The 144,179-nt window shown below is 36.8% G+C and overlaps 8 protein-coding genes and 1 pseudogene across 8 annotated transcripts; 4 read left to right on the top strand and 5 right to left on the bottom strand.

The window, feature by feature from the left end:
* Positions 1–1,569: 1,569 nt before the first annotated feature.
* Positions 1,570–3,909, bottom strand: LOC110884125. The gene is made up of 2 exons (XM_022131801.2): positions 3,701–3,909; positions 1,570–2,778 (listed from the first exon to the last, which is right to left on the bottom strand). Exon 2 carries the CDS (start codon positions 2,770–2,772, stop codon positions 1,678–1,680), a length of 1,095 nt encoding a protein of 364 aa, XP_021987493.1. The 5' UTR covers positions 2,773–2,778; positions 3,701–3,909; the 3' UTR covers positions 1,570–1,677.
* Positions 3,910–4,441: 532 nt separating this feature from the next.
* LOC110884126 lies at positions 4,442–8,259 on the top strand. The gene is made up of 7 exons (XM_022131803.2): positions 4,442–4,636; positions 5,509–5,566; positions 5,637–5,939; positions 6,586–6,634; positions 6,732–6,826; positions 7,475–7,599; positions 7,920–8,259. Exons 1-7 carry the CDS (start codon positions 4,476–4,478, stop codon positions 7,975–7,977), a joined length of 849 nt encoding a protein of 282 aa, XP_021987495.1. The 5' UTR covers positions 4,442–4,475; the 3' UTR covers positions 7,978–8,259.
* A 5,280-nt stretch (positions 8,260–13,539) lies between these two features.
* Positions 13,540–14,655, top strand: LOC110880722. The gene has a single exon (XM_022129191.1). The coding sequence runs from the start codon at positions 13,540–13,542 to the stop codon at positions 14,653–14,655; it is 1,116 nt and encodes a 371-aa protein (XP_021984883.1).
* A 25,531-nt stretch (positions 14,656–40,186) lies between these two features.
* LOC110884127 (general transcription and DNA repair factor IIH helicase subunit XPD) lies at positions 40,187–48,444 on the top strand. Its single transcript, XM_022131805.2, has 12 exons — positions 40,187–40,837; positions 42,519–42,799; positions 43,783–43,865; positions 44,666–45,069; positions 45,257–45,450; positions 45,528–45,708; positions 46,550–46,674; positions 46,816–46,905; positions 47,061–47,139; positions 47,228–47,304; positions 47,888–47,996; positions 48,103–48,444. The coding sequence occupies exons 1-12, from the start codon at positions 40,313–40,315 to the stop codon at positions 48,211–48,213; spliced, it is 2,259 nt and encodes a 752-aa protein (XP_021987497.1). The 5' UTR covers positions 40,187–40,312; the 3' UTR covers positions 48,214–48,444.
* Positions 48,445–50,685: 2,241 nt separating this feature from the next.
* LOC110884128 (protein trichome birefringence-like 10) lies at positions 50,686–55,077 on the bottom strand. Its single transcript, XM_022131806.2, has 4 exons — positions 54,338–55,077; positions 52,679–53,068; positions 51,597–51,755; positions 50,686–51,420 (listed from the first exon to the last, which is right to left on the bottom strand). Exons 1-4 carry the CDS (start codon positions 54,733–54,735, stop codon positions 51,036–51,038), a joined length of 1,332 nt encoding a protein of 443 aa, XP_021987498.1. The 5' UTR covers positions 54,736–55,077; the 3' UTR covers positions 50,686–51,035.
* Positions 55,078–69,300: 14,223 nt separating this feature from the next.
* On the bottom strand, positions 69,301–74,592 carry LOC110884129 (probable F-box protein At2g36090). The gene is made up of 5 exons (XM_022131807.2): positions 74,409–74,592; positions 72,227–72,778; positions 71,216–71,318; positions 70,914–71,100; positions 69,301–69,716 (listed from the first exon to the last, which is right to left on the bottom strand). The coding sequence occupies exons 2-5, from the start codon at positions 72,756–72,758 to the stop codon at positions 69,423–69,425; spliced, it is 1,116 nt and encodes a 371-aa protein (XP_021987499.1). The 5' UTR covers positions 72,759–72,778; positions 74,409–74,592; the 3' UTR covers positions 69,301–69,422.
* Positions 74,593–91,197: 16,605 nt separating this feature from the next.
* On the bottom strand, positions 91,198–91,800 carry LOC110884130 (outer envelope membrane protein 7). The gene has a single exon (XM_022131808.2). The coding sequence runs from the start codon at positions 91,599–91,601 to the stop codon at positions 91,353–91,355; it is 249 nt and encodes an 82-aa protein (XP_021987500.1). The 5' UTR covers positions 91,602–91,800; the 3' UTR covers positions 91,198–91,352.
* A 2,596-nt stretch (positions 91,801–94,396) lies between these two features.
* LOC110884131 (small nuclear ribonucleoprotein SmD1a) lies at positions 94,397–99,017 on the bottom strand. The gene is made up of 4 exons (XM_022131809.2): positions 98,880–99,017; positions 98,695–98,771; positions 95,069–95,260; positions 94,397–94,616 (listed from the first exon to the last, which is right to left on the bottom strand). The coding sequence occupies exons 1-4, from the start codon at positions 98,891–98,893 to the stop codon at positions 94,555–94,557; spliced, it is 345 nt and encodes a 114-aa protein (XP_021987501.1). The 5' UTR covers positions 98,894–99,017; the 3' UTR covers positions 94,397–94,554.
* A 35,242-nt stretch (positions 99,018–134,259) lies between these two features.
* LOC110880725 lies at positions 134,260–137,797 on the top strand (annotated as a pseudogene).
* Positions 137,798–144,179: the final 6,382 nt, after the last annotated feature.

The following is a 144,179-nucleotide window of genomic DNA, read 5'->3' on the forward strand; positions in this document are numbered from 1 at the left end:
AGCATTAACAGCTGGTATATGTGACTTAGTCACTCTCTTTGGGTCAGTGAATGCGTCTGGTAATTGATTTGCTAATCCTTGTAAATGAATTATCCTTTGAACTTCTAGTTCACATTGTTTAGTTCGAGGATCAAGATGAGATAATGATAATTCATTCCAAATAATACTATTATCCAGCTGTTTTTTGTCTCCCCCTAATGTTGGGAATGTTGATTCAACAAAATGACAATCACTAAATCTAGCTGTAAATAAATCACCCGTTGTAGGTTCTAAATACTTAATGATCGATGGTGATTCATACCCAACATATATTCCTAACCTCCTTTGAGGCCCCATCTGTGTGCGTTGTGGTGGAGCGATTGGAACATATACAGCACAACCAAAAATCCTTAGATGGGAAATATTTGGTTCCTGACCAAGAACCAACTTTAATGGGGAGGATGTATGATAACTCGTTGGCCTGATGCGAATTAGTGTTGCTGCATGTAGAATTGCATGTCCCCAAGCAGATGCTGGTAGTTTTGATTTCATAATCATTGGTCTTGCAACCATTTTAAGTCGCTTGATAAGCGATTCAGCAAGCCCATTTTGTGTATGTACATGAGGTACAGGATGCTCTACATTTATCCCAATAGACATGCAATAATCATTAAATGTTTGGGATGTAAATTCACCAGCATTGTCTAATCGAATATTCTTGATGGGGTAATCAGGAAAATGTGCCCTTAGCCTTATTAATTGAGCAAGTAGTCGTGCAAATGCCATATTACGACTTGATAGTAGGCACACGTGTGACCATCTAGTTGATGCATCAATTAAGACCATAAAGTATCTAAATGGTCCACTAGGAGGATGTATAGGTCCACAAATATCCCCATGTATTCTTTCCAAAAAAACCAGGGATTCAGTCCCCACCTTCATTGGTGATGGGCGAGTAATCAACTTCCCTTGTGAACATGCAACACATGTAATATCCTTGGACTGAAGAATCTTTTGGTTCTTCAAAGAATGCCCAACTGAATTTTCTATAATTTTTCGCATCATTGTTGATCCGGGATGGCCTAACCGGTCATGCCATATGATAAAATTTTCTTGGTCGATAAACTTCTTGTTTATGACTGCATTTGATTCGATTGCATTAATTTTAGTATAATACAAACCAGAGGCAAGTGCGGGCAACTTTTCTAACACATGCTTTTTACCCGAACTTATATTTGTGATATGAAGGTACTCATCATGTCCCTCAGATGTAGTCTCAAGATGATATCCGTTTAAACGAACATCTTTAAAACTTATTAGATTTCTTTGAGACATTGGGGAAAATAACGCATTGGTTATTTTAAAAGGTGTTCCACCTGGCAACATTACATAAGCTTCTCCAAAACCTTCAATTAATTTTGATTTACCAGATATAGTACCAACATTTGCCTTTTTCATGGTTAAAGTAGAGAAATAACTCTTTTTCTTAAGAATCGTATGCGTTGATGCACTGTCTATTAGACATATATCTTCTCCACTAATAGGGATCTTAGTTAAACACTCCATATGCTTCAAAACAAAACAAAATCATATAAATAAAATGTCTAACATGCTTCAAACATAACAAATCCCAAAACAAAACTCAAACAAAATGTCTTAAAGAAATGAAGGAAATAACATCACTTGAAAACTAATAATTCATATGTAAGGAAAATTGCAAGCATCCAACTGGGTTGTATCAGCCACAATATCACCAGAATCCAAGTTAGTTGGCTCAATAAGGAAATCATCATAATCCAAATTAGTTGCATCATTATGGTCTTTATCAACATTTGCAACCTCATATGTAAAATTTGTCTCTATTTCTTTTGCTTTGTCTTTGATGGATTGTTGATAAAGTTCCACCAAGTGTTTGGCCGTACGACAAGTCTTCGACCAATGATTGTTACTTCCACATCGATAACATGCATTCGATGAAGATCCCACCTTCTTTTTATTTTTTTCTTCATTGGATTTATGTTCATTATTATGCCACTTTTGGTGGGTCCCTTTGTTTTTAAACTGAACACTATGATAATTTCCTCGGCCACGTCCACGACCTTGACCACGACCACGGCCATGACCACGACCACGACCACGATGATAACCTCGACCACGTCCATAACTTTCACTTTGGCCATTATATGTTGCCACATTAGCTTCAGGGATTGGGGTTGCTCCAACCGGACGAGTCTCATGATTTTTCATTAAGAGCTCATTGTTTTGCTCGGCCACAAGCAAACATGATATTAACTCACTATATTTGGTGAAACCCCTTTCACGATATTGTTGTTGTAGTATCACATTTGAGGGGTGAAAGGTTAAAAATGTTTTTTCCAACATTTCCTTATCAGTAATATTTTCACCACATAGAATCAATTGTGATGTGATTCTAAACATTGCCGAGTTGTACTCGCTTATAGACTTAAAGTCTTGCAATCTTAAATTAATCCACTCGTAACGAGCTCTTGGTAATATTACCGTTTTCTGGTGGTCATACCTTTCTTTCAGGTTGGTCCAAAGGACAAGTGGATCCTTGATAGTGAGATACTCACTTTTCAAAGCCTCATGAATATGATGGCGTAAAAAGATCATGGCTTTTGCCTTATCTTGGGTGTTTGCTTTATTTCCTTCTTTAATTGTTTCACCCAGATTATTGGCATTCAAATGTATTTCAGCATCCAATACCCATGACAGATAGTTTTTCCCAGTAATATCTAAAGCCATGAACTCAAGTTTTGCAAGATTTGTCATGATGAACTGTATTAAAAAGATACATGTGAATTTAAACTGTAAATAACATTGATTGCAATATAATAAGATAACAGATAGATTATATATAACTGTTTAATATCTAATACAGTTTTTTTTTTTTAGTGATATATTGGTTTTGAGAAACTAGCAATTACCTTTGCATGTTCAATAATTATGTTATTTAAAGAAATTGTGTTTTGGGGCTTTTAGTTTGACATACGAGTTCGATCAAGATGGCAACCAAAAATAAATTAGCCAAAACAAAACCGACTAAAGCCGGGTTCCTTGGCCATTAACATGTGACATGAACGATATACCATAAGTAATTTCATACTTAGACATATTCCTAACATCAAATAAAACCAAAAGTGGATGAATGATTAAATAAAATAAATGAAAGATAACTACCCAATAATCTAATATATGTATTGATTTATAATTATCTAAAACTCACCACTGAAAAAACATTTACTGATGAAACAATTAAAGATGTTTTATTTTTAAAATATATTATTAGCCATTTAAATCTATAACGGTTGACTAAGAGATATTATCAGTTAGTCTAAAATATATTTTAAATCTATATATACCCATCTAGATATAATTTTGAATATCTCAACATTAATGTTATTCTTTAATATCATTAATATCATCGTATTTGAATAATATATTCTTTAAAATACAAGTTAAATATTTAATATAATATCATTAATATAGATTTTAACAGTAAAGATCGTTATATATATATTACCCAGATTCAACTCCATCAAAGTAAACCCAAAAGGTTTAAAATCAACTCCCCCAAAGCAACAGAATTAAGAACAATTATTTTTAAAATATATACCTTATGCTGCTAAATCGTTATTAATATAGCATTCGGTAAATGGTTGTAAGCATTGATGAAAGTAAAATAATGAATATGATATACCTTATGATTGTGTGATCCAAAGCAATCGTGCTGATAACGTGTTATGAATAAGCCTAATAGGAAGATGAGAAGAGATAATTGGGAGAGAAAAGATGTTTATTATTAATGGGTGTGTCATACACAATAGAATACATGGACTATATATAGGGGTAATAAACTTGGAGAACAAGTTGGTTTATATTAGGAGTTGATAATCAATATATATTCTTTATAATATTAAAAACTTTATATTCATTGTTTACGTTCTTATTTTTATGTACGTATCGATATAAATTCAAGTCGTCTTTGAAAATTGGTAGGCTCAAGTATACTATGTTTTTCTTGTTCTTTTATATACTTTTTTAGTTGATTTACGTTTTGCATAGATTTTGTTTTACAACAAGTCGGGTCAAATACAATACGTTTTCATTAGACCGTATAAATTCGACTTACTTTACGCTTCGGCGCCACCACAACGCTTGGTGCCATTTTTAACTTAAAAACATGATTTTGTACTTATTTTTCATGTACGTGTCGGTATAAGTTCAAGTTGGTGTTCGACGTAAAGTTCTTTCGCAAATAAATCGGGTCAAATATAATACGTTTTCATGCTTATTAGCATGTACATCTTCAGTTTATCTACATTTTAACGTAACTTTTTTTCAGAAACGATTCGTGTGTTTGGACCAGCCGCAACGCAAAATATAAACAAACACAAACACTCGTTAACTCCCCGCCTCTTGGCTTTTTCAAAATTACCTACGAACAGATCACGAAAAGCTTCAATTTCAGAATAATGGCGATTGATCGAGAAGCCATGAAGGAAGGAGGAGGAATATCAGAAATGGAGTTCAAAGACCTCGAGCTTCCCGCCGACTCTATAGATGCATCTGTCATGTTTCATCTCGTAATGGACGTTCTAGGGTTTGTTCTTTTTATGCACCAGCAAATCCCTTCGTAAGCTTCTTTTTAATTCCACTAATCCTATCAAATCTCTGTTTCTATTTCATGAATTGTTTCAATCGAAAAGTATCTGTGCTTAAATTACCTGAAATTTAGGTTAAAAGTTCACAAATTATATATGTGTGTGTGTGTGTGATTTTTTGTCAATTTCAAACATCAAAAGGCATTTTTGCAAGAAATTTTTAATGAATTTTGATATTTGTTTGAGTTGATGAATATCTGTGATTGAATTACCTAAAAGTTAGGTTAAGAGGTCGAAAATTAGGTATACGTGCGTGAAGACTTACGTATCGCAACTCGATTTATTGTTCTGGTTGTTCGATCTCTATATATGATATTTTATCTTAAATAAAGTTAGATGAATTTATGATCTTAGAAAGTGAATTTTTGCATAAGTGTTAAATGAGTTCTACTGTTTTAAGAATTTTTTTCATGAATTTTGCCATTTGTTTGAGTCACTGAATATCCGTGATTGAATTACCTAAAAGTTAGGTTAAAAGGTTGGAAATTCGATATGTGTGCGTGAAGATTCATGTATCGCAACTCGATTAGTTGTTCTGGTTTGATCTCTATTTTGCGATTTTATCTTAAATGAAGTTTGGTGAAATTTTTGTCCATTTCAAACATCAAAAGAATAGCTTAAAGTGTTAACTGAGTTTATATGTTTTATTGAATTTGGGGTTAGATTTAAAGATGAATGCTGATTTAGGGTTAACTGAATGTTAGTTCTCTGTGTCCAGTTACATAGAATTGTTGTTCTCTTTGATTGTTGAGGTTATGCTCAAAGAATGCCTACTTTTTTCTATTAATATGGTTTTTGTTTTTTTATTAAACCTGTAATATTTGTTACTATTTTTTCTTGGCAGGATCTTGCAAGATCTCAGTCTTGAGTTTGATGATATGAATACAGAGTATAAAGATTTGGTATGTCTGCAATATTCATAAACAAATCTGTGATCTCAATTTAGAGACCTTTTAAGGTTTTGATTTACAGGAAGTAGCTATTGCAAATAGTGAAATGAAGGCGTCTCAACGTAGAATTCAAATGGGAAGAAAGAGACAAGTGAAACATGTCATAAGAAGACTTGAAAAGCTGATGAAAACTGTTGCTGATACCCAAACTGCCCTCCAACTGGTCTTCAGTGACATTCCACATGTCGAGGCAGTCATTTTGGTTCTTGGAGCTAGTCCCGTTCGGCCTAGACGCGTTTATGAGTTTTGCTTTTCACACGGAAAAGATGTTTCCGACGCTTGTGATTTCACTAAAACAAGAGTAGCAGAAGCGTTTTCGAAAAAGGTTCTGTCTAGATGTCCTCTCTGTTGGTTGGTCTGTTGGTAGGGTAAGCGGTCAAAAATCAAAACGGGTTGAATTAAGTGCAGATCAAAATAGGTCGGATCGGGTTGGACTGACCCTGACCTAGGGCATTTTTTATCCATTTTTTGCTAAGCAGTTAATGTGGTAAAAAATCGGATATCGGTCAAGGACCGATATTTGAGATATCGGTTATTGTGGTGGGATATTGGTAATTTTAATATCATGCAGAATTTATATATATAGCATAGGAACTGACTAAGACTTAAATACTAATAACAGCAACAAGAAGAAAGAAGAATGGTAGAACTAAGAAGAAAGTACTAATATCGAGAAAAACGGTGATATATCGGTCCAATATCGCCTATAATATCAATACCAATATTTTACACCGATAACCGACATATTGGTGATATATCACCGATATTTACTGCATATAAATAATTGATGTGTTTAATACGATTATCAAAACTCATATTATTAATGATTATAATCTACCTTCTTTTAATAAAGTCATGTTGGAGATTTATGCAATTCAATACATTCGGATGACTCTCAATGCATCATTTAGCATAACGTGTTTGACCTATGAAAGGTATAATTAAACCCAAATCAATTCATCTTTGAACAGGTCATCAGGACACTGGTAGCCAAAGGCGCTGGATCTGAATCTTATGCAGGTATCAATTAATAAGCTAGATATTAAAATGATAAAAACCATGAATATCTTGGAAACAGGCTGAAATGAAACTATATTGAAGCTTTGCAAATTTTTAGGCCCTTCAAAGTTGTTCTTGTTGGTTAAAGCTCCTTCTTCTTTCAATATGCCTCTGCATTTTCTTCCCAAGCGTGATTTTAGATGCAACAAAAAGGTAATCTTTCATTACTGGAACGCGTATTTATGTAAATCATGAGCATGTTGATGGCTTCAAGAGACCTATATTATATAAGTATTCTTAGAATGACCAGCTTTTTTTAAAATATTAAATCGTATCGGATTTTCTTTATTATTGGTTCCTCGGATGAGCATCTTCACTGATAAGTGATAACATATATATGTTGTAGATATTCAGGAATATCTTTAACGGTTAACCTACAATCTGATATGGACTTTCAAAGTTATTTATTTGTTTTTTTTTTTATTTGCCACATTTACAACTCCATCTAGAGTTTCAAGTTACAGTTTGTAGAGGTTGCAAAATTGATGGGTTGGGTAACGGGTCTAAACGGGTAATCTTTAAAATACAACCTGCAATCTGATATGGACTTTTAAAGTTAGATTTTTTTTCTTTGTATATTTTGTAAAAGGGAGGCGATATTTAGGCGAAAATAAAGATGATTACACATAAAATTTATGCATAGCGTACTTGGGCCATAGCCACAAGATGTTTGTACTTTACGTGTATAAGTAACTATTTTCCATTTAAATATCACTTCCCTTGTAAAAATATTTGTTTTTAAGTATTGAAGTTTTTGTCTAGTAAGATACATACCCTATTGAACTTATTCTGCATCTGCAGATAGTGCCTATGAGATTAAGAATCAAGTGTAGAAACCAAGATCGAGCGGTTCATTCTCTAAATTGTGACCCTCAACCTGCGAACCCAAGCAACATGTTGGATTCTACTTCAAATGAATACATCTGGTAATATATCTTTGTACTTTATGCTTTTAGTATACCTCATGATATTCTTTCATTCTTGTTTTTTACCTGTTAAGTTATCTGCCTTCTCGTTACATGCCAGCTTTTGAAGTAATTTCTCTTTTGAAAATTGCTCGGTTCGGGCTCTGTTTATTTCAAACGGGTCAAATAAACAAAGTTAGCTAAAAGCTGAACGGGTCAAAACAGTTAGAAAATCATCACAAAATACTTTTATTGCTTTTGTAATCAAAACAACTTTGTTAATTGTATTAAAGGTGTTTGTGGGTCAATCCGAATTCATTTTGATTCGTTACGCATTACAGGTTTCAGTGCCGGCATGTTATCAAGGGTTTGGCTTGGAAGTCTTCAGCCGAAGAGTGAAAAGTAGATCAACAAAGCTGGTGTTGCCAAGATACCGAGACATGATATGTCACAAGTTGGCTTCCAAGCAGTTGGGAACAACAAATGCGGTTGTATTAACAATAGGAGATTAGGAGTTTCATGATGTCTAAATTGTACCATCAAAACACCTTTTGTAACGTGGACTTAAAACTTGGTAGAAAATTGATAGCATGCGTCTTGTCTGAATTTTTGTCTAGTGGCATATGCTATTTTAGGACCACATTCTTTGGTAAAAAATCTAACTGGTGTTAGTTTGATGAATTTGATGGAATTGGAATCTGAATTTTATTTCTAATTGCATGGTTCGTAAAAATCATTGGAATTGAAACTTACATAAAACAAGATAACGTGTTTACGTGACAATAACAAGAACTGAAATTGAAATGAAGGAATTCAACCCACCACGCGGTAGTTCAAAAGATCTTAACTCTGCAACCAAACTTTGTCCAAAATAATTACTAACAACAACAGTACCCAGTAAGTCCCACAAACAGTAAAAGCTATTGGTAGGGTCTGAGGATGGTGAGATGTAGACAAACCTTATCTCTATCCATATGGATAAAGAGGCTGCTTTCAAAAAGACCCTCGGCTGGAAAACAAACAATGCAACTACAAATATAGCAATAGGAATCCACCAATCACAGAATAAGTGTTAACCGACTAACATAGTAGAATAGACACACTATAGCCCCTAAACAATATATATATATATATACACACACACACACGAATTTTTTGCAATAATAGGTGGTTTGAACCACAAAAGAGTGGCATTAGGTGGTCAAAGTTTTTATTTTCAGATTTAGGTGAATTGGTGTTTCATATAGCGACCTTCAAACAAATTTTCTGCAAAATCTGCCAACTTCTGCAAAAGCTGCAAAAGAAATAGAAGGTCGCTGAATGATACTGCGACTTTCACAAGGTCGTTGATTCATATCACAACCTTGTTTAAGGTCGCTGTTTCATGTTACAAGCTTGAAGAAAGTTGCTGTTTCATGTTACAAAGTTGCTGAATGGTGTCACAACCTTATTTAAGGTCGCTGAATGGTGTCACAAAGTTGCTGAAAGTTGCAGAATGATATTACAAAGTTGCTGAAAGTCGCTATATTATCAAACAATCTTGTTTAAAGTCGCAATTTGATAGTGCTTTCTTGCACAGAATGATAGTTTTGTTAATAAAGGTTGCAAATTGATATAACTTTCATGTTTAATGGTGCATGGCAGTGTCACATGTGATAATGAGACTGTAGTAAGTGTTGAGTTGTAAGTTCTAGCACTTATATGGATATTTTTTTTGATAATATATAACGATAAAGATGCAAATTTGATTTATTAGAAGATAAGATTCTAACTAAGGGGATAGGGGTTCGACCCCCACTAACAGGGATTGTAAGGAAATAAGCCGGTCTCAAAAAAAAAAAAAAAAGCTTCATCTATAAGTGGTTATTATTTGAAAAAAAAACAAAGATAAAAATTTGTCATCCGGTAAATTTTTAACTATTTTCTTTGGATAACATCAAATTTCAAAAATAATTTGGTGGGAGCCACCGAAATGCTTTCCGCCGAGCAGACGCCCCTGGTCCCCGGACAAATTTACCCCTCCTTATAAGTTAGAGACAAACGAACCCGGTGGTGGGAGCCACACGGGTGAGGAAACGGCCACGGAAAAGGCCACGTTGGACGTTTTTTTACCAGACAAAAAAATGAGCTTTTACGACTTTCGGGCCCCCCTGAATGACCCGAAATGCATTCCGCCGACCAGACGCCCCTGGTCCCCGGACAAATTTACCCCTCCTTATAAGTTAGAGACAAACGAACCCGGTGGTGGGAGCCACACGGGTGAGGAAACGGCCACGGAAAAGGCCACGTTGGACTTTTTTGACCAGACAAAAAAATGAGTTTTTACGACTTTCGGGCCCCCCTGAATGACCCGAAATGCATTCCGCCGACCAGACGCCCCTGGTCCCCGGACAAATTTACCCCTCCTTATAAGTTAGAGACAAACGAACCCGGTGGTGGGAGCCACACGGGTGAGGAAACGGCCACGGAAAAGGCCACGTTTGACGTTTTTTGACCAGACAAAAAAATGAGTTTTTACGACTATTAATTTAAGAAAAATTCACGAACACAAAACACAAAATTCACAATCTTTTACATTGACCATCACAATAATATAAACATCAAAGAACATTACGCGGTTTATTTTAATGTAGGAGAATTCACGAACACAAAATACATCTACCAATACAGGAACCCCTAAGTCACTAACGACGGCATCATCTGATAACGCATTCGAGTCATGCTCTGGAATCAAAAGGATGAATCAGAGTCGCTATCAATCTTGTGATATTGTTCCCATGGATCATCACTAACGACGGCATCATCTGATAACGCATTAGAGTCACGATCACCGTCGTATTGGTGGTAGCACAAGCTATGGTAGATGCATCAAAACCTACATATCGGGGGTATGGTTGTAAAACACTTGACGATGCAGGGTTAGGGTTCTGCACAATCCAAGGACGTTGAGGTCGTTGCATAAAGGAGGTAGGATTTCGATTTTGATGTTCAACATATGGTGGTGGGTGAGGATGTTGGTCGAGGGGTGAAGCGCCAGGACAGTTCGCCTGGTGTCCAGCGAAGAGCAAAGCACTATTGTCATTGGGAAGAGAATCACTGGAGTAACGGAGGGATTGTGGGGGGAGTGAGTTATTGTTGGGTTGTGGTACAACAGAGTTACGGTTAGGTTGTGGGTTAACATTAGCGGGGTTTGCTTCCGATTCGTGTATGTGCACATGAAAGTGAATGTGGAGTTCATTATCACGGTTTGCCATCAGCACAATGTTGGAGAATAAGATGATGCGCAAAAACGCTTGTGAAGTGAAGGTATGCAAATCTATGGGTGTGATGGGGGGGTATTTATGGTGTTATTATGAGTTATTTTAAAGTTCTTACATCCTGACCCTATCTGGTACAAACTCCATTCAATACACACTCCATTCACAAATTGGTTTTAAGACATTTATTGTTAACACCTAATACCACCACTATAAAAGTCGTTGTTTGATATGAAAACCTTTTAAAAGTCGCTGTTTGATATGAAAACCTTTTAAAAGTCGCTGTTTGATATACCAACCTTGTTTAAGGTCGCTGAATGATATTACAAGGTTGTTAAAGTCAATGTTTCATATCACAAGGTTGTTAAAGGTCGCTGTTTCATCTTACAAGGTTGTTAAAAGTTGCTGTTTCATATAACAAGCTTGTTTAAAGTTGTTGTATGGTTCTGCATAACAGATGCACACAACAATTTGAAATATAATGTTGATTACATAACAGATGCACACAACAATTCGTATGTTGTGAACAACAAACTACTACTGTCTTTGTTAAAAAAAATATAATGTTGAAATTTCAATTGTGTCTGTATGATCTTCTTTATAAAAAATGTTCATTGGTTGATATTTCTGCCGATAGGAAAATTTGGTCAATGTATGATGATTCTCTTGGATCATTCGGGACCTCATTCATCATGATGTTTTTCTCAGTTTTAATTTTCGTATATCAAGTGGGAAGATCTTGTGTGGAGGAGAAAGATTATTCTCATCTACCATCTCCTCCCGTAAGGTGTACGAAGATAATGAAATCTGCTGTTGTGGATGCGTCAACGTCTGCTATTGAGTCTTATGAAAGATCTAGCAGACGCTGAGGTATTTCTCATCTACCACCTCCTCCCGTAAATTATTCTGCAACTTTTGGTGGGGGAATCAGCCCCATGCAGGATTTTCAGCATCCTTAACATTTGACCTCTCATTTCCTTCGCATAAAAAGTTGCATCAGGAAGCTCGATATACGAAGAAATGGGACGGGTTTCACTGTATTTTACTTCTAATTGGAAGCCCGACAAACAGTCTTGCAATTAGAAATGATTTGTTAAAATAGTACGAAGTGAACATTGTATTTCTGCCTGTATGTAATTAAAATAGTACTACATTTATGTAATTTGCGAGTTTGATAGATCCTATTGTAATGTTGTAATGTTGTTGAATTACCAAATAAATAGCCATTTTAAATTTTGTGTTGTATCATGCCTTGTTGTAAACCTAATTTCAATGATGGTTCAAAAAAAATATTAGAACCACTTCAAACGAATAATAAAATCCGACTAACTGAGTAGTTGAAACAAATAACCATTTCAATGTATTTAAAGTTGTTTTAAGAGAACTACCTTTTTTACTTTTTAGAATATTAAAAAAATATTATTATATGTATATTAATCCAGAAGATGGTGGGCTCCACCAACTATCTTGTTACTCCAACACTATAAATACTAGTTGTATTAGGTTCTCATCCTTAACATTTCTTAACATTTCACTTTCTTAGTTAATGGATTCTTTTCGGCCATACCTCGTAAGACTATATTGGGGCGGTGTGTTTTCCTTTGTTAACGGGGCTGTTCAGTTTGACCAGTCCATGCTAGCAACCTCTTTCCTTATGCGACATAAATCGTCGTATGACCAATTGGTGGATTCAATCTGTAATCATGTTCAACTACAGAAAGAATCGGTGCGCCTTTCATTGTTACTAGGGTACACATTTCAGGGCATATCTCAGACAACAAAAATTTTCAACGATGATGGTATTGAAACAATGAACTATTTAGCCGAAGTATCGGATGGCAACTTCATTGCCGAGATCTATGTTCAGTGGGAGGCAGTCAATCCTGTCCAACACATGAGTTTCACAAACCTTCTGCATGATATTACACAACGTAATGTTGTTGACACCCAAGATTCTGATGAAGATGACGAGGGATACGGGCAAACAACTCAAGAACACCACTTGATGCCTCCTGTTGATAACATAGTAGGTCCGTCCTCCCAGTTTCTGGTGGGTGACAACAATAATGACGGTTTTGATGATTCGGAAAGTTGCAGCACCGAAGAAAGTTCTGAAAGTGAAGAGGCACCACCATCCGACGATGGTACTTCTGACGACGAGGCTGCAGTCAACCAACGCACTGAGTTGACCCTGGCTCAGCCGAGGCCTATCATTCCAGCGACACATGACGACCCAGACGAGGACGAGGAACTTAGGGATTACATGTGTCCGGATTATGAAGATAATCCAATGGACGTATGGAATCCAAAAGTAAAACAGATACGTCTCGGCATGTATTTCAAGTCAAAATAGGAGGTGGACCTTGCTATCCGAGAATGGAACATTCGCCGTGGAAGGGAAATTTTTGTGATGGATAGCAAACCAACTTTATACAAAGTTAAATGCTACACCAGAAACAAAAATTTTAAAAACCCTTTCCCTCATGCTCCTTTGTGTGAATGGCGTGCAACGGCATTAAAACAGAAACACCAACACCTTTGGCAAATTACCAACTGGGCGCCTGCCCACAGTTGTTATTCCACGGTGGTACGCAACAACAACAGGTGCTTTAGATCTAAGGATATCGCTGCACACATCCTGCCACAAATTCGTACAGACATTGCGTTGAAGGTGAAACACATCAGGACGCATATAAAGCAAGCGATGTCTGTCGATGTTATGTATACGAAGGTGTGGCGTGGACGAAGAAAGGCAATTGAGAGGATATATGGAACCTGGGAAAGCAACTTTCAGGAGCTGCCAAAGTACGTGTTACGCCTTCAGTCTCGAAACCCTGGTACGGTGGTTTCATGGTTTCATCACCCGCACTCGGCTCCAGGACATCCAACATTCAAATATGTTTTTTGGGCATTTGGTCCTTCTATTCGCGCGTTTCATCTTTGCCAGCCTGTCATCTCTGTGGACGGCACACACTTGAAAGGAGGGTACCGTGGTAAGTTGTTGGTTGCGGTAACCAAAAACGCCAACAACTACATAATGCCAGTTGCGTACGCTCTAGTTGACGAAGAGACGGTTCATAGTTGGTGTTGGTTTTTCCAAAATTTGAGAGAATACGTCACCAAAGACTGTAACAGTAGAATTTGTGTTCTATCAGACCGTCATGCCAGGATAATTAATGCGATGGAGAACCTTCTGGATTGGAGGGAACCAAACGCCTACCACCGTTATTGTCTTCGGCATGTCAGAAGCAATTTTAGTGGTGGGTTCAAGACCAAATCTCTTAGGAAGCTGTGTTGGATGATCGGGAGCACAAGTCAACGAAGAAAGTATGTTTGGGCTGTGAGGGAAATGCAGATGTTAAATCGGGGTGCTTGGAACTACCTGAACGACATCGACAAAAGCAAGTGGACTATTGTTTATGACCGCGGAAACCGTCGTTGGGGTAACCTTACGACGAACATATCCGAGTTTATGAATAATGTCTTACGGGGAGCAAGACTCCTGCCAGTAAAAGCCTTGATTCATTATACATTCACCAAGGACGTATCAGAGTATGCTCGCCACGCGCAGATGGCCCAAAGCTGCAATACCCCTCTACCCCCTCGAATTTGGTCCAGGTTTAACAAGTTGCATTCCGTAGCCATGCAACATGAAGTGTCCGTCTACGATGTCAGAGAAGGTCGTTACGCGATAGTTTCAAGGGAAGAAACCAATGATGACGGTGGAAACGAGTACACCGTTGAATACAGACGCCACCGGTGCTCATGCGGGAAATGGAAAATGCTTAGATTCCCTTGTTCCCATGCTATCGCCGTTTGAGCTTGGAGGGGTGAGCAACCACATGACGTTACCAACTCCATATTCCACACCACCACCTATCCGGAACAGTACAACGGTCATTTTTTCACCCTAGGACACAAAGATGAGTGGGAAGAAGCGGACTGGACAATTCAAGGGGACCCTTCGAGGGTCACAACACATCGAGGCAGGGTTCGTTCAAGAAGAATTCAAAACGAGATGGATGTTAACTACCACGATGAACCCCAGGCACGTCGATGCAGCAGATGCGGAGAAACCGGGCACAACAGGAAGACCTGTGGCCGACGTTAAGTTAGTATCTTTTTGTGGTTTTAATGTTAACTATTAGGTGTATCCTCCTATGTTTTGTGTTTGGTATTTCTGTTTGAATTCTCAATTGGTGTAATTTAACAATTAAGACATGTGTTCCAAAATTCACTAACAATCATTAAACACAACAACACACATATTATTGAATTGAAAATACATAAGACACTAGCTAAGGTAGAATATGGTGGGGTTCAAAAAGATGAATCAGAATCGCTATCGTAAGTCTGATACTGCTCCCATGGATCATCACTAACCACTGCGTCATCTAAACACCACTACAACAAACATCATGATAGAAAACGAGCAACCCTATTTCCAATGGCAGTCACCTCTAGATGATAGTTCCGAGTCTGACTCTTCTCCAGAATATGGGTTGTGCCAAACACAGGACCAATCTTCTTCTTCTTCTTCCTCATAGTTCCAAGCTTCCTTCAGGACTTCTGGGTCGTAATCCTCCTCCGGGTTAAGGTTGAAATCAAACTGTTGATTGTCATAGGTCCAAACTTTTTTAACAACGGGGATTTCTTCAACCTGTTTATTTCTTCCACGAGCGTCCTTCTGTTTCGCCAGTTGCTGATTCATAACTGCACCGGAAGACGATCCTCCTTCCTCGACAGGTTCCGATTTTGTTGATTTCTTTCCTTCCTCCAGAACCGTAACCTTTGGGGGTAGTTCCCATTCCAAACAAGCTTTGATGTCTTCTTCAGTCATGCAATTGTTTTGAAAGTGGGAGAAAGGAGGTAACCGTTTCTTACCATTGCGCTTATCCATTACTACGAAATGGTATTGCAAAGAAGAGTGATGAGGTGGTACCAATGGAGGGGTGTTTTCCAAGGGCCTTTTTATAGATGAAAGAACGACCTACTAGAAGATCTTTGTATGAAACAGCGACCTAGTATAACATCTCTGTATGAAACAGCGACCTAGTATAACATCTCTGAATGAAACAGCGACCTAGTATAACATCTCTGAATGAAACAGCGACCTAGTATAACATCTCTGAATGAAACAGTGACCTAGTATAACATCTCTGGATAAATAGTCACTCATACCCCCATCTCGAATTGCACCAACAACACACAACAAATGGGGGACCCGGAAGACTCGTTATTGGAGCTGGAGGAAGTTCCCGATACCCCCCCTGAAAAGATCCCCAGAAAGACACGCTGGTATTATTACCCAACAGAAGAGTCTAGATCGTGGTCAAAAAATGTAATGGCGTTCTATCATAACGGAGATTCTTCTTTCTGTTATAGCGGATTCCTTGGAAGGAGACAACTCGGGTCCGACTTTTGGGGTGCCCTACTTGGATACGAGAACTACGGTTACTTGTCGCCACTGGTAAGGAGTATAAATTATTAAAACCCTCCGAAAATTTAGTTTTATTCTTATGTTATAAAACTTTCACCGTTGTAGCATGTCTGTGGGTGGGTGACGAGAATGATGAGGTTCAGATGGATTTTAATAAAAAAAATCCAAAAGACCAGAACAACTGTTTCCATGGACGATTCTCCCACCTCAATTTCTGGACCTTTTGGAAGAGAATCCTAACCATCGTGCGTTACCTTTTGCTATTGGATTAAAGGAACATTACCCTCCATTTTGGGACATCGATACGGTAACACTTACATCCCCCACTGTTTATTTTAAACCAAATATGTTTAAGTTATTTAATTTTGTCTCAGGTTTATATTCCAATATGTGTTGACCTTCAAGACTGGTTCATGGTTCGTGTTGATATGCGGACACTTCACCTTACTTTGTATTTTACTGGGACGTGTACTTCAAGTGTTTCTGATGGGTCAAACTTGATTCAAGTTAGGGTATACCCAACCCTAATAAAATTTGAATCGTTATTCAAAACATTTTTGGAACAAATTGCATACTGGGAACATTCTGGACGCCCACATGTGGAAAACACAATGGTGACACATACTGAAGTTTGCCAACATCAAAAGGAAAACCCAGGACCAGATTCAGGGGTGTTAGTTTATATGTTGTTAAGTAAACTGGTTAATGACGAGGACGTCGGGATTGGGGGAGATCTTGTCGAGGCTTGCCCGAAATACAGACGAGAGATGGCGGATAAGTTTTATGCAGCTCGTTTTTCACCCCCAAACTTGTAATAAAACGTGCAATTGATTATCGTACTTGTATTAAATTATTAAATATCAATTTCCATTTTTTTTGTCAAAAAGCCAAAAATGGCTTTTAGGCCATTTTGCCCCCCCCCCCCAAAACGAGAGGAAACGACCTCCGGCGAGACAACGCCAATGCCCCAAGTCCTTATTCACCCTAGCATACAACACGAAGAAACCCGGTGATGGCGAACTGCGACGCACCGGTGAGATAACAGACCCAGAAAACGCAAGGTTGGCCCTTTTTGTCAAAAAGCCAAAAATGGCTTTTTGGCCGTTTTGTCCCCCCCCCCCCCCGAGACGAGAGGAAACGACCTCCGGCGAGACAACGCCAATGCCCCAAGTCCTTATTCACCCTAGCATACGACACGAAGAAACCCGGTGATGGCGAACTACGACGCACCGGTGAGATAACAGACCCAGAAAACGCAAGGTTGGCCCTTTTTGACAAAAAGCCAAATATGTCGGAATATGAGGAAACATTAAATTTTTATTATAAAGAAAGTACGAAAGCACAATTCATAAACAAAAACAACATTCATCCTACATACAATGCCATCTATAAAGCTCGTTAGCCATGTGGCGACGGTAGTTGTCACACCCCCGATTTCCACGTGTCACCGGTGGGCCCGGTGTGGGGTACAGTGACGTAGTTGGCATCGTCATAGACAATCAACACAATATAATAATGCACAGCGGAAGCAGAATAGAAACATTTCAACTTTTAAATAAAGTGTAATAATAATATCACAGTAGTTGAAATGGATCCACAGGCGGATCAAATAAAAATAGAAATAAATAGTTCAACAGATAAATGTCGTCCGAGTTTGCGAGACTATTGTGGACGCTCTCTAGGAAACAGCCAGCCTATTTCCGTATAGTACCTGCACTTAATCTTTTGGGAAAAATACGTCAGTTTACACTGGTAAATACAAATCAACCGACTCATTTTGAAAATGATTTAAAATTTATTTAAATGCACAAGGCATAAATATTTTATTAACTTGGGATAATTATATAATATAAACTTGTGAACGATTTACATGCACTTATATCTCTGGTGGCCCGGGATCTACTGTCCGGGCTAGAGATTTAATTGACACACCACATCAAAGAGTTATACACGACGGGTGTACGCCTACACCCCGTGCTCTGGTCGTGGCCATCTCGTAAGATAATGCCAAGGATATCCGGGACATGGTCAATAACCCCCCAAAGCCTTTAAGTAAGACAAGACTGTTTAAACGAAATCACACAAGCTATTCAAGACTGAACACCCATAGGGAGCAGGACTTGTGCGCCCGATCAAGCGGTATTTTAAATACCGTACCCCAAGCCCGTATAGGGGAAAATAAGTCAAAATGTATTTACCTGAGCAAGTATAAGTCACAAACGATAAGTGGTGATAGCTTTTACCGGGCTTCCTAATCTGGAACAAAGGTTTATAATTAACCTATTAGATTCCTAACGGCCTTTTATTTAAGCTTAAGCTTTGACCGGTTAGTTTTAGGAATGATACGGTTTACGCACGATTAAGCGAAAGACCGGATAGAATGTGATTTAGACCCGACAAGTTTGAATACTTGTATAATATGGGTATACTAAATACATTCTGGATTTTGAAATAAAAATGATATTGTTTGACCCGTTTCGGTCAATTTACGCAAACTAGTTACGTAAACCGAACCGAACGCGAAAACGGCGTTACGGGTAGACCAAAGATTCAAATGCAAGTTTCCTGAAGTAATATGCTTAGAATATGATATTATATCAGTAAGTTATGTCCTATATTGCCCGGGATAATTTTAAACTCAATTTATGCCTTAGAAGGGCATTTTGGTCATTTAAAAGATAATAAAAGGGTAAAATTAGAAATCTGAGTTGCGGGTCTGGTTCATACAGTAAATATACTTAATATAACATATTATATCAGTAGGGTATGACCCATATACCAAATATATCATTTAAAACCAAACTATGCACCGTAGGGGTAATTTAGTAATTTCACAAGGGCTAAAAATGCCAAAACTGGAAACCTGAGTTCAAAATATCATACTTACTGTTATTATATGAAAATATGTGGTTTACATCAGTAGGTATAAGTTTTGTGGGTTTAAAACAAGTATAACGCTTACTAAGCGCTTAAAACGCTAAAAATACGATTTAAGGGCGTTTTCGGGTTTTCACAGTAAATCTGAGATTTTTATATTTCCAGAATACTTAAAATAATTTATTCATCATATAAAATCAGTAGAAAAAGGTTTCGGGTCAAACGGAGGTGTAAAACTCTTTTTATGGCTAAAACGGTCAAAACCGACATAAGCCGAAATGGCTAGGTGATCTAGGATCCGTTCAGCCAAAAATTAATTAAAAATCACCAAAATTCCCAGAATATTATATATAATCAGTTGGTAAAAAGTTTCGTGTCAAAATGTGGCCAGAAACGGGTTCTACGCAAAAAGGACCGTTTATGTAAATTTATAATATAGTTTTACGCTAATGGCCATAACTCACAATCTGGACCACCAACTGATCCGAAACTTTCGGTGCAAGTTTATATAATAAAAATAAAGATTTCTATCCTTTCACTTTTCCAAAAAATCCCGTTTTAAATCAAAAAGGGCAAAATAGTCAACTTTATGCATAAACCGGAAACAAGCATTCGAATAGGCTAAACATAGACTCAATCAACGAAAGTTCCAGAAAGTTTAACTGAAATAATAATAGTCAAAAATACTTTCCAAAACAGATCTTGAACATGCATGTACGAATCCGAATCGATAGTCTACGAAATAATCGTTTTACAAGACTTTCGGTTCCGATTCGTGGCTATACTATAGAGTGTCGAGTTGATGATGATTAAAACACATTTATATATATGTTACAAGTTATTTTCAATGATCAATCAGGTTGCATGTCATCTATATCATTAATCATGTCATTTTTCGCAAAAATCACTTCTGTTGACTTTTTAGAATTAGGTTTGACTCGACATTAAGCATGCATGTAGTGGGAATCAGTTAGTACCCTTTAGAGGGTTTGTTTCCCACATAAATACTAATCTATAACAAGTTTCAATTCGAGAAATTACTGAAAGAAATCCGTTTAATCAGAAAGTCAAAGGTTATGAACACCCAGTTTGACTTTTAGCAATTAACACAACAAGAATGGATCAAAGAACGAATTGAAGGCTTACAAGAGTCCTATAGATGTTAAATGGTCACTAGGAGTCGGCCTTGTTGATCAGAATCCCTCCAGAAAGCTTGCTTGAAGTGTTCTTGAGAGCTCTTGAGAGAATGCTCCTTGTTCTTCACTTGCAAATGATCAAAATGAGATCAATTCTTGTTTTAAATCAGTATTTTCGAGCTTACTGTAGTTGTAGGCTTGCATGAAATGTTATTGGTGATTGTGGAGGCAAGTTACAGCTGTTTGTCACTCAAATTCGGACCCAAATCAACCCAAATTCGATTTTCTGCACCTGATAGTCCCACGCGGCCCGCCTGGGTCTGTCCAGGCGGGTCGCCTGACCTGCTGTTCAGCCAAACATCTTTCAAACATTGACAGCTTTGACCCCTGAACTTGTACGTGATGTTTCGGCTACTTTTCTCGACCCGTAAACCCCCAAACTTGGTTTTTAAGGACCTTAGGACTTTTACCAACATGGTAATGCCCTCGGATAACTTTGCGCTCAACCGAAAAGCCCTGAAATTCGACGTTGACGCTTCTAGTCCCTTAAGTACGGTTTTGGCCATAACTTTCTCATACGTTGACGAAACTTCATGAAATTTTTACCACATATTCTAGTGAGTATATTTTAGCTATACAAAGCTTCGGGTCTGCCAAAAGTTCACTCAGAGGTATAAATTAAACATGTTGACACTTTTGGCCCCTATAGTTTACAATACTTCACTTTTGGGCAATTTCCGCGTCGTATGATCCATGAACCAACCGTTAAAGGTTATAAACATTATGTGGGGTTATCATAGAGCCTATTTATCCATTGTTGACACTTTGGACCCTTACGTTCCATAGTTTTCACTGTTTGTCACTTTTAGTCCCTCTAAAGTATGTTTTCACATAACGGAACCTTATGACACGTGTCAAGACATTATTGGACGAAATTTTTCGAGGTGTTACATCCTCACCCCCTTAAAAGAAATCTCGACCCCGAGATTTAATCAAACAAATGGGGATATTTTTCTTTCATCGTGGATTCCACTTCCCACGTGTATTCGGGACCTCTACGGGCATCCCATTTGACCTTTACAATAGGCACGTGCTTCCTTCGAAGCTTCTTTACCTGTCGATCCTCAATCGACAAAGGTTTTTCAACAAACTTTAGACTTTCGTCTATGTGTATATCTGTATGTGGTATAACCAGTGAATCGTCAGCGAAACACTTCTTCAAATTACAGATGTGAAACACATTATGAATGGCACTAAGCTCTTCTGGCAAGTTTAACTTGTAAGCGACTGCCCCGACACGTTCGATTATCTCGAAAGGTCCTATATATCTCGGGCTCAGCTTGCCTTTCTTTCCAAATCTCATCACACCTTTCCAAGGCGATACTTTGAGCAACACTTTTTCACCCACATCAAAGTGAAAATCTTTGCGCTTAGGATCCGCATAACTTTTCTGCCTATCCCTGGCAGCTTTCAAACGATCACGGATCTGAACGATCTTGTCTGTCGTCTCAAAGACGATTTCTGGTCCAGACAACTGGACATCTCCAACTTCTGCCCAACAAATGGGCGATCTACACTTCCTACCGTATAGGGCCTCAAAAGGCGCAGCCTTTATGCTGGAATGGTAGCTATTGTTGTAGGAGAATTTAATCAGTGGTAGGTGCTTATCCCAACTACCACCTAAGTCGATCGCACATGCTCGAAGCATGTCTTCCAGAGTTTGAATAGTACGCTCACTCTGACCATCAGTCTGAGGATGATAAGCCGTACTGAAATTCAAACGAGTGCCCAACGACTGTTGGAAACTCTTCCAAAAATGTGACGTATATCTAGTATCCCTATCAGATATGATAGATATAGGTATACCATGTAGTGCTACTATCTTATCAACGTATAATTGAGCTAACATATCTGAGCTATACGTCTCTTTGATGGGTAGAAAATGAGCTGACTTAGTCAGTCTGTCAACTATGACCCATATGGTATCATTTCCCTTTTTCGTTTTCGGCAACTTGGTGATGAAATCCATTGTCACCATTTCCCATTTCCATTTGGGGATCTCAGGTTGTTGAAGTAAACCTGACGGCTTCTGATGCTCGGCCTTGACTTGCGCACAAGTCAAACATTTGGCCACATACTCGGCCACGGACTTTTTCAAACCAATCCACCAGTAGTTTGACTTCAAATCCTGGTACATCTTATCAGCTCCAGGATGAACGGAGTATTTAGAGCTGTGGGCTTCCTGGAGGATAACATCCCGAAGTCCTCCATATACCGGAACCCATATTCGTCCGTTTAAACGTAGCATTCCATCTTTGTCGTGGGATAACTGCTCCTCAGTTACTCCCAACTTTTCCGCAGGATAGTTAGCTTCCAGCACAGCTTCCTTCTGTGCAGCTAACACCCTTTCATTCAAACTATTTCTTATTTCAATGCGCTTGGCATTGATTCTGATCGGTTTAACCCTTTCCTTTCTGCTTAAGGCGTCGGCAACCACATTTGCCTTGCCTGGATGGTATCGTATCTCGCAATCATAGTCATTGAGAGTTTCCATCCATCGCCTTTGGCGCATGTTCAATTCCTTCTGATTGAACAGATGCTGGAGACTCTTATGATCCGAATAAATTATGCACTTGGTTCCATACAAGTAATGTCTCCATAGCTTTAATGCAAATACAACCGCACCCAATTCCAAATCGTGGGTGGTGTAGTTCTTCTCGTGCACCTTTAGCTGGCGAGAAGCATAGGCAATGACTTTGCCTTTCTGCATGAGTACACAGCCCATGCCAGTATGCGATGCATCACAATACACCACAAATTCCTCTATTCCATCGGGCAATGTCAATACTGGCGCATTGCTCAGCTTCTGCTTCAGAATGTCAAAGGATTCCTGCTGCTTAGGGCCCCAATCAAACTTAGTCTTCTTACGGGTCAATGAGGTTAGGGGCGCAGCAATCCTTGAGAAGTTCTCGATGAATTTCCTATAATATCCTGCCAATCCGAGGAAACTGCGAATCTCGGTAGGCGTCTTCGGCTCCTGCCAATTCATGATTGCTTCGACTTTAGCGGGATCTACTTGGATACCACGCTTGCTAACAACATGTCCAAGGAACTGGACTTCACGAAGCCAAAATTCACACTTCGAGAATTTGGCATAAAGCTTCTCTTGATTCAGAAGTTTGAGAATACAACGAAGGTGTTTCTCATGATCAGCTTGGCTCTTCGAGTAGATAAGGATGTCGTCAATAAAGACAATGACGAACTTATCTAAATAAGGCTTGCAGACGCGATTCATGAGATCCATGAATGCGGCTGGTGCGTTGGTGAGCCCAAACGGCATCACTAGGAACTCGTAATGTCCATAACGAGTCCTAAACGCGGTCTTGTGTACGTCTTCATCCTTGACCTTCAACTGATGATAACCTGACCTTAGGTCAATCTTGGAGAAATAACTTGCTCCTTGCAACTGATCGAACAGATCGTCGATCCTGGGTAACGGATACCGATTCTTGATAGTGACCTTGTTAAGCTCACGGTAATCGATGCACAGGCGCATCGAACCATCCTTCTTCTTAACGAACAAGATTGGCGCTCCCCAAGGAGATGAGCTAGGTCTAATAAAACCTTTAGCTAATAGATCATCCAACTGCGTCCTCAACTCCTTCATCTCCGTTGGTGCCAATCTGTATGGTGCTCTTGCTACAGGTGCAGTGCCTGGAATGATATCTATCCGAAACTCTACTTGTCTATCCGGTGGCAATCCGGGTAGTTCTTCAGGAAACACTTCAGGATATTCCGAGATAACAGGAATATCCTCAATCTTCGGCTTCGGCTCATCAATGGTAACTTGTGCCATATAAATGACACATCCCTTCTGCATGCACCTGGATGCCTTGAGCATGGACACTCGCTCAGGCAATCCATGCTGGGTATCTCCTTGAATAGTAAGTGACTCACCAGACGGAGTCTTAACTATTACTTGCTTTCTATTGCACAAAATCTGGGCTTGGTTACTGGACAACCAATCCATGCCTATCACTATATCGAATCCAGCTAACTTAAAGGGAAGCAAGGATAGCGGGAAAGAATGATTCCTAATGGATATAACACATCCATCTAGGACAGTTGAGGCGGTTTCTATGGTTCCATCGGCTAATTCCACCTCATATTTCACACTTAAGGTTTTAACAGGAAGGTTCAACAGTTTACAAAACTTATTATCTACAAACGACTTATCAGCTCCAGAATCAAACAAGACTCTAGCAAAAACATCGTTTACAAGAAACGTACCGGTAATGACGTTATCGTCAAGGACTGCTTCCTTTGCGTCCATCTTGAAGACTCTCGCATTAGTCTTCTTTCCTTCCTCGGCCTTCTTTGCAAACTTTGGACAGTTGGGCCGAATATGACCTTTTTCGTTACAACCAAAACAAGTTGCATCCTTCATCTTCTTGCAATCCACAGCCTTATGTTCGGTGGACTTGCAGATTCCACATCGCTTCTCCGAAGACTGGGATTTTGTTTCAAACCGACACCTCCCAAAGTGGTGTCTCCTACAAAACTTGCATCTGGGTTTTTCACCCGACTGATGATCACTCTTCCTAGACCCTGACCCTTTCCTGTGGTCGTTGTTCCCTCTATGTCGCTTTTCAGATCTCCGTGAGGTGTCATCCTCACGTTTTCGTTTGTTCTCCTCAGAGCTCCTTATGGCTCTCAATCTAACCACGTCTTGAGTGAGGGAGAGGGATAGATCCGCTACGGATCGAAATGTTGTAGGTCTTGAAGCTTTAACACTCGCCTTTATTTCCGGTGCCAGACCCCCGATAAATCGAGCAATCCTACGCGGCTCCGGGGTCACCAAGTAAGGCACTAAACGAGACAGCGTGTTGAACGTAGTAAGATACGTTTGACAGTCGAGGTTCTTCATGACTAAGGATACGAAATCCGATTCGATTCGCTCGACCTCGTGCTGCGGGCAGAAGTTCTCTTTAATCAGGGCCACAAACTGTTCCCATGACAAACCGTACAGTGTGGCCTTACCAGCAGCTTGTAGGAGTGACCTCCACCATGCTAACGCATCTCCTTTGAATGATTGGGACACGTACTTAACGACGTCCCTATCAGCACACCCGCTGATATCAACTACAGTGTCCATCTCGTCGATCCACGTCATACAATCGACGGCTCCCTTTTCCCCAGTGAAATCTCTGGGCTTGCAGGATACAAAATATTTGTACGTACAGGACCTGCTGTACGTGTCACGTTTCAGCTCAATCTCCTGTTTCGGGACGCTGCTGTGGTTGGAGGAATGATTATCATCCTCAACTTTCTTTGGCTCACCCTTTTTAGACGGCGGCTTACTATGAGCCCCAGAATGAGTCTTAGCCTTGACATGCGTCACTGAGCGGGTTCTACTCTGAGTACCACTAGATTCTCTGAACTGCCTATCCATAGCCTTGGCGACAGCATTATCAATCAGTGCTTGCAATTCTGCACCGGTAACGTGAATCTTTGCATTATCTGAGTGTTCCCCAGAATGACTGTTGGTTTCTTCCGATTTGGCCATCGTAGCTTTAAGCTACAATAAAGGACAAGGTCTTATTTAGAACCTAACAGTATTATCGTCCTAGACGATCTATTAACCATGGTATCAAAAACCTTAGCAGTTAATTTAATAAATTTCATTCAGGCTCTGATTAGCAATCAAGGAATGAAAATATATATATTGGCACCATAGGCCTAGTCACAAGGACAATCACTAAATTATAAATTTAGATTTTTATAGGACTATAAATTGTATAATTAAACAAATAATCCTTTACTAGACAGAGAGTCATAAACCACAACTGTCCTTATATAACATAGTTATAACCCGTAGGTATCAAGCCATTAATAGACTTGTGTACAGATATAATCTGTAGATAATTCTTTACTAGGCAGGGAGTCATAGACCACAACTGCCACTTTATGACCTAGTCATAACCCGTAGGTATCAAGCCATTAATAGACTTGTATACAGATGTAATCTGTAGATATTTCTTTACTAGGCAGGGAGTCATAGACCACAACTGCCACTATATGACATAGTCATAACCCGTAGGTATCAAGTCATTAATAGACTTGTATACAGATATAATCTGTAGATAATTTATTAAAAAGGGTGGCTTGTGTGATTCTACAGATCACGCTTAGCCAGAATGCTAACATGTTCTCAGATGTTAACAGGGAGTTGAATCTTTTCAACCAGGTTTTACCATCAGGGCCAGGCCTGTTAATAAGGCATTCAGGCTAGGTTATACCTTACTAAGATTCTTATAAAATGGCAAATCAAATAAAAATTGATATTTTCCATTATTTTAATATTATTCATGCATATAAATAAAATGATAAATTCAAATTAACCATTTAAATTTCCAATAAAATACCAGTACATAATTGCCCTAAACGGGACTTTGAAATAACATAACTAGCATGAATAACGTGCCCGCGCAGGGGCTAAACAAGTACAACAATAACAAAATAAAATAAAACAAACCCACGCAGGGGTTAACAGGATAACATACCCACACAGGGGTAGAGAAGATAGATATACCCACGCAGGGGTAAGGTACTGGAATAAATGTCCACGCAGGGACATGAGTACACGAAATGATAATCGAAGGATTCAACGATCCTTCTTGCTCTTACCTTTGAGCAAATCGAATACCTTCTTAAACATGCCACTGGTGCGTCGGCGATCTTCTCGCATATTGTGCTGAAACTCGCGTCGCATGCTATCAATCCCCTGCAGGATCTCCTGAACCTGCGGTGGCGACATCATAGGCGCCGGTGGTGGTGGCTGGTAGTGCTGCGGCTGCGGCGGCTGGTAAGGCTGCGGCTGCGGTGGCTGCTGGTAACCCGGAGGGTAACCAAAAGTAGATGGGCCAGCAGCCCAAGGGTCTCCAAGTGGACCACTATGTGGGAGTGAGCTGTAGTTCACAGCTTGCCAATAAGGGTCTCCCGTGTAATCATAACCCTGAGGGAATACCTGCTCGAACGGGTTGAACTGAGCGGCACTAGCATAAGCCGGAATCGGCTCTCCAAAATTCTGCGGCGGCAGAGGCGGGATCGGAACAGAAGTAACCTCCGATACTGGATGCTGAGACTCCCCTGTCTCAGACTCCCCGGGTAGGGACGTGTAGCGGCTGCTACTAACACGTGGAGGGGTGCCTATGCGAATCCCTCCGCGCGTAGACATGCGCGCATTCCTCCTAGGCCTCTGAGGCGGAGGAGGTAAGACTGGCGGCGGCGGTGGTGACGGAGTGATCACGTCACGCCACAGGGCCTCAGATAGGTCCTGCGGTAGAGGCGGCTGCTGCTGGAGCTGCTGCTGCTGCGAGTGGTGCTGTGAGTGCACCGGCGAACCATGGAGCGATTGGAGCATCGGAGTACCATGGAGTGACTGAAGCATAGGAGAGTTGTGGCTAGGGGTGAAGTACCAATCATGCTGCTTGAACCTCTCCTGGAAGCTGTCCACACCATTAAATGGTGATCCTGTGTATGGCGACCCATCCGATATCTCAATCGGGTGGTTTGGTGTACCTGATGGTGGGAGCGAAGGGTCCGTCTCCTCGTCCACGTCCATCCCGTGACCACCAGAAAAGTGGTCCTCCTGCCCAAGTGGGTTATGGCCCACTGGCTCCTCCACATAAGCATTAGGGTTATACAAACCCTGGTAGGCTGGCGCTGGGTGCTGGTGCGGTGACTGGTGCAACGGTATGTATGATCCAAGCGAATCATGGGGCCCGTTCTCCGAATGGGGCCCAAACGAGTGGGGTAATGACGGAGAAGTGCTCGCGGAAACCGAATGCCTAGCAGGCTCGGCAAAAGACCTCCAAAGGTCGTTAGCGGCTGTGTGGTGTGTAGCAGATGGGGCCCGCCTATGCGAGGGACCAGCCTCATGATCGTGCGATGTAGGAAATCCTCCACGACCTCTCATCCTTGGCGGCATCCTGATCCTGTCAAAAATCAAACAAGTTGCACAACATATATATGTAAGACAATGCAATAATAATTAAAAATAAATTAAACGAAATGTTGAACATTTCCTAAGTTCTTTGTCTAGACTCGAAAATCGAGGAATGTGCAATTGTGTAACTGAGATTAAACACAAAAGACTAGTGTTTAATTCACTCAGCGTTGGCTCTGATACCAACCTGTCACACCCCCGATTTCCACGTGTCACCGGTGGGCCCGGTGTGGGGTACAGTGACGTAGTTGGCATCGTCATAGACAATCAACACAATATAATAATGCACAGCGGAAGCAGAATAGAAACATTTCAACTTTTAAATAAAGTGTAATAATAATATCACAGTAGTTGAAATGGATCCACAGGCGGATCAAATAAAAATAGAAATAAATAGTTCAACAGATAAATGTCGTCCGAGTTTGCGAGACTATTGTGGACGCTCTCTAGGAAACAGCCAGCCTATTTCCGTATAGTACCTGCACTTAATCTTTTGGGAAAAATACGTCAGTTTACACTGGTAAATACAAATCAACCGACTCATTTTGAAAATGATTTAAAATTTATTTAAATGCACAAGGCATAAATATTTTATTAACTTGGGATAATTATATAATATAAACTTGTGAACGATTTACATGCACTTATATCTCTGGTGGCCCGGGATCTACTGTCCGGGCTAGAGATTTAATTGACACACCACATCAAAGAGTTATACACGACGGGTGTACGCCTACACCCCGTGCTCTGGTCGTGGCCATCTCGTAAGATAATGCCAAGGATATCCGGGACATGGTCAATAACCCCCCAAAGCCTTTAAGTAAGACAAGACTGTTTAAACGAAATCACACAAGCTATTCAAGACTGAACACCCATAGGGAGCAGGACTTGTGCGCCCGATCAAGCGGTATTTTAAATACCGTACCCCAAGCCCGTATAGGGGAAAATAAGTCAAAATGTATTTACCTGAGCAAGTATAAGTCACAAACGATAAGTGGTGATAGCTTTTACCGGGCTTCCTAATCTGGAACAAAGGTTTATAATTAACCTATTAGATTCCTAACGGCCTTTTATTTAAGCTTAAGCTTTGACCGGTTAGTTTTAGGAATGATACGGTTTACGCACGATTAAGCGAAAGACCGGATAGAATGTGATTTAGACCCGACAAGTTTGAATACTTGTATAATATGGGTATACTAAATACATTCTGGATTTTGAAATAAAAATGATATTGTTTGACCCGTTTCGGTCAATTTACGCAAACTAGTTACGTAAACCGAACCGAACGCGAAAACGGCGTTACGGGTAGACCAAAGATTCAAATGCAAGTTTCCTGAAGTAATATGCTTAGAATATGATATTATATCAGTAAGTTATGTCCTATATTGCCCGGGATAATTTTAAACTCAATTTATGCCTTAGAAGGGCATTTTGGTCATTTAAAAGATAATAAAAGGGTAAAATTAGAAATCTGAGTTGCGGGTCTGGTTCATACAGTAAATATACTTAATATAACATATTATATCAGTAGGGTATGACCCATATACCAAATATATCATTTAAAACCAAACTATGCACCGTAGGGGTAATTTAGTAATTTCACAAGGGCTAAAAATGCCAAAACTGGAAACCTGAGTTCAAAATATCATACTTACTGTTATTATATGAAAATATGTGGTTTACATCAGTAGGTATAAGTTTTGTGGGTTTAAAACAAGTATAACGCTTACTAAGCGCTTAAAACGCTAAAAATACGATTTAAGGGCGTTTTCGGGTTTTCACAGTAAATCTGAGATTTTTATATTTCCAGAATACTTAAAATAATTTATTCATCATATAAAATCAGTAGAAAAAGGTTTCGGGTCAAACGGAGGTGTAAAACTCTTTTTATGGCTAAAACGGTCAAAACCGACATAAGCCGAAATGGCTAGGTGATCTAGGATCCGTTCAGCCAAAAATTAATTAAAAATCACCAAAATTCCCAGAATATTATATATAATCAGTTGGTAAAAAGTTTCGTGTCAAAATGTGGCCAGAAACGGGTTCTACGCAAAAAGGACCGTTTATGTAAATTTATAATATAGTTTTACGCTAATGGCCATAACTCACAATCTGGACCACCAACTGATCCGAAACTTTCGGTGCAAGTTTATATAATAAAAATAAAGATTTCTATCCTTTCACTTTTCCAAAAAATCCCGTTTTAAATCAAAAAGGGCAAAATAGTCAACTTTATGCATAAACCGGAAACAAGCATTCGAATAGGCTAAACATAGACTCAATCAACGAAAGTTCCAGAAAGTTTAACTGAAATAATAATAGTCAAAAATACTTTCCAAAACAGATCTTGAACATGCATGTACGAATCCGAATCGATAGTCTACGAAATAATCGTTTTACAAGACTTTCGGTTCCGATTCGTGGCTATACTATAGAGTGTCGAGTTGATGATGATTAAAACACATTTATATATATGTTACAAGTTATTTTCAATGATCAATCAGGTTGCATGTCATCTATATCATTAATCATGTCATTTTTCGCAAAAATCACTTCTGTTGACTTTTTAGAATTAGGTTTGACTCGACATTAAGCATGCATGTAGTGGGAATCAGTTAGTACCCTTTAGAGGGTTTGTTTCCCACATAAATACTAATCTATAACAAGTTTCAATTCGAGAAATTACTGAAAGAAATCCGTTTAATCAGAAAGTCAAAGGTTATGAACACCCAGTTTGACTTTTAGCAATTAACACAACAAGAATGGATCAAAGAACGAATTGAAGGCTTACAAGAGTCCTATAGATGTTAAATGGTCACTAGGAGTCGGCCTTGTTGATCAGAATCCCTCCAGAAAGCTTGCTTGAAGTGTTCTTGAGAGCTCTTGAGAGAATGCTCCTTGTTCTTCACTTGCAAATGATCAAAATGAGATCAATTCTTGTTTTAAATCAGTATTTTCGAGCTTACTGTAGTTGTAGGCTTGCATGAAATGTTATTGGTGATTGTGGAGGCAAGTTACAGCTGTTTGTCACTCAAATTCGGACCCAAATCAACCCAAATTCGATTTTCTGCACCTGATAGTCCCACGCGGCCCGCCTGGGTCTGTCCAGGCGGGTCGCCTGACCTGCTGTTCAGCCAAACATCTTTCAAACATTGACAGCTTTGACCCCTGAACTTGTACGTGATGTTTCGGCTACTTTTCTCGACCCGTAAACCCCCAAACTTGGTTTTTAAGGACCTTAGGACTTTTACCAACATGGTAATGCCCTCGGATAACTTTGCGCTCAACCGAAAAGCCCTGAAATTCGACGTTGACGCTTCTAGTCCCTTAAGTACGGTTTTGGCCATAACTTTCTCATACGTTGACGAAACTTCATGAAATTTTTACCACATATTCTAGTGAGTATATTTTAGCTATACAAAGCTTCGGGTCTGCCAAAAGTTCACTCAGAGGTATAAATTAAACATGTTGACACTTTTGGCCCCTATAGTTTACAATACTTCACTTTTGGGCAATTTCCGCGTCGTATGATCCATGAACCAACCGTTAAAGGTTATAAACATTATGTGGGGTTATCATAGAGCCTATTTATCCATTGTTGACACTTTGGACCCTTACGTTCCATAGTTTTCACTGTTTGTCACTTTTAGTCCCTCTAAAGTATGTTTTCACATAACGGAACCTTATGACACGTGTCAAGACATTATTGGACGAAATTTTTCGAGGTGTTACAGTAGTTGATACAAGTCTCTTCTACGTCAGTTTCATCAATGAGCGACTTGCCTCTTACAAGGTTCTCCATCATCATACAGACAAGCACCCCTGAATTAGCAATGTTACCATTGTTGTGAGGCACACCATCTTGAACAAAACCAAATGAAACTTTTTTCTTTGTGCAGTATCTCGAGTTTCGCCAATAGTGGATTTGGTCAAGAAAATGCTTGAAGAAAATTGGAAAAATGTCCATCACGTGTTTAACCAGCCGTCTTTTTTCATTTCCCCATCTTTTATCAGTCCAATATTGTGTTCCATGTTAAACATATCAACACGGAATAGTAACTAGTCCTCCTGCTTAATCCATATCGGAATATACAAATAATCAACCTCCCAAAATGGAGGGTACGGTTCCTTCCTTCCCGCCATGTCTACCGCTCTTAAACAATCCTTCGTATAACACACGTCTTCATAAAATTGCGGAGGTAAAACCGTCCAACGCAATTTCCTTGACGGGTCTTTTAAAAGTTTAGACTATCGAAGCCGCATCAGCCTTAACGTCCACGCTTGAACATGCTGCCATAAAAAATAATATATCTAATCAGTGATTTGTATAATCAAAATTAATACTGGTAGGATTGGGTTTACAATGTCATTTAGGCATGCACTAGATTCGTAGCCTAGTAGGCTACCCCAAAAGCTTTTAGGTGGCTGTATTTCCCCTAAAAAGCGAGAATAACAAAAAGGGGAATCCCCGTTTAGGTAAAAATCAACAGCATCCCTTGACCAATTTTCGGAATTTTCGGTTGGAAATGCAAAATTTTTTCTTTCTGGAGGGCTGCCACCAGGTTTACTCGACTGAGCGGAGGACCCAGGGTTATTTAGGACGACCTGGGTCGGCTTTGGAAAAGACGAAGTGCTAGAACGACCGGTTGGACGTCTTAACTTGTTTAGAATCGAAAATGATTTTCTCTGGACCACATGCGAATTGTTTTGCTCATCAGCTACTTGATTGTCACCTTGGTTAGCCATAAAGGTGGTTGTGGTTTTTGTGGACTTCTCATTCCCTATGGTAGGGGTAGTTATAGTGGGTGGAAATTGAATTAAAAATACTTTTTTCTTTTTGAGAAAAATGCTTATTGGTTAAAAATTGTGAAATGTCCTTTATAGCCTTAATGATAAACAAATATAAATACCTCATGATTGTGGTGGTTTATGTGTATTTTTAGTTTAAGTTTTAGAAGTTCAGTATCAGTTTACTCTGAACTAGTTATTGATGTCTTTTTTTGGTTAATGTAATGAACTTTTTTATGTTATGAAATTTGTTCAGTATCAATTTACTTTGAACAATAAAATAATAATAACATATATTGCACAAATAACAACAACAAAAAATACAATATATTTATTTCACAATGTATTACACAATATATTTATTTCACAATGTATTACACTCTATGGGTCATTCGGTGGTGGAAACAGGTTCAAGTCGAGACGCCAGTCTAAGGGGTTTGGTTCAACATTTTCATAACGTTTCCGGTGATCTTCGTTACTTTGGTTTGGGGCCCAGTACTGATAGTCTGTTTGGGTCTCCGGCAGAAAGGTTATCATCTGTGACGCGGGGGTAACAAACCCTGTCAGACTTGTGTTGGGGTCCATCATATGTGATGAGGGGCTAAAAAACCCCGCCTGACTTATGTTTGGGTCTACAAACCGATTGTTGTTACCCAAATCATTCTGTTGGGGGTCCAATAAGTCACCGACGTCAAAACCCTCGGAGCATGCCGTAGCCAACACTGACTGCCATGATCCACCCATATCAGTATTATCATTGTTTGGCGCTATATTAGCATTTGCAAACATAGTGCCAACGTTATATGAGCCACCAAAGTTTCCCGCAAAATTGTCATTTTCGTTAACACCGGATCCTGATCCCCCCTGTTTCGAAGTTTGTGCCCCAATTTGATGTCCCGGCCTCTTGAACATTTCTACCACCACGACCACGACGTCGGGGCCTCCCTAACCTCTGTGTACGAGGATATGAAACAAGGTCCACCGGCTCCTGTGTCAGATGAGTCGGATATTGTGTGTATTGTGGAACATTAGATATCTCAAGGGCCCGATACGCCGCACCATGAATAACGTCCACATCTTCAGATCGGTGAATTAGACCCATCGTCTCCGACTGCAAAAAAATAATTAATAATTAATTTTTTTACTAACAATAATAAAGGTAACTTTCAATAATTTTAAACTTGTATATACCATCATTTGGGCCCTTGCTCCTTCGTCTTGAAAACCGCTCGTAGGGCCAGCTGGCAACTGTGGGTTAGACACATATAACATGGTATGTTCCATGTACCACGGCATGTAATCATTGGCAACGGAAACAGATGTGATGAGTTCCCCGGTGACCAAGTTTTGATGACGTGCCTCCCACTGACAAACATACGCCGCGTGACGACTTAACCAGTTCCAGCCGGTTTTCCTGCTCCGGTTCATGGAATGAAGCCTGGCATGCTCAGTATTATCTATGGCAATTGGGTTAGGTATATACTGGAACATGCCAAACTGTCTCATCACTCGTTGAGGATAGTGAGGCTCCACAACCGAGTAGTATAGCAGAGGGCAACAACTCCGCCAAATTCCCATACCACTCCGACATATATCGGGGAGTCTACCCACAATGTCGTCGTATGGTCTCCAATTAAACTAAAACAAAAAAAAATCAATCTTTAGAAACGTGTTCAAATAAACTTAAATTTTATATGTCAACAACTAACAACCATACCGTTGCCTCGGTCATAAATTGCAGCTGAGATCTATATGTTCTCAGGCAATGTGTGGAAACATCTGTACACGTTAAGCTTCCCTTCCACCTAAAAAGATAAATAAAAAATAACATAGTGTTATATAGATACCAAATAATAAATTTAATTATTTCCAATTCACACTACCGAGCAGCTAACGGGGCATTGTACTGGAACCGGGCAACAGCAGGAGCAAAACAACGAAACCTCTCCCAAACCCACACTTGTAGAAGCGCAACTGGGCCAGTAATGGCTATAGCATTAGGTACTGCAACGTTACAAAGGTTTCTGTAAGGGTGAGCTAACACAGCACTGCCCCAACTATATCCCGAACATGCGGGCAAGTCTACGAGAAATTCTAAAAATTTTACATCAATCAGGTGGTTTGCATTATCAGGTAAGATTGTGCACCCTATCAAATAAAATATTATTTGACGTGCACGAAAAATGCAATCTTGATCTGATGCTTCGTTTATAGAAAAATTGGGCGTTATTTGTTGTAAAACTCGGGAGGACTTAACCCTTTTGCCCCTCACATCAGCTTCCTCAGGGGTAAACCCCAACACCTGTTGACACTTGTCTCTTACAGTATACATCGACATACCAGTGTCAGCCCCAGAAATAGGCAACCCATCTATTGGTAGCCCCCACAACACGTTGACATCCTATAATGTCACAGTCGTTTCTCCAAAAGGAAGGTGAAACGTGTGAGTTTCTGGCCTCCACCTCTCAACCAACGCAGTTATTAAGGAGTGGTCTACATACTTGTACCCAATTTACAGTATCCTGCTGCATGTATTAAACCTTCTACCCTTCCACCAACCGGATTTTCTTTCATATGCTGCCAGAACGCTCGATCTGATCGTCTAATATTTATTGGGTTACTATACTCTGTTGGATTTTTGAATACCTCAAACGCACGGTGATTCTTGTCCAAGAACAACACCGATGCATTAAGAGGACCAGGATGACATTCAAAATTCATCTTCGGCTGATAAAAGTTGACTGAATATTTATCGGTAATGAAAGGATTGAAGCTTCGTTTGATATTGAAAATGTATCTCGAGTGCTTTGCTTTATGTTCATATCTAAAGACTTCATTTTGTGCATCAGTTTTCGAATTCATATTGAAAGACAATATTTTTCTTACACTACAGTTGAATTCTTACACAAACCTATTAAAGTTTGCAGGTTTGATTCCATATCATGTGAGAGCCTAGGGTTTAGTCATATCATCTTTACATTCACCACTCACATTTCTTGCTGCAAAAAGACAACAAGGTGAAACAGTGACCTATTACTAGCAAACGAAAGTTGCATGTAAATTCCGCAAACATGAAAGTTATTTTATTAAGAACACTATATCATTCTGCGACTTTATGCAAGAAAGCACTATCAATCAGTGACCTTAAACAACAAAGCAGAACCATAAAGCGACTTTAAACAAGCTTGTAATATGAAACAGCGACCTTTAATAAGCTTGTCCTATGAAATAGCGACTTTTAACAAGGTTAACAGATGAAACAGCGACCTTTATCAGGCTTGCAAGATCAAACAGCGACCTTTAATAAGCTTGTAAGATGAAACAGCGACTTTTCAAAGGTTGCAAGATCAAACAGCGACCTTTATCAAAGTTGATATATGAAACAGCGACCTTTAATATCATTTAGAACTTGCTGCAGCTTTTACAGGGACTTCTGTTTTTTGTAGAAAATGCCATAGAAGGTCGGTGTATGATCTTGCAACTTACCTAAAAGTGTAAACAATATGCCAGAACACCTAATGCCACTCTTTTGTGGTTCAAACCACCCATTATTGCAAAAAATTCCACACACACACACACACACATAAGATGACAAACACATGTAAAGTCCATCTGAAAAGTAGAAAATATTAACCTCTTACACAAAAATCTCACACACCTCATTACTCTCTCCTAAAAATCCTTAACTTTAATCCTACGTCTCCATGAACTCCTGTCCTGGATCATGTACTCAGAGAGATGCAACTCTAGCAAATCTTGTCTAATCCGCTCCTCCCAAGTCAGTTTGGGCCTTCCTCTACTCCTCTACCCTCCACACAAAGGGCGTCCACTACTCTAACCGGTGCCGTCACCGGCCTCCTCTTCATGTGCCCAAACCATCTCAATCTCCCCTCCTTAATCTTACTCGATATACTAGCCACCCCTAGCCTTTCCCTAAAAACCTCATTTCTCATACGCTCGAACCTTGTGTGCCCACACATCCACCGTAACATCCTCATTTCTGCCACCTCCATCTTGCGTGTCTGCGTCTTTTTGATTGCCCAACAATCCGTTCCATATAACATAGCAGGTCTAACTGCAACTTTATAAAATTTTCCCTTTAATGGGGATATATAGGAATTTTACACACACATATGTGTTTAAAACATACGAAACATCATATATATTATAAAAACAAATTAAATATACCCATTTAACTTAAATTACTTAAACTTCATAATCCACTATATGAAGTTTGATTACAATGCGACCATTATATACCTACACTCATGGACAAATTTATTATATAATTATGGAATAATGGATTTTAATAATCTTAACTATTCGTTATTGGCCGTTAACGGTCCCAACTTCAAAAATTCCCACCGGCGGTCATATCTTTTCACATATTGGCCTTCAATGGACCCTGACTAACAGAACCCTAACGCCGTTAGTCTCCGATCACTGGAAAAATGTTTTTTGGTCGGAAAAAGGTTCCTAAAGGTCCGATCTATGGTTACAAACAGGTTTGGGACGAAAACTTTGAGTTTTCCAACTAAAAAGTTGAGTTTTTCGGTTAGAAAGAAGTTTTCCGGCAAAAAAATGAATTTTTCTGGCGACCTTAATAATTAGGGTTTTTACTATAAAAGGTTCCTAAAGGTGCGTAATAAGGTTACAAAGAGGTTTGAGAAAAAAAGGTTGAGTTTTCCGGCCAAAAACGTTTTTCCGGCGACTAGAGACTAACAACGTCAGGGTTCTGTTAGTTAGTCAGTGTCTATTGAAGGCCAATATGTGAAAAGATGGGACCGCCGGTGAGAATTTTTGAAGTTAGAACCGTTGCCGGCCAAAGAACAATAGTTGGATTATTAAAATCCATTATTCTTATAATTATATATGATGTGGGGTCAATCGACCATGTGGTACATTTTTATATGTAACGTTTTTTCAACCAATCTTGAGATTTTCTAACGCTGAACCCGATTTTTTTTAACTTACTTCAAATACATCAATCTATAAACGTTGGAATGCATTATGCATAAAAAAATGAGTCAATGGGGGATTAAAACTTGTCTATTTAAAATAGTTACATATAAATAAAAATAGAGTAAATTACAAGTTTTGTCCTTTATGTTTGTAACAAATTGCAAGCGGTGTCCTTTGCCTTTAAATTTGACGAGTTTTGTCCTCAACGTTTCAAAATCCTACACGGTATGTCCTTTGAGCCTAACCAAGTTAGTTTTTTTAGTTAAACATGGTCATGTGCAAGACATATGAGGGTATAATTGTCTTTTCATCCTATTAGTTACAAAACACTTAAAAACTAAAATACTATATACAAAACAACACGGACCAAATGTGATAAAACCTAAAACTTTTAAAACAAACTGCCCACCTCTTCTTCATTAACCGGTCGATTCTCCCGGCGAAGATTCCGGTGACATGGAATCCGTAATTTGTTTCGTTTCATCGCTATTTTCTTGGGTTTGTTCGTTATCTCCATCTCTATCTCACCAAACCTGCAAAGATGGCCTCTTATTTCGTGTGATTTGGTGATTATCCATAACCCACATAAATCTCCAACTCCAAAGACAACTCTACTCGTTAAGCCAACCACAAATCTCTATAAATAAAGGTTCCTCAATGCCATTTTAACTTGCCACACTTCAACTCGCACCCAAATCTTTTATGTGATCTCTCCTTTTGCTTTGCCGGAATCGTTAATCTCCGGCCAACTTACAAACCGTCTTGTCGACCCCTTGTGGTTGGTTTTGCTCACATGTTATGTTCGTTTTTTAACCATTGAACAAAAGCCCTAAGCTTATTGCCATTAATTTTGTCTATGATTGTCTAACTTGCTGAAAATCTATTCGATTCTAACGACTTGTGGTGAATCGTTTCTGTGTTTCAGCATACGGGAAGTAAACAGTTTGATCAGCTCCTGGAGAAGCAATATTGAATTTGGGATCGAACACCTTGATGCCCGAAACAACTCTGTATAAGCCTGGAAGTGTAAAAGCCGTATGGCTTTCGTATTGCCTAGGCCCATCCTTGCTGAGCAAAGGTAACAACAAGCACGAAAACAAAACGGTTTAATCGTCAAAATCAGCAACAAAACAAGTAATTTATTGTGTTTTAAGATCAAAACTTCCAGCAATCTCTTGGTGATGATGAAATCAGCTGAATTCATTGCAATCATATCCGCTGTAAATTGACATGAAAAGTGATTTTAGCACCACCACCGACTCATCTTGAAACCAACGATTTTAGCATAGAGAGAGATGATAGTCGTTTGATAGCGAGAGAACAGATAGGTAGATAGAGAAGAAAGACAGAGAGGGGGAGGGAGAGAGAGAGAGATTACAGGGTTTATTATTTTTTTTATTTTTTACACAAATAGCTCTATCATGGTGAAATGACAAGAATACCCTCATTTGCCTTGCACATGACTATATTTAACTAAAAAATCTAACTGGGTTAGGATCAAAGGACATAATGTGCAGTATTTTGAAACATTAAGGACAAAACTCGTCAAATATAAAGGCAAAGGACACCGTCTGCAACTTGGTACAAACATAAATGACAAAACTTGTAATTTACTCATAAAAATATGCATGTGTATACATATATATAACTGAAAATTTCATATAAATATCTCAATGTAATTAAGTACGATTAATCTCGATTAATCTTTAGTCGGTACCGACTAGCTACCGACTAGTTTTACAACCTTGTGAAAAATAATATATTATGATTTTTATAAAATATTGAGTGAATTGCAAGTTTTGTCTTTTATCTTTAGGCCATTTTGCAAGTTTTGTCCTTTATGTTTAAATTTGACGAGTTTTGTCCTTTATGTTTAAAAATCAAGCATGTTTTACCCTTTGGGCCTTAAAAATCAAGCACGTTTTGTCCTTTATGTTTAAAAATCAAGCACGTTTTTTCCTTTATGTTTAAAAAATCAAGCACGTTTTGTCCTTAAAAATAAATTTAAAATCAAAACTCGTCAAATTTAAAGATAAAGGACAAAACTTGCAAAATGGCCTAAAAATAAAGGACAAAACTTGCAATTCACTCTAAAATATTATATAAATTTTGAGAGGATTCTACAAAAACCTTTGTAGTCCCTTACTGGTTTTCCGCCGTAATCACCCCGTCGCCGATTCCGGCGATTTCATTCATTCTCTCTTCATCTTCTTCTTCCTCCTCACACATTTCACACACACACACACACACAACCCATTAACACAGAATGAAGTTCCAAATCGAAGACATAACCGTCTACTTCCCCTACGACCACATCTACCCTGAACAACACGCCTACATGATCGACCTCAAACGAGCCCTAGACGCCAAGGGCCACTGCCTTCTCGAGATGCCAACCGGCACCGGCAAAACCATCGCCCTACTCTCTCTCATCACCAGTTACTCTCTCTCTAAACCTCTCAAACTCATCTACTGCACTCGCACCGTTCACGAGATGGAGAAAACCCTAGCCGAACTCAAACTCTTGCACAAGTACCAGATCGAGTGTGTTGGACCGGCTGCTAAGATGCTTGCCCTAGGGCTTAGTTCCAGGAAGAATTTGTGTGTCAATCCTGTTGTTGTTGATAAGGAGAATCGGGATTCGGTTGATGCGGGGTGTAGGAAGCTTACGGCTAGTTGGGTTAGGGCCCTTGCGGTTGAGGATAGGAGTGTGCAGACGTGTGATTGGTTTGAGAAGTATGAGAGGGCCGGTTCGGATGCGGTTTTGCCGCCTGGAGTCTATACTTTGCAGGTTTGTTGATGATTTATTGGTTATTGGAACATGTGTTTGAGGAATATGTTGTGATTGTGCATTGAATTAGGTTGATGACAGTGAGTTATTGGAATAGTTAAGCTGGTAATTTGTTATGATTAAGGTTGAATTACCTTTAACCTATGAATATGCACTAGAATAACGTGGTTACTGTCGTTAACTATGTTGTCAAAGACGCAAGGCGCAGGCGAGGCGCATCGGCCTTGCCCGGAGCCTAGGCGCAAGGCGCAAAAAAAAAGCGTGGGCTTTTGTTTAAGGAAAGCGCACATAGAGTAAAAAAATATAAAAAATATGTTATGCTTTGAAAATAAATAAGATTCCACATATAAAATAAAAAAAAACTATTATATATGCCATTTAAGATAATGTAGCTAATAGTTAGTAGCAAAAGTTTAGGAACTGGAATTTGGTTGAACTCGTATGTCCCACGGACACGAATGCAGATCCGAAAACCCGGGCCCACGTGAGGCAGTTTTTGCACGCGCTCGTAGTTTTTTGCTGTGTTACCTTTTGTTTTCTAAAACATTTAAACTTATGCGCTGCGCCTGAGCACCGTTTTTTGCGCCTAGGCGCGCGCGCCTTTTGCGCCTGAGCACCGTTTTTACCAAAAAGTCGTCGTTTTTTGCTGTGTTACCTTTTGTTTTCTAAAACATTTAAACTTATGCGCTGCGTCTGAGCACCGTTTTTTGCGCCTAGGCGCGCGCCTTTTGCGCTTGAGCACCGTTTTTACCAAAAAAGCCCATTTTTGCGCCTAAGCTACCACCAGGCGCCATAGGCTTGCCTCGCTGCACCCGAGCGCCTAGCCGCGCGCCCTTTGCGCTTTTGACAACTATGGTCGTTAACATTTGAATGTGCACTGAAATTGGAACAATTAAGCTAGTAATCGTTATGATTAAGGTTGAATTACCTTCTGTTGATGCATACTCGAATGACAACAGATTTGAAGATAATCAGATGTTTTGTAATTTTGTATTTTGTTTAAGTGTAAGCGCCACTAGACTAGTGAAGCGAAACTATGAGTAGGCGACACTACTCATAGTGTCGCTTAAGCCTTTGCAAGCGAAACTAGCCTAGGTCAGTGGTGTGTCTTTGTTTTCCCTATAAATAGGTGTTAGGTGTGTTCATTTGTAACCTTTGACATTTCCAGGTTTTGTAACACACATTTTACGTGAAATCAGAGACAAGCATTGACATTTACATCTTTTTACACAATTCTAGTTTACATATTGAATTATTGATTTGATATCATGTCTACATACACGACTCATATATGCGCGGGATTCCACACGCGTATACATTTGTATTTGATTCATATTGTTAGATCTGATAGAGTTTGGGACTTGCACATTCAACCTATGGATATGCACCGGAATGACAGTAGTATATTACCTTTAAGCATATGATCATGCACTGAAATTGAAATTACCAATTGTTTATTACTAAGCATTGCGTTACCTTCAGCTAGTTTCTATGTACTGGAATTACACAGTTTGTTATCCAGCATGCTAGTTGCAGTGCTTTAGTATTATATTAGTTATAACCTTTCTCTACCTTATGCTTTTTCTACTATGTTGTTCAGTTTTCTGAACGTATTTCAGTTATAATTGGCTTGACTTAATGGTTAATCATCTTCTCATGAAGATTCGATTTTATATGGCAGGATCTAAGAGCGTTTGGGAAGGAAAAAGGGTGGTGCCCATACTTTCTAGCACGACATATGGTGCAATTTGCAAACGTGGTGGTTTATAGTTACCAGTATTTGCTTGATCCCAAGGTAGCTGGGATTATATCAAAGGAAATGCAGAGAGAATCTGTCGTGGTGTTTGATGAGGCTCATAATATTGATAATGTGTGCATTGAGGCACTGAGTGTTAGTGTAAGGAAGCAAACAATTGAAGGTGCAACTCGAAATATCAATAAGATGGCTCAGGAGATTAACAGGTATTTTTTAGGATAATTAATCAATCATATCATATGCCACTGTGTTCTAATAATCATTTCATAGGTCGTTTGGGGTGTAAATGTTCTTATTGCGCGTCCGCTAAATTATCAGAACTTTTAATTGGTTGTGTGAAAGGATCATGGTCATATAAAAAAGTGGAATTAGTTGTCCCATAAAAGAACACACTGTTGTTTATTTACCTTGAGAAGAATATATATATGCTGTTGGGGTGTTCATCGAATCGAATTTTCGAATTATTCGAATCGAATTATTCGAATAATTTTTATTTTTTCTTGAATTCGAATTCGATTCGTATTCGATTAAAACTTACCCAATTCGATTCGAATTCGTATTCGAATAAAAAACCCAATTCGTATTCGATTAAAAATTCGAATTCGAATAAATTCGATTTGATTCAGTTTCTTTTAAAACATGTAAATAACTATTAAAATGAAACATAAGTTTTAAAGCAACCATAGAACATTCCAAATAAAGTACCATAAGTCTAACATTCAAAACGAGTATTCGGGAATAACCACTACAAGTTAATATTTTTAGGGTTAGAAATCTACGTATAGAATTGCTACTTAGGTTTTAGTTATGGGCCATGTAGTGGGTTTGGTAATGGGTAATTTTAATACTTGGAATAAATTTTGAAAATAATTTATAGTATAGCCTAATAAAAGGCATATATGTATTATATATAAAAATAATAAATAGAATGTATAATATTTATTCGAATTTCGAATCGAGTCGAATTTGAAATTATAAATTCGTATTCGATTTACTTGACTCGAATTGAATCGAATTCGAATTCGAATTCGAATTCTTATAATCGAAACGAATTCCTGATAACCGAATCGAATTTAATCGAATTTCGAATTTTTCGAATTCGAAACGAATTCTGAACACCCCTAATATGCTGTGAATCTTCGGTATATGATATATCTATATTTTAACTTTTTTTCAACTTGGTAGGAAGGTTTAAGGCCACTGATGCTGGTAGATTGCGTGCTGAATATAATCGCCTTGTTGATGGTTTAGCACAAAGAGGGGACTTGCCAAGTAAGTACATTCTTATACTAAGCAGCTAATGCGGTAAAATATCGGATATTGGTCAAGAACCGATATTTGAGATACAGGTTATTGCGGTGTGATGTTAGTAATTTTAATATCATGCAGAATTTATATATATAGCAGTTTAACACTAACAATAAAGTATACTCTCCTACCATTAACAAATTAACCTTTTGCAACTTGCAAAACACAAACAATTGTAGCAAGTAGGAACTGATTAAGACTTAAAACACCAAAATTTAACACTAACAATTAACAATTAAGACTTAAAACAATAATAGTAGCAATAAGAAGAAAGACGAATGGTAGAACTAAGAAGAAAGGTGCTGATATCGGGAATATCGGTGATATATCGCCATATCGGTCAATATCGCTGATAATGTCGGTACTGATATTTGACACCGATATTTTACATGGGGACCAATACCCCTTCATAGTTCTTATACACCAACTCTAATTATTGATGTTGTGGTATTTTCTGGGGGACAAATCCATAAAAAGGCAATGTACTTAGGTGTATTTCTATATTAGTTAATGAAATTTTTTGACATCTACAAAACGTTAACGAACTTTTTAAATGTTCCAATTTAAGGCAACCAACATTCAAAAGTTTTATTTTAGGTAATAATGAAAATCGGCTAACTTACAGGATCACCTTAAGTATACTTTGAAAGTTCTTACCCTTTTATGGTTGAATACAAGGTTCATTACATATAGTATGTTAAGTTTTTATGCAATTGCACTTTGTATATTATATATGTTGAGATTTTTACTCTTGATTTGTACAGCTGGTGACACGTGGCTTGCAAATCCTGCTTTACCTGATGACATTTTAAAGGAAGCAGTACCAGGAAACATACGGCGAGCAGAGCATTTTTTGTCTGTTTTACGCAGATTAGTTCAGTACTTAAAAGGGCGTTTGGATACAGATATCGTTGAAAAAGAGGGCCCACTTACGTTTGTTAATGCTGTGAATTCACATGTTGGAATTGACCAAAAAATGCTGAAATTCTGCTATGATCGTTTGCACTCACTTATGCTAACTTTGGAAATTACTGATACCGATGAATTTTTGCACATTCAAACGATTTGCGACTTTGCAACACTTGTGGGGACATACACCAGAGGTTTTTCAATCATAATCGAACCTTATGATGAGAGAATGCCTCATATTCCAGATCCAGTTTTGCAGGTATTTTATATTCACTTCTTTTTTCCAGTATCTACTTAGTGTACAACATTAAAAACTGAATTTTATAATGATTGATTAGATTGTAAAGTTGAAAATAAGTTGATATGGTTATGTCAAAATCTTGTGTTGTCTTACTTGTGCATTCTATCGTTAATAAAATTATATTTTGTTGATAATATATTTCCAGCTCAGCTGCCATGATGCTTCTCTTGCAATAAAGCCCGTATTCGACAGATTTCAGTCAGTTGTGATCACATCTGGAACCCTAAGTCCAATCGACCTCTATCCTCGACTTCTTAATTTCAATCCAGTGGTTAGTCGAAGTTTTACCATGTCGTTAACAAGGGATTGCATATGCCCCATGGTTCTCTCACGGGGAAGGTAAAACAGTTAACAACTGTTATATCTGTATTCTGTAATACCATGTGCTTGCTAACTAATTGTTCTTTTAATTGCAGCGATCAGCTTCCAGTTAGCACAAAATTTGATTTGAGAAGTGATCCTGGAGTGGAAAGAAATTACGGAAGGCTTTTACTGGAAATGGTGTCGGTAGTTCCTGATGGAATTGTTTGTTTTTTTGTCAGTTACTCGTATATGGATGCAATTGTCAACAGTTGGAATGAAACGGGAATCTTGAAGGTGAGCGCTACTTTTTACAAAATTGACCAAAATTTCCGATTTGGTCCCTAGCATTCCAAAAGTGCACGGATGGTCCCTGTGGTTTGCACTTAATAACGCATTTAGTTTCCAACTTTTGCCAAAACTACACGAATGGTTCATGTGGTTTGCATTTAGTAACACATTTAGTCTCCAACTTTTGCCAAAAGTACACGAAGGGTCCCTGTGGTTTGCACTTAGTAACGCATTTAGTCTCCAACTTTTGCCTAAAGTACACGAATGGTTCCTATGGTTTGCACTTAGTAACACATTTAGTCTCCAACTTTTTCCAGAAGTGGTTTGCACTTAGTAAAGTAACTTATTTAGTCTCAAACTTTTGCAAAAGTACACGGATGGTCCTTGTGGTTTTCACTTTTTAACAAATTTATCTCTAACTTGGACCTGCGTTAATCTTTAGATTTGTTAGTTGGGTAATAAATGTGTTGCAAAGTGCGAACCACAGGGATCCATCCATGTACTTTTGAAAAGCTAGGGACCAAATCCAAAATTTTGGTTAACCACATGGACCATCCGTGTACTTTATTCTAAAAGGAAACGGGTTAAATGGGTATTAACATTTTTCTTAAAAGACTTCAATTATCATTCATTCAATTATTATCGTAATCATAGTGACACACTAATTGTTTCAGACAAAAGAAGTGTTTTCGGTCAATCTAACCTGTTTAAAAAGGTATCCATTTAGACCTGTTAACAACCCGCTCGACCCTCTCATTTTTGCCATCTGTAGGTTCTATACAATTAATTAGTGTTCTCTCTGCTGATAATATCGTAATCTCATTTTTTACTCGAACTTATGCTTTAGGACATTATGCAACGAAAGTTGGTCTTTATTGAGACACAAGATGTCGTTGAAACAACATTAGCACTAGACAACTATCGTAAAGCTTGTGATTGTGGTAGAGGTGCCGTCTTTTTCTCTGTTGCCAGGTAATCTTTTAACTTATATATCTGCTCGATGTGGCTGCTGTTATAATAATATTTTAGTATTACAACTTTTGTTATAGCTATACAAATATTAGAAAGAACAGTAATTTGATTATCTGTTCCCGTGATGTATTATTATCGCAGAGGGAAAGTGGCAGAAGGTATAGACTTTGACCGACATTACGGAAGACTTGTAATCATGTTTGGGGTTCCTTTTCAATACACATTAAGCAAGTGAGTAAATAAAGTGGTTAAACTTGTAATTTTGAATCATAACCACCTTTCGTCATCCAAAAAAACTCAAAAGTGGTTATCTGCTATTATAAAAAATGCAATTCCAAACGCCCCTTAAAGCTTAAATCATGGTCGTGTATTATGTGGGCTTGCAGGATATTACTTGCTCGGTTAGAGTATTTGCGGGAGACTTTTCAGATAAAAGAAGGCGACTTTTTGACTTTTGATGCATTGGTAGTTTGACTTCACCTGCTTTTGATTAATTGTTAAGTGGCATGATTTTTATTGGTGATATTTTTGTTTAATGATGATGAACTGACAGAGACAAGCTGCTCAATGTGTGGGACGAGTTATCCGTTCAAAAGCAGACTACGGAATGATGATATTTGCTGACAAAAGGTTTTAATTTTAATGTTATAAATATAAATGAGAGTTAAATGGCATTTTCGTCCCCAAGGTTTGGCCAGTTTTGCGACTTTCGTTCAAAGGTTTGTATTTCCGCATTTGGATCCAAAAGGTTTGAAATCTTGCCGTTTTCATCTAGCTCGTTAACTCCATTCGTTTTTCTTCGTTAAGTCAGGTGTATTTCCTTCTTTTTTTTTTAAACTTATAGGGTAATTCGGTCTTTTTTACTTTATGTAAAAAGGCTGAATACCCCTGAGAAAGACTAAATTGCCCTCTAAGTTAACAAAAAAGATGGAAATACGTCTGACTTAACGGAGAAAAATGGATGAAGTTAACGGGCCAGATGAAATGGCAAGATTTCAAACCTTTTGGATCCAAATGTGGAAAAACAAACCCTTGGACGAAAGTCGCAAAACTGGCTAAACCTCAGGGTCGAAAATGTCATTTTACTCTATATTAAATATGCTTTACAAAAACCTCTATTGTAATAATTGTTCCAGTTTTAAAAATAATGTGATTTATGCGGCTGTAAACACTTGATGATATATTTATATCTGGCATTATATTATATATGTAGATATACAAGACATGACAAACGCTCCAAATTGCCTGGATGGATTCTGTCTCATCTGCGTGATGCACACCTCAACTTGAGTACAGATATGGCGGTTCATATAGCAAGAGAGGTAAATTTTACTTGATTCATCCTCAGTTACGAAACATTGCCCAGATCAACCCGTATGTAGATAAATGGGTCGAATTCGCTATCGATTAATGTTTTGTGCTTTGCAGTTTCTGAGGAAAATGGCACAACCATATGATAAAACTGGTGGCGGAAAGAAGACCCTTTTATCACAAGAAGATTTGGAGAAGATGAATGGTGTTGAAGGAATGATGTTTTGAGGAACAAACAACTGGATCAAGATATAGAATCGGTTTACAACTGGAAAAGGTTTTGCTCGTTTTATTACGATTATCAGTCCGTTTCGGAAGGGTGTGTTGTATACTAGTCATTTCCGATCTTTATCAAGTACTCGGTTTTTTAAACCTTTTTATTTAATCTAGTTGCTCAATAACTCCTACAGTATTTTTTTTACTATATTCTTTAGTCAAAGGGGCATATTGAATAAACTAGATGAGTGGGAAAGTCCATTTTTCCTACAAAGTGTAAAATGTCATAAAACGCCACAATATCAACCATAAAACACACTCAAAACCCACAAATAACAAAGTGAAGATTACTAAAACGTCATATTTGTGGGTTTTGTGGTGTGTTTTGGATGATAAGGCTTTGATTTATATGTATTTGGATGATTCAGTCTTCCTTTTCATGCACCTGCAACAAGACGTGAAATCTCTTTAGTGCATGCTATCCTCTCATGTTATGCTTTTCTTCCTTTCAACTCATCATAATAGATTTCTCCAAGATAGAATGTAAGATAAGTTGTATAAATCCACTGATTTTGTATGTCTTCAGAAATAGAAGAGTAGTATTATATATGCATGACCTTAAAGCTATGGACACATGACATGAACATTCGTTATCATCGTATTAACGTACAAGCCCGTCTACAACTTATTTTGATGCTTATTTAGCCATGATTTCATGTTCCTCACCTTTGTAGCATAACTCAATCCGTTATGTATATGGCTGATTCCTTCTTCTTCCATCATATATCCAATCTTCCTTATCATGTACCTTCAACAAGACATGTGAAAACTCTTTAGTGCATATAGTCAAATAGTCAATCTTTATTGGCTGTGGTTTTCTTTCATATGTAGCAAGGTGGGGTTAGTGTAAAAAGAGAAGGGTTCGTGAGAAGTGAGAAGTGTAAGAAGTGTTTTAAGCCCTTAGATCTAGTAGTTAATGGTTGCGATCAAAAGTGGCAAAATTGTTAATAGTGTGATATTTTTTACATTGATTTTACTAGTTTAGGGTAATGTTGTCTTTTTATTATATTTAAATAAGGAAATTGTATCTTATAACAGTTAAACCGCTGGCAACTTTCATAATTCTCGCCCATTTCCATCCAAAATCGGAGAGATAGAACAAAATCAAAATCAAAAAGCTTGGTTTGTTTTATAAACGTAATCAACTTCATCTTCTTCGTCATTGTGTTTTATCGGTAATCACATGATATGAAGCCTACTAGAATGCAAGTTTAAAACACTATAGGAAGAACATCTACTTGTATGCAGGTGTAATGTGGGTGTAAAACATCATACGAAGAACATCTACTGAATGTAGGTGTAACACACCATGAATGTAGGTGTAATGCAGGTATAAAACACGATACGAAGAACATCTACAGGAATGCAAGTGTTTTAACGTCTGGAAGAACTGTATTCAGATTCAAGGCGTGATGTTTTAAAACGTCTGGAAACATTGACTATGATTCAAAGTGATGGTGTTTTAACATCTGGAATCTGGAAAACATTGTATTGTGATTACAGTCATTGTGTTTTAACATCTAGAAATAAAATATTTTGAAATTTCAGTAAAAATAAAATAAAGTTCATCAATATACACTCCTTTTCTTATATGTATAATTATTAAATGGTGGCCCCAAAAATTCGATGGCCCTAAGCGAGAGCCTAGGTTCTTTATTAACTTGGGCCGGCTCTGCGCCCATATCACCAGATCTAGTATTAACTACAGAAAAACATATCAATGATGGAATGTAGAATGCATGGAATCATACTTCACCGTAGCCGGTCAAAATAAAAGTCAACCAATCATTCACATAAGTAATTGCAAGTCAGTGTTGCACTCAAAAGTCAAGTGATGAGGCACTGGTAATATCTCTCAGTTCATACCTCAAATTTAACATGCGAAAATAATCAAAATCCATATAACTTTACAGGCAAATTTTGCAAGGCGGGAACCGTGGTGCGTAAATTATGGTTTTTGCAGTCCTTGGAGAAAACATGAACAGATAGCAGAGCTGCTTAGGGAGCTTGCTTCTCTAACTTTGTCGCTTCAAGGATGTCTTAGCTCGCGATTACAGGTATAACCAAGGTTAAAAGCGTAATTTATCTCAAGTTCATATTCGGACCATTAACTTATTGAGCTAATTTGTATGTGCGCAGCCCTCAACAATGATGCTCAAAGCTATCAAAGATCCATGTACAAAAATATTGGGTTGTCGCTTGGACTTATGTTGCGTGAGCTAGGAGAAAACGTCATGAAAACGAAAAGAAACCAGGCAAAAATCCTTATCGGGCCAGAGTTGCAAACCATGAAGCTAACATTGATTCAAGTTTCTAATTCAGAGCTGCAAGAAATTGAAAATCTTGAAGATCTTGCTATAGCAAACTTCTTGTTTATGCTATGCGGCAAACCTCTACATTTGCCAATGTTTAACTTATATTTAGTTTAATTCAAGTTGTATCTTTACAGAAATAAGCCAAGAAATTGCAAACAAGACCTTACATTTACAAATTACTCCAATTATAACACCAAAATATGTATTTCTTTTCTATTCAATTCAAAGATGAATGAATCAATGCTTTCTATACCCAACCACCCCAACTCTACATGTAAAAACTCCCCTAAATCTTTACAAATCAAATTTCTCATCAATGCAATTGGCACTGAATTCCCATCACAATTATGCCACTTTCAACTTTAAGACCGCCATCTGCCGCCACTGATAAACCCACCTCGCCAAGATCTCAAACTATCCATTGTCCGCTTTCATCGTCCCACCTTTCGTTACCGTAGATCACATTGGTTGTGGACTATTGGCTGTATAATTCCCAGCAACGGAATATTCACGTTTAAGAAAGACTGCATACAGAAGCTCGTTCCAAGAATCTGGGACGCCAGGTAAGCACCAATGGCTGCAGTCTTGCCTGCGTAAAGGTGCGGGCCCGCCATCTTTCGGGCCCAAATAATATACAGATGCATGACCATCTTTTCGCTTTGATGACATGTATGTCACGTTTAATATGTCCAATGTTGTTTGTGATGATGACCCGTTATTGTGTTTGGATAGCACCGAGCCAACTATGTTCGGGAAAAACATTGTGCTCGGTGAAACTGGTGATGAACTCAAGTCTGGCAGTGTCTCGAGGTGGCAGCTACCACCGGATTTCCAATCACCGCCCCTAAAAACACACAAAACGATATTAACTAATGATTTATAGAGGTGGTAACATAGACCCATAACCCATTTTTGGATGAAATGTGATTTGGGTCAACCCTACCGGACCCGTTACCCCCCCCCCCCACACACACACACACAAGACCATTCACATTCAAGATATAAAAGATGAACGCGAACCTGAAATGCACAGGAGAAAAGCTTCGGAAAACAACTTGTGTCTTATTTGTATCTACTTCTTTACTAATCCAATTCAAAACTGTATCGACTGATTTTTGGTATGCAGTTTCGATGCTCATATTCATTTTCACATCTTCGGATTCTTGAAAGTAACAGCCCCTAAAACATAAGAACTACAATATCAGATCAAACATTCGAAAGACACAATTTTTAACATGGTCTGACATTTAAACTACAAAAGGGTGGAGGTGGCACCTTCGACCCATTTACTTATGGGTCAATTTGGGTTGTGGTCAAATTAACTAAAAGAGAAACATGTCGAATGGGTTGATACTTATGGGTCGATTTGGATTGTGTCAACACAAGAGGTGTACAAAAACTGGTTTGGGCCCAAACCGAACCGGCTTCAGAACCTAACCGGTTATTTTTTAAAATGGGTCGAACCGGTTTGGGCCAACCGGCCCAACCCGGTTCGGGTTATAAACCAATTTTAGGGTTGAAAAACCTAACCCGCTCAAACCGATTTGGATAGGATTCAACCGGTTTGGAGCATTAAAACCGGTGTTTTTTGGATCGGGCCCAAATTGATTCGGATTGAAACTAGTTCTCAACACAAAAGTCCCAAACCTATGCCAAACCGCCGGGTTGGGTTGGGCCCAAACAGGTTTTTTTGTACACGCCTCTAGTCCCCCACCCTAACTCGTTTTGACCCATTTACTTATGCGTTGATTTGGGTTGTCTTTTAAGTTTTATCTCAAACAGGTTAAGCAAAACATTAGCCAAACGAAAAATGGGTTGAAATAACCCTATTTTTAAAAGCATACAGCCTGTCAAGTGGTTTTATTCAAAAATCTAACTTATCATTGTAATAATAATGTTTTATAAATTATAATCATAATCAACGCTTTAATTATTTATATACAAGATTCGAGTAATGGGCTAGAAAAGTTTATGCGAGTCAACACATAAACGGGTCAACCCAATCCAACCCCGCCCATTTCAACCCAAATCTGTTTTGACGCGTCACCCAGCCAGGCCAAACGTTTTCATTTTTATCTTTTTAAATATTAATTCACACTTACTCGCGTATAGTTTTTTCAGAATTCCACCAATGCCCGCTATTGAACACGATAACATCCGCGCCTTTCCATTTCACAGAGCCCCAATCCATTTTATCGAGTTTCAAAGTGGTCCTCACTTGTTTTGATGAGCCAGCTGGCGGCCGACTCTGCAGGACCAGGTATGGGGCCCGGTAATACTCGATCGTGCAATTAAACTCAGGGAATTTAAACACCAAGAAACCGGTATGTTTAGTTATCGGTCTTCCGTTAACTTCATATATTGAAGATTTGTTTGTTACAGCAGTTGATAACAAACACAAAAGGGATTCCCATTGGTTTCTTCCAATTGAATCACCAACAAATGCTAATCTTCTGTTTCTCAGTCTTTCTAGCATAGTTTTTGCATCAAATCTGCATTTTATAATAATTAGTTTTATTATTTTGAATCTTATTTTCTAAGTTTTAAAATCAATAATTCAAAATTGTGAAACAAAATTCATAATTTATAGGCAAATTAGATTTAAATAATCCCAACTTTCTCAATTTGGCTGATAATAATCCAACCTAGTTATTTTCCGATAATAATCCGAACTGGTCCACTTTTGGCCGATAATAGTCCACCGTTAAAAATAGCTTAACGGAGTTATGTTTTTCTCCGAATTACAAACCGATGTTTTAGGGATTTTGATCAGAACGAGGATACGAGTCGATTTATGTAGAACTTACCTCGAAATGGTGCCTCCAAACGGCTTGATTTTTGTTAATTGGAAGTTTTAACACCCGAATTGAAGTACCGTTTTCGTCGTTTGGGCAGTATATTCAGGTAAATTTTACATCAATCAACTCGTATCCTCGTTCTAATCAAAAGCCTTAAAACATCGGTTTGTAATTCGAAAAAAACTTAACTCTGTTAAGCTATTTTTAACGCAGACCATTATCGGCCAAAAGTGGACCAGTTCGGATTATTATCGACAAATAACTGAGTTGCGATTATTATCGGCCAAATTGAGAAAGTTAGGATTATTTAAATCCAATTTGCCTAATTTATATAATAAACGTAAAATTACCTAACTACCCATGCGTTTTAAACCATACAATTGATTGTATTAGATCCTTCAATTACAAAAAAAAAAAAAAAAAAAAAAAAGAACAAAACAAAAAATGTCTTTTATATAGCATATCCAAACGGCCATAATTCTCACAATTTGAATCTTACTTACCAACTATTTAGACTTAATAACTCAAAATTATGAAATAAAACTCACAATTCACATAAATAAATGTAGAATTACCAAACTACCCATGTGTGTAAACCATACAATTTTTATGTCAAAAACTTTTAAATTACATAAACTCTTTTAAAAAGCATATCCAGTTTCCAAACACCCCTAATTCTCGCATTTAAATTTTGACTAATTAAAGTCTCATATTCATCCAAATGTAAAATCAACATGTCTTATACTAAAATTTCAAATTACAATAATCCAAAAACTCATGTCCTAACAAAAACCCTTTGGCACACATGTGACCAAACCCCCAAAAGTGGCAAACATGTTCCCACTAATCATAATTCAAATCAAACAAAACCCATTTCAATTTTCACACAAAAACACACACCATGTTTTATAATTTATACATATGTGTATGTATCTATAGAGAGAGAGAAAAAGAGATTAGAACCTGGGCAAGTTACAATCTTTAGGTTGCCATCTCCACTTGGTATAAAACTGATCAAGTCTTCCATTTTCAGAACATCTAAAACCATCATCTAACAACAAACAATCTTTAGATTCATAAAGTGGATAACTCTCATCCCACACCCAACTACCATCAAATATGTCACACTTTTGACCCGGACCCATTTCAAGAAACCCAAACAGGTCATGACCCGGATGACCAGACCCACTGAACCCGAACCACACACCCAACCCACGGTGCCCACGAGCCCTGAACCCTGAACCCACGGACCGGTAGTCCAAGAAAAACAGACACAAAATGAAACAAAAACTGACAAACACACAACTCAGTTCAGATGGCTTCAGTTTCTTGAACTTCTTCAAGAACTCCAAATGGGTCATATTTTTTTCGGATTCTTTATCAAAATTTGATTTTGGAAAAAGGGTATTTGTTTGTTTGGGGATTTGGCAAAAGGGTCTTCTTGAAATCTTAAAATCTTGAAAAGTGAAAAACTGACCAACAAGTTAACAAAACACCCACACACACAAAACACACAGTGGTGTGTGTGTTATCAAAAGGAATTTGGAAAGAAGGGTTGGGTCTTTTTGTTTGTGGAGAAGAGAGAGAGAGAGAGGAGATAGGACAGAATTAGGAGATTAGATGTGTGGGGCCCAAAGGAGGATGACAAACATTCATGGTTTTCACACACTAGTGTGTGTATGTGTGTGTGTTCTTGTTTGATGATATATAATGGTTGATGATATATAATGGTTGATGATATATAATGGCTTGATGATATAATGGTTGATGATTAGTGGAGAGCCTGTAAGACCATGTGTAGTGGAAGGGGAATATAATGCCCCCACCCTAGGGCATTTTACGCCATGTGGCGGTCCAGTCAGCAAAGGGGCATTATTGGGCGTTTTCTAAAATGGGGTGTAATGGGGATGGGGCATTATTAGGCATTATTGGGCATTAAATAAAATAAAGAAAAAACCCCTAAAAAATCTCATTGGTCAGTCAACCCTCCCACAATCCCCTTTGGGCGTTTTATATATCACGCCAAAGCAAAAAATTTTTGAGCATAATGCCCCATAATGCCCTATGTAATGGGAGTGAGGGGCGTTTTTTTTGAGCATAATGCCCACATAATGCCCCACTACACATGGTCTAAACATGTGAATTGTTGGAAGATATAAAAAAGATTTACATAAATCATTTTTTTGACTTTGGTTAGAGGGAAAGTGGACCCCACTTTTAGGGTCGTGGGGTTTAGTGGGGGTAATGGTGGGGTTTAGACATAAAGGATAGAACATTTGTCCCACCACAAAATCAAATTATAACTTGATAAAATATTGTTAGATATTTGAGGAAATTAATTAATAAAATTGTATTAAAGCTTGATAAAATGTGTATTGGAGGTTGAAGAAATTAGTTCTGTCTTTGGAGAATAAAACAAATGAATTTTGTTATATGTTTTTTTAGGAGATTTCTTTTGGAGAGATATTTAGGTATTAAAGAGAGGTTATCGTTAACGGATTTAAGAGATGAATATTGGACCACAAAAAGAAGGTGACAAGAGTGTTGGTCCGCAACAACAATCTTCGGTCGATGATAAAGTGGGGGCGATGTATGTTATGATTTGGGAGTTTTTTTAATAGTTTAAAAATGTAGTTTTCTCATTGATTTTTTTCTTCATGATTTATGTAAATTGCAATATAAACATTTGTAATTGACTCAAGTTTTTAACACAGTTTAATATCATTAAAAGAAGATTGTGTTAATTAAATATCCTATAAAAGATAAGAAGTTTGTGATATGCTATTTAAGTCTTCAATTGGTTTCTTACAATTCAGTTTATCCTATGATACATTTTAGTTTTTCCTTTAATGCATTGTTCAAAGAAATCAAACTATTTGTCAATAACATTAATTCATATGAAAATAACAATTCGATCAGGATGCATGTATTGAAACTAAGACCGGTGGGTGTGGCTTAGCGCCACCCGCCACCTCAGCCTCCATAGCGCCACTGGGGCGTCATCGTCCACACCGAACAAATGAAAGGGGGGGGGGGGCGTCATCCTTCTCCTCGCCATTGTGTTAACAGAAGAAGGGGGGGTGCAGGTGGGGCCCACCTCTTTTCAATCGATATATATATTTTTTTTATTTTGTTTAATAGGAGATTTATACCACACCCTTCAAGTTAAAGGAATGAGCTTTAAAGCCACCTGTGTGACGTGGCGTTGACGTGTGGCGTGATAAAACCACTAGAGGCTTTATACCACACCCTCAGCCTAATCAAAACATTAGGTATGTAAGTTATAAGAGTATAGGTATTTAAAAAACAAAATAGCATTCCCTATATTTAAAATATTATGTTTCAAGAGTATCTACAATGAAAGGAGGTTAATGATCTCTTAGTATCACGCTTTCCCTATCCCATCCCCTCTTCAAAGTCATAACTTGGCTAGCCAATATAGCTATAAGGTTGACCATAACCTCAATTTAACCCATCCTTTTAGATTTGACACGTTGAGGTATCTCTCCCGAAGGAAAGCCATGAACTTCTACGCAATCTATGCCATCCTCTCTCATCTAACAACGGTCTATAGCCAAAGATTTGTCTTGGGAACTTACAAGGTTATTGGTCTCTCTCCTCCATATGACATCCACCTCAACATCCTTGTATCGAAAAATTCCACGTTGCAGATGATCTTACGCTAAACCAAGATATTAGTTCCGTCTTGGTACAAACCAATCCAAAAGTACCATAAAACATCATTTTTGTCCAATAAAAAATTTTCTATTGAACAATTCCTAATTAGTAAATACCAAGGGAAAGTTTAAAAGAAGATATGTGTTCAAAAGTTTAGAACAAACATGCTATTAAAATACAAACAACTTTATTTAAATTTTAAAGCATGTTAAACCTCCGATCAAGGGCGTAGCTTTGTGGGGGTGGGAGGTGGTTTCGCTCGTTAGTGGAGAATATATAATATAGTTTTCGTTAGGGCTGGCATATCGTGTATACCCGTACACGATAAGACACGACACGATAAGACACGATACACGAAATCCCATACACGAACACGACACGATAACTTATCGTGTCCTTTTTTTCAAACATGAACACGACACGATATACACGAAAATTACCTGTTAATACCTGTTAACACGACTGTTTGACTGTTATACACAAAAATTACCTGTTAATACATGTTAACACAAACAAAAACACGAACACGACATGCTATCTGAGAGTTACAGAGGGAGTTTAGGGTTTTATTTTTTTTAATTGAATGAGGAATGAAAATAGAAAGGAATTAAGGAACCCACACGCACATGGCTGATGAGTTTTATTTAATTTAATTTCATATCGTGTACTAACGGGTATTAACAGGTAAACATGTATTTAACCTGTTTATACACGAAAATTAACAGGTAATTTCGTGTCTACCTGTTTGGTACACGATACCTGTTAAGGCCATACACGATACCTGTTAACTTCGTGTAGGTTCGTGTCGTGTATTCGTGTAAAATTGCCAGCCCTAGTTTTCGTCTAGAAATTTTTGAGTATATACGTTTTTGACCCCCGGTTTTATAGAAATTTTTGGTATATACGTTTTCGACCCCCGGTCGGAAATCTCAAGTCACTACCTCCGATGAGTGTCCCACACTCTTGTTTCCATGAAATCAGATGTGTACAAAAACATGTTAACAAACATCTATCTTTTTGATTAGAACTCTTAAGTGGATATCATTATGGATTTTCTATATCTTATGATTGTATGCGTCGTGAAACTGCAAAAAAATTATATATTTTTTCCTTGCAACATTTTGCGATAATTAGCGTTATATTTATTTACTTAATTTTTATTATCTTTCATACACGCCATTATTATATTAAATTTATAATTGAAGTTCTTTTTGTAATATAAAGTTACATCATTTTGATTTATTTGATAATTGAGTGACATAAAAGAATTCATAGCTTTCTTGCAACTTGCTTATTCCCGTTGACTAACGAAGGCCAATTCCCATATCCGAAATTATTACCATCTCGGCATTTAACGTTTTTCTGTTCTTTGGTTAAAATCGACAAGGTTTATTTGTGTCTAGTAGGGGCGTTCCGGGGGGGGGGGGGGGGTGCCGGGTGGGGCCCAATTTTTTTTTTTTTAATAAAGTTATGCAGTAACAATTAAAATATATAAGTGCTTAACTGAAAAATGACAAGATATAGTCTGATAGTTCCCATGTCACTTTATTAGCAAATAGGTATTGGGTTCTAATCTTGATAGTTTCATTTTTAGTTGATTTTTTTCCTTTATGTTTGTTACCTATGCATTTAATGCAAATGACATTAATTGACTAATTTTGTGTTACATTAAATCAAAATGTGAATCATAGTTATTTCTCAAATCTAGTTTATTTATATTAATTTCTTAAAATATTATTCAATCTACAATTAGTTTTGTGTCTTCAATTTTTTAATGAAAAAAGTCTTATTTGTTTTTTTTTTCTTTCAACTCTGTGTATTTTATAAATAAATTTGGATAGGTTACGATGGTTTTGCATGATCGTAAATAACGATTTTTAAAGTTACGAAGTAACTATTCCACATTTTCTTAATTTACCCTTAAAACGTGTTTTTTTCTACGTTTCGTTGTCCAAATGCGTGTGTGATGTGCTTTTTATCTACGTTTCTATGTAAAAAAAGCAGTCTGCCGCAACATGCGAGAGATTCCACAAATTTTTAATTCATTTCATATATTTAAAACTTTTTTATATATTATTTTTAAGAAGTTTATATTTTAGGGGCCCGTATTTTATCTTTACACAGGGCCTACATATTTTCAAAGATTTTCGGAGACGGCTCTGACGATTAATGTAGCTATAAAGAACCGTGTATAGGTTTGACAAGTTATTTTGAAGAGATTTATAATGGAGAAAAACTATTCATGGTAAAATCAACATACATATAACAATTTCGATATATTTATGAATGGATGTGTAAATTCAAAATTGTGATCAAAATTTGGTCAAACAAACACGAACCTCCTAGAAGATAAACGTTCTAAAGATTGCCAAATGGACACTTAGAACATATAAAACCTTATATGTCGTTTTACTTATAAATATTCAACGATGACGGTAGCAATATAGTTTTATATATAATAATATAATCGAATTAGTTATTTATAAAACTTAAAAAGTAAACAAAAATATAGATATTAACCCGACAAAAACCGTTTTAACCAGCACTACAAAAACTAACTTTCAGTGACGAAGAAATCACCTATGAACTAAAATGTAGTTGAAAAGAAAAAGAAAAAAACTAAAAGTATATAAAAACTACATTAATATTAATGGTTAAGTGCTGAACGAGTGAAACATTAATAGCTGAACCAGTAAAAGGTCTGAACCATTAAGAGAGCCAGTATAATGCTTAACCGTTCAGAGGCAAATGTCTAACTAATTCAGATTAGAGGTTTTAACCATTCAGACTCAGTATAATGCTTAACCATTCAGATGCTAATGTCTGAACCATTCATACATCTGCTTATGAAACAACACTCTAAACCATTAAGTGCTGAATCAGTAAGATGTATGAACTATTAAGAGCCCTATTAAAAGCTAAACAATCAACCCCTTAGATAAGTAGTCACATGCTCTCTTAACTCATCGGTCGTAAATGTTTTCAAATATAGAAACTTGATCCACTTTATGCTTTTAAAAATTTTAAGATTTTCTAAAAAATGTAGGAACTCGGAAAACAATAATAGTAAAATCGGGTAAAATATTGTTATACTCTACTTGCAAAAGAAATTAGACAAATCATGAAAAAAGGAGATGCATATTACTATGGGTTAATGGATTTAAACACCCACAACTATTGCTATTTGGCCGCTGGCACTTTCAACTTTAACTTTGGCTCACACCACTTCCAAGTCCCAACTTAATACTTGGGTTGCTGTGTCACCCCGTCGTCAAATAAACACTAACTAGGTTAGTTCTTTTTGCTGACATGGCTAATATTTGCTGATGTGGCATGCTGATGGATCCAATATACACACACATCAACATGTATATAAGCTCCACGTCTGCTCAAACCAGCCACACTATATGCTTCTCCCCCATCTCCTTTTGGGAAGAAAACCCTAACATCGAGCCGACACCCCCCCCCCCCGGACAACAACACCCCTTTACTCCTCTCCTTCTCCGCTACCCCTGAACCAGCATACTAGAAGTGGCGTCGTCGCTCACGACGGCGGCGGTGGTGGATTTCAACGGCACGACAATCAACGGCGCCCCCCTTTTCTCGTTTTTCTGATGACGGTGGTGTTTGTACTACAAATTTCCGGCTGCCGACTATGAAGATGGTGCTGCTGAGTGAGGAAGATGATGAGTCGGAACTGGCCGATGGCGGCACTTGCCGTCGGAAATTCACCAGCGACCTCTGGTCGGCGTTGACGGCGGACGTGCAGCATGTTCGAGTTTGCTGATGTGCCACACAGGTGGGTAAAGGGGTGTTTAATTACTGATTGATCGATCCGATTAGTTAAGTGCAGATAATTAGGGTTTTAATCAGATGAAATGTTGGTTGGTGATTGATTACAGGTGCGTACACTTATGTGTCGGAGCTATGGAGGAAGAAGCAGTCGGATGTCATGAGGTTTATGCAGAGAAGGAATCTTTGACCGGTAACGAATTTAATCAGATTGATTCCGGCAGTGAAGGATTGATTCCGGCAGTGAAGGAATCTTTGACCGGTAACGAGGTTTATACAATCCCGATTCCAACAACCCCAAACCCCCAAATTTCATAAGGTTTATACAATCCCGATTCAAACAACCCCAAACCCCCAAATTTCATGAGGTTTATACAATCCCGATTCAAACAACCCCAAACCCCCAAATTTAATCGAAGACTGTGTTAAATCTCTGTTGATGGTGGTGCTTCGTTGTTAAAGGTGATGATAAGGTTGATAAGAGAGGGCTGATCGAGAACGGAGGAGGGAATGAGCCGGCGGAGCTGGCGAGGTGCCGCCGCCGGCGACACCGTGACCGTATGTTGTTTTGGTGAGTTTTGGTTCAAGTGATTTTTCGTGTCATTTAAAGATGATGAATCGGTATAATTGACACGTCATACATGCCACATCAGCTTAAATTGACACATAGGCTAATTTTATTAACGGGGTTTGTGACTATTTAACGAGGGGGTGCCATGACAAACAATGTGTCAAGTTGGGAATGGTGTGAGCCAAAGTCAAAGTTGAGAGTGCCGGCGGCCAAATGGCAATAGTTGGGGGTGTTTAAATCCATTAACCCTATTACTATTGTAGATGTTATAATCTCACAAGATATAAAATATTGTTATATTGTACTTGCAAAAAAAACTCACTATTTTTTTTTCCACCCGACGAGTTGCTTGTCCAGTCAAAACGCGTTTGGGTAGAGAAAGTTTTCACCGCATATAAGGAAGGCTTTCTAGTTTATTTCATTTCTCATAAAATATGAATAAAAAAAATAAACCATGCTGATCATTTTCCAATAAATAAATGCAGATTATGATGATTCAACATGTTGTATTTAAAGTGCTGAATGCTGATCAAAAAAATATATATATTTATAATAAATTAATGCTAATTATGATGATGGGTAGAGGTTCCTGTAAAAAAAAGGTTTTTTGTGACAAAATGGGATCATAATAGCAAAATTGCAAATAATGTTTACTATTAAACATATTAATTTTTTAGATTAAGGGTATGTAGGTAAATTAAACATTTTAAATTAAGAAACTAACATTAATGCACATGCAACTTCCCTCCGTTTTTCTTAAACGTCAATAACTTTTTATATGTAACTTTTTTTTAATTACACCATAATAACGAGCGTTTTTTTTTAATCTTTAATATGAGTACCATATGGCTATACTTATATAGATAAAAAATATGTTTCGATCAGATGTTTAGTCCATGATATTTTGTCTATGTTCATACAGTGGTGTTTTAATTGTATTGTGATTCAAAGCGTGGTGTTTTAAACACGTACTGGAAAGCGTGGTGTTTTTTTATCTGCTGGAATGTAGGTTTTAAAACACCATGGTGTTTTAACATATGGAATCTGGAACATCGACTAGCATGCAGATGTAAAACACCGTGTATGCAGGTTTAAAACACCATGTACAATAACCATACTATGAACATTATACTAAGAACACATTCTACAAAATAGAGGTAGTGTCTTTAATAGTGTTATATACTTATTGAATGGTGTTATTGAATGATGTTATACAATTATTGAATGGTGTTATATATGTGTTGAATAGTGATTTTGCAGTGTTATTCGTAGTGTTTTTATAGAGATCTTTAAAATTGTGTTATATACTTATTAAATGGTGTTATATACTTATTGAATGGTGTTATGTAATTATTGAATTGTGTTATATACGTGTTGAATAATGGTTGCAGTGTTATTCGTAGTGTTTTTACAAAGATCTTTTAAAAAAATCATGTTCCTATAAATAAGGTGACGGTTATGGAAAGTTTTGAATTAATTGAATCAATGATAAATTACTTGTTTACCATTTTGAATTAATTTAGATTGAGGACATATGTCATCTCTACAATATTTCTTAGACTTCTCACACTTTTAACATTCTTTTACAATAACCTTATCCCAACATATTTTCAACTACTACAAACATTAATGTCGGCGGGAATAGTCCTTGCCTTCTATTGGGCTAAATGGGCGGCAAGGGGAATAGTGCCTGACATTCTCCTATTGGCCCAACAAATTTACGACTTTATCCCGCTTTAAAATTACGATTTAGCCATCAGCTCAAAATTATGTTTTTGCCCCCACTTAAAAATAAATTTACGCTTTTGCTCCTAGCTAAATATTTCAATTTTGCCCCCGGTTCAAAATTATGATTTTGCCCCGTTTCAATTTACAGTTTTGACATTAGTTTTTTTCTCTTAAAATTACGATTTTGCCATCAGTTCAAAATTATGTTTTTACCCCCACTTAAAAATAAATTTACGCTTTTGCTCTCAGCTAAAAATTCTAATTTTGCCCTCGGTTCAAAATTACGATTTTGCCCCGTATAAATTTATAGTTTTGCCATTAGTTTTTTTTTCCTCACAGCCAAGTTACGATTTTGCCCTCAACTTAAATTTACATTTTGCCAATCGTTTTTGTTTGTTTTCCTGGTGAAATTACAATTTTGCCCCGAGTTTAAAATTACAGTCATGCCGGCATCTTCCTGGCACTCCCCCATTGGTCCATTTAATTTACGATTTATCCCTGAATTAAAATTATGATTTCGCCCTCAGTTAAAAATTACGTTTTTCCCATCGTTTTAGTTATTTTTAGCAAAACTATAAAGGTTTTTGGTTTTAATTGGTTTACTCGACCGTGTCAAGGAGCTGCCTAACGCTGGCTTATCAGTCCTGAAAAATTACAGTTTTGCCATTAGCCAAAAAATACGATCTTATCATTGTTTTTGTTTTTTTTTTTCTAGCAAAATTATAGTAGTCTTATTTTACTTGATTTAGAATTATTCGATCATTGCCCCGCAACGCGGGCGAAGCATCAACTAGGATTGTATTTAAAGTGCTGATCAAAAAATATATATTTTTTCAAGATGGAGTGTCATAAGAGAATTTCCGGCTTCAAACAATAAAACTTGATATTCCCGTTGACTAACAAAAGTCAAATTTCATACGCAGGATTATCGTTGTTATATTCCTTGTTCCTTGATATTATACTATAGAAAAATAAACAATACCATGTAAATCCATAATCCATTTAGACCATGTACAATGCATGACCTATCCAAGGATTTTTTCTCTACATTATATTAGATTTTATTTCCACATCAACATCATTTACTTTTTGCATTTATTTTTTGTAACTTGAAATTCATAAAAAAGTATATTGTTTATTAAAATTTTATAAAGTTTGTAAACTTTACATGAAGAAACACTGGTTTAAATGACCGGAATCAATTGGACCAGGGTTTTAGTTCTGCATAAAAGGGTTATATCCTCTCATTCGATTCGGGGTTTGGCTAAGCTCCTTCTTCGAATGATAACTGCAAAACGAACAACCGTTAGACTCGTCACGGGGAGAATAGGGGTTCTCTCTGTGACCACCCTCCGGTGTGAGAATAAGTACAGGTTACAATGAAAAAGAAGAAGTAATAGTGAAAGCGAAGTGAGATTGAAGGATGATACCTGAGTTGTCTTATTTATAACCGAATTTGGGCGGGGAAATTTGTTGACGGAGGGAGTAACGGAAAACATTTTCCGTAAGCGGTTATCTTTTTCACCGTTAATCACTAACGTGACTTTTATGCACTCGGATCATGGATATGATAAGCGGCTGGGCAGATGGCACGTGGAAAGTGGGCAAGTGTGGATTCTTCTTCAATTTAGTGTCATCGTCATGACCTTGATGGGTGCTCACTGCTCAGGATGATGCCACGTGGCCATTCGTTTATAACCGAATGGTTTATGCATCATAAGTCTTCCAGAAGACCCTACAGCTGTAACCCGTCATCCTCCTGCCACGTGTTAATTTTGTTGTAACAGAAAGGTTTCTTTCCATTCAAGTTTGGGTGGTCTTTGCGCGGAGATGTTTTCAGCTATCCCGTTGCATGAGTTTGCGCAAGGATGTGCTATTGGCTTTCTCGGCGCGCGGATGTTGAGTACTGTTCTCTTTTGAGTTTTCTTCTTTAGAACTGGTGCGCATCCGCGCATGGTTCTCTTAAAGAAGGTTTATTGTGGTGAAGCTGTGGTATGGTCCTATGCACCTGCGCAAGGTTTTTGGGACCTTACCCCTTCATTACATAACTTCTATCAATCTACGTATTTGAAGTTTATAAATTTTACGATTTCTTAAAACAAACAAGAAGTTTACAAATTCTAACAAATACATACTACTTTTTTTCACAAATTTTATAAATCCTTTGAAAAAACTAAAGGGGTCCGCATTTCACATTTTCCCATCCATAGCACCCGTCTCTATAAACACCATCATCAAAAATGCCTATAGACGTACTCACACAAATACAACGTTCGTAGGTCTCTCGTCTGTTGTCCCGCATACATACATCGCTTGGCCATCCATGGAGGCCCCCATTACCCGTCCCTATAAACACCATCATCCAAAATGCCCATGGACATACTCGCACAAATACGACGTTCGTAGGTCTCTCGTCTGTTGTCCCGCATACATACCCATTACCCGTCCCTATAAACACCATCATCCAAAATGTTCATGGACATACTCGCACAAATACAATGTTCGTAGGTCTATCGTTTGTTGTCCCGCATACATACATAGCTTGGCCATCCATGGAGGCTCCCATCACCCGTCCCTGGAAACACCATCATCAAAAATGCCCATGGACGTACTTGCACAAATACAAAGTTCATAGGCCTCTCGTCTGTTGTCCCGCATACGTACATAGCGTCCTTGGCCATCCATGGAGGGCCCCATTATGAGTGTTTATATAAATGATGAGTCTGTTTTGTGGTTTAGCTGTAACGAATTAAATATGTTATATTTTAAAAATAAGTAATAAAGAAAAATGTTAGAAATTCACCTAAGCACGATGCATTTATGTATGTAAAGACTAACTAAAAATTGTATTTATAAAAAGCACGAAATAGTAACGATAAAGGTTTCTATTCATATAAAATGTAATCATTATTTGTAAAAATGTCATTTTTTTTTATTTATTACAAATTAAATATGTTTGTTTATACTAAAATATTACATCCCAGTTATATTATATTAAAATTCATGATAACGAACTATTAGATTATGTGCAGTGTATGACTCCCATGACCACATCAGCCTATAGAAGCATCAAACACCGTATCAAAGGGGTGCCAAGGGAGCAGTAAGGACTTGAGCGTGAGTAGTGGCAGAGGTATTTGGTGGCCCGGGGTGGTCCTTAGTTCCTTACAGATTTTTCGCTCATAGTGTTAAATTTACAGAATATTCTTTTTTTGTACTGTAAAATATTAGATTTTCTAGAGTACTGCCTTCAGTGATTTTTCGTTTAAGCTCCGTCACTACTAACATAAAACTATGGAAGTAATAACGGGTGTGAAGGGCTTTGGGCATGAATGTACATGTGGATTTTTTTGAGCAAACAGAAACCCTCCAAAAGGAGTGATGTAGGCCATATAAATTATTATCAAATTTAGAAAAACTTTAAAAAGAAAAAATTAGAATATATCTATAATTTCTGAAAAAATCTACTCAAAATGTCCCTACTCACTAAACTTAACACGAACAGCATCTAGAATCAGTTTTATCCCACAAAAGTCAATTTGATTTAATTCTCTTCGACGCGTTTTGCTGCCGAAATTTTACTTTGGTCGGTATCTCTTGGTTCGTTATAATATCAGTCCTGTACCAGCCCTAGACTCTACACTCCACCCCTTCAGGGCGAGTTATATTCTAATAGCTCGTGTGCGTTTATTAACAGGTTTGTGTTCGTGTTTGAAAAAAACTAACACGATAAAATTTCTTATCGTGTTTACTTGTTTCGTAATCGTGTCTTAACATGTCGTGTCTGACACGATATGCCAACCCTAATCAAAACTAGGGGTGCAAACGAGCCGAGCTACTCGCGAGCTACTCGAGCTCGGCTCGAAAAAAAACTCGAACGAGCCGAGCTTAAACGAGCTCGAGCCCGAGCCTAAAAACAAGCTCGTTTAGTAAACGAGCCCGGGCCCGAGCTTCGCTTATCGAGCTCGAGCCGGCTCGCGAGCCTAATCGAGCTTTCTATTTATATATTTTTTTATTAATATATTAAACATATATTTCTATAATAATAATTACCATTTATATAAATATAAAAAATAACTAAATTATAGGGTAGGGATATGGTAAAAAGTGTCTAAAATGTAAGAAGGGTAAGAAGTGTTTTAAACCATTGGATATTTGATCTAATGGTTGAGATCAATAGGGTATAAAATGTAAATTGTGTTTTAATTAGAAGGACCTTATGTAAAAATTGAAGGGCAATAGTGACTTTTCCAACATTTCAAATATGGTAACCGTTTCAAAACCACCCATCAAACTCCTAAAGATCAGCGAATTATATGTAACCGCCATCAATCTCCAAAAAAAATCAGCGAATTTCTTCATACTTTAAAACATTCCCAGATTTTTAAAACGTAATCGCAGATTCAAGTCATGGTGTTTTATCTGGAGACATTGTTGATGGCGTGGTGTTTTATCTGGAGACATTGTTCATGGCGTAGTGTTTTATAAATACAAAACATTCCCAGATTTTAAAACACCAAGACTAGGATTCAAGTCATGGTGTTTTATCTGGAGACCTTGTTCATAGTGTGGTGTTTTAAACATCTATGATTCAAGTCATGGTGTTTTATCAGGAGACATTATTCATGGCGTGGTGTTTTATCTGGAGACATTGTTCATAGCGTGGTGTTTTATCTGGAGACATTGTTCATGGTGTGGTGTTTTATCTGGAGACATTATTCATGCCGTGGTGTTTTATCTGGAGACATTGTTCATGGCGTGGTGTTTTGTCTCCAGATGTTTAAAACACTATGCCATGAACAATGTCACCAGATAAAACACCACGCCATGATTCAAGTCATGGTGTTTTATCTGGAATCCCCAGCAACCTTCTATGAATATAACACCATACAACTTAATAGAACACCAGAATAAAACACTATGATACACATTAACCTGCATCGCTGGACTCCATTGAAATTGATATAAAACACCAGAATCGAAAAAAGGCGCAGACGTTAAACAACTGGAATGGGGATATCGATTTGATAATCCTTTATGTATTTATAATTAATGATGATTGAAAGATACGTATAACACAATCGTATTGTATCTTGCAGGAAATTACAAAATTCGTTCAAATCCCTAAACAATCTCATGGACGGTTATTTTTGGATCAGTTATGTTGAATTTGAATTAAATGACAAAAATGTACAATTACAAAACTACCCTTTTGAATTAATTAAGAGGATGGACACTTGTCATTCCAGGAATATTTCTTACACTTCTTACAAATTAAGCACTTTGTACAGGATCCTAAACCCTAAATTATATGTATAATAATAATTATAATTAATATGAATTAATTAAAAAATACTAAACGAGTCGAGCCCGAGCCGAGCTCGAGCTTGAAAAATTACCTTCGAGCCGAGCTCGAGCTTCAGAAATAAAGCTCGAATCGAGCCGAGCTCGAGCTCGAGCTTTCATATGTTAAACGAGCTCGAGCTCGAGCCTGGTCGAGCTCGGGCTCGGCTCGGCTCGTTTGCACCCCTAATTCAAAACTGAACCATCAAGCCACTAATACCCTCACCCATGACCCACTCAACCCCATTAGTTTGTTTTGTCATTTACCAAACCGTAGTGGGTTTAGTCTTGAATTTCCGCAAAACCAATTGAAATGGAACGTAAACACCCCTAAATTTAGGGTTGTGGATTTCTGACACGATCTGAAAACACGATCCAAACCTAACACAAAATTCATGGGCTTAGGTTTAGTCTAAATGAGTTCAGGTCAACCTGTTCAGGGATTTATATTATATTATATTATATTTGTTTACAATATATTTTATATCATAAATTAAATGGTGTGTATATTTTATGTCATAATTATAACTTAAAAAGAGAAATTAACATAAGATTTTATAATTTAAAGTATTATATGTCTTTGTGTTTTATAAGTAAATTTTAATTTAAATATATTAATTTAAAAAAAATCAGGTTGAACGGGTGTGTTCGAGTTCATGTGTAACGATTTTCGTGTTCGGGTTCGTGGCAGGGTGAACCCGTCAATCCGCAAACACGACTCGTTTAGCACCCAGAGATATAAGGCTTGAATACATTGTTCCAGTTACATTTAAAAAAAGCATGACTAAAATTGTTACCTCTTGTAACAACCATCTAATTTTGAATTTCATATTTTTTTTACACTTTTATTAGCACACACGAAGAAAATTTACAGCACAAAAAGTTCTAAAAAAGAAAAGAAAAGAAAGATTAACAACCAATAGCCAACCTTTAATTTTACATAAAATAACAAAATAATGTGACAAAAACTGTTATGCCACCTAAAATCCAGAGCTTATCCAACCTGCTCTCATATCTCATTTTTTCTTCCTTAATTTCACTTTGCACTTTTGAATATAAATGACAAGATTCCAGTGCCAAATTATAATTCTTGCTTCTATTACAACTCAATGCTTCATTAAGCACAAGTAGACTGTTTCTTCCATTAACATGTGCACCTTCCATGTCACCCAACTGCATGCAGAGCTCCGTCAATTTAAGGGTCGTCTGGACCCCACTAGCCTCGGTTACCTGAAAACAGGTCGGGTTGTTACAACAGGGCTTATGAGTTCAATGATTATGTAAATGGGTCGGGTTGAGTGACCCATCAACACTTTCCTTCTGTTTCTTAAAATTTGATAAATATTGCACAACGATTACAAACTATACTATTATTACCATGGTTGTAAAAATCCTGACTAGGCGTCGATCAATCCCAGATTAATCAAAATTAATCCCGATAAATCCCAATTAATTCCGATTAATCCCCGATTAATCACTAGTCCCCACCCCACCGCCCGACTAGCCAGTGGCGGTTCCAAGAGTTATTTTCTGGGGGTGCGAACGAAGGGTTCAACCAAATTTTCAATGGGTGCAGTCGGGATTTTTACCTCGAAAATACACTAAAAAATTTTTCAAGGGGGGCGCCCGCCACCCAAGCCAAAGCTTGGGTCTGCCCTTGCGACTAGCTATTACTTCAACACTGATTATAACAACAATCATTTTGATTTTTTGAGTAAATATATAGAAGGTTGTAGGACTCATTAGTATTGATGCTACAAATCATTAATAAAATAGTATAGTTAAGATTTGGTGTTTAGTTATAAAATTTTGCTATAAAATCCAAATAAAAACAGAAAATTAGCATTAAACTTTTGTTAATGATATTGGTTCGTTTGGACAAAAATCACATCCAAACTGGTCCAAATGGGCTAAAACCAAATTAACCTGTAGTTTACGGCAGTGGCGGATCTAGAAGAACTTTATAGGGGCAACGTTTCAAGAAAAAGGGGTAACGAAATCGAAAAAAGGTCAATTTTTTCCAAAATTTAAACTACCGTCGGAGCATTAAGGGGCAACGGGGGTTACCCCTTTTCAAGAGGTAGGTCCGCCCCTGGTTTACGGTCAAATGGGTCAGGACAATTTGACCTGTAAACGCTTTCTTCTTCCTTTTCTTTAAATTCCATAAAATACTATAACTAATAATAGTTGTAGTAGTAATAATAATAATAAATGAATAACAAATAATAATAATAATAATAATAATCACTTATTTGTTTGAAATGGTGGAGGTCGTAACTTGTAAGCTTATATTACTTTTGGACTCATTAAATTGCCAATGTAACTAGTTAAATATATAATATAATACAAGTAATTCTTTTTAATTGACCTTTTTAATTAATAACCCGTTGATCCCGACCCAACACACTCATCTAGCAACCTTTATACCTGAAACTTCATGGCGAGAATGCACTCGACCATTTGGCAAGGAAGAATGTCTTCGGCTGGAAGGATGGACCCGAACCGAAGCAAAAAGTCTTTTTCTGTGGGCCAATGTCTTTGACCACCCAATGGGCTCCAGCTAGATAAATTGGCTGCTTTTTTGGCTTTTGTGTTCACCACTATCCAGCTCAGCCTGTTGTTAGACACAGAATGCAACAATCACAAAATTAGATATGCCCAGAATACGGTTATCGGATTATGAAATTTTGTTAATTATAGTATTATACACAACATTTTTGCCGTATAACCTGATCCCATCACGTAGTTCTTGCCAAAGTTTCCCGTCTTTTCTCTCTCTTTCCATGGAGGTTACGAGAGGTAGACCGTCATCTATGGAAAGAGTAACGCCACCTGCACAAAATTGCTGAATTAAGGCCGGCTAGTAATATCACAAACTAATATTTAGAGTAAAGTACACGGACAGTCCTTATGGTTTACCAAAATTTTGGATTTGGTCCCAAACTTTCCAAAAGTACACGGATAGTCCCTGTGGTTTGCACTTTGTAACGCATTTAGTTCCCAACCAACAAATCTAAAGGTTTTAGCATGTCCAAGTTAGGGACTAGATGCGTTACAAATTTCAAACCACACTACCACAGGGACCATCCATGTACCTTTTGAAAAAGTTGGGGACTAAAAGCATTACAGATTGCAAACCACATGGACCATCTGTAAACTTTTGGAAAGCTAGGAACCAAATCCAAAATTTTGGTGAACCACAGGGACCATCTGTGTACTTTACTCTAATATTTAATTTTATTTTTCAGGAATATAATAATTCATTAATTTTGTTTGTAAGTTGTTGGAAACCTATCATAAAATAGATAGCCTGTCATAAAACTAGAGGTGACAAGTTCGACCCGTTTACTTTTGACGGGTCGAATAAAGTTATGTTTTATCGGTACTAAATCGATTATTCAAAAGATTAGTATATTATTGTAAGAATATATTTTTGTAATCGTATTTCAAAACACAAATTGTTTATATAGAATTAAAAATTTGAACATAGGTTTTACGGGTCAATCCATTGCAGCTTGGCCTGTTTTGACTGCTATCAAGCCTATCATAATAACTACATGTTTTGACCTGTTACCGACTTAAACAGGTCAAATGTAGCCTAATCGGTACTCAACTGCTTACGATGTCCTGTATTTAACAGAATCTATCATTATATAATAACAAAATGGTTTTTGTAAATTGTAATAACAATTAATACATTTATTATTTACCAAATACAGAAAGGTGCAAAGAACTGTTACCTGTATGATCATCACCTTGACCCGAAAAGGAAAAAAGATCAATCCGAAACGGGCAATTGGAAAACCAACCGTTAAAACCATTAGCATTCGGTATACCCCATATAACTTTTGAGCAGATTGATTTATCTTTATATCTAACATCCACTATGAACACAAAATCAGAAGGTGAAACATTTTGAGATTCATCAAAATCACCATAATATTCGGCTTCAGTAAGTTCTTCAGGATACTCGGGGTAATCTCTCCATGTAAACTCAGAAACATTCTTGTTTACAATAAGCGGGAAACAATCTGCATAAAACTTTTTAAAACCCCCGATTTGTGATATTAAATTTTTAACATCGTCTCGTTTTGTTGAAGGCCACATTGAAGAACACACATTTTGCCATAATCTTTCTTCCTTTGACATTGAACTAAATGCTGCACATGCACACGACGCACTTGCTAGGGTTGCACCATCTAGCCGTTTCAGTATGTCGTAAAATAGATCAGTGCTTAGTGTAGCCATATTTTCAACGGTCCCCTTCGACATTTTTATAGTTTACCAATCATCTGAAAAAATATACATTTCATTACATTAAAAAATAACCATTTAAAAGCATATTATACCAATAAAAGTAATATGTTTGTTCCACCAAGAGAAAGTTCCACCACAAACTAGGGGTGTAAACTATGTAGCACGGGGACTCCATTTATGTGGCCGTACCCGTCTCGGGTACTTGTCGGGGACGGAAACACCATGGGTACTCGTCGGGGACGTTCCAATGTCGGGGACGTATCTGGTAGAAGTATCCAGCCCGTTTCCATTTATTTTTAGGGTTTTTACCCTTTCAAGTTCCACAACCGGCCATTGAATAAATAGACCTATCATATTCGGCTTCTCTAATCTCTAAACTCTCAAGTCTCATCATCTCTAATTCTCTATCGATTGCCGATCTCTCACTAGATGAACCGGAATTTGAAAATGATTTGATTATTGATAATTAATTACCTTTGGAAGATGTAGTATTTTTGGAATTTGTTTAATGTATTTTTATTTTTTTATATTTTTTATTGCCGTACCCGTATCTTGGGATTTTGAGTTTTGCCGTTCCTCGTTCCCGTATCGTCCCCGTACCCCGATCCCGTACCTGTTCCAGTGCTACTTAGGGTGTAAATGAGCTGAGTCAAGCTTGAGATCGAGCTCGAGCTCGGCTTAATTCGAGCTTCTAGAAGCCAATCTTGAGTAGCTCACGAGTGGCTTAGGTCGTTTACACCCAATTTCAAACTTCAACAAGTGACACTTATGGTAAAGTATTAAAACATCCACCTAAGATGGTACCTAAATGAAATACTCACTGGCTTCAGAACAATCAACATTCAACAAAATTTTAAAAATATTGAAATTGGGTGAAATTCAAAATGATCAAAGCCACAAGCAATGAAATTTTCCCAGAAGATTTGGTCAACACATTAAACCCTCCGAAAAGTATTTGTGGGACCGTAACTCAAAATATCTTACTTTTCAAACAACTTGTCATGTCACCATAGTCCCATAAATGCTAGGGACAATTGTTCAACATGGAGTATCCTTCAAGATATTTCTACTTCTACTATCATAATTTCCATCGCATCATTATAATAATCTTCCTCCAAATGGTTGTAATTATGTCACAGCAGATCATTACTAATCTTTGTTTAATATTAATTGGCATACAAAATTTTTCGGTATCATAATCTAATTTAGGGCTGATAATTCCTGACCTGTTTAAGCCACGGTTAAACCACCAGTTTAATGAAAAGTACACTGTAATTTTATATTTTTTAAAATAACTATAATTAGGAGGCTAGGTTCCGTCATTTCTCCTTCTCCGTACATAAAACATACAACTGTTGTGTTACAGTTACAGTTACAGACATGAGGTATAAAGTAGTTAAACGAGTCGTATTCATGTTTGATACTTGTATTAATCGCGTCGTCTCTGACTTTGGAACAAAACCATGCCCTAAAATTCTTCAAAATCTCATAATTCACCAAATTCCATAAACTAGACCTCTAAAATACAACAATCGCAAGCTCACAACAACAAAATGGATCCAAAACAAGTATAAAATCATGCGAATTGCAGATGAAATCAAATGTAAGGCCTAATTACAACATAACAACAATGAATTCATATAACAATCAGATAACGTAACGTACCTTGAGGAAACGCAGAAATGGAGGTTGATCGGGATGTTGAGGGTGATCTGGTGATGGAATTTTGAAGATTAGTTGGATGGCGAAATTAGGGTTTATGAAATTGGGTTTAATTGGAAATGTGTGCAGAGGGTGAAGGTGTGATTTGTGTTGTTATAATTGACGGAAAAGATGCGTGTGTATATATTACACACACAACGGTTTCTGTTAAGTGGGGTGTGTAATAACTACTAAGCATCTTTGTTGCTGACGTGTCTGTATCATCTTATCAACCTAGTCGCTATTGATTGTAAAAATAATATTAATAATGAATTAATAATATAAAAATAATAAAAAGGCATATTAATATACTTTATGTGAGAAACTAGTGTAAATTCGTTAGCGCGTTTAAACGGCAAACATACATGTATTAGTAAAAAAGGGTTTATTTATACGGTACTAGGTTAGAACCCCGTGTATTACACGGGATGAATAAATGTAATTTTATATATTAAATAATAAAAAAGTTATATCTTTATGAACCTATATATCGAATAATAAAAAGTTATATCTTTAAAAACCATGTGTATTACACAGATTAAATAAATGTAATTTTGTATACTAAATACTAAAAACGTCGTATCTTTAAAAAAAACCTGTGTATAATCGGGTTGAATAAATCTACCAAATAATAAAAAATTACATCCTTAAAAACCTCATATATTACACGTGTTGAATAGATCTAAAAACGTGTTATATCTTTAAAAACCATATGTATTACACGGATTAAATAAATGTAATTTTGTATATTAAATACTAAAAACGTCGTATCTTTAAAAAACCCATGTATAGTCGGGTTGAAAAATCTACCAAATAATTAAAAAAAATTATGTCCTAAACAAATGTAATTTTGTATATTAAGTACTAAAAACGTCGTATCTTTAAAAACCCATGTATAGTCGGGTTGAAAAATCTACCAAATAATAAAAAAAAAAAAACTATATCCTTAAAAACCCCCACGTTTTACACGAGTTGAATAAACATAATTTTGTATACCAAATAATAAAAAAGTTATATTTTTAATAAATTAGGATAACCTTTAATATTAATTTATTATTTATATATTTAATATAAGATAAGTAGATAAGAGAGGTATTTGTTTTAAAAATATATTAAATTAACAATTTAGATTTGAGGATAATATTTTATTAAAGTATGATTAGATTTAATATTAATTTATTATTTATTTATTTAGATAAATATAGATTTGAGGATAACTTCAATAAATGACACGTGTCCAAAAGTTGATTTGTTTTATTATAGTTAGATTAGATACATAAAGATAAAAATATGCTTATTCGATTTTTGCTAATAGTAATAACCATATAATATACTAATTTGTTCGTTAATAGACCCTTTTTCTTGACATTAATTTTTTTAATTTAATTTGTAAATCTTTTACAATTTTTAGTAAAAAATATTTTGTTATCTTTTTTTATTGTATTAGATTAGATTTTAGATTTGATTAAATATTATTAATAATAAAAATTTGTATTAATTTAGATTAAATATTATTATTATTAGTATTATTAATAATTTTAATCAATTAAATGAGAGAATGACAAGTGTCCCAAAACAAGTTTCTTTTATTATATAGTATAGATTATTGTTAGTTATATAAAGAGTAAATTACAAGTTTTATTATTTATGTTAACGATATTATTATTAGAAAAAATGGGTTTGTTTATAATGATACTATTGTTAGTTATATAAAAAGGGTTCTTTATATAAAGAATACGGGTGGCACCAGTTTGTCTTGTATGAGAGTCGAGGTTTTACCGATTATGCCATTGTCGTGCCTTTGGGCGGGTGGAGGTCGGGTTTCCGCGCATCTGGGAGAGCCAAGGGGCTGGCGGCGGTCGAGTAGTCGACCTTGGCCACAGCGCCCGGTGTCACAATGGTAGGCACGTTGTTCCTTGCCGTTAAAAAAACGTTCTTTTTCAGGCGGTGTCCTTTGATGCTAAAGTTGATAAGTTTTGTATCTAGCGTTTCAAAATTATGCAAATTATATCCTTTAGCCATAACCTAGATGGATTTTTTGGTTAAGTATTGTCATGTGTCTTGCACATGAGGGTATTCTTGTCATTTCACATTTTCAATGACTATTTTATAAATAACTGTTATTCAAAGGCTATTTGTAGAAAAAAACTAAAAATTTAAAAGAAATATAAATTCTCTCTCTGTCACACGCCTTTCTGCGACGGAAGCACGAGGTGTGATCGTGAAAGGTTCTCATTGCATACGAAAGGTAAACATACTACATGCTCGTAAAAATAACTTCAAATACCATACATTTCATAATTTGAAAACATAAGTTAGCGTTTACATCGCGAGATAGCATAAAACATTGTCTTAAAAGTTTACAACTTTATTTAACCATAACATAGACGACATCCACAAGTATGAGTAGGACCGCGCGCACATCCACTTAGTTACCTGAAATACATGTGAGTTTTGGAAAAACGTCAACATAATGTTGGTGTGAATTCATGCAATGATTGTTTTGAATGTTTAAATACTTAAATGAAAACATAGTATGAAACTTGTAGAATGTATGAATGTTTGAAAGTAACTTGTAAAACGCATCTGTAATGGAGTACTATGACTGTTTGAATATGTGAGATCGCTAGTGGTTTGCAAGGCCACTAACATATGTCACGACATAGGAAGTCACCAACCCTAGGCATTTTTGTCAACTTTGACTGAGACACAGAAGCACTCATTGGTAGAAGTAGGCCAAGAGTGGGGTTGCCTGAAACCCATTAGATCTAACCTTTTGTTCCGCGGTCTGAATGTATACGTTGATTAATGGTGCTTATGGTACACTATTCGAGACATGGTCTAGAATGTTTCGCTTGAATGTTTTCGTACCCATCATAACACATGTAAACATTGTAAAATTTGTAACACGTATTTCACCCCCGAAGTGTAAAACAAAAACAGTTTAAAGAAAAGGGGGAGCATGAACTCACAACTTTGCGTTCCTTGCGTCGTAAACTTCACCGGATTTGCTTATAGTGCGTCGTGACCTAAACGTGTTTTATTATCGTTAGTCACTAGACTTGTATCGTATAAGCACAAGTCACTATCTTTTGTATATGTATTGTTGTGTTAAAATATTTTATATTTTTAACTATGTATCTTACTTATATTATTTTCTCAAAAATTAATATAAGTATTTTGTATTTTGCACCCGAGTTATGTATCTTGTATGTTGTATGTGTATTTTTGTGTTTTTACTTCTCAAGAGTATTTAGTGTATTTTCAAGTCCTAATACACTAGCAGTATAATACATACTACATACACTTAGCACAAAGTTTGGTGATCAAATAATATATATATATATATATATATATATATATATATTTTTCTCAAAAATATACATACTTAATGTCAAATTTTTAGCCTTGACGAAATCATCGTTTCTTAACTCAAAAATTGGAGAAACCTTGGTAAATACCTTGGTATACATTTTTAGGGAATAAGTTTCTCAAAAATTACATATTTTTCTAAGTGTCAAAGTTTATAAAAATTTTGACAGAGTTTCCCCTAAAAATGGAGGTTTCCCATGTTTTCAAAACATGTGTTTATTTTCTTTTTAAAATCATCATCAATCAATTTCAACAACAATCATCAACAACATACACTAGTTTCTCTATTGCATGAACTTGAAAATTTATAAAAATGTGTAGTAACTTACTAGGGTATTTAGTAAGTCTTGTTACCCTTTAAAGTGTGATTGCTTCTCTAAAAACTTCATTTTTAAAGAATATGATTCTTTACAACTTATGTTCATGTTTTCTAAAAATACTTCTTCTTGTATTTTTCTTGTTACACACGTGTATCCTTACTTTATTAACCACAAAAAATAAGGTTTATTTGTTTAAGAACCAAGTTTAAGTGAAACTTGTATTTTTAACTTGGTTCTTTTGAAAAACCACTCATGGGTATTTAGATCTACATGTTTATCATCTTACTTTGATCTTTATTTTTAGGAAAACATAGTGTTCTTTCAAGTTCATGATCTTTTTGTGGATGATTCATAATCTTTAACATGTTCACCCTCTCATCTTGCTAGATTATGTTTTTAATCATGATCTAGCAAGATTATATGAGAATCTTCATCATTTCTACACACAAACAATAACCAACAAGTATATCAACACTAAAACTACATGATTTCTTTATATTTAGAGCTTATGTCCAAGTTTACTTCTTATGATTCATAGTGTTCTTCATGATTAACATTATGATTCTTCTTTTAACCACTTAAATAAGATGTAAAATGGAGTGTATGATGTTCTTACCACTAGCTCAAGGCTAGGGATGTTCAAGAGGAGAAAACGAGTGGATAAAAGCAAACGGTTGAGGTTCTTCAACTTCCGAAAGCTCCCGGCTTCTTTGTGCCCCTTCCAACACCCTTGTGTGTTAAGAGAATGGATGAAGCAAGATCGAATGATGGTGGTAGTGTGGTGGATGGTTTCGGCCGATGGTAAGGGAAAGGAGGAGAGAAAATGATGTTGGTGATATGAAGATGTAAATGAAAAGCTTAGACTCATGGTTAAACTTATAATGTGCCAATACAAGTTTGTCTAGTGTGTATTATGTCTCAAAAGGTTAGACAATATCACATTAATTAATCAAATAAAATCATGGTGGGAGCCACCTTATAACCGTATGGTTGGGGGGGGGGGTTTGGTTAGGGGTTAACTAGATAGTTAGATCATAAGGTTAAAAACCAAGTATCTAGTTAGTTATATAAGCTACTAGATATTTTAGTGGGTGATAAAGTGTCTGGGGATCGTAACTAGCTTAGAAATGATGAAACAATGCTTCTAGCAATATTTTTTTTTGTTCCGGGTAATATCCGGTTATTTGGTTAAATACCGGTTCGTTAAAGTGTTAAATTGCACCGTATAGTGTCTTTTATGTACCCTTTTGTAACCCTTTCAATTCCCGACACTTAGGGAAGTATTCTGGATGATAAAACGAAATTTTTGCATGATATTTATATGTTTAAAAGCTGATTTGAGCTGAATTTAATAAAATTCTGCACTTAAAGTGCGTTTCGGGTGCTTTTTAGTGCTTATTTTAGCTTCCGGACTGTCTATATGTTAACCCTTGTATGTACTCTTGGGTTTTAATGTATTCTTGTCGTTGGGCCTACACATGGGCCCTAATTCTAATGTCTGACTGCTTTCTGCAGTTCTGTTGACACATTGTGTCTTACCGGTGAGTTTACTAGTATTTCTGACTCAACGCTCTTGTTAATGCATAAAGCAATATTTGGCAGTATAAAACGTGCATGAATTCACTTGTATTGCATGTAATCAGACAATGTTGACATTTAAGCACATAATTGCAGTCATTAGATAATAATTAAAGTGTACGGAAATTATCGGTTTGGTGCCAGTTGTCTCACTCTCTTCTCTCTTCTCTCTTCCCTCTCTCTAAACACACACAATCTCTCTTTATATCCGGAGTTTTACATCCGTCCGCCCACCACATCACCGCTTGCCTCTGGCGACCAAGAATGACGTACACCATCACCACCTGCCACCAGTCCACTAGAAACCCTTTCTCTCAGAACCAAATCTTAGACTCTGAGAGTTCGCCTGAGATGTGCCGGAAAGTTGGAACGACCGATACACAGTTGTTAAAAAATTAAAATTCTTTCATATCAATTTAATATTATACACATCAAAATATCAAATGTCAATCATCATTTTTAATGTTTCTCAATTTGTTTTCATATTTAGTTGCTCATTGGACTTAGTGTTTATGAAGTCTTTAAAGCTAGTTCTTATATTTAATCTATTGAATCAATAAAGAACCATTGATTGTCCCACCGAAGATGGGGGAATGGTGGAGGCGCTTAGTGTCGGAGATCCACGTGTCGACAAAAGAGGGAGTCTGGTGGAAAAATGTGACGTCGGGGTGGGCGCTGCTGATCGGTTGGTGTTGATGGTGGTGGTGGCTGATGGTAATAGGGATGGGTTATGATGGTGATGATGGGGAGAAAGAGATGAGAGAGTTAAAGGTGTGGTTTTGTTTTTGTTTTATAATTATAATAGAAATTCTAACTTAAATTTGTAACTTTTGTGTTTGTTTTATTTATTAAAATTAGAACATAAGTAATTACAAAAATTGTCTTTGACACATAAAGGACTAAAGTACCCTTGTGTAATCATATTTAATCTAAAAATCTAACTGACTTAGGGCTAAAAGCATTCGCATTAAAGACTTCATCTTTATCTATATATTTTAATTTAAAAGTATATTTTTCTCTAAATTTTGTTAATTTACATAAAATTTTGTTTTAGTTGTTTAGTTGCAGAGACAAAACGGGGGTTGAATGAGAAATTAGAGGAATGGCGAGTAGCTTTAGAGGACAAGGGTTTAAAGATCAGTCGGTCTAAGACAGAGTACCTCTACTGTGATTTCAGTGATGCAGGGGGTGTCGAAGACACTCAAATCACCATTGAAGGTCAGGTGGTTCCGGAAACAACTAAGTTCAAGTATTTAGGATCGTTTGTACAAAGAGACGGGAAGTTAGATAGTGATGTAGCTCACCACATTCAGGCTGGCTGGTGTAGGTGGAAAGCAGCCACGGGGATATGGTGCGACTCGAGGTTCCCAACTAAATTAAAGACCTGCAATGCTATATGGGACAGACTGTTGGGCCATTAAGAAATCACAAGCACACAAGATGGAGGTAGCAGGGATGAGGATGTTGAAGTGGATATGTGGTCACCTAAGGTTAGACCGAATAAGAAATGAGGTTGTTAGAGAAAGGTTAGGGGTGTCCAGAATATCAGATAAGATTAAGGAAGGGAGATTGAGATGGTTTGGGCATGTGAAGAGGAGGCAAGCAACGACGCCAGTTAGGGTAGTGGAAACCATTACTGTAGATGGTAGGAGGGGTAGAGCCGTAGAGGTAGACCCAAATTGACATGAGACGAGCGGATTAGGCAGGATTTGACATGAGTTCGTGGAGATGTAGGATTAAAGTTAAGGAGTTTTAGGGGTTAGGTAAGATGTGGTTAGGTGTTGTCAAAGAGGGTATAGATTTGCCTACACTTTAGATGGTCTTGGAGGGTGATTGTCTTATGATATGTATATGGATATATGTATGTTTCTCTATGATGATATTTTACATTCACTCTACTATTTTTTGCTTTTACCACTGCTTTTGTCTCAGGTAGTTAGTACTCTTTTAGTGCTTGTTGTTATAAAGTTGGGGGTCTCTCTGGAAGCAGCCTCTCTATCCTCAACGACAGGTGTAAGGTTTGCCTACATCCCACCCTCCACAGACCCTGCCATTAGCTTTGCTAATTGTGGGATTTACCGGGTATGGTTGTTGTTGTTGTTTGTTGCCTCTATCTCTACTTCTTTATTACTCACAAACACTTATTTTATTATTATTTTCTCTAACCTACACACTCACAATAATAATTTAGAGAGTTAATGTCACACCCCCAAAATACCACATGCGGAAACCCCCGCGAGGCGTGTGACGTACCAGGATTCAAGCCACCAATCACATTGAACTCATAAATATATTTAAACAAAACTTTCATTCATTAACATAAAGTGTTACAAACGTTGCAAATCGTTCATTGTATACAGCGGAAGCATAACTCATTTGTTAACTGTTTCGTAAACCATGTGTACATAAACCATTAAGCTTGTATTGAGATTCCATGTATCTCGACCCATGACCACTCCAGCATCCCAGACAGCAAGTCCCAATGATATAAACCTACAAACTTGCAAGCATGCAGACAAGTGTGTCAGACGACGCTGGTGAGTTCAAAGTTTTGTTAACGTGTTTGGTTACCAGATATGAGTATAAAATGATTCAATGATTTGATGTTGTAATAACTCGTTTACCGTTGATGGCTTAAAGTTTGTTTGCCCAAACCCCATTGCCTCTATCAAAGCAAGGGTCAAGACTGGGATCATTAGTTCACTCCCGACCTCCCCGGTGCGGTGTGAGGTTGCCAAGCCTAAATAGCGCTATTAACTAATATCTCGTTGCCTCCCCGGCAACAATCGGTAGATGGGACTTGATTGATAGATATGCGAGTATTAACAAACATCCCAATAACCCAGCATTCCTCCCCGGAACGTTTACCAGATGTCCCTCCCCGGGACGCATGCTTGGAAAAAGAGCAGTGAACTCACCTTAGATTGCTCGGTAAGATTAGTTACTTGTTTACATTTACAGTTGGTCAACCAAATCCTAACATAGTTACCAATGGTAATCAGATTATATGCAAATAATTCATGTATTCCACATTCACATTACACAAACAGCGGACACATAACCACACATCATTATACAAGTTGTAACAAGAGGTCACATATCACATTGATCCTTGACAGTAGGTACAATCATACAGGTCTCGTGTAATCAACGACTTTTTTAAACATCATTTCATAAACAATATAGCAGACCTCGTATAAATTTAAGGAACAGATAAATATGGATTTTATGGTATATTTACCCAAAAAATTATCACAAAAGTACTTTTTTGTATTTTAAGTTAGCTTACAATTGTTCATTAAAAACTCTGTATATGGGTTGTTTCATGATAGATCTCTATCGTATAAGGATGATACATCCTCACCCACCATCATCAATTGTGCTACAAAGACCATTTATTAGTTGTTTCTCGGTGCCTAATCATCCAAATTTATTACATCTATCATTGTTCTTGTTGTTGTATTTTAGTCCCTGTGGTTTAGGCCATTTTGACTATTTAGTCTAAAGGTTTCATTTTTCGTTTGTGGGTCCAAAAGGTTTCACCATTGCCATTTTAATCCACTGGGTTAACTTCATCCATTTTTGCCCTTCTAGTTAACAGAATTACATATAAAATGACTGAATTGTCCTTCTTGTTAATAGAAAAATGGATGAAGTTAACCTAGTGGACTAAAATGGCAACGGTGATACCTTTTTGGACCCACAGGCGAAAAATGAAACCTTTGGATTAAACTGGCAAAATGACCCAAACCACAGAGACTAAAATAGCATTTAACTCTTGTTGTTGTGTTGTTGTTGTTGTGTGAGACTCACGCAAGAAAATGAATACATTGTATGGCTTATGGTAGAAAAACACATATAATCTTTGATTGAAACTTATAGTTGAATTAATACTGAAAACAACAAAACATACACATAAACATGCATTTCAACCTTAGAATCTTAAATTATTCACTATGTGGTTTAAGAGACTCAGATTTATCATATTTTTAAGTTAGATTTTTTAGGAAGTTAATTATATGACCCAAAGGGTAACAACCAACTACACATACTTAATGTCAAAACCACTAAGTTTATGACGTGTATGTTTGAATATGCATCTCAATTAAGAGAGATTTTTTGTTGATAAGGAACAATCCGCCTATTAAATAATCAACACGTTTTGGGCTTAATGTAAGGGAAATGAGAGAACTTCACAGTTAAACGTGCTTAGGTGAGAGTAGTATTAGACTGATGACCTTATGGGAAGTTTCTACTTAAGCAACGAAAACAAATCGTGAGCTCTTTGTTGGCAAAATAGACAATACTAGTGGTACAAGAGATTGGATGTTACGCTTGCACTTCCCCGTGTACCTCATGTCTGGATGAAACCATTTACCCATATTGATAAGAGGGACGGAGTGGTTCACCCTCGAGCAACCAAGGTCGGCGCACGAATACTAGACCTTTCAAGATGACCAATGGTGTCAAAACGAGTCCTAGTCTTTATTTACCCATATTGATAAGAGGGACGGAGTGGTTCACCCTCGAGCAACCAAGGTCGGCGCACGAATACTAGACCTTTCAAGATGACCAATGGTATCAAAACGAGTCCTAGTCTTTATGTGGTTGGCTGTTGAATTAAAAAGGATGTGGATGCTCCACCTCCACAAGACGTCAAGGCCGTCTTAAATTTTAACTTTTAATTGACTTAAACAAGATTTAGGTGAAGAAAATGAGTTATGTATTATCATGAACTAATTATTGAATAGAAAAATATGTTTTAATATAGTTAGTTAAGGTTAGGGTCCAAGTGGGGAAGATGACCCCACACGTTATCTTTTTAGCTATTTATCAATAAATTTTATTATTTTTATTTTTATTATTTTTATTATTATTATTATTATTATTATTATTATTATTATTATTATTATTATTATTATTATTATGAATACCCACATGACATGGGATTTTATGAAAAGAAGAAGGGTGAAAAGAATTTAACAACTATGTTCTAACTCTGATTAATAACAATCCTTTTTTTGCATGTCGAAATCTACCGAAATAACGACTATTTCAACATAAAATGTAATTACAACACCCATACAAGTTACGAAATCTTGATAAATTACCCGGGAACAAGAAGTGTGTATTACCTACCTAGTGTCCAATTGAATTTCCCTCGATCAGATTATACAGGCTAGCATCTCGGGCACTGCACTCCAATCGTTGTATCTCCAATCTCCGTTTGATTGGTGAAGAGCCCTAACTTGGATGCTTCTAGCTTACCACAAAACATTCAATGAAAAAAATTAACCAAATTTCCCTTATGTAGAGGCAATCTTTTTTAGCCTCAAAACCTTTCCAGCACGCCAATCAACCGACAGACCACAAGGCACTAGGGGGGTTGATGTTACAATTTGTTTCATTTGTACTTCTTTTAGTGTTACTTTATTTTGATAGATATTGTTATTACAATTTATTTCATTTGTGGTTTTAGCTGAATTGTTATGTTTCATTTGATGGAGTCGGGGGTCTCACTAGAAGCAGCCTCTCTATTCCTTCGGGGTAGAGGTAAGGTTGTCTACATCTTACCCTTCTCAGACCTTATCTTAGCCTTGCTATTGGTAGGGTTTACTGAGCATGATGATGATAATGATGATGATGTTATGTTTTATTTGAAAAGAGTTAAATGCCCGGATAGTCCCTGTGGTTTGGCTTTTTTTCATCTTTAGTCCCTAACTTTCTAAAAAACAGCTATAGTCCCCAACTTGTTCAATTTCGTTCCCGGATAGTCCTTGGCGCGGATGGAGGTTAATTTTCTCAATTAAATTGATGTGAAATGACAAAAGTACCCTTTCTAATAAAACCCCTAAAAATCCATCCTTTCATTCAGATCACTATACCCACCATCAACTACAACCACCACCACCCTCCACCAGAGAACCACCACCTCCGCCGTACATCCACCATCTCCGCCACTAACACCACTCCACCCCTTCAACCACCGTCTCCGCCATTGAAGAAGTTTGTTTTGCAGGTCTTGTGTTTAACACGGAAGAACAAGTAATTGAATCTGAGTTGTTGATTGAAAATAACAAATGAAATCGGTAGAAAGTTATCGACTTTCTTGGAACATTATTAGATCTGAATCGCATAACAGATTGAATCGACTATTGTCTGCAAGTTGTAGTTCGAGATTTGATTTGTTACTCAAAGAAAATGAAAAAAAAGATCAGATCTTGGGTGTGATGTAGTGACTGTTGAGAATCAGCTTTTAATTAGTGGTTGTCGTGATGTAGTGTTTTAGAATTGAAGGTCTTAAAGAATAGTTGCAGGTTTTAGGAATGGAGTGGTGATGAAGTGTTTTAGGAATGAAGTGGTGATGATGGCGGTGGTGGTGGTGGTTGTGGCGGAGGGTGGTTGATCGTTGTAGAAATTGATATGCGATTGTTTGTGTTTTTACTGTGCAGGTGCTGATTCTGATTGCGGATGTTGCTGATTCGTCACTGTGAGTGTTTTTTTATCTCAGTTTTTCACACAGACAGTCACACATAGTTCCAGTTTACACTATCAGTATGCAGTGTGATTATGTGTGAAACTGATTTATGAAGTTTAATTAAGCGTGTAGGTTTGTGTTAGAACTTTTGGATTTCGAAAATTAGGGTTTGAATTGAGCATGAGGGTTTAGATTTCGGTGGTGGTGGTTGTGGCGGAGGGTGGTTGTGGCAGTGGTGATGATGGCGGCGGTGGTGGTTGTGGCGGGGGTGGTTGTGGCAGCGGTGGCTGAATGGTATGACGGTGAAAGGCGACGAGGGCGATGGTTGGTGATAGAGGTGTTGACAGGCAGTGGGGTTTTATGGTGGTGGTGGTGGTGGTGGTGGTGGTGGTGGAGATGAAGGTGGTATATATTATTTTTTTAATAGTAAGGGTATTTAGGTCATTTCACACCCACTTAACTGAGAAAATTAACCTCCATCCGCACCAGGGACTATCTGAGAACGAAACTGAAAAAGTTGGGGACTACAGCTGTAATTTTAGAAAGTTAGGGACTAAAAGTGAAAAAAGGCCAAGCCACATGAACTATCCGGACATTTAACTCATTTTAAAATTTATAAGAACTATTTGATGTAAATACGGTTAAGCTATTGGCTTGAAACTTCATAAAATCACTTGTGTGATATTTGACTTCCTTTGATTTAGCATCCTCGTGCATGGTGAATATACTAGGTGCGGTGTTGGATTACACCTTCACTTCATAGAACCTAGATTTATAAACATGTAAAAGTCAAAGGCGTATCCAATGTCGAATGTTAAAATGACACTATCAGTGACGTTGTGGTCAGTTTACATCTTCACTTTGTTATGTTATTTTCACGCTAAGTGTGAGACCCTTTGCTATTAAATGCCCTCAGGAGAAGCTATCTTCTGGCTATTGAGAAGACGTATCACTCGCGGACCTATAAATTTTTCCTAGGGGTGCGAATTTTCTTTAAAGATTTTAGGCCCATAACTATATAAAAAAATTCGGTTCATAGCGGGCCGGATCAGGTCGGGTCATGTAAAGCAAGTAAACATAAACAAACAAAATTTCAGAGCGGGTCGGATCAGATCAGCTCGGGTTGGGTCAATTTTCATTTTCAAACAATCAAACCCTGTTTCCTAACTTCCTATCACATTAACAAACAAAGTTTCAAGTAAAATAGTAATTAGTAAACAACATAAAAACCCATTATAAGTAAGTAAAGTAACAACAAAAAACCTTCAAAGGTCAAGCTCTCCCTGCTTCTATTTTTCCTAATCATTAAATAAAAAACAAAAAAAAAACTTATCTAAAACATAGCTTGGTCTTTAATTAGAAGAATCCGACGAAAAAAGTGGTTTAACCCATTTCCTCTTGAGAAATCGCGTTATATCTTCCCTACTCATGGTTCTTATCACATATAAATCTTCATAAGTTCATAAAACAACACTAAACACTTAAACAAAATAAACAATCATGTACAACCAATACCATAGTCCATACTTTTCAAACATCTAAGCCTTAGTTTAAAATGTTGATTAATAATCATTTTTCGATAAAAAAAACCTCGTCCGGTCGTGAGTCGTTGTAGACTGTAGTCGTTGGGCGTGTTTTTTGGAGCGGGATTTGGAATTCGAATGGGTCATTGGTGGGTTGGTTTGGGTTATTTTATTTAGTTCAAAATTTTTAGGCTTGGGTAAAGTAAAGTAAATAAGTGGTTAAAAAATAGTTATATAAATTGTGTTATATAGTTTATATATTCATAATAATCAGTGTTTATTTTTTATATAATTTTTTTTTCTAAGGGGGGCGATTGAAAATTTTCAAGGGGTGCGGTTGGGATTTTCAATGAAAATTAGCATTAAAAACTTATTTTTCAAGAGGTACGGCCGCCCACCCACCATTGTGGGTAGGTCCGCCCTGGAGACGTATCCATCAATGAATATGCTATGTATGCCGGTATTCGTACTCCTTCACCACTTTTTGGTTATTGGTAGTTATCTATTTATTTATTTTGCAAAATGTTGTTTATTTTAAGTAGTGAAAACTCTAATTGTGAAGGAGAGGGAGGATATAGGCAAACCCAAATTGACTTGTAATGATCGAATTAGAGGATTTATATGATGTTTTATTATGTTATAAATGTCTATGGTGTCCATTTGCTCGTATGATGTTTCTTTTTAGAGTCGTAAGTAGCTTCTTTATCCCCACAAATAAAGATAATGTTTGCATATATCTCACTCTCCCTTGTCTCTACCAATAGCTTTGCTATTGATTGCATATGCTTGGTACGGTTGTTATCTATTTAATTTCTCTATCTTTAGAGATAGAGTAAAAGTTTGCATACAACCCTCTCTACCCTGACCCTACTATGAGAGGAAGGGACACCCAAGAGAAAGGGATGTGTTAAAATGAGAACTATATTGAGTTGTGAGAACCGTGAGAACTAGGCAATCTAAAAGGTTTTTCCGAATTTTTTTTTTGTCAAAAGTCATAAAAATCACTTGTTTCAGCAAAAAAAAAAAAATTAAAAAAAATACCGCATACCCACATTTACATGAGGCGTAAAAAATATTTTATTTCGTACAAAATTTACACTAGCACGTAAAAAAAACTTGCATCAGTCAAAACTACCGACTCGACAATTTTTTTTTTACTTTTTTTTACAGATGTGCTTTTAATATTTTCATCTACGTTTGTGAAAAAATTTTTGGCCCAACTCGCGCGGAAAGAAAAAGTTCTCACGGTTCTCACAACTCGTGGTGGTTCTCATTTGAACCGACCCCTATACACACACACACACTCAGTAAATCCCACTAATAGAAACGCTAAAGTAGGGTCTAAGAAGGGTAAGATGTAGACAGTCTTACCCCTACCCCGTAGGAATAAAGAGGTTGCTTCCAGTGAGACCCCTGGCTCGATAGTAGTTTTGCATTAAAACTTGGACATAAGGCATAACACTCAACTATTGGGACAAGGCCGATTAGTACATGTACGCCCTAGTCTTTCGGCTATCAACGCCACCACATGATGCATGATTAACCATCCCCCGCTTTTTTCTTTATTTTCACGAACTTAGTAAAATAGAACTTTCACTTTTGCCCTCCGAGGGCCCACACATATATACACATTGTATGCGCATACCGCAAGAGGGCGTAAGAGTTATATATATATATATCGGGGGAAGTTTAAATGGGACCGCTAAATATTGGGAAGGAATGAAAAAACCGCGAGAAATTTGTAAAAAAAAACAATTCAAATTCAATACATTGTTATTCGAATAGAGTGTTAAAAATTTAATTTAAACGTTTAAATTTTTGCAAAGTTTGCTATATTATGTTCAAATAGTCGTTATTTCGGTAGAAATCAATTTTGGAGTCGGGTTTTAGCTTTTTATTTATATTTTTACTTCTAAAAGCAAATATTATGAATGTTAGAAATTTAATTTAAACGTTTAAATCTATGTGAAGAAAATTTACATATGTGTAAGTTTGTCATTTACTCATATGTAAATTTGTTATATTTACACATGTGTAAAAAATATAATAAGAGTGATTTTCAGAGGAGAAATGAATTATATAATGTTGTAAATTATTTTTTTGATGTTGTATTTTAATTACAATGAGGTTTGTATTAAAAAAACTGGTTTTGATTGGTTTTTTCATTCGTTCTCACGGTCTATGTATAGTTAATGGGTCTATGTATAGTTAATGCGGTAGAATATCGGATATAAGTCAAGACCGATATTTGAAATATAGGTTATCTCGGTAAGATATCAGCGGGATATCGGTAATTTTAATAAAATGCATAATTTATATATATAGCAATTTAACACCAATAATTCAGTGATATATCGGTCATATCGGTCAAATATCGGTGATATTAGTCAAATATAGGTGATATATCGGTCAATATCGCCAATAATATCGGTACCGATATTTTGACCGAAGTTTAACACCGATATTTTACTAAGGGACCGATATGACCGATATATTACCGATATTAACTGCATAGCTCATGGTTCTCGCAATACTTAGTGTTCTCAAGATTAACCCCCCCCCCCCATATATATAATATAAATTTTCTCAACAACTTTGCAGGTGTGTATAATATATTTTTTTAACAATTTTGCGGGCACCATGAGGTTTTTGGCTTCGAGTCGTCACTCACTCGGCTCATGCTCAAAGTTGGCCCTATATAAATGTACGATAAAAAAAAAGTTAAACTTTACCCCTGAAATTTTAGTCTAGATCTGCCGCTACATAGGGGTAGCAACGGTGTTCTAGCAAGAGTTAAACCCTCAAGCCTCTATGAGGTGCCCCACCCCTAATAACTTTGCATCAACGGTATATATTGGGTACCAGCAGGGCTGGCCTAAGGGTAAGCCAAATGAGGCTTGGGCCTTGGCCACCAAAACTATAGGGCCTCCACAATTTGATGAAATCAAAGTCCATTTATAAAAGATTTAGGGTGTGGGTTATCAACAGATTGATGGTTGGTAGTGTAGTGGTTTTGTGTATGTATGGATGTTGATGAGACCCTGGTTCAGCATTGTTTTCTTGTTTTTAAATTTTAACACAATCTTTTAAATAATTACATTTGGGCCCTTCAAGTTTAACTTTCAATTACATACATTTTTTTGGGAAAAAGGCCACAAGATTTTACTTCGCCTTATGCCACCAAAATGGTTGAGCCGGCCTTGGGTACCAGAGTTGTTTTGTTTGGGAGGTATACATCACATAAAAATGATAAGACTATTTTGCGGTTACACAGTCCCTACCATACACACCTTAATGTCGTCTGCAGTTTAACTAATTTGGGGGTGTTTGTTTTCTTCACAATCTCTATCTACAAACGATTTTCATCAATCAACATTTAAACAATTATCCACCAATTTTCAGAACGATTATCTTTCACTTCATCTTTTTCACCTTTTTATCAAACAAATCATAAACGTAAAACATCCCAAAATTCGCAGACATTAAGTTTCAAAATCGGCTAAAAAAAAACAGATTCATCAAATTTAAGCGCAAACAGATCCGTTCCAGAAGCTATACCAAACAAAAGTGACAGACACATGTAGAGATCAAATAACGCTTACTTATTATTAATTGTTACACATAAAAAAACACATACTTAGGGTTCCGCAACTTCAGCGGATGCAGCGGCAACGGCAGCGGTGACGTCATCAACGGCTTCATCCACCGCCTTCTTAGCATCAGCAACAACATCGTCAGGGTCAAGAGTAGGGTCAGACTTGTCCATGGAGGTTCGAGCCTTGTCGAGCAAGGGTTTGAAAGCAAGCTCAATGGCGGCCCAGCCGAACGCTAGGGCTCCGATAACCACCACGAGTGATTTTAGAGGTCCTGCTTCTCCTTTTGCCATGTGTAATCTGATTGAAAGGTTGGAAGTTTGGTTTGAATTTGATGTGTTTGTGGTTTTTTTAGGGTTTGGAATGGAGATTTGGTAGGGTGAGATTTATGAGGACTGGGTGACGCCTCATTTTGGTTTCTTCTTAGAACGGACCAATACCGTTCATACCTTGTTTGGATAGATAACCTCTGTTTGTATTCGTTACGTTTCACAATATTATAATAGGTGTTTATAGGATATATACTTTTGGATAAAAGTTTTATATAGACTTTAAAAGCACATAAATCTTTTATTTTTTACGCCCCTCTTACGGTATGCATATATATATATACCTTCGGTGAGTAAAAGTGAAATTGTACTGGTTTTACTAATTTCATAAAAATAATGTTAAAAGTGACGGACGGTTAATCATGCATCATGTGGTGGTGCTGATAACCGAAAGACAAAATGGTACATGCACTAATCAGTTTTTGTCCCAGTTGTTGAGTGTCATGTGTCTTATGTCCAAGGTTTGATGCAAAACTACTATCGAGTCGGGGGTCTCACTGGAAGCAGTCTCTCTATTTCTACGGGATAGAGATAAGGTTGTCTGCATTTTACCTTCGTCAGACCCTACCTTACCTTTGCTATTAGTGGAATTTACTGAGTATGATGATGATGGTGAGCTACTTGATCTAGAAGCTTAGGGGTTGTTTGGCAACCATAGTTGTTGATGGCGAATAGCAACAAATAGGGATAAGTTACATGTATACTAAAGGGCGAATAGCAATAAGTAGCGGGCGGCTATTTTATAAATAGTGGGACACTAGAAAAAAATCAAAGAAAAAATTATATGTATATTATATCAAAATACCTGGTGTATATATATGTTATTTTACATGTATATTTAACAAAAACCTAAAATCTAGCTATTTTACAGCTATATTTAATTGCTACTTATATTTAAAAAAACAAAAAAAAAATGTCGTTATTATCGCTACAACTCTAATAGCAAGCCTAGACCTATACGTTATGTAGCGCGCTATAGCTATCGCTACGCTCGCTATTGACAACTATGTTGGCAACATTGTGCTGAGTCATTAAGAGGTATCCTCTCAATTGATTAACATATTTCTAAAACCTACCTATTAAGAGGTTTCATAAACCATTAAGAAAGTGAGTTTTAAGTGAAACAAACATATTGTACCCGTAACTACTTCAAAAGTAGCCTCTTAGTGGAATCATAAGAGACTACCAAACACCCCTTTTTAGACCGGAGAGTATGGGGGCCGTCCCCATGCCCGTCCTTGCTCACCGCCCCGTCTTCCCCACCCCTCTGCTCCGGCGCCGTCCCCAAGTCTGGCTTCTTCGTCCTCCACAAGCCGGTGGCGACGAGCCTCTCTCTCCCACACACACACCTCTACATACATACATATATATATATATATATATAAAGGGGTTCATCCCCCACCCCCTAGGTCTATCCCCTTTAGGCCTCGCTTACGTGGCGTTGACGTGACGGCCCATCCCCTTAGGATGAGGCTCTCCATACCCAGTGGTCTTACAAATTTGACTACAAAATTTAAACCTAAGTTGAAGCTCATATAATAAACATACTTGAGTTCTGGGTTGAGTTTGATAAGCATGTTATTTACATAACAACTTTATTTTACTTAACAAATATGTAACTAAATAGTATGGCTGAAGTTATACGCATGTTAATATTATTATATATAATTTTTTAGAAAAATAAAATAAACAGTGTGCGGGAAGCTAATACACATTAACTAGTGGCCAAAAAACTGTTTACAAAGAATTTGTCAATTTAAACTATCGTTTACATACATACATGGTTGCAGAAATCGGCCTAGGCGGCCGATTAATCGGCGCCTAGGCGCTAGGCAGCCACTTACTGCCTAATTTTGAGCTAGTCGGTCAATTAATCTGCCATGGTCAAAGTCGGTCAAAGGCGGTATCTAGGCGCTAGTCGACCGACTTTGACTTGTTAGAAGCACAATCCATATTAAGGAGAGTCATTGTGTGTTAATAGAGTGTTGGTGGATGCCGACATTGTAATGGAGAATGGGTGGCGGCAGCATCAACAGCGACCGGTGAGGGAGGGGTGCTTCATATATACTTAAAGGGTTGAAATAGTGTGTCTTGCACACGACAAGACTTCATGCTTGATTAAAACAACCATCCAAATAAAAAATATTTATGTTAAAAAGTTTCAAAGGAAGACTATATGTTACAAAGAACAAAATTCGTAATTTCAGTTTATCAATAAGGATTTTCCTTTGCATCTACTCTCTGGACTGCCTATTTAAATGATAACATCTTAATAATCAATCTTAAACAAAGGTCAATTAACAATTTCATAACATCTGAAACACTAGTGCTTTCTGGTATCCAAATATCTTAAAATTGACAATGTGATGATGGATAATATCGAGTCGGAGGTCTCACTGGAAGTAGTTTCTCTATTCTTACGGGGTAGAGGTAAGATTGTCTACATTTTTACCCTCCTCGGACCCTACCTTAACTTTGCTATTGGTGGGATTTACTGAGTATGATGATAATGTGAGGGTAAATGATTCATCTCATCATATGCGTGCTTCGAGTCTCAGTTAGATGGGACTTGGGAGTCTCTTTGTCTTTCAAATACGAGCCTAATTTATCTCAACACCATTATTGAAGCAGTTAACTCTCCCTCGAACAACACAAACACGCTTACTTGAACAACTCTCAAGCCTAAACATAACACTCAAAACAACCCAAACCCAAGCTCTTTCAATTTTAAACTAGCCGCAAGCAAGGTCAGCATGATCTTTAAAAAAGCTAGTTATAGCATTGGATTAAAAGGAGCATAGGGTTAAAGCGCCAAGTTTAACAGTAAGAAAAATTACCTCGAAAGATTATCATAGGATCCATGTTCAGACCAACAACAATACAAATGTTTACAAAACCAAATACAAGTCTTGGAAAATTAACGGCCTCGACCACGACCACGTCCACGTCCTCGACCCCTTCCACGTCCAACTGGTTTCCCTAAAACAATTTTAATGAATATAAACACGATATTAGAGGTATAATTTCAACACAAAATATCTCTATATAATATTACAAATGGGATATCCACACACCACCAAAATTGAATCTTACATCAGAAAGCACAAGTCAAAAGTCACCCAAATGTATTCAATACATATAACCTACTAAATCGTTTCATTTTACCAAATTATCATATTATTTAATATAAAATATTCAAAATTGTATTATGACACTTTCTATTCATATAAAAATTCAAAATTTTGAACTATGTGTTTTGGGCCTACCCAACCCATTTCAAAGCATATCAAAAGTTATATGTTTTGAGTTTTGAACTAAAACTTAATCTTTTTTACTGGTTACCTAACCTGCCTGATCCAACTCGACGCATCCAATTCATTAAAGAGAAACAAAAGTATGGATTAAAGTTTTTAATAAACAATGACAAATACCTGCAGTTGGCTTCTTTGGTTTGACCCGGGGTGTTTCTTCAACCAGCAAAGTCTCGAGATTTAAGCTGTCAGGTAAGATGTAGTATCTGATGTTATTGCCCCTCACACTTAAGTGATCCAAGGTCACTGGATTTTTCCCCTTTAGGGTAAGTTTAACCGTCTTTAGATGTGTATTCATACTGATATCCACTCCTGTAGTATGACCACAAAAAAGGTCTAGTTAAACACGGTGACAAGAAATTTGACAGGTGGTCCCAATTATGAACATGGCAATAATTAAACACAGACATTAAGTATCTTTCTAATAAAAGTTCATCTGTTTGGACTAATGACTGAAACAGTTGGAAGAACCAACCACAATAAATGTAAGTTTAAAAAAAAAAAAAGAAACTGTTATGCTCTATCCATCCCAGATTTAACAACAAAAGTTTATATTTCTCATTGTCTAGAGTTTTTTGCAAAATTTCTAATGTGCTTTATGGGCAATCCCTTAACTGCAAAATTAATGGTCACATGTTTTGAATCCATATGCAAGTGAAATAGTGTGCTTTTTTTTGTTAGATCGAGTACGTAATGACATTTAAAAATACAGCAACAAAAAGTAGGACAGACCCTCAGTCGCTTATAATTTATTTTAACCCAAGTAAAAACATAGAGAAAGCAAATTTAACCTATTTAACAGGATGGTTTAGGTTGTGTTTTATCAACATGTCAAACGACTGAAATATGAACTAGTATTAAAGTAAATGGATCGAAAGTCACAGAAAGGGTACTCTTAATGCACAAAACCTCATAAATCGTTGCCAAAATGATATAATTATTGTAATCATATTTAAGTACTCGAAAGAAAACTGAACAATATATATTTGACCAACCTGCCTGACATGTTTGGAAAATGAATAGCCCTTCAAAGCTACATTAATACATTATTGCTACTTAAACTAGAAACTCCTTAAAAAAATTAATCTAAAAAATCATTAAACTGCCATGGAATTGAGATTAAAAATGTGACCAAAAACAATCTGTGAAATATAAGTACTTATAAATATGACCATACAGATTAAGATATTATTCCATATAATTGAAAGTTGACACATGTTGATTGATCAATTTACTGAACCAGCAACTAATAACAAACTAATCATCATCCTGAAAAATCAGTTTCCAAAGTCTAGGAGCTTAAATACTCAAAACAAAGGTTTTAAATTTCCTTTTACTAGCATTTGACGATTCTAAGTGTTAAAAATCACAACTTTGTTGAAGCTGAATGATCGAAAGCATAGTTATCGATAGCATCCAGAGCGGACGCTATTGCGAATAGCGTGGCGTGGCGGCCAATCACCGCTACGAGGTGCATAGCGACCACATATTGAGCATATAGCGACTCCGACGGCGAATTCCGGCGAAAAAATACCACTCCGGTGATGCTTTCTGCCGGAAACCAGGAAGAAGATGAAGAAGAAGATAGCGGCTGGTTTGCAGCGTGTTTAGGCTTTAGGGTGTTAAATAACTTTATATCTTTTAACATTCATCTTTCACAAGTTTCCGTTTAGTCCCTAAAGAATAGACATTAAATGTACCTGCGCATTAAATGCTTCGGAACCCGAAGCGGCGTTTTCCCGCCCTGCACCTTATTTGCGCCTAGGCGCGCCTGGACGCTCGCTTTAATAACTATGTAAAGAATAGACATAGAAGTATACTGTTATATCTAATTTTTTAAAAGGGCCTATAAAGGTAATTATGCCAAATCCGGATACGGCCCACTTATGAAACCATGACCAAGCAGGACTCTGTTACAATGACAATGCGGCTTTGTGGCTTCTATGCATCTTTTAGCTTGACGTACATTGTTGATGTTTGGTAACTATTAGTCTAAAAAAATATATATGCTTTTTAGTTATATGATACTAATTAACAAATAAATGGATGTTTGGTGTATCTACTACTAATATACACTTCATGTTTACTTGTACTTTAATACCGTAAATGAAGGATTTTTTGAACCGGGATCTCTTCAGGAGCAACCTCTCTTACTCAAAAGCATAGTTGTTAATAGCGAACGATAGCGATAGCGATGAAATAGCGGGCACTATTTTATGTTTAGCAACACACTAGAAGAAAATTTTAGAAACATTTATATATCTATTTAACAAAAAGCCTAAAATCCCGCTGTTTTATGCCTATAAGTTCCCGCTATTTATAGTAAAACAGAAAAATAAAAAAAAAAACTAAAATCCCACTATTTACCCGCTATGGAGGCACCAAAATCAAATAGCGACACACGAGCGCTTCGCTACGCTATTCGCTATAGCGCCTACTATGAGCACTATTAGCAACTATGCTTCAAAAATAGAGGTAAGGTCTGCCATCATCTCACCCTCCCGGCCTCCCCATACCATACTCTATGAGTGGGATTTTATTGGGTACGTTTGTTTGCTTGTTTGTTTGGCTGTTACGTGTATGTAACTGTGCATATGTATCTTGAATGTGTGCATTGTTTACATGTTGAAGAAGCAACACAATTTCGAATCAAATATTATAGTATGTGAATAACTGTCAACTAGTGACAGAACTTCTACCATCAAGTGTCGATACTACATAGTGGTGGGACTATTAAAACTATTATTTTATTTAAGTGAAAGTTAAAAGCAGAAACATAAACTGTTAAGAAACTAAAGCAACATCTGTGTGCAATGAAAACAAAATTAGAAAAACAATTCAAATAAAAACTATAGCACTATCATATGTGAACTCGTTTTTAAATATATAATGCTTAAGGAATTATCTGTGACTATGTAATTTTTCAAGTGTACATGATACATACAATAGTTAATTTTCTATTTTTTTTTTCTACGTCTAAGGCCCAAGGCAGTAACTTCTAACTGAACTTCGATGATAGATTGACCTAAACTTTGCAACTTCTAAAAAACAGCTGCATGCTCGAACAAAGTGTAATATTTGGGTGGTCTAACTCTAAGTATTCATTATCCTTTTTTAGTACATGAACTAACTATAAGTATGATTTACCTTTTTAATCTTGATACGTCATAAAACAAAACATATAATCCAAATGGTCCTTCATATTGCCTTGGCCACTGGTCTGAGAACATGACTTCACGACTTGCGTGCTTCTGCAAATCTAAACCCTAATATTTTTTTATACTCCTAATGTTAGCCTATCTGTATTGGCTATTCTCTATAGTCTATTCCAAACAGACATGAAATGTTCATGTCCAAATTACAAACCTACTTAAGAAGCAATACATTTGCAACTTGACATATACAGGTATACCTAATATGAACTACCTCTAACCTGTTACAAATGCTTTCATGCTAAAATTTTTCCTAATTCTTACTTCCTATTAGGACTCTAGCTCATAAATATGTAGCTGCAAAGCAGACATAAAAACAATCGCAACAGAATACGATTCTACGCTTATAATTCTAACCAAACCAATATCCTACTACAAATGTTGCACAACAAACATGAGCTGAAACCTAATCCATGTGAAGCCTAAAATAACACACCAAGCATTAACAACTGTTCATAAAACACTGACACCAAAATAAATTCAAAACATAACAAAATCAAACCGTAAGATGCACAATTATCAACATCTGAGCACCTGTGATTGTTCCGTGAACAACAGTGCCGTTTTTTAGTTCGATCGAAACCGTCTCGTTGTTCAGCTTCATCAAAAACCTGTTCACACAGAATTAACCAGAGAGTCAGTCAATTAGTCGCATAAGAAACATCAAACTCTCTACAACATTATATGAAAAAAAAAACGCAGAAGACGTTAAGAACTACCGGACGAGCTTCATTGCCGGAGGATTAACAATACGCCGGAGAAGATGTAGAAGAAGAGGGTTTTTGGTGTTTTAGGGCTTCGGCACGAGAGCGATTGTGTTTGTTCGTTGTGGTTTATATATCTGGGCTGGGTTAGGGTCCATTTAGAAAGCCCATGATGATTGAGTCAAGTTAGGTTAACCGGTATGAACGTTATCAGTTCGGTTCGTTACCGTACTGACATTCGTTACAGTAATTGAAAGGAAAAATCTTACATCAATCGTAAAAATAAAAATGAATATCGATACCGGTACTGATGTTGTTATGTTCATATCAGTTCGGTTTTGTTTGTTTTCTATGTTTATTTTTCTCAACATTACGATATTAATTTTATTAAAAATGGATATTTTGCCGCTATCATACCAAAGTGAACCAAAACCGAATAAACATCTATATTGGTACCATTATTTATCTTTATTGTTTTTTCTTTTGATAAAATGACCTTATATCGCTACCATATTGTATCGAACAACATCGGTACCGGTATATATTCATTTTTATGTTTTCCTATTTGATAACAGATATGTGTCGCTAATGTAGTGAACCAAACCGAAATTGAACGAACAACCTCTATTTCGGTACCAATATTTATATATATTTTTTTCTTTCTATAAACAGACACCAAATCGCTAGTTCGCTACCGTACCATACCCAACAACAACGACACCGATACATGCATTCATTTTTATGATTTCCGGTTTTGAAAATTTTTCGTTTATACAACTCTGTCTGCTACAAAAATTGAGAATCGGTACCAGTATTGTGACAAATCTGAACATGTCGATACCATTCAACGAACATCAGTGCCATTGTGGGTGTTCGTCCTAAGTTTTCGGTTGATGTAAATGACGTGTTGATTTATAGATCGAGTGCCTGTGTCGTAATGGTACTTTAACAGACCAAACTGATATCGATCCAATGCTCGCGGTAACGTTCTGTAACAATGCGTGGGCAAATAACTTTGAATGTTAAAAAATAAACACAGATGCAGATTTAGATTTTTTTTAGAAATTAACAAACACAAGTTATTACTAAGAATTCAAATTAAATAATAAATAAAATACAAGTAAAAATAAAATAAATAAATACTTAAAAATTATCAATTACTATTTGTAACTAAAAAATCAAATTGTATGATAACTAATATAGTGCTAAAAATTTAAAATAAAAAACTACAAATACTTAAACATTATCGAATCAATATTCAACAAGAGTTTCAATTCATATATTGTTGAACAATAAATAAAATACAAGTAAAAATAAAAATAAAATAAATACTTAAAAATTATCAATTACTGTTTGTAACTAAAAAATCAAATTGTATGATAACTAATATAGTGCTAAAAATTTAAAATAAAAAAACTACAAATACTTAAACATTATCGGATCAATATTCAACAAGAGTTTCAATTCATATATTGTTGCACAATAAGGTTGTTGATTTGCTATTGTAAACTAGGTTATCCATAACGGGGTAACGCCCCAATGGCGTGAAAGGGGCGTTAAGGTAGGTCGGGTGAGGCAGATGGCGGGCGTTAGGCTATGTGGTGGTGTTGGATACCGTGCCAAACCGAAGAATTAGCCTTAACTGCGACCCAGTTGAATGTGGACAAAGGCATACCATGCAAAGTCTTGTCGTTTTGAAGGGCAGTGTATAACGACTTTCGTCAACGTATGGGTGAAACGATTCGCAATGCCAACCATTTACATTAAAGTGGAAAGGGATATGAGAATGTGGCTTGTCAAATTTAACCAATTATTCAATTACGTAATGCAACGTGTTGACGATGTAATAGAGGAAAAAGTGATTAACGAGGCCCTTCGAGAGTACCATGTCCCGAACTATGGAAGATTATTTAGTCACATGGAGTATTGGTTGATAATAAGAAATGATCCCCGATGGCAGCAGCCGCTTGCATGTCAAGATTCAGACTCTGGCGGTTACGGGGTTGATAATTAGTAACTTACATTTATGTATTGGGTGGACTTCCTCTACAAAGTGTGTTTTTCCTACAAAGTGTAAGGAGTGATATTGACCATTAGATGAGTGTGTTTGATTGTTGAGATCATCTTGATGGTATTTTGGTAATATATATGTCTTAAAAATAGGCTGATTTAGTTGATTGGGGGTAAATGTGGTATTTAATTGTTTTGAATAATGAAACAATTGTCATACCATAAAACACTCCCACCTTTTTTGCGAGTTTCCCTCTCTCTCTACCTTCTCTCCTCCGAAGCACCCAAATATATACCAAATCAACCACAAAAACATGGATAAAGATAAGAAATTCGGCCTGCAATACAAGCGTAAGTTACATGTTTAGTTGTTAAATGTGTTTAAAATCACAACTAAACATCATAGGAGTGTTATTTTTGTGTTCAAACTAGTGTGTTTTACGTTATAGTTTTTTATTTGCATTCCTTTTTTTTGTTGTTTGGGAAACTAATTATACGCTTAATATAATGGCCCTATATTGTTGTTTTAACTGGAAACAACATATGTTTGATAGTATATGTACCATTAGTGTGTTCAAAGATGACCAATTATGATGTGTTTTACGTATGTTGTGTTATACAATATAACACGTGAAGAACCCCAAAATTATTAAAAACATCGTTAAGAAAATATAAAGACATGTCCTTCGTGAATCATAACTTACTAGTGGGAAACCCGCGCTACGCGGCGGGATCATAATTTTTACTGATACGTATTGTAGACACATATTTGTTAATTTGAATTATTTGAACAATTTGGATTATTCTTAGTTTCTTCCATTCTATGTGTGCATTCTAATAGTACTCGGGAAAACAAATGTAGTGTGTTGAAAAGTAATAATGTTATATTTATTACCAAAAGGAAAATCGTTTGCTTGTAAATACACTGGAGCAAATGTAGTTTTGATGTTGAATTAGTAGCTAAGGTATATTTTGTGGGATCGTGCGTTGACCCGAATGAGTCGTTCAGAGAAGTTTTGATCTGTTTCAGATGCGGAAAATAAGAAACAGACTTAGACACAGCTTGTACTTCACTTTAAACACTCTTCTAATTGATTTAACACTGATTACATCCAGAATTCAAACCGGCAGCACCTCGGTATGAATTTTCAGAACCATTACAAATGATTTCGCTCGAAGACTATATATAGGGACCGCTTGAAACAACTTCAAGCGGAATAAGAATGTTGTTGATTCCGCTTGAAACAACACAATACACATTCAAGCGGAATCACCCAGTTCAAGCGAAATCAGCTTCTATTTCAACCTAATCTCCTATTTTCTCGAACAACATGCCCTGATCTAACATATCTAGGTACAAGACTCGATACAAGACGAAGACGACAGATGTATGCACTAACATATTTAGGTATACAAGTTGTCTCCTCCGTTGGTGAACTGCAAGATTTGTAGTATATGGGACATGAGGTTAGTATTGTATGGTTTGCAATAAATGAAGAATGTTATTATGTTTCGGAAATAAAATCAAATGTTCCGGATAAGAGTAGCAAATGATGGTATATGTTAGGTTTGAAGTGATGTACCTTTGTTTTTAGTCGCGTAAAACCGCTTGGTACACGACATTTGAGGTGAAAACCCCATTTCTATATGCATTATTAAAAAGGTAAAAATTATGAGATGAAAATCTGATATAAAAAATAATTAAATGGCAGTCATAGGAAGTGTTAGTATTTTGTTTCGAATGTTACATCCAAGTGTGTGTACATCTCATGACAAAAGCACTTAAAGAAAGGTGATGTTGGATATCTTTGTTTTGAATAAGCTATTAACATAGTGATGCATAAATTTTAAAGCTATTATTATCACTGAAGCATAAATTGATTATAAATCAATACTGAAGTGAAACATAAAAACAAGATTTTTGTTAAACTAAATGATGAATTAAACATATATTTCATTACATCATCTCACGCATAATAGAAGCTATGAATGGATGTATATAAGAAAGAGTTGTGTCATTTACAAACCATAATCAATGACTACCTTTCTGGTTGAGCCTCATGAGTCCGATACAGTATGAGATCGACTGAAACAACAATGTAGCAAATGATGAGTAGACGCAACGTTGGCAATGGATGTCTCATGTACTGAAGGCGGATGTGAGTGAACCTTTTGATTTCGGTACAATTTGAGTGAGAGATAGAGAGTAAGAGAGGAAATAGAGTTTTGGTTTATTTTTCCAAGAATACGGTTGTACTTACTAACATATAATAAGCTAGCAAATCATTTAATGGTTGGTTTCAAATTCTCGTTATAATGACTATTTAATTAACTCTCATTTCATTTATTTATTTCTGTTACTTGTGCAAGTGATTGTTCATTGAGATGAGGTGTTCATTTCAAATCCCTCTCTATTTATTTTGGGCGATTAAGTATCATTTCATTTATGGATTTCAGTTATTTTGCCACATGATTTGAATTACATGAATACTAATGGATTTAAGTTATTTTGCCACATTATTTGAGTTAAATGAATACTACCATCTTAACTTATTATATCATTTTTGGTATCTTTTTGTTGTGTTAACTATTATTATATAGATTAAACGTATGCATCACCCAAGTTGCTCATGTTGTTGATATTATTATATAGATTAAACGTATGCATCACCCAAGTTGCTCATGTTGTTGATATGTTTGATTTATTAATTATGGTTACAATGAAAACAACTTATTTGAATAAAAATTTTGTAAATAAAAAAAATGAAAGGATTAATTTATTTAACTTAGAAGGCAAAAAAGTGGAGTTAGGGTGAACGGAGTGGGCGCCAATGACTTTACCGATCACATGTTACGGATTTGTTTAAACGTATGCATGTCTTAGTGTTTTATTAAATGATGAAGTTTAATAAATAGAGTTATAGATAATTCCGTTCACCCAATGACTTTACCGATCACATGTTACGGATTTGTTTAAACGTATGCATGTCTTAGTGTTTTATTAAATGATGAAGTTTAATAAATAGAGTTATAGATAATGTCTTATGTTTTATTAAATGAAGTTTAATAAATAGAGATTATTGAATGAAGTTGTTAGATTAAGTTGTAAAATTCCAATTGTATCCTTTCAATATGTATTACTAGGGGGAACACCCGTGCGATGCACGACATGCATAATAGTTATTGTTTTTTCCTGGAACGACGACTGATATAGATAGTGCGTGACACGGTACGAAAGTGCGAATATAGTATAGATTTTTAAAACAAAAACCGGTTTTTTTTAAAGTTAGCCGTTTGACCATGGTTATTTTGACCAAAGTCCACTCCTCGTTCGGCGCTTTGTGGTAGCACTACCAGTCAAAAAAAGGCCCAAAACGCCCGAGGGTACAGTGTTCCCCCGCGTTTTTAAGACGCTTTGAGAGAGGTTTGCGCCCCACCACATGTGGTCTCACAAAACTTCAATTCTATGGACGTGTGGTTTCTCAACCCTCTTCAAAAGACGTCACAGTTTTCAAATTTTTTTATTTTTATTTTTTCTTTTTCATTGTTTTAGATGGTGTAAAATAGATGTTAAATATATATATTATACTACATACACATATACATATAAATTCAGTTTTGACATCTAAAAGTCAAATTGCAGGTTTTGTTCCCTTTTATAGATAAGAAAGCAGTTTATTATTTATTACTAAAATGTTGTATTAACTTTATTCTGCAACATATTCTTTATAAACTATGCTTACCTTGACATAACCTAATAGCTATATTTCCTTATTAGAAGTCTCTTATAATTGAAAATTAGTACATATTATTACCTTGCTGGTGAACACATTTACTCTATGTTTAGGGAACAATTTGATTAGGTTGCTGATATTGAATTGAATATCACACCAAATTACAATAGCAGTTTATATTGCTACTATTCATCCAAATCAAGCACCTTAAATAAGTCAGTGTTTCTCTATATTCAAAAAACGAACTATAACTGACGATTATTAAATTACAACAGTCAATTCAATCCAAATACTGCAATAGAAACATAAAATCTACCACAATTCGTTGGTTAATCACGTATAGTTCTTAATCGATTAGAATCAGAAAAAAGGAAATTGACTCACCGTAACTTAAAATCAGGAAGAAGGCGAACAAAGGGGCGGAGTTTTTCGAAATCAATGACCCCTGTCTTTCATTGTTATTCCTTGAATGAGGTAAGCAAGACCCCATACTACACACTACATACACATACATAAAAATTGGGTTCTATATTATTTGTATAAACACCGATTGGAAACCCTCACATTGCATTTGATGAAACCCTAATCAATATAAACACACACACTAACACTCACGAATCGAATCGAATTTATAAAAGGAAAAATTCGGGCTGTTTTTACCTCTTGCTGCTCCAAATCTTCATTACCATACATTATCTTCATCTTAGAGATATAGATATTGCACTTAAAGGTCTCAACCATCAAAATACGATCCAAGGGCTAAAAAGTGGTTCCTAATTATGCAATGGTTATCATTTGAACCTTATTCCATGAGACTTGATGTAAGATGCAAAGAGCATTCTTTTGAGTTTTAAACCATCTGTAATTAAGTTCATTATTTAATCATTATTGTTGCAATTATTAGGTATTATAGATAATAATACCCCATGAAATTACCTTTTAGTAATTTTCGTTTCTAATTGGTTAGCATCTTTTAAGTTTTAAAACCATTTATAGTTATAATTAAATTCATAATAACGTTGATTAAGTTTTTTTATATTTAATTATTATTATTATTATTTATTTTTATTTTTATTTCATATGATGTTCATCAACTATCTGATAAAATTGCAAAAAAGGTTGTAACCTTATTTGTATGATGTTTAGCAATTACTAAACCAAATAATAATGACTTAATTATAAAATTCAATCAAGTAATCGGTTACGGAGAACTTGAAATGGAAAAGCAATGTAAATATGAGGAAGGTGATGATGTTCAACTAAGTCAAATGATTTAATTCTTTATCAAGTATTTAACAATACTTAATTTATAAAGTTATCAATTTAATTGTATTTATCAATTTATACTCATGTAGAAAGACTAATTCCCTTTACTACCTTCATTGAGTTGTTGTACTATAAGCATAATATGTTGCAATTATTTAAATTTGGTTGGAACCCTTGTGAAATGCTTTATACGATAGTATAGATAAACGCAATCAATTTAAATCTTTTGCGCGGGTTGAAAACATCCGAGCCCTTAAAGTTTGCTGCCCAATCCTATCAAACAATACCTCCTCAAATATTTCCTCTGCATCTATATTGCCTATATATAGTATCAATTAAATCATACAAAAGCAGCATATGTTTAAAAAAAATAGTAAAGTAGAAATTAAAAAAGGAAATACCAATAGGCCAAATAAATGTCTATCTCCAAATGAATAACTTTTCTCGTACCCACCCTTTTACACCTCCATATACATGAAGCTGCAAAAAGGAAAAAGACTATAAATTTATGAACAATTAAACAATACATGGTAAATGGTTCCAGATACTATAGTCATGCAAGGGTACCTTGATGAAGTATGAAGTGTCTGTCTTTTTGTATCCAATAACCTGTGTGTATACTTTATATGTAATATAAAATCATAATTTGAAAAAAAAACCACTAAATCACCAAAAACATAATAAAACATCAATATAAACTCATAGATTATGTAAAAGAAAACTGTTATCCCATTTGAATATTTTAAGAAACAAACCAAAGTTTTTTCGAATAAATGTTGAAATGGGTATAAAAGAACACACCTTTCCACCAAGATAAATAAATTTCATATCAACTTATCTCTTTCTTATCTCTTTCTTTTCGACTCTAACTCGCACAATAGTAGACAAAGGAGTTGATGTTGAGTGAAATGGTGAATTTATAGCAATGATAGGAGATTCCTTAATCGGTCAAATTTATTACATATTGATTGAAATTGGACCTTTGGAGTGCTTTTGCGGTTTATCCCAATAGGTTTCGTTTATTAATTGCATTTAAGAACCGAACTTATTATTGTATTATTATAATTAATTGTGATTATATTCTCATTTAATTATTTTTTTATTTTTTAATATTAATGTAGAAAGACCATTTCACCCCTTACTAACATCATTAAGTTGTTGTACCATAAGTATAAAAGATTGTAATTACTTAAATTTGGTTGGTATCCTTATGAAATGTTTTATAATATAGTATAGATATAGATAGATAGATATAGATATAGATAATTATTTTTTTTATTTTTTAATATTAATGTAGAAAGACCATTTTACCCCTTACTAACATCATTAAGTTGTTGTACCATAAGTATAAAAGATTGTAATTACTTAAATTTGGTTGGTATCCTTATGAAATGCTTTATAATATAGTATAGATTAGGTTCTAGCATTAATGTACTGTACTATATGTTAATATGGTGTTTCATGCATTGCTTTGTTGCAAATTGTGTTGTTTTATTTGTAAATTATTATTATTTATAATAATCTAATTAATTTAGCCAAAATCTTGTTAATAATATATTAGAATATATATATATATATATATATATATATAGTTATTTTAATACTTTTATTATTTTAATATTTATAATAATAATTCCTTTTTTTACTGTTTAACTTTAATTTAATGATTTTTTAGTATCACGGGGTGGGATAAGCTTGGTGTCAACCGGTACTGGTATCGAAAATACCGGTACGGTCTTGTTTGGTATCGGTACAAATAGTAATTTTAATATTTTAATAATATATATAGTTTTTTATATATTTTTATTATTTTAATATTATAATAATAATTCTTTTCTTTACTTTTTAACTTTAATTTAATGATATTTTTATGATACTTATGATCTTTCGGTTTAAATTTTATCTTAATCTATTAAATTCTGATACTAATATCATGGATAAGTTCTTAATATTTGATATCATTTGGATCCCTTTACCTATTTTTTTATTATATGTTTTCTTTGAAAATATATTGTTGTGTTTTTATTACGAATTATATTTGAGCTACTTTTAATATATTAGTTACTTCGAAATTTAAATTTATGGTTACCTTGTCAAAGATCATTTTACAGAATAATCATAAGTTTGAATAATTATCTTTAAACCAATTATTAAAATAAATTAAGATCAAAGTTAACTTTAAACTAATCTACCTTTATCTATAATATATTATTTAGTATAATGTGTTATTGATGATATTAATTTTAATGATTATTGATATATAATTATTTTATTTTATTTTTTATCTTATCTCTTATTTATTTAATATAAATTAAATGCAATTAATAGGATTTTTATAAGATGATGCATTTAAAACAACCATAAATTTTGGTTTTAAAATAGAACATATAACTAAACTTTAGAATATATATAGATATAGTAGTATAGTATAGATATTATGTTTTATTAAATGAAGTTTAATAAATAGAGATTATTGAATGAAGTTGTTAGATTAAGTTGTAAAATTCCAATTGTATCCTTTCAATATGTATTATATAGTAGTATAGTATAGATATAACACACCATGATGAAACCAATACCTCATAAAACACAACGTCAATAATTAAAAAATGCAGTGTCTTCTTAAAACATAAACTGCTATAACACATTGTGAATTAACTTGCAGCCGGTAAAACACATCGTCAATGAATTGTTCATGAAGGATTGTAGCTGGTAAAATAAATCGTTAATAAATTGTTCATGCAAGATTCATTTACATGCAAAAATAAAAGCTATAACACTTTGTGAATAAACCTGTAATTGGTAAAACAAATCAACCATTGCATTGGACATTGCCATTTTTTATTCATACTATTCAATTGAAAGAAACCAAAAAAATTGAATGAATTATGATAGAGGTATGCATTCTTCGTGTTTATGTAACTAACGATATTGAATTGTTAAGATATATAGGGTTTCCATACAAATAACATTTTATTGGTTACTAGATGTACGTTCCAGAAATAAATAAATTATTGAATAACCTTTATGTCCTCTAATACAAAATCTCTAGATGTCATATGTCACCCTTATAACACTTCTTACACTTTGTAGGAAAAAATAGAAGGTGTAGCCAACACTTCTTACACTTCGTACACTTAATTATTGAATAACCTTCTTACACTTCTTACACTTCATACATGCACAACACTTATGACATACATTCATACACTCTACATACTCGAAAATGTGATAAAACATAAGTTTATAACTTGAATATCAACAAAACCAAGTTAAGGGGCTAAAGTTGAATAAATCAAAGGAAGTTGGGAACTTCATGGCCTCGCGTCACGCGACAGCCAAGTTGTCCCCTCGTCGCGTGACGCGGCGGGGTTTAATCCGCAGAAAGTTATTCTGTTGATCTGGGTTGGTCACTTTCTCCACATCAATTTACCCCCAATCACCTTCTAACTCCATTAAAACACTGACCCTAATCCATCACTATAAAACCAAGCTTCCCACACCTTCATTTCACTTTTCCGACACTCAAATCACTCTCTAAACACTCTCAAACAATCAGATTACAACTTTAGAGCAGATTACTCTCAAGGACAAAAGTGAGCTTTCAACTCACTTTCTCTTCATGAATTCTTACTTCATCTCATTTGTGGATAAACCTCTAGGATTGTTACCACAAGTTTACCATGGTAAACTAAGTTGGTACATCACCATTTTGAGGTCCAAAGCTGAGTTTATGTTCTGTTTTGGCTGAGAACCTTTGTATTAGTTGCTTGTTATAATGTTTACTTAGATCTCATTGCACCAAACCAAGGTACCAACAAGTGCCATTGATGGGAGCCTTGTGTTAAGGTATGAATCTAGTAACTTCGAGGTAATACACCTCCTAACCTATAAACCTAAGTCACCAAGTTATGAGTGATATCCACTTCTTGATAACTAGACCCACTCCTCAATTTTCAATACCACCAAAGTCTCGAACTTTCGATTGACTAAGGACATGTATTAACCGAAAGGGTGAATATCGTTAACCGAATGTTTCGGCGTGAGTATTCTACCTATTAGGCCAAAGCATGATTCCATAAATCAAAAGAAGTTTTGATTACTTTGGCTTAGCATTATTTCCATTCTGGGACATTCCAAGTTTTATAGTTGAATATATTTATAATTATATCAATTTTTATGTGTTTTAAACCTTAAGCTTATCTCCTTTTCAAATCGAATTTTCCGAATCGAGCTAACTATCGCAACCTAAAACAATAATAACATTCGAAGAACCAATGAAATTTCTAACTCTTTCCATGATTGTTTAAGTTGTTATCAATGTGAATACATGTTTTGCTTACGTGAACCAGTTTGAAACTTACATGCTTATGTGACATATTATCATGCTTAAATTGTGCAAAAAGAATCTTTTTGAAAAACCATTGCTCAAAGTATCATCATTCTTGTAACACCCCATGTTTCCGAAAGTCAAAGTCAAGATTGAAGTCAAAGGAAGAAAAGATCGCTAATTGCGACATGTCTCTCCTTGCTCAATCCCTGCTTGACTTCTTTGACTATAGTTAGTCTATTTTATGTTTACGTTAGTTGTATTATATGGAGAAATTAATTACAATCGAAGTAATCGAAGTATATTTCTTGATACGAACCGCTTTACGACTGTGAATAATAGGAACTAACAATGCGATAAAGTCAATCAATCAGTAATCGAACTAATCTAATCATCATCGAACTAGAAACTCGAATTACGCGAGTTTTGGTTGTTATTATACGTATGTGTGTGTCTTATGTGTTACTTGTGCATGTTTACTTTATGTTATGTGTGGTAATCAATCGAAACTCGAATCGAAATCGAAACACAATTGAACTCAATCGAAATCGAATTATGATAATTGGTGGAGAAGAGACAGTGCGAGATATAGATGCTTGTTTGTTGATATAGTAGTTGGGATTAAAAGTAATTTGAATAGGAAAATCTATCGTATTCTCATCAATCGCAATCGAGATCGAAATATAAAAAAAAATCATCGCACCGAACACCCGAATCAGGCAACTGATCGATCAGGCTACCAGCCGATCGAACAGCCAGCCGATCGGACTGCTGTCCGATCAGACAGGCTATCCGATCGTGCTGACCAACCGATCGGCCAGCCTTTACCTCTTTTGGCATCCTATAAATACCCCTGTCATTGTTAAACTTTCTATTTTTGGAAACCTCTGCCCGACCAGCTCGTGCTCCCCTCTTTTTCTCAGATTTCTCCCGATTCCGGTAAGATTTCATCCTAAGTCTTGTACTTTCTTGATCTACACGTACTCCTACACCTTTCTATTTTTCAAATCTTAACTTTAACCGTGAAATCATCAATATTCGAGTGTTTTAGGATGATCTCATCATGGGTTCTTGAAGAACTTCATGTTTTGGCCTCAATCCACCAAGAATAACCTGGATCTAGCCGATTTCCACATAAACAAACAAAGATCTTTCATAGATCTAAACGTTTACACTGTGAAAAGGATTGAAAGATGGTTTTTCCAACTTTCTTTCAACTCTTTTACACTCAATGCCTTCAAAACCGATAGAAACGGAGCTTGTGCCGACTTGCTAATCATTCCGGTGGTTGCATGACTCAAGATCCGGATTCTATCCACGAGGGGCACCGATTTCGGGTTAAACGTTAAACTCCGTTCCGAACTGTTCACTGGTCGGATTTGGGTGATTCCTGTCCGAACAGGAGAAATAAGTAAGAACGAGCGTTCTACGGTTCGACTCGTTGTCAAAACACCTCGATATAACGACAAACAATCAGAACAAGCAAGTGTTAGGCGAACAGGCTGATCAGGTCAGGATGCTGACTAATCGGATTGCTGTCCGAACGGACAGTCAGCCGATCGGACAGTCAGCCGATCGGCTAACACATGGTCCCACACTTAATCAATTTATTTTGAAGATTAGTATTGAACGAATAGCTATTCGATCGGACTACCGTCCGATCGGATTACTCCTCGGATCATGAGATACTATACTTCAACACTTAGTCGATTTTCAACATGTTCAATGCCTTAGGAGTGCCACTCGATCGAACAGTCGTCCGATCAGGTGACACCCTGCTGAGAACTTGTCTTGCTAAAAGTACCTAACCGATCGGGTTGCTGGCCGATCGAACGACCGTCCGATCGACCGACCTGAAGGGTAAAGATACTTCAATATTTTCAAATGCTACAACAAAAACTTTAAAAGTCAAGACAGCATACACAAACACATCCTTCTCAAAGAAGAAACAATTCACTCGAACAGCCATCCGATCGGCCTACCGACCAACTGGACAACTGTCCAAACGGACTGCCGACCGAACGGTCAGCCGCCCGATCGGACTACCGTCCGATCGACCAGCTGTCCGACCCTCCAACACTTGTTTTCTGTTTTACACGTTGCTTATCGTTATGCTATCGAACTATTCAGGCTAACCCTACTCTCAAACGCTCCCTTCAATCCATCAACCGTTGTGAGTATACTCGATCCCTTTTTGCTTTCAGCACTTTTGGGTGTTACATACGTTACTTATACGAAATCACATCGAACACACTACACAGCATTTTAAACGCTAACCGTTACCGCATGTATAACGTGACTAAATGAATGCTTGTTGTTATGTTTACACGTGGAATGTTGTCTACTTGCCTTAACGACGATAGTACTATAGTTTGGACTCAGCACCCGTTCACATGGGGGTTGTTAAGGACAATTACTTGCATGGATTACAATGGTAATCATGTATTGCGAACTGCCTCGGGCAGTCAACCCGCAGTCATTGGTATCGATAGATCCATGTCGATAATTAACATGCTTCGTTTTCCTCTGTGTACGTGCTGGTTATGCGTAAACTATTTCGAACCCTAGTATGCTATTATCAAACTTGTATGCTCACCTTTACATTTTATGTATTGACTTTTTTTAACGTATGTGACAGGTGTTTAAGATGCTTATCTGCTAGGAAAGCGAGACTAGAATAAAGCTCTAGAGCCCAACAAATAGTTGTCTGTAGTGGTCAGATTAAGGGTCTCTAGAACCAGATAAGCAATTGTTGTCTATTTAAATCTGAGTTGTCGGAAGAGAATATTTGCCTGGTTTTTGTCTGTAATAATTTATTTTACTGTTTGAGATACGGTATGGGACGTATTATTTAAATTGAATAGTAATGATAAATGTTATGGAAACTTCTGGACAATCTGTTTCGCTCAATGCCATGCCCCGATGATTCTGCCATCGGTTGGGGTGTGACAGATTGGTATCAGAGCCATAACTATAGGGAATTAGGCAAGACTCGACCTAGTCCGGGTCGATGTCTTAGAGACCTAGACTATAGTTAGGAACCAACAGACCGAGCATATATGCTATCTCCCGCTATTCTCGCTTGCACTACACTATCACCGCACTCGAATTTTCAATAATGAGAAAGCGATTTAGCCAAGATTATGTGTGAAACCGCAAACTCTCGACTAAATTGCTTGATCAATGCTGTTTTATCAACTTATTAATGATTTCTTCATTCTTTTCAATAACGAACGTTTGTTCAACGGGAGAACTATACCAAATCAGGAATGAAATCCATATTTTGATGAATAATCTCCTCTATTTTATTAAAAACAAGGAAGAAGTTGCTAAGCTAGGGGTGAAACCCGAACCTTGACGATCTATTCCGCCCAATTTTGCTTCACAAAACTCTCACCAAAGTTTTGATGGATTCTAAGGACTTGAGTGCATAAACGACCGAAAGGACGAGTGCCATCCACCGCATGACGGTGATAGAGCATAGTCTATTAGGACAACAAGGACTTGTCATTGCATCCTTGAGAATAGTCGAATCGCTTTGGGTAGTCAATGTCTAATAGCCGCAGACAATCTATTTCTCGAATTTTGCAAGTTTCGATTCTGAGCCCGCAACTGCTGACTCTGATGACTCCTTGATTTTATGTGTGTTTAACTGTTTATGTGATTAATTTTGATATTTATTCGATTTTTGCTCTCACTTCGATCGACACACACAACCCGCATTGCTCTTCTATCTCAAAACGCTAACAGGTTGCTACAATCTGAACGACATTATGTTGTACGCTTCACTAAACTATTCGATATACTATACGCAATCGAGTCGCGAGCTTTAAATGATAGGTTTCTGTATTCTGACGGCCTCTGTGATTGAATGCGTATGTGCTTCTGTGTTTATGTGTTTCTGTGCCCTACGTGCCTACGTGCTTATGTGCTTCTGTGACTATGTGAATATGTGGTTATGTGCCTATGTGTTTATGTGATACGTGCTTCAACGTGTTCCTAAGCTCTAGTAAGTAGTAGACGTGTGAGGTGAGATTCGATTTTGATGTGTCTGAGACCTACGACGATGTCTGTTGCAGACAATGTCATCATATGGACACCGAACCCCACTTACTCGCCAAGAAAAGAGAGACAAACGTCTTGCTGTTATCATTGCCAAGCAAGTAGCAAAGGCTGTGAGCGAAGTGTATGAGAACGTCAGCAAATCATTTGAGGAGTCGAGAACTGAAACTCCCAAAGATGCTGCCAAAACTGTTTTCAGCTTCAAACAGTTCAAGGCATGCGGACCAAAGGAATTCACCGGAGAAGATGGCCCAACAGCTATGTTTCAATGGTTTGATTCCATCGAAGTCACTCTGCGCCAAAGCGGCTGTCCAGAAAATCTTCGTACCCTAAACGCAACCGACGTCTTCCAGTCCCGAGCTCTAGACTGGTGGACGGCCGAATGAAACAAACGCGGGAATGATGCAGCTTATGAGCTGACTTGGGAAGAGCTGAAAGCCATTATGATGGACGAATTCTGCCCTCCCCATGAACGCCAAAAGCTGGAGGACGAGTTTTGGAACATTAAGCAGAAGGATGGAGACAACGCTGCCCTGACTGCTCGCTTTAAGCAGCTAAGCATTATCTGTCCCGACCAAGTCAAGACGTCAGACATGGCCATCAAGAAGTACATTCGAGCTCTACCCGACTGTGTTGCCGATTTTGTTCACGCCGCGAAGACCTCATCAATTGAAGAGACCTACTTGCTTGCCGCCGAAATCAACGACAAGCGAGTAAAAGCTGGTTTCTGGGATAAGCCCTCCAAGTCTCTGCATCAAGCCACCACCGCACCGACCACCGACACTGCTACTGCTCAACCGTCCAAGTCATCACGCCGCAAGAAGAAGCACAACAACAGCAGCTCCAGCAACAAGAACTGTGCTGTTACTACTACTGCTGTTCCTCTGCAAGCCGTACCGGCTCAGCAGCAGTCTCATCATCGACCAGCACCAGTTACTCAAGCGCCGCCAGCAAAGCATGCATACACAGGTCCCCACCCGCTCTGCCCGACATGCTCATATCATCATCCGGTGGGTCTTGCCTGTCGTTTCTGCGCTCATTGCAATTTGTACGGTCATTTCACTGCCAACTGTCGCTATGGTCCATGGAACACCGCAGCTCCTGCCACTGCTCATCAAGCTCTACTCCCAGCCCCACAAGGCCTACACGCGACTCAGGCACCCGCGATCAATGCTCGAGTCTGCTTTGCATGTGGTGATCCCAACCATTTTGCAAACATGTGCCCGAACAGGGTTGTGAAGCAAGAGCCCCAGCAGCAGCAGCAGCAACAGCCTCAGCGGCAGCAACAAGCAACACGCGCTAGAACTTTCAACATCAATGCTCGTCAAGCCCCGGCTGACAACAACGTGGTTAATGGTACGTTCCTTGTGAATGGTATTTATGCGTCGTGTTTGTTTGATACTGGAGCCGATAACTGCTTTATGTTGTTTGAATTCGAGAAGCTCCTTAGTCGTAAACACTCTTATCTGCCCTCGTCATTCAAAGTTGAAGTCGCTACTGGAAGAACTGTCGCCGTTAATTTTGTTCTTCGTGATGGTACCCTCGAGCTCAACAATCACATCTTCCCAATCGACCATATTCCGATGCAACTCGAAAGTTTTGACGTCATAGTAGGCATGGACTTTCTTCGTGAGAACCATGCTAAAGTTGTGTGCTTCGACAAGATGATTTGATTCTCGCTCGCGAATGGTGATTTATTATGTGTGTACGGCGAAACTGCTTCGAAAGGTCTCAAGCTCATGTCGTGTGTCCAAGCTAGCAAATATCTCCGCAAAGAGTACAGAACTTTCTTGGCCAACATTGTAGTAGCGGAGAAGGAAAAGAAAGGGAAGACAGAAGTTAAAGACGTTCCCGTGGTCCGTGAATTTCCTCAGGTGTTCCCTGATGATCTTCCTGGACTCCCGCCGAGTCGTGATATCGACTTCCGTATCGACCTCATTCCTGTAGCTAACCCTGTTGCCAAAGCCCCTTATCAACTCGCGCCATCCGAAATGCGGGAACTCTCGAACCAACTCCAGGAATTACTTGAAAAAGGCTTTATTCGCCCGAGCACCTCTCCTTGGGGCGCGCCAGTCCTCTTCGTTAAAAAGAAGAATGGGTCGTTTAGGATGTGCATCGATTATCGAGAGCTGAATAAGTTAACCATCAAGAACCGTTATCCCCTACCTCGCATCGACGATTTGTTTGATCAACTGCAAGGTTCTACGTGTTTCTCGAAGATCGATCTCCGTTCAGGCTATCATAAGCTACACATTCAGGAAGAAGATATACCTAAAACCGCTTTTTGCACTCACTACGGCCACTACGAGTTCGTTGTTATGCCTTTTGGTTTAACCAACGCACCCGCGGTTTTCATTGACCTGATGAATCGCGTGTGTAAGCCATATCTTGACCGTTTCGTCATCGTGTTCATCGACGATGTCTTGATCTATTCCAAGTAGAAGGAGGAACACGAGCAACATCTACGTTTGGTACTCGAGTTACTCCAAGGGAATAAACTCTATGCCAAGTTCTCCAAGTGTGAATTCTGGCTGGAGGAGGTTCAGTTTCTGGGACACATCATTAATAGTCAAGGTATTCATGTCGATCCTGCAAAGATTGAAGCAGTTAAGAGTTGGATTACGCCTAAGAACCCGTCTGAAGTCCGTTCCTTTCTCGGATTAGCGGGCTATTATCGACGATTTATCGAAGGATTCTCAAAAATCGCTGTGCCGCTTACCGCCCTTACTCATAAAGACAAGTCTTTTGTTTGGGGAACTGAACAAGAGTCTGCTTTCCAAACCCTCAAGCATAAGCTTTTCAATGCTCCTATTCTCACATTGCCCGACGGAAACAACGACTTCATTGTCTATTGTGATGCTTCCAACCTTGGTCTTGGTTGTGTTCTTATGCAGCGGGACAAGGTTATAGCTTATGCATCTCGTCACCTCAAAATCCACGAGAAGAACTATACAACCCATGATCTCGAGCTAGGCGCGGTTGTTTTTGCGTTAAAGATTTGGCGACACTACCTACATGGTACCAAGTGTATGATCTTCACCGATCATAGGAGCCTGCAACATATCTTTGATCAGAAAGAACTTAATATGCGTCAACGCAGATGGGTAGAACTTCTTAACGATTACGACTGTGAGATTCGTATCACCCAGGCAAAGCTAATGTTGTTGCTGATGCGCTCAGCAGACGGAGTTATTTGCTCAGCATTCGTAATACCCAAGCCCAACACGATCTCGAAACCCTCATCCACGAAGCCCAACATGCTTGCTTTAATGAACGCACCTTGAAGAAAGAGAGAATCTATCACGATGGAGCTCAGCTTGTCAACAAATCGAATGGGATCTTCTATTTTCTGGACCGAATTTGGATCCCTAAGCGGACTGAATTGCGAAAGATTTTGATGGATGAAGCCCACAAATCCCGGTATTCTATTCATCCCGGTGCCGATAAAATGTACAAGGATCTTCGCTACAAGTACCGGTGGCCGGGCATGAAAAGGGATATCGCTCTCTATGTCGGAAGATGCCTGACTTGTGCAAGGGTCAAGGCTGAACATCAAAGACCCTCTGGCTTACTCGAGCAACCCCCAATCCCTATATGGAAATGGGAGAGTATAGCTATCGACTTCATAACAAAGCTTCCGCCCACGTCGTCAGGTCACTACAGCATCTAGGTTGTTGTTGATCGTTTAACCAAATCAACCCACTTTTTGCCAATACGGGAAGACTACAAGGTAGAACGATTAGCCCGAATCTACACTGATGAGATCATTTGTAATCATGGTACACCTCGTGACATCATCTCTGACCGTGATGCACGGTTTACTTCGCGATTGTGGGAAACGTTTCAAGCGGCTCTTGGTACGACAGTTAACTTAAGTACTGCATTCCATCCTCAAACCGACAGACAGCCTGAAAGAACCATCCGTACTCTTGAACACATGCTCCGTGCGTGTGTCATAGACTTCGGTGGTAATTGGAATAAATACATGCCGCTAGTCGAATTCTCGTACAACAACAGTTATCATACCAACATCCAGATGGCACTATTCGAGGCTCTATATGGAAGAAGATGTCGATCGCCTATTGTGTGGCACGAGATCGGTCACTCGCAATTAACCGGTCCTGAGTTACTACAAGAAACGACTGACAAAGTCCTCCAAATTCGAGACAACTTGTTGAAAGCTCGAAGTAGACAGAAAAGTTACGCAAGCCCCTTGAATTTGATGTTGGCGACTACGTACTTCTAAAGGTATCACCTTGGAAGGGTGTGGTCAGATTCGGCAAGAAAAGGAAACTAGCGCCTCGATATGTTGGACCTTTTAAGATTCTGGAGAGGATCGGAAAAGTCGCCTACAGACTCGAACTACCGGAGGAACTTAGTAACGTCCAACCGACCTTTCATGTGTCAAACCTCCGAAAATGCCTGGCTGAGCATGATTTAATTGTACCTCTCAATGACCTTCAAATAAACGAAACGCTGCACTTCGTGGAAAAGCCTGTTGAAATCATGGATCGCCAAACCAAGCAACTCAGACGCTCACGCATTCCTATTGTGAAAGTCCGATGGGAAGGCAAACGAGGCGCAGAGTTCACTTGGGAACTCGAAAGCGACACAAAGGCAAAGTACCCGCAGTTGTTTAAGTGAAAGCCTAGAGAGAGAAAGTTCTCAAAAGTGATTCACGGTGTGGATTGTTACGGTTTCGGCCTAATTTCGGGACGAAGTTCCCTAAACAAGGGGAGGCTATAACACCCCGTGTTTCCGAAAGTCAAAGTCAAAGTCAAGATTGAAGTCAAAGGAAGAAAAGATCGCTAATTACGATCTGTCTCTCCTTGCTCAATCCCTGCTTGACTTCTTTGACTATAGTTAGTCTATTTTATGTTTACGTTAGTTGTATTATGTGGAGTAATTAATTACAATCGAAGTAATCAAAGTATATTTCTCGATGCGAACCGCTTTATGACTGTGAATAATAGGAAGTAACAATGCGATAAAGTCAATCAATCAGTAATCAAACTAATCTAATCATCATCGAACTAGAAACTCGAATTACGCGAATTTTGGTTGTTATTATACGTATGTGTGTGTCTTATGTGTTACTTGTGCATGTTTACTTTATGTTATGTGTGGTAATCAATCGAAACTCGAATCAAAATCGAAACCCAATCGAACTCAATCGAAATTGAATTATGATAATTGGTGGAGAAGAGACAGTGCGAGATATAGATGCTTGTATGTTGATATAGTAGTTGGGATTAAAAGTAATTTGAATATGAAACTCTATCGTTTTCTCATCAATCGCAATCGAGATCGAAATATCAAAAAAAAATCGTCGCACCGAACACCCGAATCAGGCAACTGATCGATCAGGCTACCAGCCGATCGAACAGCCAGATCCGATCGGACAGGCTATCCGATCGTGCTGACCGACCGATCGGCCAGCTTTTACCTCTTTTGGCATCCTATAAATACCCCTGTCATTGTCAAACTTTCTTCTTTTGGAAACCTCTGTCCGACCAGCTCGTGCTCCCCTCTTTTTCTCAGATTTCTCCCGATTCCGGTAAGATTTCGTCCTAAATCTTGTACTTTCTTGATCTACACGCACAACTACACCTTTCTATCTTTCAAATCTTAACTTTTAACCGTGAAATCATCAAGATACGAGTGTTCTAGGATGATGTCATCATGGGTTCTTGAAGAACTTCATGTTTTGGCCTCAATCCACCAAGAATAACTTGGATCTAGCCGATTTCCACATAAACAAACAAAGATCTTTAATAGATCTAAATGTTTACACGGTGAAAAGGATTGAAAGATGGTTTTTCTAACTTTCTTTCAACTCTTTTACACTCAAAGCCTTCAAAACCGATAGAAACGGTGCTTGTGCCGACTTGCTAATCATTCCGGTGGTTGCATGACTCAAGATCCGGATTCTATCCACGAGGTGCACCAATTTCGAGTTAAACGTTAAACTCCGTTCCGAACTGTTCACCGGCCGGATTTGGGTGATTCCTGTCCGAACAGGAGAAACAAGTAAGAACGAGGGTTTTATGGTTCGACTCGTTGTCAAAACACCTCGATATAACGACAAACAATCAGAACAACCAAGTGTTAGGCAAACAGGCTGATCAGGTCAGGATGCTGACCGATCGGACTGCTGTCCGAACGGACAGCCAGCCGATCGGACAGTCAGCCGATCGACTGGCCAGCCAATCGGCTAACACATGGTCCCACACTTAATCAATTTATTTTGAAGATTAGTATTGAACGAACAGCTGTTTGATCGGACTACCGTCCGATCGGATTACTCCTCGGATCATGAGATACTATACTTCAACACTTAGTCGATTTTCAACATGTTCAATGCACTAGGAGTGCCACCCGACCGAACAGCCGTCCGATCAGGTGACACCCTGCTGAGAACTTGTCTTGCTAAAAGTACCTAACCAATCGGGTTGCCGGCCGATCGAACGACTGTCCGATTGACCGACCTGAGGGGTAAAGATACTTCAATATTTTTAAATGCTACAACAAAAACTTCAAAAGTCAAGACATCATACACAAACACATCCTTCTCAAAGGAAGAAACAATCCACTCGAACAGCCATCCGATTGGCCTACCGACCGACCGGACAGCTGTCCGAACGGATTGCCGACCGAACGGTCAGCCGCCCGATCAGACTCCTGTCCGATCGACCAGCTGTCCGACCCTCCAACACTTGTTTTCCGTTTTACACGTTGCTTATCGTTATGCTATCGAACTATTCAGGCTAACCCTACTCTCAAGCGCTCCCTTCAATCCATCAACTGCTGTGAGTATACTCGATCCCTTTTTGCTTTCGGCACTTTTGGGTGTTACATATGTTACTTATACGAAATCACATCGAACACACTACGCAACATTTTAACCGCTAACCGTTACCGCATGTATTACGTGACTAGATGAATGCTTGTTGTTATGTTTACACGTGGAATGTTGTCTACCTGCCTTAACGACGATAGTACTATAGTTTGGACTCAACACCCGTTCACACGGGGGTTGTTAAGGACAATTACTTGCATGGATTACGGTGGTAATCATGTATTGCGAACTGCCTCGGGCAGTCAACCCGCAGTCATTGGTATCGATAGATCCATGTCGATAATTAACATGCTTCGTTTTCCTCTGTGTACGTGTTGGTTATGCGTAAACTATTTCGAATCCTATTATGCTATTATCAAACTTGTATGCTCACCTTTACATTTTAACGTATGTGACAGGTGTTTAAAATGCTTATCTGCTAGGAAAGCGAGACTAGAATAAAGCTCTAGAGCCCAACAAATAGTTGTTTGTAGTGGTCAGATTAAGGGTCTCTAGAAGCAGATAAACAATTGCTGTCTATTTAAATCTGAGTTGTCGGAACAGAATATTTGCCTGGTTTTTGTCTGTAATAATTTATTTTACTGTTTGAGATACGGTATGGGACGTATTACTTAAATTGAATAGTAATGATAAATGTTATGGAAACTTCTGGACAATCTGTTTCACTCAGTTCCATGCCCCGATGATTCCGCCATCGGTTGGGGTGTGACAATTCTACCAATACTCAACCTTGTAGATGTCTTCTAGCCATCATCACAATTCTAAGAGGGGCTCCAAGCAAAACTCCAACAAAAAGATGATGGCATTTATGGATAAGCAAATGGCCTTGGTCATACCCGACATCGTCAATAAGATCCAAACCGTCTCAAGCCCCAACGCCTCAGTTGATTCCAATGCCGACCATCCTAAGACCACCTTTACCTACAAGCAATTCATCGCTTGTAATCCCGCAACCTTCACGGGCGAATATGGAGCTACCAAAATGCTCCAATGGTTTGATGATATCGTGGTCACGTTCATGAATAGTGAATGTCCAGACCATCTTCGAACCCAAAACGCCACTGGTGTCTTCCAATAAAGGGTACTTGATTGGTGGGCAAACGAGCGCAAGCTCCGTGGAAACGCAGCCGCCTACGCTTTACTTTGGGAGGAGGTAAAACAACTCATGATAGTGGAGTTTTGTCATCCCCACAAACTACAAACCCCTTTCTCTAGGAGTCTACCATCCTCAAGTGGCATACCCTTTTTCCTCCATCAGTTTAGCGTTTGCCATCTACAAACCCTCACATATTAGCAAACTATCCAATTGTTGCTCAAACCTATTTGACGAACGAGGATTATGAATTGGGGAAAGGACATCATCCTCTAGTCGCAAACCCTCCTACAATGCCAAACCATCCTCTAGTACTGAAGCCGTCATCATGTAGCAAACCCTCATCCGACACAAGAAATGATGGGTTGGGTAAGAAACCGACCCTGGGGCGAAACACGTACCCAGGTTGGGTGAAGAAATTGTTTATCCACCTGACTGCTCTTCATATGAATACATGAGGTTAGAGGACGTGGAAGTGATTGTGTAACGACTCGCCTAAAAATGTCCTAAAACGCTCCGTAAGTGGAAACCCGAACCCCTGAAACCCTAACGTACATGAGAAATCAAGAAATCAAGAACTTAGAGTTTCAGGCGGGCCGCGTAAAGGTTAAGCATAACCTTACGCGGGCCGCGTCAACTTAAAATTATCCCGGATAAGTATGAAGGCCACACGCGGGCCGCGTAGGTGTTCCTCCAAGTTCACGCGGGCCGCGACAGCTCAACGATAAGCGAAAGCCTGGTGCCGCCACGTGTTGATGACTCAGCAGCCCTTAGCTGCCTTTATGGCCCTCGCGGGCTGCGTAAATGTTATGCATGGGTTTACGCGGGCCGCGTAAAACCCATATTTTTGCTATAAATAGTCTGGACATCGAGCTTTCATTCTGTGTCGAAAACAATTCTCAAAAACGAAAGTATACTGCATAAAATCATAATTTTCATTAGGAAGGCGCTGCTACGATACAGGGTAATAACTCGATCGCTGCTACGATTCAATATCCGATTGATTTAAACTATCCGATGGATGTTTAAGTGCTGCTCAAATTAGGTTATACTTTGTCATTCATCGTGATTCCGACAGGATGTTTGAGTGTCGCCTGAACTCGGGCTATACTCTGTCATTCGTTGCGAATCTGCTGAATGTTTAAGTATTGCACTTTGTCATTCGTCGTGAGGGTTCTAATCTCGTGAGCTTATCGTAAAAGTTGTATTCAGTTACTAACCTAGTTTTTGTATGCGTTATTATTTAAATTAGGTTATCAGGCTTATCCGTAGGCTAAACCCTACCCCATATACTTACAATCAAAGTAGATGCTAATTCTCAGAAGAATTTGAATCAGGAAGCTTGTTAAATCAATACTGCATGCTTATAATGTGAGTCATTCTCTTTTCACCAAACTTGCTTTCAAAATCATGTTTGTTTTCAAAGTTATAATTACAGGGATTAAGTCTTTGTAGTCTTTATTACAGCCGGTATGTGGGGTTTTGTATACATTACTTGTTATCCGTCACCATTGGACAACGGGTTAGCCAAGGGGTGATATGACCATAGTCACAGACACCATTGGACAACGAGATAGCCAATAGGTGGTCGAGTGACAAATACCGTGGGTATATGGTTGACATGTATAAACATTGTAATCGCTCTTAATACTGTAAATTATAACTATGGGTCATTTTGTGCAAACTGAATGAACTCGCTTAGTATTTCCTGCTGACAAAACCTTTTTAAAACACGTTTCAGGTAATTGCAGTAGATCGGAATAAGAGTTGGATACGGCACCAAAAGGCTTACAGAAGTGGCTTGATTTATCAATTAAATTAAATTAAGAAAAAAATTTTTATGTATTCGGGTTTATCCCATATTAAAGCTACCTTTGTAAAACATGGGTTATCCCATCTATTTAATAAATAAAATCTGGTGTTTCTAAACTCTGATATTTTTCCTAACTCACGGTCCTGATGAAATTTCCGCTGCAATGTTTTTCTAAATAACCACCGGTACCACTTGGCTGCTCGCGGCTCCCGATTCCGTCCAGGGTGGGGTCGGGGGTCGTGACAGATTGTGACTGCTCATCGCTTGATTTCCTCTTTGATTATTAAGTAATGTATTATATACTAGTATTAAGCCCCTGCGTTGCAGCGTTTGTCATAAAACTGTGTTAAGTAGTAGCAATACTATACCATTTGTCAGTGACCACCAACACCGGAAAAGCTCGTAAAAACAAAATAAATAAAAACGGGAAAAAATAACGCCGACTGAAAAGCAGATGTAAAATCTTTGAATCACGCACGCTTGTTGCTGAGAAATTAAACCCAAACGTAAAACATAGAAAAAAATAACTAAGTCCATCCAGGACCCGCGTGTTGGATGAACTTGTCAAACGCAGAAAAATAGATGTGACGCGACGGGCCAGTCAAACAGGAAAAAAATATACGAAAAAATGTTAAACCCCACACGCACGTTGCGGTGCGTTAACTCACAAAATTTAGAACGAAACGAAAAACTTGGGAAAGATGAAAAATACGGTGGACCAAAATTGAAAATAAAAAGGAGTTGGGATTAAATTGCAAAAGATGAAAAATTTTGTGTTAAAAGTAAAAAAACAAAAGGTCTAATTGTAAAATTGAAGTTATTTATTAATTTTAGATAAGGATAAAGATAAAATAAATGATATTTATATATTGTTTATTAATTAATATTAATATTAAAAGAAATTTATTAAACAAATATAAATAAAATTTATGAGGTTGAAGGAAAAAATGCCATGTGGTATTATTTAAAGTCTTTTATTATAAGTTATATATATTCTTAGCTATAGTGAAACATGTTTTTTTTGTTTTTATGTGTTTTTGTCCTTTTGTGTGTGTGTGTTTTTTTTTTTGCTTATTAACTTTGACCTCTAAAACCCAGAGACGATAGTTTTTTACGCCACATGTGAATTGAACTCACATACTCAGTCAATGTCTTAAAAACCGATGTTTTAATCGTACCGGGTTAGACTTAGAAATGGTTCAACTGGTTGGACTGGGTTGTACCGGGCGGTTCAACCATGTTGACTAATCTATATATATAATAAATAAACAAGATGTGGGACACGTGTCAAGTGATGGTGCAACCAGAATGGATTTTTGGCGGGAAAAATGTGAGAATCCTTATGTTTTCACACGGGATCCGCATGGAGATAACATACCCGCATATTTTGACCCGGGTATATAATGAAAAAAAACCCTAAACATTCAGAACCCTAATCTTCCAGCCTCCGTCGTCGTTCTTCTCCAATCGATGAACTAATCAGGTACGCATTCAGATTACAGTAACAATCAAAATGATATTGATTAGGTGAGGTTTTTTGTGTACGCATATCTGAAAACCGTATGAAGCCATCGAATCATATTTATGATTCACAAACCCTAAACTCTACTATGCCGCTTCAGATCATATCGCCTTTTCATCAATTGCTCTCGCATCTTAGTTCTTAATCTATCGTTTTCTCTATATCTATCAATTCGATGTGTAAGGCCTACCAAAGTGAAAAATGATTTTGGTATGCACAATCAAATTGATGTTTGTAAGTTTATCAGTTAATTGATTTTGCTTAGTTGCGTTGTTTAAATTTTATCAATTTTATGTTTTATGTATCTTAGTTCCAGTTCATTAAGCAGAGATGTTCTTCTGTTGGTCTTAAATAATGATGCCGGATATTTTAATTTGTTGGATATAGAATATTAACAGATTTGATTGAAGTTCTCATTTTTTTTCATTCAACTACTAAATTTGTTGTTTTTTTTAAAGTTCTCATTGTACCTTTTGATATTTTAATTTTCTGTACAGGGAACATACTCTTTGCCTTTTGCTATGTTCAAGAATAATGGTTCCATTCTTTTTAGGATCGCTTTGGATCCTTCAAGTTGTTCGGTAAGTTGTTCGCTGGTAATGACTGAAAGTAGGTTAGATTACACCGCTTCATATTTGTTTCATTTTGGCTACAATGTTGATGGCAACTTAAAACTTTATTGCAAGGATTTTTTTGGATTAAAGGACAGGAATGCTAGCTGTCACCCGAATTGATGATCAGAGATACTTGATTTTATCTCCACTCATGTATTAAGGTAACATATTTTAAACGGGCGATTGATTTGGTGATTTGCTTAAAACTGATTTAATAATAGTGATTTAGTTGAATGTTGCCTCACCATTCTATTGAATAGTATGCCTTCGCCATTCTATTCTTCAATCATGTAATAAATAATTTTTTGGCTAATTGTTAATGGTTTTGTTAATCTGTTGTATGTTTTTTCACAAATTGCAGGTCGGCATCTACTTGGTTTTGCGATGAAGGTAATCATCAAATCCTAATTCCATTTGGAATTGACAATTCTGATTTTGGTACTGAATTGTTGCGTAGTTTGATTGTATATTGGTTATTTTAATCGTTTGTAAGTCTTATTTCAACTAGGGCTCTGATTTGAAAGCGCTTTTCATACCAGTATTCATAAAATATTACAAGGCTTTTAAGTTGTACAGAAGAAGAAGATCTGAAAGAATATAAAGGACATGTTTTGCCCCCCATGCATTGTGTCCCATCTATCAGCCATCATCCATTAACAGGAGATTTGTAAATACCGTTGTGACACACCCTATTTGTCACCTCTTTTTATATAGACTGTGATATGTTGTTTGTGTGCATGGCAATTTCAGGCATCCAGCTATAAATCAACCTGTTGTAGTGTTTCATTGGCTTAATCACATACAAACTGATGCATAATATATTGTACTTCTTGATGCTGATATGACCATGAGAGGACCGATTACAATATTGTAATTCCAGGTAATTTTTTTTTGCTGTAAGTTTTCTCAAATCTACTGTACTACCGTCATTTTTTGAGGATTTTTTATGTAGATGAAGACACGAGCCAATGAGATTACACGACTAAGGAATATGACAACCAAAACTTTGTGTAAGATTAAATATAATTATTATATTTATATTTAATTGTGTAGCCATTATAATCATTTATATTATTTGGATCAAAATATATTAAACCTATAATAAATTAGTTGGTAATTGTTGATGGGCCAGATTACCCTAATTAACTAATTGGGTTTCCCCTTGGGTGTATATAAGGAGATTACTAGAGAGGGATTAGGGTTAGACCCTCATAACATCACACCTAAAATCGCCCTCCTCTCTCTCCATTACTACAAGTTCTTCAACCCTAAAGAACTTGGTACTACCATCAAGAAGATACATCCTAAAGGGGAACCAGACCAATCTGACGAACATGGCGTCTACTTCCCTCTCTGGTGTGGTGACTGCTAATCAGGTACACACCTCTTATTTCATTGTTTATGATTGAATTTACATCATTAGGGTTTATGTTTTACCCATGATCTTATGATATAATCAACATGTGGTATCAGAGCAGATGTTGATTATATAAATTTAATCAAGGAATTCAATGAATCGATTTGGAACTTAAAATCAATCAAAATTATTTTATCTTTGATGATTACTAAGCCGTTTAATGAAAATAATGGAAATCACGTAAACCCTTTACGGTTCTTGTTCCCACTGTTGATTAATTAGTATTGTATATATTGATTTTGAAATTTGAAATCAAAATTGATTCATTGAATTATTTTCCGATTTACACTTCATTAATATTCAATTGATGTCAATTATTTTATGCACTCTTAAGTTATACTAATATTATAATCAGAACATATATCATGAACTATTATCCAACGAATTATATTTTTTAGTTGGTAGTAATGTTCATATTTTTTTTTCTTTATAAAGAAATCCCCTTATTTTGGGATAGGGATAACCTTAGGATTTGATTATGTTTCCTAAAATTGTGTAACTTTATCTCCAAGTTTCAAATAATATATTATTTTAATCGAATAATTAACTTGGATAGATACACATAAGATATTTTGAAATTATAATCAAATCCATTAAAATTAGTTGATTCAACCTTATCACAAAACAGCTGTTAACGAGGTTGCTACTCGCAACCATGAGGTTGCTACTCGCAACCATGAGGTTGCTACTCGAAACCATGAGGTTGCGACTCGCAACCATAACGTGATTAGTCGAGACTAAGGTTGCGACTCGAAACCATAACAGCATAACTCGAGACTAAGGTTGCGACTCGAAACCATAACAGCATAACTCGAGACTAAGGTTGCGACTCGAAACCATAACAGCATAACTCGAGACTAAGGTTGCGACTCGAAACCATAACAGCACGACTCGAGACCATGACTCGAAATCTCAAAACTTAGGCTGTTTAATGTGAACTAAGACTTAGCTAATTAATAATTGGTTTTGTAAATACTTAGTTAAATAATAAGGATCAAATAATGTTTTACAAAACCAAAATAGCTTAACTTGAATGAGCTTTTGATGTATTAATTCTGGCCAAAGCTGATTTACTACATCTATTTATTGTTCAAGTCTTATAAAAGCTATGTTAAGTATGCATTACAAACGTGAAATGTCTTAATTCTGGCCAAAGCTGATTTAATTCATTTATGTTTAGCATGCTTGACAAGTGCATAACTAAAGTGATTGTCTCATTTCTGGCCAAAGCTGATTTGTCACGATTACTTTGCACACATACTTAAATGATTACACTTCTGGCCAAAGCTGATTTGTCTTTGTTTAAGTAGGATTTTACTAAGTCTATTATTTTGATGTTAGTAATAGACATATCACAATCTCTTCACATAATGATCCTTATATTAATGATCCTTACTTAATTTTATGATCATTTCGTCTGCCTTATTTTAAGTACCCATAATTTTACTCACTATAATTTACTTCTACATATATCTCATCCACTCTAATTCCTAAACCCAAAATGTTTGCTTTATTTAAAGTTTCTATTGGAATTAGCTCTTAAATCAAATCCTTGATTATTTCTTAAGACACGATAATCCTATTGCTCTCTTCTGATAAAGATTATAAAGAAGAAAATTAGAGCATGATGATCAGGACAAATCGAACATGATGTCTCTTATGATAATCAAGAACTCTCTAACATAATGCTATCACTAAAGTTATTTCAGATTAAGTTTTTCCTAAGGCTAATCTCTTATATATGGAATAATCACTAGAACTCCTAAGATGCATGCCTTCTTTTAAAATTCTAAACTATAAAGTTAAGTGGTATATGTGAATACGTAATAATGTACGATACCATGACCCATAAAATTAAGGGCTTACGCATGGAAATAAGTACATTTTTCCAGTACATTACATACTAAGATTTTCACTTGTACAATTTGATGCCTTATAAATCAACTATAACACTCAAAAGTACCAAAGTATAATGAGTGTGTTGATAAGCAACATATGTACAATAAATAAATGTTTAAAGCTGGAAAATAAGTTGTTACTCACCTTACAACCACTTAATTTAAAAGAGGATTGTTTTAAGGTCCATAGACAAATTACAAGTAAAAATTCCAACTTTAAGTTTCTTCAAAGGAAAATCTCACTGCATAATTATGTCATTAGACTAGACATAAGCAACGAGACTATCCATTATTCTAAAGAACAGTTGGATGAATTAATTAGATAGTCACTTATTAAAGATATTTAAGTCTACTAATTATAATATTCCTATTAACACATGATTACTTGACTCTAGTTTTAAACGTTTCCTTACCAGAAGTTAACAAATAACTAACATGAGAGTTAGTGACATGATTAAATGTTAAGGCTATAAGAACAATAATAAGCAATCTTCTAATAACGTTTTTCGATACCGTACATATATTCTGAGTATTAAAAGAATATAGTATCATAATTAAGCAATGTTATGAAGGTTGTGAGGTTTGCATAGTCAACATAAAGTCACACTTATCTTAAACTTTCATCTTATTTGTTCTAAATACCTGGATTGAAACATTATTAAGATAAAACTAGATGATACCTTACACTTTCACAACTTTTGTCATCATGTAAATGAGAATTTGACAAAAAGAAAATGAGACTTACAAATTTCATCCATTATAACCAAAATTCATGAGAAATCATGACATGGTTAATGAGGATGATTTTCATCTAATCTCATTCTAAGTGACTTTAAATCATGACGTTAAAGCCCTAAAATATGACTTGGCTTAAGGAATAAGTATGGGTCCATCATAAGTCATTCATTGACATTCATGGAATTTATTCCAAAATGGAACATTCAGACATAATTCATTTATCATTTAAAGACTATCTATTTGTATCTAAATTTGTCGTATATGGCCCACATTTTTTTAAAAGAAATCTATTCATATATGTACTTAATAAGATTTCTATTAAATATGTCCCTAAGGTTTCTCATGATATATGGACATTAAAGGAATCAAATAAAGTCTAACGTATATGTGATAGGTTCCCACATCACGTAGCTCATTGAAACTTCTCTTGTAGCATTCTAGAGATATTAAAGATCAGTGGGAGCATTAAGTGTCTTAATTATAACTTGTAAAAAGTTGCAAGAGGTGGGGGAGTGAAAACTTTATATTACTTCAATTTACACCTCTTGTACAAGACACCGCTCCATCACGACACTGTTCCACAAAATTTGTCTCCTTAAAATCTAATGTTACTCTTACAAAAGTTTCATTATTGCTTAATTGTGGGCACACTTAGATTTCTTATCTAAACTAACATAATCCTCAACAAGAGAAACTACAACGACTAACGTCATTAATTTGTGTTTCTCTATTAGAATTTGTTAGTCGTTACACATTGACCCTAAGCATGCCGAGTTCCTTAAGTTTTCTAAGGTCAGTGGGAGCAGTTAAAGTCCTTATCATGACTTGCAAGGAATACAAGAGGCGGGGGGAAGAGTGTCATTAAATTTCACTCCAAATTTAACTCCGATTACACCTCTTGTACACCATACTGCACCAACTCTTACAAACTTAGAATCCTGAAAATGATAGAAACCTAATCAATAGCTAATTCATAAAACTGAAACTTCTAACAAACCCAATAATCAACTCAGGAGGTCATCTAGGTTTAAAAACCTACTAACTTTGATGATTACATAACCTCCCTAACTGAAGTTGAAATGGATTTTGGAAAAGGTTACTGATCCTATCTCTTAAAATTAAGCCATTAGTGCCAATCAATCTTCTGAATGGAATAAAACTGTTTTCTAGTAAAACTGATTTTATGTGTTCATATAACGTTTGGGATTTGATTGAATCATTTAAGAGTGTTCATAACTAAACCAAATCCTAATATATAAACGTTAAGACACTAAGAAGCATGATTGATTGTCAAAGGTTATACTTAGGAAGAGATAAATTATCAAAGATTTCTTTGAGGATCATCACTGTTCTAGTAGCTTATAATAGTTTAAAGCTACATTAGATGAACATTAAAAGAATTTTCCCTAACAATGGCTGACACATTTACATGTTCATTAGATAACAACCTAAAGTTTCAAACTGAAGGTTAAAGAACGCTTCATTGTAAGCCAATAATATCCATGTATGGGTTAATGCAAACATCATAATGTGATGAAATCTTAACGTAATTATTTTCATCAAGAATCAAGTGGATTAATGAACCTACCTCAAAATGAGTGGGAGCAACTAAATTAAACTTGTCTATATAGATGATATTCTTTTGACAGGTATATGTTACATAAGTCAAAGCATTGTTAACACAAACTTTGATATAATAGATCTCAGAGATATCTCTTACATAATAGATATCATAACATGTTGAGATAGACCAAATGGGACATTACTTCCGTTCCATAAGTTTAACATTAAATTGGTCCTTACATATGTAACAAACAATACTGCTCTCCTTTAGAGGATAATAGGATAAATGAGATTATTTCTTACGCTTCACTAATTAGAAGCCTTACGTAAGTTTAAGTCTATACTCGTTTAGATATTACTCATATTGCAACACACTAGATATGTCTAGATTAATGTGAAGCATTTAATTGAGTATTACAATATCTTTAAAAGAAACGAGAGACTATAATTTAAAGAAGAAGTGAGAATTAAAACCGGTTTATTACTCTAACTTTGTAATATTCAAAGATGACAAAATGTAATTTCGGGTATATATCCTTATGTCAGCAGACAAACCTATCTTATGGAAGAGTCATAATGAACTGATAATAACAACCTAAGTTATAACGACATAATATAGTCACTAAATGTTGTTGGAAATTTATCAGTGGACTCATAAGTTTATTAACTCCATATAATTAATATATTGAAGACTTATTGTGATAAAGTCAGCTACCATGTCTCCTTGAACAGTAACAGTTCGAGAGGTGCTGCATTAAATTTCGATACGCAATTAATTATTCGTTTATGAACGAATTGAGGAAACTAAATCTTTGTATCGAATGCATTCATGATATGCTTAAGGATCCTATAACTAAAAGTCTATCACCCATAACTATTATGTAAGCGCTTATAATAATCACGGGTTTATTGATGACTATGTACAACTGCATATCGTACTATGAATGATTAACTTTTAATATTCCTCATCAGTTTGATTTTGTATGTCTCTTACATATGTTCTGCCGGTGTAATGACATATAGACAACTATAAATACAAATCAAACGCTAAAGGGCTTGTTTGTATTTTGATCATAACTGTTAGGTTTTAAATTAAGGCTATAGTATGACTAATGGGGGTCCTGAGTCGCATAATGATTCAACGGCTGTATTTCTCTGCTATAGTACTTGTTTAAGGCTAAAATGAGTATTAACTTCTGATCAGACTAATCTAATACTCATGATAAATGATTACTCGGCTAAGTGGGAGAATGTAAGATTAAATATAATTATTATATTTATATTTAATTGTGTAGCCATTATAATCATTTATATTATTTGGATCAAAATATATTAAACCTATAATAAATTAGTTGGTAATTGTTGATGGGCCAGATTACCCTAATTAACTAATTGGGTTTCCCCTTGGGTGTATATAAGGAGATTACTAGAGAGGGATTAGGGTTAGACCCTCATAACATCACACCTAAAATCGCCCTCCTCTCTCTCCATTACTACAAGTTCTTCAACCCTAAAGAACTTGGTACTACCATCAAGAAGATACATCCTAAAGGGGAACCAGACCAATCTGACGAACATGGCGTCTACTTCCCTCTCTGGTGTGGTGACTGCTAATCAGGTACACACCTCTTATTTCATTGTTTATGATTGAATTTACATCATTAGGGTTTATGTTTTACCCATGATCTTATGATATAATCAACACTTTGTAGATATGAGTTTTTAGAGGAATATTAACAGCCCATATCTGGTATGTTTGTAGCTGATTTAGATGCTCATGTTACTGATTATGTTACAGATCTGGTATGTTTGTGCATCATTCATTGACCCATTGTTTGTTAGCCCAGTTTCCGCTGATGCCAAAGCTGGTGATGGTTGGTGTTCGTGTAAACTCAATTTGAGTAATTTTTTGATCCTTTTTTGGTCTACAACTGCTCAATCACACTCTACTTTGATTAAACAATGATTTTTTTTTATAATTTGGATAATTATAAATTTAATTGTTCATTATATAATATACTGTTTTTTGTTTGTTATTTGAGTCGGATTTGTGTAATGCTTCCAGATATGTGTTGGGTTGAGCGACAGACATGGAGGACGTACAAAAGCTAGAAAATTTCTTGGAGTGGGCAAAACCCTAACAACGTCGACGAAACTGAACAGAAAAACACTAATAAGGTTTTGACTTTCGTGGAAAAGGTATAATATAATTCTACAGAGGCGATGATTAGTAGTGTTTTGGAGTTGTGGTTTCTAAGAAAGAGAATAGAAAGGTGAGAGGGCGATCAGTAGACATATTTGGTTTCAAATAGACCAGCAGAGCATTCGATAAATGGCATAGTTGGGTGAATGGATTTAGGGGCGTGGGCCCTCAACTGCAGGTACAGTAGTATAGTTACAATTTCCATATAAATTAATATTTGATAGTTTAATTGTTACACAAAAACATATCTAATTATTATAAGTTCTAAATCTGGGTTGTATCATATTGCAAGGTGGAAGTGTCCATACATAAGGGTATTGTAATCTCGAAACGAAATGCTGGTTATGTAAGGTTAACTAAATTATACAGCAGGAATTACAAGAATGCTAAACGGGCAGCGGTGCTGGGTCGATTAAGGCACACGTGGTAGGTTCTGGTGACCCTTGATTCATAATCCGGTTGTAGGTTAAGTTATTGATATATATGATGATTGATAGTGATGTTTCTGGTGAAATAGGCGTTTTTCGGCGAAGGGTGTGATCAGCAAGTTCAAAGTAACTATGGTGATGGTTTCGGTATCAAGGTAACATCTCGGTCAAAATAGTAATGGGCCCTTCAGATGCTATGGCTCTATCATCTGTTGATGTTTATCGTAAAAAAACATGACGTCACAGCAAAGGTTTGTTTACTGACTTGACTTTAATATGTTCATGATAATGTTTCATGCTGTCTGTTTATTGTAAGAGATATAACGGAATCTTGATATGGGTTACTATCTTCGTTTAATTCCATAGGGTGATAATGTTCCAGCTCCATTCATGTCATTTGAGTCCACTGTCTTCCCTCCAGAGTTATTGAGAGAGGTAAGTCATCCTCATCGGCTATTACATTTTGTTCAAATATCTTTGGTTATGTGCTAGAGTTTTATATCATGTATGTTTAGCGTCTTTTGTTTCTTCTTAATTTTGATTCTAGGATTAATACGTTTGACTTAACGCAGGTGTGATATCTGTTCCAGAAAAGGAGCACATGTCGTACGCCGCCACCACTTTATTCTGAGTTAGGCTGCAAATTCTGATGTTGGCTCTGCCTCATTTGTCATAATTGCACCTTTTCTTGCTTCGAGTTGCTTCAGTAAGCAACTCTATATCTATCGATCTTTATTTAGTTAACTTTTTTTTCCCAATTTTAATCATCTTTTCAGTTCTAGGTTTTTTAACATTCTGCAAAATGCTTGACAATCCATAAAAACATATTCGTTAATCTAGAGAGTTAATTAATATGATTTTGTTTCAGATATATGCTGCTGGTTTTGCTTCGCCTACACTTATTCAAGCACAAACATGGCCTATTGCTCTACAAACAGGGACATAGTGGCAATTGCAAAGACAGGTTCTGGTAAAACGTTAGGCTATCTGATTCCTGCGTTCATGCTGCTTAGACATTGTAACAACAATCCCCAAAATGGGCCCACAGTCGTTGTTTTAGCTCCCACTAGAGAACTTGCTACTCAAATACAAGATGAGGCCATCAAGTTTGGCCGATCCATCAGAATCTCTTGCACGGTGAGTTTTCAGTTATTATTATTATCTTCCTTTTTTTATTTGCGTATATATTTGCTAATGAGTGTGAATGTGGTTCAGTGTTTGTATGGTGGGGCTCCTAAGGGACCACAACTTAAGGAATTAGAACGAGGAGCGGATATTGTGGTAGCAACTCCGGGTCGACTAAATGATATACTCGAAATGAGGAAGATTGACTTTCGTCAAGTTTCTCTTCTTGTGCTTGATGAGGCTGATAGGATGCTTGATATGGGTTTCGAACCTCAAATAAGGAAGATTGTTAATGAAATACCTCCTCGAAGGCAGACGCTAATGTATACTGCCACTTGGCCCAAAGAAGTGAGGAAAATAGCTGGTGATCTTCTGGTCAATCCTGTTCAGGTCAACATTGGCAATGCAGTTGAACTTGCTGCAAACAAGTCTATTACACAGGTAACGTGGTGTTGCGTATATACTGATATATTTACTCGTAGGCCCTAGCTAACAGCTTGATATGTGATGTTGTAGTATGTGGAAGTGGTCCCTCAAATGGAGAAGCAGAGGTGTGTGGAGCAGATTCTGAGATCAGAAGAAAGGGGTCCCAAAATTATTATCTTCTGTTCAACTAAAAAATTATGTGATCAGCTTACACATAGTATTAGTCGTAATCTCGGGGCTGCTGCCATTCACGGAGACAAGTCTCGGGGTGAGCGAGACTTTGTTCTAAATCAGTTCCGTTCTGGAAAGTCCCCGATATTAGTTGCTACCGATGTTGCTGCACGTGGCCTTGACATCAAGGACGTCAGGTCAGACTCCACTAAACCGGTTAGTACCTGTTTGGTTCCCATCGGTTAAAAAAACTAACCGGTTTTCTAAAACTGCTAAAAAACGGTTCGGTTAAAGACAGGACCGGAAAACTGATTTGTACACATATTTTCAATTATTTTCCACAAACTCAATAGTTCGATTTTGGTTACAAACCGAACCTAAAAAGGATTGGGTGGTCGGTTTGGTTTGAAACAGAACAAAGAACGCGTTAATTTACTTTTACATTTTCTTTTGCCGTACATCAAAGCATTGATTTTGTTAATTTTCATTTAGATTTCACTTTTACGCGGACGACATGATTCGCCAAGTGGAAACGCATCACTACTGCGACCATCTGAACGAAGACATGCGACAATGTCTGATCTACGACTGGCCCGATGCCGATGCGCAGTTGATCGGGCTGGAATACATACTAACTGAAGAACAATTTTTAACTCTTCCGGACACCAAAAAACCGAGGTGGCATAGCCACGAGTATGAGATGAAGAGCGGCGTGCTCTTCCTTCCCGATGTTCCCGGTCCGGTTGAACGAAAAGATCTCGAGAAAGTGGCGAAAACGTATGGGAAGACCATACACTTTTGGCAGGTGGATAGAGGTGATGAACTGCCGCTCGGGTTACCGCAGGTGATGATGGCGCTAACATGAGACAGGCAACTCTACCTGAGCCTCACTATCGTTTCGTTTATTCCAACTATAGGGGTGTTTGTTATTTGGTTTTAAACCGATTTAACCAAAAACTGTTTAAAACCGAAGCAAATTACATATTTGGTTTTCGGTTTTAAAAGTCTCAAACCTTTATAAACCCGAACAGAATTACATGTTTGGTTTTCCGGGTTCAGAAATCTAAACTGAAACCGACCAAAACCAAACAATATTACATATTTGGTTATGCGGTTTGGTTTTTGGTGGTTTTCGGGTTCGGAATTCTTAACTAAAACCAATGTGGAATATCTCAGTATGTGATTCAAGTTAGTACGACCATCGGGTACACCATTACTTCGGCGATCAGTATGGCGTAAGCGATAACTAAAAACTCAAAACTTATAGTTTAAATGTGTTTGTTTAGCTAGCTAATTTTGGAATATCTTGTGGTTAACCAGGGCGGTTAAACATATATTTGTTTCTCATGGTAGAAAAAATCCGCGATCTTTTGTTATGAGAATCTGATGAAGAACTATCATCATTTTTGCAGGGTTTAACAGGGTTTAACGAAGATAAAGTGATGTAGAAGTGTATCTTCAGTACACGCAAAAAGCTCTTGAAATGCTCATCAAGATCTCAAAGATTTGAGAGCTTTAAAGACCAAAGGATTAGAAGAAATTTATATTGTGTTTTTTGATATCGTATATTGTGAATATTAGATTCAGTTACTAGCATGTTTTAATAAACCTTTGGAAGGAGTCAACTTTGGTATAAATATAGCAATTGTTTTTTACTTTTTTAGCATTCCATAATTTTTGTTTGGTGTATGTTTTCCATCAGTTTTGTTTTTGACTTTCAAAAGTCAAACTCACAGGCAGATCTATTGCATTGTGATAAATCATAAAAGTGCAAGAAATCCGAGTCTCAAATCTTTAAGGAATGTAGTAAAAAATGCTAAAAGATGGTATATAGAAGCCGATACGTTTTAACTTTTATTGCAATTTGTGGGAGTACCCGCACTCTGCAACGGGTTTTGGGTCAGTATCTGTTCGGTTCGGGTTGGCTCGGCTCGGTATGATACAGAACTAGATACAACAATGGAATCGGTTCATCACGTACCCTTACTGTACCCGTACTAACTATAGCTTACAGTACGAAAAAAAACATTCAACTGTGCATGCAACTTTGTATTCAACGACATGTCGAGAAAACCATAAAACGAATATGATACCGATACTGATGTTCATACGGTATTGATTATGTCCTCACGGTAAAGAAAAAAATCACATGCATCTGACCCTTTCGGATAAAACTTTTATCGAATCATAGTAAATAAAAATAAGCCCGTCACAATAGTACTTTCGAAATTTTATAACCATACTTTATTACTAAAATATCAAAAACGATAAACGACGTAATTGTATACTTAAAAACCACTAGGAAACTTTTGACTTGTACGTTTGTGCTTAGATCACTTTTACATTACTATTTACAACTTGACGTAGACAAAAATAGTCACGTTACAACAATATAGTCGGAATTTTATAAAACATTACATTTGTAAAAAAATTGAAAAAAGTATTGAGAAAAAACAAAATATGATTAATAATAATAATAATAATAATAATAATAATAATAATTCAAAAATAACTAACTGGAATTAGTGTTGGTTATGCTTATGGTGGAATGATATGCACCTGATCACTCGTTCTTGTGCACATTGACATGGACCCAAATAAAGAATGACTAGAAAAGGTCAAACTAACGGCTGGTGTTCTTTCTTTTGTAGGTTGGAGGCAGTGTTGGTTGGGGCGCTATATATGCCACTACAAAGTAGCTGAAGTAGTCAATGACGGTTGTGCAAACTTATTTAGTTAGTTTGTCAAATATGACTAAACTTTAATAGAGTTGAATAGAATAGAGTTGGTGGACTTTTTCGAATGGTTGAGAAGTTGAAAGAATGAGTATTATGACATCAAAAGATGGTCAATAAGAAGAAAGAACGATTGATTCTTTTTGTTCAGGGTGCATAAGGCTAGAATTAAATTCACAGTAGCTTTACGTTTTTTCATTCTCTGATTGAATAAAAGTTATGGTTTAGTATAATCATATTTATTGTAGTTAGGAGATATGATTTGAATAGTTTTTATTTGTATTTATCTAATACATAAGATCTTACGTGGGTTAGTTACTTATTATATGTATAGGTACTTTCAAATACTTATTTTGATCGTGGGTCTATTCGAAAATCTTGAAATAGCGTTAAAAAACTCACTTACAACCCGACCATATTAAGTTTCAGATAAGTCGAGTTTCTCAGGTTTAGAGGAAAAGGATAGGTTTGATTGGGTTAGTCAGGTTAATTTAAGTTATATGATTATTTAAATTATCGTCACATTTTAACATTTAAGTAACCTTTAAATATGTAATTTGTTAGGAAGATAATTATATCTATAATATTTTTTGATATTTGCAGCAAAATATCAAAATTCATACTGCTACTAACAAAATTTCATTAAAATTCAAGCATCGTTTGACAATATGATAACTAAAAGTCTCAAAACTTAATGTTCCAAATACCATAGACTCTAAACTAAAACATATCTATAAAAAAGACAACAAATGTTTGGGTTTTTTTTTCAGGCTTCGTGTTTTGAGGTTTTTGGGTCGGGTTTTCGCATGGAAAAAGTGACCCGATGACCAACCCATATACGATCCAGGTTGGTTGGGTTTGGGTTTTTTGGGTTTCTCGGGTACTGTCTAATTCGGGTTTTGGTGGCTTCGGATTCGGGTCGGGTTTCGGATAAAAATGAATAACCCTACTCATGTATTTGGAATCTTTATATGCAAAACCAATATGATCAATGATTGATTAGCTGTTGATATATGCCGTTTTGTGATAGTTTTAGAATAGTTGTTGATATATCACCTACTAAAGGAGAGTCATGTGTGAAGGCCTGCAATGAAATAAGATCGGAAAGAATTAAAGTTGACTTTAGAAGTCTATTTTTTTTGTGCAGAAAGAGTATGTGACTTCCAAGGTCCCTTTGGCTATTCATCCACCATGGCGTGTCTTCTTAGGCGTATGGGGTTCGAAAACATTCTTATACAGAGATATCATTATGATTAAAAGGGAATTGGCTTTACTTGGAAACTTTCAATACATATGGAGAAGGGAAAGAGGATACTTTAGAGGTTCAAAGTGTTATTTATGTATTTTTGTTTATTGTAAATTAAATTTTCCTAGCCCGGGATTTTCCCGGGTGATAGCCTAGTTAACTCTATAAATCCCTAAAATATAATTTCAACTCAAAAAATAATCCAAAATACATCATTCCATAATAAAAAAGTATTCCGAAAGTTGAACCATAATAAAAAAATTATCCAAAAAGTTCATGATTAAATACCCATTATATAGGAATTAGCAAACACTATAACAATTAACAACATGAATGATTGAACAAAAGTCAAAAGAAGGTAAACCTGGATGATCGGTTGAAGAACTTAATTTGAAAAACCCAATGATTTTCTATCTTAGAGCAAGGAAAAGTTTGATCGATGTGGATTATTAATTGTGGGCGCTAAGTTTTACACTTTAACTAAGAAGGTAAATAGGCACCTTTTTAGGCACCTAAAACTTAAAAGTTTAAACTTTTGACCTTTGGCCCGGTATGAACCGGTACTGGTATACCAGTTTAAACCGATATAACTCAATTTACCGGTGGTACAACTTCTTTTATGTTTCCTTAGTTTACCGGTATGATTCGTGCCGACCAAACATCCGACATACGGTTTAACCGGTCGGTTTAAACTGGTTTTTAAAACATTGTATTCAGTGCACTGAGATGGTTACTAGGAATGAGAATGGGGATATTTAGTTATATATGTATTTTTTATAGATTAGATAAATCGAGATAGCTTAACTTTTTAAGAATGAAAAGTTGTTTCATTTATTTATATATAAAAGAATGTCCGGATAAATAGAAATCCAAAGTTTTAATATTATATTTATTTGAGTTTTACTAAAAATGGATATCTTGTCGCTATCGTTGTGAATCGAACGAAAACCGACAGTGCAAAGTAATTTATTTATTTTATCACAAACCATACGAGTGCCTATAAATATTATTAAAAGTTCGCATTTTTAATCATAAATTATACGAGTATCGATACGTGACGAACCGAACCGATTTCAACCGAACGTCGGTACCAATATTGGCAGTATCAAAACCAATATTTTTTATGGTTTTCGATTGATATAAAACACGTGTCAATATCCTTTTCGGCATATCATGACTTGATTTTTTTAGTTTCCTCTTTCAGTTGTTATAACAAGTGTCGTTATCGGAACAAACTCAACCGATACCATCTGAGTTCCCGTTGCGTAACGCGAGAAAAACCACTAGTTAATTTTAATTTATGTAACGCTTTATTAGGGTTTAATTATGTTTTCATTACTTTATGTGTGTGTATATATGCTTTTTAATTGTATTTTCTTTAAATTTAGATGCACTCTTTAATTTTAAATGTTTAGTTTTATAAATATCAGTAACAAGTTTTAAACAAGATTAAAAAATGATTATCATTATAATGTGCAATGAAAGTAAGTGAAAAAGTGACATGGTAAAGTGTTATTGACATCACACACTTTTATGACTTGACAATGAAATTAGAAACAATTACGGACAACCTTAGGGTATACGGGGCATCATGCGGGGAGTGGGGCGGTGACCCAAGTCCCCGAGCGGGAACACCGCCGCCATCCCTGCGGTGAGGCAAATCGGGGAGGGTTCACCGATGAAGAATGAAGAGAGAGAGAGAGGGAGTTTGCATGTGGGGTCCATTCATTCCCACCAATCAAATTATTATTATTTTTTTTCTTTTTGAATAAAAAAACAAGTCCCCTAAGAGAGGAGTGCCGCCATCAAATTGAAGGTGTGATGGGAGTTGACGTAGCATAACCTGATTGGGTGTGTGTAAGAGAGGGGACTCCCCTAAGAGGGGAGTGCCCCTCTCACCCTTATATACCTAACTGAATTTTTACATTTAGTTTTTAAATAAACGTGCACTCTCTCTCTTAGGGTGAGAGGGGCACTCCCCTAAGAGGGGAGTCCCCTCTCTTACGCATAACCAATCCTCGTGTGTCACGTCAACTCCCCTCTTAAACTTCCCTAACACCCTAAATTGATGGCGGCACTCCCCTCTTAGGTGACTTGGTTTTTTATTTTTTTTTGTTTTTTTATTTGTTGTAATTATGCATGTTTATAAAAAAATATTAATAAAAATTAAATAAAATTTAACAAAAGACATTTCAAAGTAGAAAATAAAAATAAAAATTAAATTCAAACTAGAAAATTAAAATTACGTTCAAACTAGAAAATAAAAATTACATTAAAACTAGAAAATAAAAATTTTAGAAATCGCATGGCCACCCGTACTTGTTAGCGATGTCGCGCTTTCGGGCGAGGATGAACGGCAACATATTTGGCGGAGCATCGTCGTGCGGCTTGAGGAATGTTTTTATATCTCGATCGTAATTGTAGTTTTTCATCGTCTCGCGTTGTTCCGATATGAGCTCGCGAGCCTCCGACTCTCTTTTCTTCCTCAATTCGATCGCCTCCAATTCCATCGCGTGCTTCGCTTCTTTCATGGGGGTGTACTCTTTGAATTGTGCCACCAACTCGGCCGAGCTTCCCTCGGACGATGTCGCTTGACGCTTGTCTCGCCATTGTGTTCTTTGTGGCGAGGGGTCTTCGTTCATATCGGGTATCGAAGTGTCCACGTCAACGGGCTTTCTTTTTTGTGCCGAACCTTCCCCTTCCTCACCCAACAATGGGACTTGGGCCCATTTGTCGTGTTTTCGAACGACCTCCCACGCCTCGACATGTTGAAAACCGTTCGGAAATCTCTCTTTAAATTCTTTTAAAGCGACTTTATCACGTCGAGATCCTTACATCAGCTTCCTCGTGTGCGATCCTACATATTATAAAATAATAAGTGTTAAAAAAATATAAACTTAGTAAAGAAAATTAAAAAATATACAATGTTAAAAAATATAATTTTTACCGCTTGTTGGTATAGGCCGTTGAAAAAGTTTATTTTCGTCAGCATCGGGTTCCATTTAGACCGTACTTGATGCACGGTCCGGTTACTTCCACCGACGGTGGCGTTAAAATGATCTAAAATCTTACGCTAAAAACTATCGCGGTTTTGTTGATTGCCCTTCTTTTTGTTGGTAGAGCAATGTACCCACGCCTTCGCCAACGCCTCTTCTTGGACCTTTGTCCATTTTTCGCTCACCGTTTTTCCCTTTTTATCCCGAGCGTCATCTTCTTCGTTGCCCGCGTCTTCATCCACATTATATTCATCGTCCTCGTCGCCTAAATTTTGAGTTTCGGGCACTACCTCATCGTCCTCGTCGTCGTAAATAGGTAGAGGACGTTCGACATTTCTTCGTGTAGATGGAACTTGTGGGGAACGAAAACCATATGGGTCGAAGGCGGGGGATTGAGGAGGAGCGTCCATTGATAACAAATTTTGAAAATAGCCTAAATTGGCTTGAAGGTTGGGTGGTTGGGTGTTGTAAAAGGAGGGGTGTGAAGGTTGTTGGAAAAAAACGGGGGTTGTGAAGTGTATCCGAAAGGGGGTTGTGGTTGTGCACTTGCACCGCTCGAACCACCACGAGACGGTTGTGAGCCCCGTCCCTTAGTTTTTTTCTTGGCCCCGCGGGGTTGGTTCTCCATTGCTCGGTTTGAAGTGGGTGTGGTTTGAGAGTATAAAAAATGAGTGAAGTGGGTGTGGTTTGAGAATATAAAAAATGTGTGAAATTGGTGTGGTTTGAGAGTATAAAAAATGAGTGAATGGTGTGGTTATTTATATATGTTTAAAAAGTGATTTTTTTTTTTAAAAAATTCGACCGTTAAAATGACCGTTCCTCAAAAATTGTGCCCATTCAACGCGGTGACTCCCCCCGATTCCCTTCCCCGAATCGGGTCCTCGCCTTGATGGCGGCGGTGTTCCCGATCGGTGGATAGGGTCACCGCACCACTCTCTGCTTTGTGCCCCGGATACCCTTACTTTCTATGTTTCTGTAAAAAGAAAGTGTGATGATAGATTAGAAAATAAGTCAGGGAAAAACGGTAAGATGACACGTCATACATTGAGCCCACCGTCCAAAAAAT

The sequence above is a fragment of the Helianthus annuus genome, chromosome 10, assembly GCF_002127325.2.
Source record: "Helianthus annuus cultivar XRQ/B chromosome 10, HanXRQr2.0-SUNRISE, whole genome shotgun sequence".
NCBI classification, from domain to species: domain Eukaryota; kingdom Viridiplantae; phylum Streptophyta; class Magnoliopsida; order Asterales; family Asteraceae; genus Helianthus; species Helianthus annuus.

Coding starts and splice junctions, on each gene's coding strand:
- LOC110884125 (XM_022131801.2), bottom strand. CDS start 2,772: ATGACAAATCTTGCAAAACTTGAGTTCATGGCTTTAGATATTACTGGG.
- LOC110884126 (XM_022131803.2), top strand. CDS start 4,476: ATGGCGATTGATCGAGAAGCCATGAAGGAAGGAGGAGGAATATCAGAA. Junction 4,637..5,508: donor ATGCACCAGCAAATCCCTTC/GTAAGCTTCTTT, acceptor TTTTCTTGGCAG/GATCTTGCAAGATCTCAGTC. Junction 5,940..6,585: donor CAGAAGCGTTTTCGAAAAAG/GTTCTGTCTAGA, acceptor ATCTTTGAACAG/GTCATCAGGACACTGGTAGC.
- LOC110880722 (XM_022129191.1), top strand. CDS start 13,540: ATGTCTGTCGATGTTATGTATACGAAGGTGTGGCGTGGACGAAGAAAG.
- LOC110884127 (XM_022131805.2), top strand. CDS start 40,313: ATGAAGTTCCAAATCGAAGACATAACCGTCTACTTCCCCTACGACCAC. Junction 46,906..47,060: donor TTTCAATACACATTAAGCAA/GTGAGTAAATAA, acceptor GTGGGCTTGCAG/GATATTACTTGCTCGGTTAG. Junction 47,997..48,102: donor CGGTTCATATAGCAAGAGAG/GTAAATTTTACT, acceptor TGTGCTTTGCAG/TTTCTGAGGAAAATGGCACA.
- LOC110884128 (XM_022131806.2), bottom strand. CDS start 54,735: ATGACCCATTTGGAGTTCTTGAAGAAGTTCAAGAAACTGAAGCCATCT. Junction 53,069..54,337: donor AAAGATTGTAACTTGCCCAG/GTTCTAATCTCT, acceptor TATAAAATGCAG/ATTTGATGCAAAAACTATGC. Junction 51,421..51,596: donor TTTTCTCCTGTGCATTTCAG/GTTCGCGTTCAT, acceptor GTGTGTTTTTAG/GGGCGGTGATTGGAAATCCG.
- LOC110884129 (XM_022131807.2), bottom strand. CDS start 72,758: ATGTCGAAGGGGACCGTTGAAAATATGGCTACACTAAGCACTGATCTA. Junction 71,319..72,226: donor TCAAGGTGATGATCATACAG/GTAACAGTTCTT, acceptor AATTTTGTGCAG/GTGGCGTTACTCTTTCCATA. Junction 69,717..70,913: donor TTCTCGCCATGAAGTTTCAG/GTATAAAGGTTG, acceptor ACCTGTTTTCAG/GTAACCGAGGCTAGTGGGGT.
- LOC110884130 (XM_022131808.2), bottom strand. CDS start 91,601: ATGGCAAAAGGAGAAGCAGGACCTCTAAAATCACTCGTGGTGGTTATC.
- LOC110884131 (XM_022131809.2), bottom strand. Junction 95,261..98,694: donor TGTTCACGGAACAATCACAG/GTGCTCAGATGT, acceptor GTCATACTACAG/GAGTGGATATCAGTATGAAT. Junction 94,617..95,068: donor ACCAAAGAAGCCAACTGCAG/GTATTTGTCATT, acceptor AAATTGTTTTAG/GGAAACCAGTTGGACGTGGA.